Here is a 144,179-nt window from a genome sequence, read left to right as displayed (position 1 = left end):
CCATGCAAACTGGCTGGCACGTGCCATTTGAAATGAGGACAGAGCTGCATGAGGATGTCTTTCAGAGAGCGCACCTTAGGTATATAAATGGGGCCAGGTGAAATGAAATAACACAGAAGAGTTGAGATGTCACATACTTGGGAGCTTCTTAATTTATTTTTTTAATACCATGGAAATGTGTTTCACAAGGCTTTCTGCTACTAAAATCTCCTTGTTGATCACACATCTTCCCAGCAGATGGGGAAAAAAAATAGGAAAAAGCTTCACATGTCTTGGTCATCACCAAACAACCACAGATAACCAGAATCGCTCCTCTGAAAAGATTAGCACTGCACACTCCTCCCTGTATTTTTACCCTACTAATTATCAGCATTTTTCTCCCTGTCAGCTTACAGCAACATTCCTTACCAGGGGACCTAGCTTTTGTTGCACAGTGTTAGCACGTGAAGGCAGCCCAAGGCAATGCAGGAGAAGTGGGGTTGGCAAGACCATGCTGCCCTCCCACACACCCGCAATAACTGTGGGTCAGATAAAGAAATAGGAGGCAATTTTTGCAAACATGGTTAAGTGCGACTTGCAAATGCAGAAACGAAGACTTGTGGGGCTTTTCTGCAAAATACCTAATGCACAGCGCTGGGGCAGCTGGAGGGAGGAATATTCAGTCAAAAGTAAAATATCTGGCAAGCAGCTGTCTCCACCCAAGTTAGTCACCTTCACACCTGAAGTCAGCAGAGATCTAGCCAATTGGGTCTGGGGGCCCTGAGGCACAGTTCAGACGTGAACCTTAATAAGCCAGATGAATCATGATGTAAAAATGACTATTTTCTCTTCTGACGCAAAGGAATCTACAGTGATTATATCATCTGTATGCTTTGTTAGGATGGACGGTTGCTTCCTATATATTGGCTTTATTTTACTAGTCTTGATTTTTCTCACTATCCTGACCACTTGATTCCTCTCTACAGCGTGACTAAACACTTCTGATGTTTCTGAGAACCTCAGTTATTCTGTTTCACCCACCGCTACACCACTCAAAATCATGCTATTATGGGGAATCTCAAGTTTCTTTGAAAGAAAAATATAAATAACAGATAACCTTTTAGTCTTTTTTTAACAGATTCCAATATTTTAGGAAGAGGTTTAACTCAAGCTTTTAAACTTCAGCTCATTCAACCAGCATCTCTAAGGATCAGCTGACGTGAGCTCAAGTCTGATGGATTTCACAGGTGCCATCTTTGCTTTGGGGGGCGGGGAGAAAACAAGTTCCCATGTACTGATAAAAATATACTGAGAAACTCTAAACCCTGACAAGTCTTTTCACTCCTGACTGATGTTTTTCTCAAAGAGAGGTCAAAGTCTACAAGTTACTAAAATAAACAACTTGTCAGAACCAACATCCTCACTTGGGCTCTCCAGTGGTTCCCCAGGAAGATGCTGTCTCCTGCACCTCCACCAGTGAGAAAAGAGGCCCCCTGGGTGCCCCTGTGAAAATAACCATCTGTGAGGGCACTTGGATTGTGCAGAATTGGCCTATTTTTGTATGTGCACACCAGATCAACACATACATTTTTACTCATATCAAAGAAGCTTCAAATTAGATGCCTAAATGTAGATGTCTATTGCTTTTTGTGCAACCTTGAGGTGTGCAGCCTTAAGGTGTTCAAGGTACCCACAGCAGGGAAAGGTATGAAACAGAGCCTTTAGAGACTTATGCTTCGCTGGAGCAAAAGTTGGAAGCTTCTAAGGCAGAGCATCTCAGAAGATGTTAGATTTTTACATTTAACCCACTGAGTCAAGACCACACCACATTTCCACACCAGCCACACAGACATCAACAAAACCATTTGCAGACCAAGGCTAGGACTTCACCTTACCTCCCTTCAGTGGTCTAGGTGTCTAAGCCAGGTGTCCAGGGTCCCTGTGTAGTCAAAGGAGAGAAGAAGGATGCTCTAGAAGACATCTCAGCCCACTTATCTTCAACACATTGTCTTGGGGTGGGGTAAGTCATTACACCATTTATGGGTAACAGAGGGATCCTAATGACTACTTAAAGCTGGACTGCCTCAAAAGCCTGAAGTTAGCTCAGATGGCCTGTATCCCAATGTGCTGCTCAGCATGAGCAAAGTTATCAGGATCTGCTGAGCAGTGAGATACAGCAGACCTGAAAGGAGGAGCTAAGGCAGCAAGGAGAAACATTGAGGCAAAACTTGGAAATAGTCTACAAGCACATGGCTGGGATTGTACCACTTCTGTGGATTGTTGTTAGATAAACAGCCCCATCTGTTTCAGGAACACCATGTTTTCACTTTGCAAAAGTATGCTAGAACACACTCTACTGAATAGACACAACCCAGCATCCCTCAAAAAGAGAAACTTTAGGAGCTTGTTACTGAGCAAAGCCTCCAGCACCTGATTGCCAGTCTGTTTGCTTTGCAATTAACTTTCATTGCCCAGCCCCTGAAACCCCTGCAGCCAGCTGGAAAGCATTGCTCACTGTCATTGCACCAGCCACTCACAAATAAAATCACACACTGGGAGATGCTGTAGAGACTGGTGAGGTTGTATTCATCAGGAGCAACAACAGAAAAAGGGCTATACTGCATGGCTAGCCACAGTGTAGGATCAGAAGGACAGTGTTGATTATGAAAGAAGCCTCTCCAGTGGACAGGCTGAGCTGTCATCAGGAAGAGTGTGACACATTCTGCTCTCTCCTGAAAGAAACACTGGGATTTATTGACTGGGGAGGCTGGAGCTTCTCCATCACTGGAGATTTTAAAGCAGATGTTAGACCAGAATAATGTGACCAATTAATTTCATGCAAGAAAGATTTAAAGATAAGCTCATCTGTTTAAAGCCATCTTCATGCAAAAATCTGGAGGCCAAAGAAATGAAGTGGCACTGTTTCTTGTGCAGGATCATGTCAAAGTAACACAAAAGAGAGGGGTGCTCCTAGCCAGGAGGAGTGACTGATTTCTAGTTAGCTTTTTCAGAAAGAACTGGTCACTAACAACAATATAATATATATATCATAAAATATAACAAGTGCATACATTTATATTAATGAATATATAATAAAATGTCTTTTAAAATCATTGTTAGAGTGGATTAAAACACTATAGCCTAGGTGTCCTGTCCTCCCTGCTACACACACCTAGGGAAGTGGATGGAAACTTTAAGTTTTAAGAAAATTTAAGAAATTTAAAGTGCAGTTTAATTTCCAGCAGTGCATTAGTGCTTTGTAACATGGAGAAAAAATTCTCTGAGCCTTGATTTCCCCACCGGTGAAACTGGAGATACTGGCACTGACCTTCACTTCCCAACCCTCTGCCAGGGAGCAGCAAGAGTGGGGCATCCCTGCAAGGGCTTCGAAGAGGATTCGATGCTGACTGAGGACTGTGGTGGTTTGCAGTAACACCACTACAGTACTGCCTATAGAGCTCCAAAGCAAGACTGAGAAGAGGGCAAGCATGCAGGGATGTTTTCCCAGGCTCCAGTGATCTGCAGCACTGGGATGCCCGAGGGTTCCTCCATTTGCAGCAGCAGGTTGGTATGACAGTGTGATCTTACCCTCCCGGGCTACCATCCTGTACAAGCAGATGAGATGGGGGTACTGAACCAACTTGAGTTGCAAAGGTGGCACAACAACAAGCAGGTTCAGCTTGTGCTGTACTGACTCCAGGGACTAGTCCGTGGTTGGGTAGGAAGAGAAACATCTGTATTTGTGGGTCTGGAGGCTGAGCAGACTCCTACCCAAGGAGGATGCCCCATAAACCTCTTCAGCATCTGGCACCATGCTGGGTGCAGGACTCAGCACGCGGTTGGCACTTTGCAGGGCAGGCACTGATGGAGGCTGCCTGAAGCACAGCACAGACACCCACACAAGTTACCATGACAGAAGAGCTCTGACCTAAGCAGACTGGGGGGACTGGAAGTTCATAGTCTGCCTTTTGGCTAGGTATATGCTTCCAGGTCTATGGAGAGAGCCTAGCTGCACTCCAGCAGGAGCCAGTATTAAAGTTCTCATTGACTTCAACAGCAGAACAACAAAGCTTTGGCACTTCAAAGGTTTCTTTCATGGTGCTTATCCAGTTAATAAGCACCATCCATTCCTTTCATCAGAAGAGCCATCCAGTGATTTGCTAACAGCACTTTGCTCTCCAGGGACATAGCCCATGTTTATACGATCATGGCAGTTCGCCTATACAGGCGGAGAGGGGACTGACAGCTTCCCACTGCACAGAAGGAGCCCTGGAGAAACAACAGGGGATTTAGCTTCCAACAAAGGCGTTGTGCTTGTGTTGAAAGCCCTCGTGTTTTCAGTTCTGCAGCACAAACCGGTAACTCATCCCAGTCCACAGAGCAGGAGGTGACTGCTTAGGTTCACATTAAATGAGACTTATTATCACACAATTAGCATTTGCATCAGTTAGGGGGAGGATTCCTCTGTAGAGCCCGGAACAGAGTGGCTGAAAAACATCCATTATCACCATTTTCAAAGCTCAGAGAACTCAGAGTTCAATAGCAATTTTTTTTTTACTTAAAATTGTGGAAATTGGAGGTATTCAAAAGTCGTCTGGACATGGTCATGGACCCGCTTGATGGGGGTGTGGACCAGATGACATCTAGAAGTCCCTTCCAACCCCAGCCATCCTGTGATTCTGTGAAATCCCTTTAAGTACCAGAATAAACTATCTGTTGAACTTCAGTCAGTTTTATTGCAGAACAAATTTGATATCACCATGGACACCCCAGGTTTTTATACATGTACACACACAAAGTAAATCTACAAATGACCTATTAAAGAAATAAAGGAAGAGGTAGAAAAACAACTCTTGCTCTGCATTCCCATCTCAGCCTAGAGCAATACCAGATTCCCAGGGATGCGACACAGCCAGGTACCAATGATGTGCTCAGATGCACCACTGCTTTAACAGGGCTTCTCTCCAGTGACGGGGAAGAAATATCCTTGGTACTTGCCATCATGCAGAGATGACCACACACCACTGCAGAATCACTCTTCTGTGTTAGCTAGGTCATAGGATCTCAGGTTCACAAGACAGTTCATGCTGAAAGGGATCTTAGGAGGTCTACAGCCCAGCCTCCTGCTCACAGCAGGCTCAGCTGTGAGGGCAGAGCAGGTTGCTCAGGGCTTTATCAAGCTGGGTCTTGGAAATCTGCAGGGATGGACACTGCACTACCTCACTGGGCAGCCTGCTCCTCTTAACTGAGCATCATGAGCATGCTGGACAGTATGGGACTTAGTGGTGACCCTTGGTGCACTCTGCTTATCACAAGCTGCTGGTTGGACATGGCTTCTGACGTATGGCCTCACGCTGCTGATGGGTACGAAAAGCCACATTTCTTTCTCTTGCTGTTGCTAGATGATAACAAGTCTCTTGCCCTACTCTAATGCTTGCAAACAAGCTGATTCCAAGAGCTTCAAATTAATTACATAGGGAAGGAAATCACACATTTAAAGAGCAAAAACAGACTCTGGTTGTTTTCCCATCCACTCTGCTCTTGCAAAGAATCTATGTTGAATGTCAGCATTTTGTTAGTTTTGAAATCCAGCGACTGCTCAAGGTTTTGCTTCAGTTAAGAGATTTGGCTTGCTCCAAAGAGAATGGGGAGAGCATGAGAGCTGAGTGAAGGTGTTTCTAATGCTACACAGAGCAAGAGCTGCCTGACAGCCTGTCATAGCCCACGCTGACTGAGAGGCTAACAAGGAAACAGGGCTTTTTTCATTCCCAGCCCTGTTTTCTGACCTTTAAAGCATCCTCTCCTTTGAAGTAGCATGTAGGATACAAGAACCAGGATGTCACTCATTTTCTTCACCTCTAAAAGAAGTGTAAGAAAACAAGACAACAAACCCTTAAATGTCAAAAATCTCTTCTCCTCCTAGCCGGCATCAAACAAATCCTTGTAACTACTTTAAGCTCACGCTGCAAGCTCTGGAAACATGGGCACTTTACCAGGGCTTCTTACTGGGCAAGATGCTAACTATTGATAAACAGCTGTCAAGAGCCTTCCTTACTGGGTCTCTCACAATGGCTAACCAGCAGTGACAACGGAGCACTGGGGACACAGAAGTACAAACAATGCTCTGGGTGTCTCACGGAGGTGGCATAAGCGTTGTTGGTGCTAAATGGCCTTGAGCAGGAGGGGTCTCAGACCTTTTTCTTACAGCATTGTCTTCCATGTCCTGCTGTAGCTCCACCAGACCCCATTTCTTGATCTGTGTGGTTTTTAAGGCTGCTTGGCTTGAATCCGAAGGGTTTTCTGGCTGTGTTGGCTAAAAGCACACCATAAGCATGAGAGCAGTTAGTCTCTGAAGGATGAAAATTAAGACTTTAACTCCACTGGCCTTCTGCACCATTTAAAAGAGATAAATTTGTGAAGTACTGTCTAGGCCTTTGAGGGAGTCACAAAAGATGGTGAATGGTCTTTCTTGGATTGTCCTCTTCACCAGCTAGTTGGTCCTCTGTAGGTAAAAACACTTTGAACCTGTGAGTATTTCTATCCTCTAAAAATGACTTTATTATCCTTATTAAGTATTGTAGACTTTATATATAGAAATGCTAACTATCCTTTCTCAAGTGAAGGAGAGTAAATGAGTCTGAGGAGGGTGGTAGAGGGGATCAGAGATATGCAATTAAAGTGCAGCTGGAAGAAGAAATAACTACCCCACGCCAAAGGAAGCCCACCCTCTAAGCATTGACTGAGCATTTCAGGATGGAATTACTATTTCCCTTGGTTCAGGGGACTGGTTGATGCTCCCCTCTTAGGATGTACCTAGGAAGCAACACAAGGAGAAAAGAAATAGGCTCTACTCTAGAAGGCAAACAAAAAGATCAGCGCAGCAGGGCAGCCTAGGGTATTTAGTCAGACATCTAGTAACAGCTTTCCCACAGCTGTTCACAGCTCTGGGGGCTGTATGCAGCAGGGTGCCTGGGAGTTCCCCCAAGCCCTACATCTTGTGACATGGGCAGATCAGAGGAGGCATAGCACCTCCTTGGCCTCCTGATGGGTGAATTCACACCTGCCTCTTTCCTTTAGTCTTCACTGACAAATCCCAGAGAGGCATGGAGTGGGCAAGAGTTGGGAGAAGAGAGGAGCCAGCACGCTGGGGTTCGGTTCCTCAGGCAGGCAGCTCACAGCAGGATTTACATGGCAGTATGTGCACATCTGTACCTGAGCCAGGCTTCTTAGGTAGCATGCAGAAACCAAGTCAGGGGGCTGGGATGGGATTCATCTCAGCCTAAGGCAGGTGTCTAGATTAGAGCAGATGAATCATGCCCTTGAAGTTCCTCCACTGAATATAAACTCTTCTGACTACCAGAGAGCCTAGCTGCTGCAAGTATTTGAAAGCAAAGGCTTTGCCTTCTCAGCAATGCCCAACAGCTGGGTTTGTCCACACTGCCCACCAGGCAGGGAAACTGAGGCACCAGCACAGGCCAGGCTTGTGTCCAGACTCCCCTTTTATCATTTGGACTTCCAAGACACCTACCAGTCCTAGGGATAAATGCTTGGTTCCCTCTCAGTGGCATGTGGGGAATAAAGAAAAATGAAATGAATTAGAGGGCACGTAGCACTCACTCTCAAGTAGCTACAACCTTATTGCACATGGTTATGGGCAGGGAGGACCTGTGGCGGTGCCTGTGGAAGAAGGACAAGGCCAGGAGAAGGGCATTGTGTAGAGCTGTTGTGTTAGAGAGGCACTGGGGAGGCTGCTCTGTTAAGCAGCAGAGCTGTGCTGCCTCGCAGCAGCTTCTGAGATGCTTCTCTGACCTGCTACCGATGTGCTGTTCAACCTTGGGCATATCACTTAGACCTTTACTAGGGTTTTTTTTGTTATCTTATGATGGGGTTGTCATTTTAAGAAAGACAGTTGCAACGAGGGGGAAGAGAGTGTGACTTAGGGCATGAAAGGGTGACTGGTGAGGGGCTAGGTCCCAAGGTCCTTGTAGCATCCCAGCTCCCTGCTCACCATGCAGAAGACCTGGAGATGTTTGATCCCTCCCACAATGCTGACAGCACTTGGGGCAGAGTGAGCAGGGCAAAGAGGGCTTTCTGTTTTGGCGGTGTTACAGCTGTAATCCTTCCTTTTCCATCCCAACAGAAGTCCTGCAGTCACCAGCCCTGACTGCAGCTCTCCCCAGGAAAACAAAACCAAACAACAACTGAGTCTTCATGTATGAGAAGCCCATTGCTTGTGGGGTAGAAAGGCAGATGGGTCACTCTGATCCAGCCAGGCTTGAAGTCAGTGTTGGGCCCATTTGTGCTTAAACCAGTTTTTCATTTAAAGCTCTTATCAGCTGAGTATGGTGGATTTGGAAGCAGCCACAGACACTGCAATTATTTTCATGGCAGCGGTACAAGACACCGTGGGCTTGGGCTGCACAATGAAGCTGTAGGAGATGTGGGCCGAAAAAGGAAAAGCTTTCCTTCCTAATCAGATGTCAAAAGCAATTAAAGAAAGCAAGGGGGGTGGAATAGCATAGAAAATTACTTGTCATTTAAACGCTCTATTCTTTTCATCACGATTTGCCTTACTGTAAGAGTTGTTTCCTGAATTAAAAAAAAATAATCTATAGTGTAGCAAGGAAGCTAGGAGCTCTCAGCCTCCACTGGCACCTATCGTGTTTGCAAATCTCAGGAATAATCACGGATTCACCTGAACAAATAACTGGGCTTCCTGCTCCCTTATCTCTCTGTGTTGCATTGTCCAGCTCTCCTGCATTGTGTGTACCGAGCACAACAGGCCACCACGCACCCTCAAGCCTCCTGATGTGATTAACTGTGACATTTTTAATAAAACCTGAGGCAGTATTTCCTTCCAAAGCAAAGTGAAGATTTCATTTACCCTTCTCCTTTATTTTGCCAAATTCCATTTTTATTTCGTTGTATAATTAATCAGGCACTGGAGCATATGACAGCTCGGCTTAAATTTTGTTCTCACTTCTTCTACGCAGCCTTGTCGGAAACAGTTGGCTGGTCAAACAAAAAAAGAGTTGGATTTGTCTGAAAAAGCAACACAGAAATCACCAATCTGGATCAAACCTTTACTCCATCCACTCTAACATCTTGTCTCCTATGGCAACCAGCATCAGGCACTTCAGAGACCGAGAGGTGCACCAGGCGCTGGAGGAGAGCACTGCACCGAAGCACAACTTGCCCAAAGGAGATGTTCCTAACCCTGGTGGTCCTCTGCCACGAGAGGGCTGCTGTGCCCAGGACATGAAGGATGGGTGGACGGACAGATGGACGGACACACACACACACCCCCCTCCTGCAGCCTGGGTAGCTGCTGAGCTTTGTGTTCACTCTGAGTGCCCGTGGGCTAGTTCAATCTACCTGGACCTTGACCAGCCAGGGGAAAAAAATGGTGTATGCAAAGCCTGGAGGCTGCTCAAAGGCTTAGACCTTGCAGAAACATCAGTGGGGAACACGGGCCAGATTATGTTCTGCACAGTGCAGAACTCCAGGCACTGAAAGATAAAATGTGAGATCATTTCAGTCCTCTACATCAGGGAAGTGCAGCATAGAGCTTGCTAGTGTACAGGATTGTGAGTTTTATTTATTTTTACCCTTTCCCCATGTAAGGTTTCTTTCCTGGCACTGCAGTGGCTACGAGTTTCATTCATTCCACCTTCCCGCAAAACACCAAACATATGCAAGCTGGTTACCAGCACTACTGCAGCACTAACTCAGTTCTACTCTGTAATCCCCTCCCCAGCTCCATGCAGGTCTGCTCCTCCAGGTTATAACTCCCGTGGCTGGATAAGCTGGACCTGTGTCGTGCCTCTTGGTGACCTTATATGAGGAATCAACTCCCAGAGCAGGACAGGGCTTGGACATGCCATGCCAGCACCTGTACGTTTCTTGGACCGACTGCCCATGTCAGGACACTAGGTCATGACAGTGGTTAGACAGTTTAGCAGGTGAAGGGTTTGGGGAGTTGGGGTGTTTGATGGGAAGGGGGATGACGAAAGGAGCTTGGAGTGATATCTTAGTCTGGGGAGACAGAGAGAGAGGATGCACAACACACATTCATACATATATTTATACATACTACTCAAATGCATGGGTGCCTTATTAGATCAAAAGTGAAGAATTACCTTTTAAAAAATACAATAAAACATATCAAAATGTCAAATGTGTGGGATTTTCTAGGTGAAAGCAGGCGGGAAAGAGCTTCCACTGGCATCTAGTGGTACGTTGCAGAGGCAGAGTCACTGCAGCTGATGGCACAGCTTCACTTCCAGAGTGGGTGTCCCCAGGATAGTGGAGACTCTGCTCAGACTAGGAGGTCACCACTTCCAAATTGTGCTTAGGAAGAGGCATTTTTGGACATAGCTTAACCCTGCCCTGAAAACTTTGTCAATGAATCCTTTTGGGGATGAGCACGAGGTGCTTTGAGTCTATTTTTGACCACATGAGCAAAACTTTAGGGTCATAGCAAGACGTACTTGATCTTGGACTCTGGGGCTTTGTATGAACCAGCAGGGACCGCAGGCAGATCTGCTTTGTTTGAAGGAGAAGATGAGCAATGGAAGGGACTCACCTGGGAACATGCAGACATCAATGGAGAGAAACAGGAGCTCTGAGGGCACAAGTCACCTGCCCTACTAGAGTCATCCACCTTAGAGTAAGGTAAATTGTGCCTGGGAGGGTGAAAGGACACTGGCACAGCCTAAACGGCACAGTCCTGGCCCCTTCCTCTGATCTGTCTGGCAGCAAAGGAGTCACACAAATGGTTCCCTCAGCTGCTCCCGGTGAGCCCCTCATCCATGTCATGTCTCAGCCTCTCTCCCTGCATGCTTCCACACACCAAGACAGAGCCGGATAATGGAGCTGCTGACTGGCACCATCCAAAGTGTTGTAGGTAGGATTTGTGGGAAGGTATTATGCAAATGGGAAGGATGAGAGAGGTGGGGCATGTTGCCTAAGGAGTTCTGCACATGGGGAATCTCACTTCAGCATACCTGGGTCTAATAGTGGCCTAACACCATGGTCTCTCCTGTCTGTCTGGGACCTGCTGTGGCATTTTCATTCATCAAAGCAGAAGACCTTCAGTAAGGCAAACTGAATGAGGCTCGTGTATCTTTAGCTGTGCATGTTCTGGTATAGAGATGGTTAGATTTGTATGATTTCTTCCTTCTCTGGATTGGGATACAAGCGGGAATGTAGACACAGCTTCATACTGGTGCTGCTGTCTCTTAGTACTGGTTTGTACTGAGGTAGGAAATACATCAGCAGACTTTATCCAAGGCACATGCAGTGTGTGTAGACTAGATCTGAACTCTAGGGAACCTGTAACCTTGAACTTCTTTGTACAATCTGAGCCAAGCACTTCACCGTCTCCTGCCTCAGTTTCCCTGAATGAAAGAGGAGGAGAATAGCATGTTTGCAGCCTTGTGTCATATTAAGGATAGGATTGCAAGTCCTGGTTTATGCAGGAATGAGTGCTATTGTCCAACCTCCAAGCAATCGGACAGCCCCTAATCACTGCCCCAGGGAAAAGTCATGCTGAAGCAGCTTTTCACCATGCACATGCTCCTAAAACCCTCCCGGCCCAGCATCCTGGGCTAGAGCTCCCTGCTGAGTCTTTAAGCCTCATTGTGCAGTGCAGATCCAGGAAGGTCTGGGCACTTTCTGTGAGGTCCTGCTGAGGCTCAGCCTCTCCCAGTTGGCGCTGATCACTCTGTTAAATCAAGTCCATATGCCTCAGCGTCCACCCTTGTCAAATCTGCATGTCCTTTCATGCTTTACCTGAGCATTAAAAGGGATCTTTTGCTGGTAACTAGGGACCAGTCTCAGTTCCCACCTCTCCCCAGGGGGATTGCAAGCTGTTATGGACACAGAAATACTCCCTGAGATGCATCTTTCCTCTCCTGACACTTCCCGGAGCAAGTCCCAGACAATCAGCCTGGGAGGGAAGAAGGATGCTTGCAGCACTGCGGGATGTTTTCTCTTCCCCCAACAAAAAAAGCAAGTGCTCTCAGCTGGGGCAGGAGAGGAATGGCCTCATCCTGACCCACCGGCTGCCAGCGCAGGGTGGGGGACCAGGGCTGCTGGGCAGAACTACAATTCCCAGAAGGCAGCGCGAGCTGGAGACCCTTCCAGCTTCCCACCAACGCAGCGATGCAGAAGAAAGGCACACCAGGGAGAAATCCCCTCCTCTCCCGCTGACACCTTGGCAGTGGCGTGAAAATCCCTCCCGGCGGGACGAATCAAGAGCATCTCCCCTGTCCTCCCTCTGCTCCTTCAACCTTCGCTCTTTGTCTTTGTTTCGCTTCACCCTTCCTCCGGTAGCTCTCACTGCACTGGCCGCAGACTTCCTTTAGGTCAGCCCAGCTGCGCCTGCAACACAACTTGCAGCCAAGTCGCACACGCTGTTGTGCCACTGAGGCTGCCCCGGAGGACAGAAATGCCAGCCAGAGGGTGATGGCCCGCTCAGGTAAGATGCTTTTGGCCAACCGCCCTTCATTTGTCCGGGTAGCCCCAATAAAAGACAAAGCAACTCCCTGGGATCAGGTTCTGCCCTTGATTCAAACCCTGAGCCTGGGGGATTGCGGAGCTGGAGGTAAAGGCAGGATTTGGATCTGTAGGATCTGGCTATTAAAAAAAAAAAGAAGAAGAAGAAAAAAAGTAAAAGGAAGAAAGTAGACAGGAATTTCTTCTTTTACCCTGATTTGAATTCAGGAATGTTTTGGGTTTTTGCCAAAATCCAGAGGCAATTGAAACACTGCTGCCGGTGAGATGTTTCCTCTAAGGGACCGGCGTGAGCATCCCCAGCGAGGAGCGAGGAGCGAGGCCGTGGTCCCCGCAGCGACCCCGCGCCCGCGGGCTTAGAGCATCCCCACGGCATCAGCCAGACCCGCCGCAGGGACCTTGGTGGCAAGAGGCTAAATCTGCTACCCGCTCGGGGGGTTAAAGACCTTCCTCCAAAAAAAAATACACCGTTGCATCCTCTTTCCAGCCTGGCTGCTGCTGAGGCTTTGTCTGCTGAATTAAAACCTGTCGTAGGTGTCGTCCAGCTGCTCCCCCACCTAGGGAGGAGCCCTGGTCTCCCTCCGAGTCTCCCCTCCACTAGCAAACACTAAACCCAGTTCCTGCTCCAAGCCGGTTTGTTTTGCTTCTCCTGGCTCAGTTTAACTTTGCGGGTTGTTTTTGGTTGGGTTTTTTTGAGGGTTTTTTTTTGTATTGTTGTTTTTGTTTTCCTGTGGTTCCTCTGTGCCAGCATGGAGAATTCAGCTTGGACAGGAGCACCATTGTGCTTCGGTGGTCACTCTTACCAGCATCAGTGGGGATCCAGATGGGTTCGCTGAAGGGGAAACGCCAGTGGTGTGACTAAATCTGAAGTAAATTTCCCTTTTATAACTGTCCTCTGAAATCTGAGACAGCCGCCCACTTTTTCTACCACTGTGACCTCCCTCCTCCAAGGGCGTGTAGCTGTGAACTCTGCATCGTAGCTGTGCTTGGATGGTTACACTTCACATGTCCCATTACTTGTCCCCTGATCCATGGTATCCCCCCTACCCCAGCCTCCTACACCTCAGTGGCAGCCTCCCCAGGGACTCATCTTCTCAGCCACAGCCTTCTTGGCAGTGCAGACCCCCAGGGACAAATTTCACTGATGGCAGGTGTCCTCGCTGGCAGCCTGCCTCATAACTGAGGATTCTGGCAGCCTCACCTTCAGCCATCAGCACCATCAGTAGAAGCCTGCCCAGCCACATATACTCTTGTTGACAGTCATCTCCAGCATCACTGTCCTCCTCCCCTCAGTCCTTCTGGCTCTTTGCCCTGCTGCAATTCACAGTCTTGATAGGTGTTGCTCACATCCCTGTTGGCCCTGATATTATTTTTTCTTTCTAATGGAAATACATAGGACCCAGAACCTGCTGCCAAGTGAACCCTCTCAAGGAGGACAAAGTTCCTTTAGCTGTGTCTCATTTCTCCAGCTGCCCACCGAGGACACCACTGACCTGCCTTCCCCTGTGCACGGAGCACTGTCAATACGAAGCAGAATGCTCCAGTTTTGCAAGTGGTGCCAAGTCTGGTTTTCTTCTAGGTTTGGGAGATTTTGTTTGCTACACAGTCACTTATAAAAAAATGGGTTTAATTACAACAATTACTGCAAAGTGCATTAGTTAATTAACTTATTTACTTATAAACCTTGTTGGTCAAAGGACAGAGGACTATTCTGAGGGTAAATCACTAGTGCAGCAATAGTAAGAGCCAAAACCTTTGTGTGATGACAGCAGCGAGAGCATCACAAATGTCCCCCATTGCTTGTCCCTGCTGTCCCTGTTGGAGTCCAGCTGAGCCTGTGGCTTCAAATGTCTCAGGCTCAGTCCCCCACGGAGCAGCCAAGGTGCCACCCGTTGCATTTACATAGCGAACACAGAAGGTGGAAAAGAAATAATGACCTAATAAATGTCCCTTTTTTTTTTTCAGCTGGCAATCCAAGCCTCCAGGAATGCCAGGAAAGCCTCTCCAGGGGATCAGAGATGGAGTTGCAAATTCTGTATCTGCAAACTAAGGTGGAAGGAGGTGGAGAAAAAGAGGAAGACCACACGTTCCTCATTGGCCCAGAGCTGGCGTACAGCAGCAGCACCCTTTTCCCTACTGGGAATAAAGTGCATCCATTAATATACACTTCGATGTATATGTCCTGATGGTTTTTGTATCCTCCCAGCTAGTCCATCCCCATAACACTGTGGCTTTTTTGTACCTGCCAGCTGCTTGGCAGCCCCACCAGACACCACTGGGTGCAGGGCACTGCTGCCATGAAGGACTTGGTTAAGCGCGTGGTGCTAAAGACCCACCCGTGTCAGGAATGTGGCAAATCCTTCAGCAAGAAGGGAAACCTGAAGAGACACCAGCGGATCCACACGGCGGAGGAGCTCTTCACTTGTGGGGAGTGTGGAAGGCGCTTCACCACCCGGGGCCACCTCACAACCCACCAGAGCATCCACACAGGAGAGAGGCCCTTCTGCTGTGGGGACTGTGGCCGTTGCTTCCGCCTGGAGATATGCCTGGCCGCCCACCAGAAGACACACACCAAGGGTGGTCCCTACCTCTGTGCTCGCTGCGGCAAGAGCCTGAGCACAAAAATCTACTTCAACATCCACATGCGTACCCACACAGAGAAGAGGCCATTTGCCTGCACCGAGTGTGGGAAGAGCTTTGTGAAGAAGGGGACCCTCACTGCCCACAAGGAGATCCACAAGCGAGAGAAGCCCTTCAAGTGCCCTGACTGCAGTAGATGCTTTGGGCAAAGTGCCACACTGCTGGCCCACCAGAAGATACACCTCCGCGGGGGGCCTTTCATTTGTACGGAGTGTGGGAAGAGCTTGAGCACCAAGCGGTATTTCAACGTGCACCAGAGGAACCACACTAAGCAAAAGCTGCTTGAGGGACACATAAATGGTGTGTCTCTCCAGGTCATCCAGATTAAAGAGGAGTCTGATTTTGCCTTCAGATCAGAGGAGAATTCGTGGGAGAATATATCCCATGAAGGATATGTAGCCCAGGAGTGTGGCATACCTAGAAACCTGTGTAACCCAAAAAGCCCTCCTTGGAAAATCCAGATGAAGGAGGAAGCAGACCCACCCACTGATGACACAGCAAACATTACTGCAATAGCCTGCCAGAAACTTTACATCAAGGAAGAGCCACCAGAAACCCCAGACTATGGAAACCTCTTTGATCCAAAGATCCCACTGATGGCTTTACAGGGGAGACAGCTTAAAAAGGAAGAGGATGCTGATGGGCAGCGTGAATGGGAAGTCCCCGTAGCCTGTACCCGGGTGCTCCATGTGAAGGAAGAACCACAGGAAAGCACTGAGTTTGGGATGTACTATGGGCAGAAACACAACCTCTGTGCTATCCAGAGGATCCAAATCAAAGAGGAACCTGGTGTAGAGGCCAGCCACCAGGAAAGCCAGAGCCTAAGGAGGAAGGAGAAGAAATGCTATCAGCCCACCAAAGAGGGAATGCTGGAGAACTGTGAGAAACCCATATCCAAGAAAGATCCCTCAGCAAAAGGAGCTCCCAAGGGTGAACAGATATTCCTCTGTCCCGAGTGCGGAAAGAGTTTCAATCAGAAATCAAACCTGACCAGGCACAAGAAGATTCACACAAGCGAGGGGCCGTACAAGTGCAGCGAGTGCGGGGAGAGCTTCCGCATGAACCGCAAGCTGATCCGCCACCAGCGAGTCCACATGAGCGAGCCCTTCAAATGCACTGAGTGTGGGAAGAGCTTCACCCAGCGATCAAATCTGGTTCGGCATCAGAGGATTCACACCAAGGAGGAGCCCTACCAGTGCCCGGAGTGCGAGAAGACCTTCAACCAGAAGGCCAACCTTTTCCGGCACCAAACAATCCACATCCGCATGGGACCTTGCAAGTGCACCAAGTGTGGGAAGTGCTTCCCTCAGAAGCGGCATCTTATTAAACACCAGCTGCTCCATTCCCGAGGTGGAGCCTATAAGTGTGGGGTCTGTGGGAAGCGCTACCGGCTGAAAAAGTATCTGAGGAGACACCAGAAAATCCATGCGCGGGAAGGAACTGCTCCCTGCATGAAACAGGGGGAGGCCACAAGGACTGGTGGTGGACACCACCACACTGAGCAGACATCTCCGGCCCCCACAAAGAGTGAAGAGGAGAGCTGAGCAGGCCTGGTGCCTGCTCCTGGGACAAAATCCTTAGGGAAAGGGGAGGGATGGGGAGAAACTACCAGCCTTATGTGTGCAGTATCTGGGGGTGGGGAGGTCAACCCGTGGGGACAGTGAGGTGGAGGGGGCAGAGCACTGCTGGAAACTGGTCCTCTGCTGCTGTTTTTGGAGTATTACACTCAGGGTGTCACCTGCTCACAGCTGTGAGATGGGGATGGAGAGCCAAGCCCCCTCAGAGCACGTGGAGATGGAGGGTAAGAGTTGGCATCCTTTGTAATGGTATGCTGGTGCCTCTACAGCCTGCCAAAGTTGAGGATGCCAAAATTGTCTTGTGTGGGCAATATATAGCCAGGAGGACCAGGCAGGATTTATTTTCATGACATTACTGTGTTTCTGAGAAAGCCGAAGGGAACCTCTCCCATCCAGGCAAGGGTTTAAAGCAAGGGCCAACTCTCTTCTTCTCCCTCATGTAGCTCTGATCCACACCTTGATCCTACTGGGCTAATAGACCCTAGCCAAGTGGATGGTACAGATTTGAGAGAATCTGCTGCCAGCCAGATGAGAGTTTCACACCTTGAATCCCTCAGACCAGGCTCACAGATAGGCTTAAGCCAGGTCCCTAAAAATAAGTCACGCAAAATCAGTGACTGCTTTTCCAAAAAAACTCAGAGGCCAGCAGATTGTATTCTGCTTTGTGCCCCCACAGCCCCACTGTGGGGATGTAAATGAGAATGGCTTTTCTTAGCACCGAGCTTTACACCTATAATGAGCAGGTGGTTTTGCCACCACAAGTCCCAGAGGCATCAGTGATTTCATCAGCTCAAGCGACATTGGTGCTGGTTCTCAGCCACCTGCTTCCCTACTTGTTACTGTGAAGCTTTTGCTAGGATGTTGACTTTATTGGGCATGATCTAGGGAATTCAAACCAAGCAGCAGGAATAGATGAAACAGTCTTCAGACTTTATGGACTAGAGAACTGGAAACTATTTCCCTGTTTGGATCTTTCCCCTTCTTCTCCCTGGTGTAAAGGAGATTGTGCAGCCACTCAAAAGCATGGATAATTCAGCAGTCTTTATTGCTCACTGCTGATGATTTTGTTTGAGTGTTCCCTATTCAGGTGGATCTTTGTGTCTTGAAAGTCCCTGGCGAAGCGGAGATGTGGAGGGAATCCACAGTCCCCTGAGCCACTCCCTGATATTTCTCCACAGCACTGCTACATGACCACCTGGGCACTGCAGAACAGATGCATATTAGAGTTCATTGTGTTGCTGTTTAGAGTCTAAGAGGCAAGTGGAAAAACATTCCATGGTGAACTAGTAGCTCTGCCTCTCTGGTTTTGTGCAGGAAAAGAAGCCCCCTCCCTGATGCTGCACTCTCCAAACTATCCAGCTGCAACAAGGTCTTTTACCATCACATACCAACACACTCTTCATGCCAGTCCCTCTGCTGCCTTCTCCTAGTCTTGCCTCATCCAGGGCCTGCTCTCTCTTCTCTTGCCTCTTCCTCGGCTGCTCTCTCTTCTTTGGCTCCCAACCACTTAACAGAACCAGCCACAGCTGCACCTTATCAACATCGGCCAACCCACCGCCCCTGAACCCAGCCCACAGTTGTATATTATCCATGCTAATTAACCCAGCTTCATTCCTCTATACCTCCCCACCCACAAGGCACACAGCAGTTCCTTCTCCCAGGATGTGTTGCAGGTGGCATCCTCTTGGAGGCATCTGAAAGTCACGCAGCATGACTTTGGGCAACTACCTGCTGCAACGCTGCTGGTTGTCTGCACTGCATACTCTGGAGCAGCTGCCTCTCTAGGCAGGGAAACTGAGGCATGGAGAGAAGGAAAGGAACAGGACAAACTGCTCTGGAGCTTTGTCTTTACCAGCTATGTGGACACCATTGTGTTGAGGTGCTTTGTTGTGGTGACTCAAGCACAACGCTGAGTGCAGCTGCCAAGCCCCAAAAGCACAGAGTAATTTTGGTGTTTAGATTCCCTCAGCCTTTGATATAGTCAGGCCCAGGACATGATTTCAAACAGCCAGGCAGGCTGTGACAACCTCTGAAGGAGCTTACCCCTTCCCCTCACCTGTAGACCACAGCCAGACTGGTTGGTATGAAGCTGTCCCTCAGATCCCTCTGACCTGGCAGAGGTTTGTTTCTGGGACAGAAAAGGCAGGCGCAGAGCTTGCGATGTTCCAGGGGCACCTAAGGGACATCTTTGTTAGAAAAATGGATCTGGGCCGTGTGGTGAGTAGATGCTTCACTGTAGGACTGGAAAACTATGTTCCTTGGGAAGAATATGGCTGAGCCAAGCTAGCAAAGCAAACCAGCCTCTGTTAGGCTTGCTGAGGGGCAGAGGTCCAGCAGAGCCCTCTCAGTGAGGAGAAAATAATCACCAGATGGCTGGCGTTTATTTCCTTTTCGTTAGCCTAGCATAAGGCCATAGAGATTTTTACCAGCAAGAGGATCTGGTGTGGGAGGGTTGCCAGTTGTGGTGTGTCCCTGCACACGCAGAGGGCAATGAGCCAATGTCAGGACCTTTCCCACATGTCACTGGATCTTCTACCACTGGCTATGGCCAGTGTGGTGTCCCAGCCTCTGGGGAAAGACATGGCTGATAGTTTGTGATATCTCCTCAATAAAGTAAATATTTAAAGAAAAAATGAAATTAAGTGAGCCTCTTTTCTGGGGTTTTTTTTTTTGTTTTTTTTTTTTTTCATAAGCTGTCACTGAGAGACCCGCAGTACATTCTGTCCATGATGCAGCAGGTGGGCAATGCCAGAGCAGGATTCATACCAGTGGTAACGAAAGGGACGTTGTTGGTGAAGAGCCTTCTTGACTGGCTCAAGAGTGCAGAGCTCCACATACTGACCTCAGAACTCCAGCCAGTGACCCACACATTGGCATCACATGAAATCCCCTAAGGTCTCTGCATAGGGCTAGAAGGACACAGACTTTTTGGGGTGCCTTGACCTTTCTAGATGAGCAACTGGAGGCCAGGAAGGGTGTCACAAATTACATCCAACACCATGGTGTGAGGAACTGAAGCAGTGCCCTAAATATGGGTGTTTTCATCCATAAGCTCAACTCTGCTCTCAGTGTCCCACTTTGAGAGCACAATACTTGAAGCGCAAAAGGAGTCTGCCTTGGGTACCACCAAGATCTGCCTGGGACATTACACTGTGACCATCTCCAGGACACCTCCAAAGAGATGCTTTGCAAATAGTTTGCGCTGCCAGCTATGGTGTCTGCTGCTGATGGTTGTGTTGGGCTTGGATCAGGACCATAGAATAATCCCAGTGCTGTGAGAAAAATATGGATTTATCTGGGGATTGAACAAAGCCAAACCCACACCCCTCAGCTGCAAAAAAGCCTTCATCCTTTTCTTCCTAAACCCATTAAAAGGGCTCCCAGATAATAATAAAATGCTTAAAATCCAAGTAATTGCCCCCTTCTCCACTGCATGAATTTTATGCAGAAAACCACGTCTGTGAGCATTCACTGAGCAGTCTCAGTTGCCAAGTGGGAAGGATGCCCACAAGGTCTGATTTTGCTTTCAGGTCTATACAGTAAATTCAGTGTGGTCATCCTGAAACTAGTGGAGTTAAATCAAAGTAAAAGTTATGTTAACGAAGAGAGATCCAAGCTCTGATGACTTAAAAAGAAGTCTTCTGGTCTTGCACAGTGGGTCAGGTGGGGCTCGTCTTGAGACAATTGCTGTCCCGTTTCCAGCTGCGCACATTGTGTCTGTGGCTTTCAGGAGAAATTCAGCTGTGGGACTTTTTTTGATCACCTCAATGACTCATTGACTATCTGTGTGTATCATCTCAGCATCAGTTCTCCCTCTAGCATTTGGCATGACTGTCTGGAGAGATGGAGACAGGCTGTGTTGGGGACCTCTTGCACGAGAGTGTGTATTATGTGTTTTGATGGGATGTGTGGAGCTGATTGGTGCTCAGTATGTCTTGGTATGGTGGGAATGAGAGGGTCTTTGGGGCCAGAGGAAATATCTGCTTGGACATAAGTACGCTGGGATGTTTACTTGCCTTTTGAGAACATGATGGTTCCCATGAGAACTTCTTTGAGAATCCTAGGCTGCAAGGAGCCTGGTGTCCCCACAGATGGGGAGTGAGGGGAGGAAAAAGACCAGGGTGAAAACTGAGTGAGCAACAGGACATTCAGTAGCACGTACTTCCACACACACTTTATCTGTTCACTTTCGACCAGCAGCCTTCATGGGGAATCAGTATTTACTCATCACCACAACCATAGCTGCCTCTCATCCCGTCCAGGGCCAAAGTGATGCAACCAGATAGCACCACATGGGACCAGGTCATCAAGCTGAACTGCCTGTAGCCGTGGCACACCTGGAGCCATTGCTTCCACCTGCTGACCCAGAGCACAGTCCCTGCCTTGAATGTGAGGAACAAAGCTCCAAGAAAGCAGGGTGAGAAATCTCCATCAAAGGACTGAAGCTTCTGACTAGTCCCCACCTGCAGATTTTCTGACCAAGGTCATAGAAAAAGCCGTGCTCTCCTTTTCCAGGGTCAGCATCAACCTGAAAACAAGAGCAGCCTCTGGGATGGGGTGGGCAGTGCTGTCCTGTGGCTCTCTGCTAATTGCACAGGGGGTGATTACAGCCCATTGCCATCCTTTATAAAAGGCCTGCTGTCCCACGGGGACAGTGCAGAGCCCCACTGCTCACTCTTTTTTCTCCCTGCTCCAAGCTGATTTCTCTCTCTTCTGCTTCTGTCTGGCCTCTTCCTTGGGGAGCTGCTGTTTCAAAGACACAGACCTCCTCCAGGTTGCTGCAACTGAAGGCAGGATAGGAAGCAGAGATCTGGAGATCCTTCCCTACCAAGTCACAAGATTTTTCTCCTTTTTCATCACCTGAAAAATGGGGATAAGATGCTTTGCAAGTGGAATAAGATACAGACTGTTCTCATTTCTTCATGTGTGTTGGCCTCTGAGGAGCAAAACAGACTGAACAGTGAGGGTCTGAACGCAGAGGACAGCTTCTGCCAGGAGAGTAACAGGGTTTTGAAGTCATGCAAGAACAAGCCATCATTGTACCCTGTGCTGAAGTTCACTCATCTGCAGAGCAGAAAGGCAGTCCCTGCAGGAAAGCTGGGAACAGCACCGATGTGAGCTCACTTTGGGGAGAAAGGACTTAAAAGGGGAAACTAAATGTAGAACTTGCAAATGGCAAGCTAAGCAGCTCCTGAAAACTAGTTACAGTCACTGCTCAAAGCATTGGCCTTTAGGTGTTAGATCCAGATCAAACTTTCCTTACAGCTTTGCCTGTTTGTATTAATTTTTTTATCAGTTACTTCAGGCTACATTACAGCCCCTCATTGGGGGATGCAGCTGATGACTCCATTTGCTGCATGCGGCAGAGTAAGGAAGGAATGAGTCTGTGGGTGTTTCTGCACCTTCCTGGGCTCTTGTTCCTCTCTTCAAAGCATCATCTGCCCTTGTTTTCCTGGGCTGAGCATCAGGGTCCTGAGGGTGCCTTGATGGCCCTGACCAGCCCCAGCTGGTGCCTGTCTGCTGTGTCCAGACCCTGCGAGACTGCAGCACAGGGTCCCCCATGGCCACTCACCCCTCGGGGAGCAGCCAGCTCTCACTGCCCCCAGACACAGGGTGCATGGGGCTGGCGGGGGGGGGGGGGGGGGGGGGGGCGGGGCAGCAGGAGGGGGAGAGGGGCTGTGTGGGCACACAGATACACTGTTCTCAGAAGCACCTGTAAGCCTCTGCCTGCATCTGTGTGCAAGGGCTGAATCTGCCTGTGTCACCTCGATTCCTTAGCTAAAAAAAACCAAAACAAAACCACCACCAAACGAAACAAAACTAAAAGAGAACTTGGAAATTTCCACTTTCTCCTGGGTTTTGTCCTTCTTTATTTTGTAACTGGGAAAAGAGAATCAAAGAGGATGTCAATGTCACTCCTTTCTGTGGTCATTTCACAAGCCACCTGTCAGCCAGGAGGGTGGCGAGGGGAGACCCAGGGAGTACAGTTTGCCACCCAAAAGATCAAGGAAAACTGCAGTTGTCGTTTTCCAAGGTTTCAAAACTGGGATATAACAACTTTTTTTTCCCTTGAGAATACTAAATTTCTGTAAAAGACAGAAACAGTAGTTACAGTATTTCAGCCCAATTTTAGAGATGAGGAAACTTTGAATCTCCACAAAAGCTCACAAGCAACCTACGTCAGATGCACATCCTCACCCTTCTTTTCTGTTCCCCCATGTCATGTTTTGAAACAGTTGGAAACTAATTTCATCTAAATAGTGACATCAGGAGACATTCGTTTAGATCCTAAGTAACTCCAGGGAGCACAAAATATGCAACGACCAACCCAGGCTGAACTCCTATTTAAAGTACAATTATTTTCATAATTTTTTATTTTTTTTTTTTTAAAGGCTAAGAGTGTGTCCTCCAAACACTTTAACCTGTACTACCCGAGCTGATGTCTGCAAAGGTGCTAGTGATAAATAGCTAGGCAAAGTGGCTGTGTTTGTATGAGTAATTAAGCTGAGCCAAGGACACTTCTCCAGCCCTGAGGGCATCCAGCTGGCTTGCATCCATACAACTAAACTCCATTCAGCCTGGCAACACTCAGCTTTCCCCTGGGGCTCATCCCTGGCTTCAGCTCTGACTCAGGCTAAAAGTTTCAGATAAAGACATGAGCGCTGAGAAAATTTTGCTCTGGTGCCCAGGAACATCACCATTTATTTCAGAGACATGGCTTGGGTTTTTCATCACCCTGAATTAGTACTTACTCAGCAGCCTCCAAATGCTGCAGGACCGGCTGTGTGACCCACACTAGCAGGACCATGGATTTACTGTGGATTTCTGTAAGCATCAGTGCTGCTGGTTATAGCCAGAGCTTCAACTAGGCAGCCTGCTAACTGCTACAGAGCACCCAGGAGCAGGCAATCCAGCCTCCCCTGGGAGCTGGAGACTCACAAGGAGCTTCACAGCCACGTGAAGGAAACAATTTTCTCAGACTCACTGTGTGGAGACCCCCTCTGCCACATCCAGTAGAGGATGCAGATGTGGGCGCTGCCACTGTCCCGCCAAATGTCCTCCTCCAAGTCACCTCATTGTATTTCCCATTTGCAAAGTGTTTTGAGGTCCCCAGAGATAAAGGTCTGTAGGACAGCTTTCCTTGCTTCCACAGCTCTGAGGGGGGTCAGCCACGGGAACAGAGACAGCTCGGAGGTATGTAATGGGGACTTGTAATGCAAAGCAATTCAGTTCAGCTGCCTGAAAAATAGCAATTAAAAAAGAGAGCTAATGTAAATCAAAAGTTATTTCCAGCCTGCTGCAGCCTGGGCACTCTTTCCCTAAGATGACCCCCAGCCACCAAACGCTGGATCCTCCAGAGCCAGCGGGTGAGCAGCATCCCCACTGAGGACTACAGCGCCCAGGAGCCTGCAGCCCAGGCAGCGCCTCTGCGGGACCAGGAGCTGGGCAGCCGGGGGGGCACCGGGGCGGCACTGGCTCGGGATCCCCCCACCCACGCCCAAGAGGTTTTAGGGCTGCTGTTTTCTATTACAAGCCCTTTCTCTGCCTGACCCAGCTCCTCTGTCTCTCCTCCCCCGGTAGTTTGTACATCACCCACGCAGACTTCCTGTGAGTCCACACCAGCAGGCATGAATGAAGTAGCTGGGAGGTGATGAAGAGCTCAAAGTGGGTAGAAATAAGAAAATCTGGCCAACGACACTTGGATGCTTCCAAACCTGCGTGCTGCTGAGGGAGATGGGAGACAGGTCAGTAAAGCCAGGATGGGATGCTGAGGGCTGACCCCCTCTGTAGTGCTGCACGAGTCCCGCAGCATCCCAGGGCAGCAGCAGGACATCTCTGGAACTTGGGGTCACCACTGCGAAGCCAGAGTGTTTGTCAAAGTTGGCTGTGGTGGAGCAAACTGCCCCGGCTGGGATAAATCCCCTTGCTTGTCTTTCTCAGGCTGGACCCTGCCTGAGAGATCTGGCTTGCTCCCCTGGCTGGGGGTGACCAATGGAGTCAGGGACACAGCTGGTCCTGCTCGGCGTGGGAAGCACGGGGCGCAGGGAGCAGGAACAGCAACACAATAACACGGGAAGGGGCATCCATCCTTTAAAATCTGCCTAACAGCAATGCTTCGGAGGCATCTGTGTGACAAGTGCTTTCAGGGGTGGGAACAAGTTAATAGATCCAGCCTCTGCCTCCCCAGGAGGAGCCGTGCCTGTGTGAGCTGGCTGCTCCCAGCCAAAGGAGCAGGAGCCACAGCTGGGGAGTTGCTGCTGTTCATGTGTTTCACAAGAGAAATTAAGGCAGCTGAGGTGACATGCAGCCACCTCTGGGAAAAACAGCACAGCCCACGGAACAGCCAGAGAGAAAAGTTTGCCTGGAGTCATCTTTGGGCTCAGAACAGTTGGTCGCCAAAACAGGAAGAGCAACCTTCATTCCTCAGCCTAACTGAAAGGTCCCCGGAGAACATCTCACCCAACACCCATCCTTTCTCTTGGTGAGAAAGGAGCAGAGATGCCGTAAATGTCCTGGATGCCTGCGGGGTTGGCTGGACCAGGGTCCCCTTTGCCTAGCTGAGAGGCTGGGCAGGGGCTTCTCAGGATGCCTCATCACTTTTGGGGCACTTGGGAGTCAAGGAACAGGGAAGGAGAGAGTTTTGGCTGGCTGAATCACCATCAGGGACCCCTCTCCAGGAGCTGACCTAGATAAATTCACAGGGCAGTTTGGTGCTGGTTCTCCCATGAAGAACGTCTATGGCAAATGGGCTGCTTCTTCAGCTTGGACATTCCATGGAGTTGGGTCGATGATGCTGGTGGGGTTGTGGCTGCACCCTTCACGGGTCAGGCGTGACAGCCTGCAAATTGAAGCTGACACCAAGGCAAAGCTGGACCATCAGCAGTCCACAGGGTGAGGGAACAAGGGAAGGTGTTGAGTCCTTGCTGTCATCCTAGACACCAGGAGGATCTCTGTGTCTGCTCAGATGTCTTCCTGGCCACCAGCCCCAGCAGCCTTGCACAGGCTCTGGTGCCTGCCCTGGTGCTGCATGGGGAACTGAGGACATCGGTGTGGGTTTCACTTCTGCCTCCAGCCTGTTGGGCTGCAGCTGTGACCCAGATGTCCCTGTCTTCTCACTGAGCTGGACAAGGCACAAAGCCTCTAGAGAAACAAAGGGGCACCGGCCAAGGGACGGGAGCCCCACAGGGTTCACACAGCCAGGTGAGCCTCAGGCAGTGCCTGGGAGGTTCTGTTTCACAGATGTGAGATTTTGGTACTGTCTGGAGTCCGGGGACCACAACATGATCTGTCCCAGAGACAAGCAGCTGCTTGCTCATCCTCAGCATTTCCCCTCATGGTCCCAGAAGGTCCCTCTCTGCCAGTGGTGCAGATGATCTCAGTGACCACTCTTCACATGGGATGTGTCTGGCCCTGGCCATGGCCCCAGCCCTGGGTCTGGTCATCCTAGCTCAGAGCAGGGATCACACCACCCCACAGATCCTTCAGAAACGGGTCTGGGTGCACACCTCACCAAAATGGGTTTGATTCTAGAGGTGCTGATGACCATGAGTTGGTCCTTGATGGTTATGACCACCAAACTTTACTACCTCTCTGAAGGAGAAGTAGTGTTGGTTTGTGCTCAGAGACAAGCACAGTAGGAAGAGCCCCCCTAAACCACCAGTTTCTTGTCATGAGTGCCTGGAGATGTGGAGAAACTCCAGCCTGTGCCAGGCATCTCCAGCAAACCCCTTCAATCCCTTCCTAGATTTTACAGTCTCTTGGCCTTTGGTCTTACTAGAATTAACTAAACTTAGCTGGGCTTTTATTTCTGATTTTGTTTTCCACATGACAGCTTACCACACTAAAAGTGATTTGTTTGTTGCTTTCTTTTTTTCCTGTTGGCCTTGGCAATAACACCTGCTTGGTTTCTTTTCAGGTTCAGCCCTCATGAAGGAAAACATAGGCTTTCATCTATAGAAGAGTAACTCAGACCAGTGCTGGCACTTTCCTATGGCTGCTACTTCTCAGCAGCCCTAGCAGGCAGGGAAAGCTGGTGGCAATGGCCAGGAGGACTCCCAGTGATGCCTTTCCTAGTGAACACCACCCAGGCCCCCACCTCTGAAGAACCAGGTGATGGAGCAGCCAGTCATGATGAAGCTGGAGCTCCTGGAGGTAGAGAATTTTCTCAGCCATTCTCAGGAGAAGTCATACACTTGCATGATTTGTGGGGACAGTTCTAAGCACAAGGGCATCCTGGTGACCCACCAGAAATCCCATAAGGAGGAGACAGAGGCTGAAGGCTGTGAGGAGGGTGATGCTGACCAGGCTGGAAAGCTACATGACCAAGAAGCCACCCAAGCTGGATGGGTGGTCAAGGAGGAAGGCCGTAGCAAGCACAGCACAGTGATGCTGAAAGAAGGAAGGAGCCCCATGCCTGCACCACGCATGGGAAGAGCTTCGAGATGAAGATGGACGTCACCAAGCACCTCTGGACTCACATGGGTGAGAGACCATTCCCCCGCCCTGACTGCAGCAAGAGGTTCATCACCAAATCACAACTCAAGGAGCACCAGAAGATCCACACAGGTGAGCAGCTGTACAAGTGCCTGGACCATGGGAAGAACTTCACCCAGAAGTTGCAGCTCATTGTGCACCGCCAGATCCACAAAGGTGACAAGCCTGTTTATCTGCTCCAACTGTGGGTGAAGTTACACCACCATTGGTCATTTGAAGAGGCACCAGAGGAACCGCCTCAAGAAGCAAAACCCTCCTGGTGAAGGAGAGGAGCCCTCTGAAGACCTGGTGACTGGTTGTGTGCCACCAGAGCCAGTGGGTGGCCACAGCAGCTCCATCATCGTGGTGAAGACAGAGGATGATGATGATGACTGTGAGGTCCTACGGTCCATGATGGCAAGGATCAAGCACTCAGGGAGGAAAGGGCTGATGCCTGCTCACTTTGGGATGGGGATGCTGTGTCCATCACCAAGGTCCACAGTCCCGTGGGAACTGGCCCTCTGGGAACATCTCACAGTATTTGGTGGGGGCCAGGAGTGGGAAACCTGGGAGGAACTGGACTTCAGTGCACAGCAAACCCTGAGTCAAACCTCAGTCAGAACTGGCTGACACAATGTGAAATCTGGGGGCGAGGGAGGGATATAAATACTTTTTTTTTTTTCTTATTTTTTTATATCTTATATAAGAGTCCTCATTTCAAAAGCGTTGGGTTTGGGGTTGTTGGGTTTTTTAGTTATTTTTTTTTGCTAACAGGAGGGCTAACAACCTTGGTTTTTTTAAAGCAAGTAAATGAAATCTGTGATTTTGGATATATTCACATGACTCCAAGAGCTGGAGCTTTAAGGACCAAAAATCTCACCAAACATTCTGAGGCTTGCCATCACCAAATTCCTGGCAGGAGTCAGAGCAGACCACTGTTGGTCACTAGCCTTCCAGCAGCTGACACCAGCACCAGCTGTCCCTGCAGACACGTGGAGCAGCATGGGGTCTGCTACTGTGCAAAAACTGCAGCCAGAAATAAGGGAGGATGTCATGGCCAAAGGACTTGGGGACGGGCACCTGGGGAGGGGCCACCAAGGTCAGCAATGCTCCTCGTGGAGGGCAAACACCCACCCACACGTCACAGGGTTGCAAAGCCAGACTAAGAGCCCTGGCTGGGAGCTAACACGGGGTTTACATGAAGATATCATTTCTCCTAGTTTAAAATACCATCATGCATGGGTTGATTGTGCAGGATAATCCCTGGGCAACGTTATTACGGAGCTGAGGGTTGCACAGCCACAGTTTCAGAGCAGCATTTCGGAGGCTGCCAGACCTGTCTCTTGCACCACATGCTCAGTTGCAATGCCAAGATGTGGTTCCCAAACCTGAAGCCCACCGGTCTGTGCCATGCTGAGGTACAGAGAAACCCTCTACAACTGTCCTCTGTGTCACACATCTGCAGTCGTGACCACAGTGTGGCACCAGGAAAAGGTGCGTTTAATTGCTTTGCCAAGAAAAGGAGGTGTTAGGTTGTTCCCAGAACCCCACCAACCTGGGCCGAGTGGAGGGTCAGCAGAGGCTGTTCCCACCACAGGTGGGGATGAGCATCCCCACATCTGGTATAGAGACTGTGGCTCTGTGAGCTGTGCTATCCCATAGGACCCCTCTGACACAGCTTAGTGACATGGAGGCCACCTCCAAGGCCACCTGGCCAAGCCAACTTGCTGTTCAGAGTGGTTTTGGGGGAGAAGAAGGAAAGGCTTTGCTGGGCAATCACTTAAAGTGCCACTTCTGACTTGACCAGGGGGTTCAGTTGCTTTTGCATCCCTCACTTCAGCGACAGGAAGAAGGGGGTTCACCACCCACTCCCCAGGGCCAGGTTCTCCCCATGCCCAGAGCAGCACCCTCCACCCTCCTGCTCCCTCTTTAGCCACCACATTTTGCCTTCGAGGTTGCACAAAGGTGGCAAGGCACAACACCATGTCCATACACTGCCAGCTTCCAGTACCTGCGCATGCCTTTGGAGCTCAAGCAGCCCCCCCACCATTAAAATTGCCTGGGATGAAGTGATCCCCTCTGTGCTCTCAGCAGCACTCCCCGTCGCTGGATTTGGTGTGCGCCCTGCGCTCCATCCCCCGGTGCAGCCCTGCTGCTCCATGTCCTCTGCATTAAATTAATATCCTGCCATTAACTACAGCAAAGAGCTGCGATGCTACAAAGCAATGGCAGGAGCCGAAGGAAGGATTGATACACCACTATCAGCTTGAAAAAGCTGGGCCAGCTTATCTTCAGACCCCGCATTGTCACCAGCCAAGCCAAATGGATAGTTACACAAAATTAAGGACTGTTTTCATTTTATTCTTTTTTTCCCCCCAGTAGATCTGTTTGATTTTGAAGATTCCCTCCAGCGTTTCTGTTCTTTTAATCGTGGGGTTTTTTTTCCCTTTATTTGTTTTGCTGGCAGTAAATTCATCAGCCCTAAATAGGTAGACTGCTAACAGACTGTGACTATAGCACACTAAACTATTACATGAAAAGCAGGGAACTAAATCATTCTCTGGAAAACAGGCCATGGTGGAAGACTGCTGCTTCCTGAAAGCTTTGTATTCTTTTTAGTTTGCTTTTTTGTGCAAGATGTTCTTGCTCCTGTAATCTTTGCACAGCTCTGCCCTATTTCTGCAAGCTAAAGACACAGCAAGCTGACGTGCAGGCTCAGCCCTTGCTGACTTGTTGCCCCCTCCTTGTCCCTTGTTTGGGCATCTTCTCTCAGGAATTAAATGACAGCAAGGAATAAATTATCCAGTCAGCCTTTTCTAACTCATCCTGATTTCTTTAACTCACATTATGTCTGGGTAATAACCCTGCTGCACAAACAAACTGGAGCTGGGGATGATCGGAAAGTGGCCACACACAGCATGTGGCAAAACTTCTGCCCTGATGAGGTGACTGCTTTCCCAGCCAGGGGGATTACGAGTGCTGAGTAACAAATCACATCGCTGGAGCATGGATACACGAAGAAAAAGCTTTGCCTAAGCATCTTGCAAACAAGACCCATGAGGACAGATAGCAGAGCACAAGCATGGCCCAGTTGGACCCTCCTTTGGGGAAGAGGAGCAGCTCTGTGTTTATGAGTTGTGGTTGGGCAGTTTTCCATCAGCTTTCTAGAAAAGTTTGACTACCATGGGGTGAATGAAGATGAATTTTCAGTCTAACAAAGTCTGCCACCTGCAGATCTTCCCAATGTCAAGTAGGAAAATAAAACTAATTAGGAATATATATAATTTTCCCTATCTCAGTGGTTGTGGGTCCACCATGCTCTCTGGGGCTGGCTTTATCTTACCTGAATCCATGTCTCTACAGCACAGATGTAAACATCTGAGCTGGTCATCCCCTGTTTAAAAGCAAAGGAAAGAGGAAGATGGAGAAAGTGATCTTTCTGCCCTGTTTAGATGTCCACCCTGGGGTGAGACGCTGGGACTTCTACTGGCTACATCTCCACAGGCTGCAATGGGGAGCTGGGCTCAGGGCAAGACATCCCCATCAGTTCATGGTGGTTTTAGCCCACAGCAGCCAGTCTATTTGGGAAAAGAGCAGAGGCCATAGGGACACAGGCTGCAATGGCCAGGAGTTATTAGACATAACTCCGTGTAGCACACGGAGTCAGCACTACAGATGCCTCTGATGCGAAAGCATCCCAGCCCTTAACGACGCGCTGTGCTGGTGGAGCTCCGCCTGCAAACAGTCCCGGCTGCGTGTGGCTTCCCGAGGGAGCGAGCTGGTACAAAGGGTGTGGAAAGGTTGGTATAATCCACAGAGGGAGATAATTATTTCCCAGGTATCTTTTTTCATAGAATCATTTAGGTTGGAGAAGACCTGTAAGATCATCGAGTCCAACCGTTAACCCAGCACTGCCATTTTTTATGACTTTCTTTTTATTTACTGGCTGTGCAGGAGGTGGAGGAACTAGCAGGAGTTGTGAACACCCACTGAAATATTAACATACAAACCAATGCTATGTGCTGGTCTTCCCTACGTTTCTTTTTACAAAGAAAAAAGTAAATACATTTTGCAATTGTCCTTCTTTCTAATAGTATCACGTCTGAGCACACTTTTACTGGATAGGAACCTCCAGCTATGAGATTCACCTCTTTCCCCTAGATTTTGTCTGTATTTCCTGATTTGCAGATAGTTTGCCTCTATTTTTCTAATAAAAAGCTGAAAATAATAATAATAATAAAAAAAAGGTTTGCTTCAGTGCCGTTGGCTTCAACTCATCCAAAGTGGGATGGAGGTGGGGGAATGGAGAGCTTGGGATGGAAGCATCCACCTGGCACCAGGACACCAGCACCCTCATCTCGATTCAAGCCCTCATCCCATGGCAGGTCTGAAGGGGGGATTGTGTGAGACTGAGGTTTTGCTATCGGAACCACTGAGAAGGAACTTATCTTTCCAAGTGTCTCTATAAACAGTTGGAAAATCACATGCACAGTCCTTACTCATTTTTGGTGTAAATCATTCCTCAAAAATCAGTCCTAAACACAGCAAAATAAGATGAAGACGGTGACAGATGAGACATTTTGTCTCCAAGGGTCTGCTGCGTCCTGGCTGTCTCCTGCTCACGTCATTGCCGTTTGCTGGTGATCACAGCTTTGCAAATGGGAGCTCCTCAGGGGGAACGAGCAGCAGGGCAGGACACGAGAACGAAACCTCTCTTGTTCGCGTTCACACCTGGCATCACAAGCACCCTAAAACCCTTCCTCATGCCAGCCCAGTGCCATGCTTCCTGGGACAGGAGAAAACCCATTTTTAAGAAGCGGGAAGTAGACAAGATACAAACCACTGTCATGTAACAAACCCCCGGCTGGGGTGCCCAGCTAAGGTGCTGCTCTGCAGGCACCCCCCTTCCTGGGTTTGCCCCAGACCCGAACTTTGCTTTGGGATTTGTGATGGCACCTGGGGACCTCTCTGAACCAAATGTGTCACAGGCCATTCAGTGACACAATGGGATATTTCTTTCCAGCGTCCCTTAGCTATTTTCCCAGTAACTCTCACCAACTGGGTGAATTGCTGCATCCTCCAGCCTCCATCAATCCCCATTTCTGTTTGTGCCAAACAGCCGATTGACAGAGCAGACTTGCTCCTTCCCTCCCACAGAGGGACATTTGTTATTCAGAACAAAATATTATGTTGCCATGTTATTTAATCAAGTCAAAATTCATAGGCAGCATCTGTGCAGAAGATAAAATGTTTCGGGACAGTTTAGTCCTTTTCTTATCTGAGTGATTACGGTTATGTAAAGACTTTTCTTTCAAACACAGAGATGGAGTTTCATAAGCAAGGGACCAAAATAGTGCCAAGTAGCCAACCACCTCCCCTTGATCACACCAGATTAGTACAATTAATCTGTAGGTATTAGTGACCAGCAGGGTTTTGCCTGGAGGATATAATATATATTTATTATTTCATATCTGATTTCCCCCAAGAGGCAGAAAATTCAATCGTGGGCTTTTCTTTTCATCATTATATTTTTGCAAATGGCGTCGTGGGATTTGGAAAATTACTGAAGGGCCCCTAATCAGAGAGGGAACAGTTAGCAAAGGGAGGAATGAGACCTCTGCTCATCTTTTATGTCTTCTGAGAACAATGCAATTGGGAACTGCCTGCTGGATGGGCACAGACTGGCACGGGATCTCAGCCAGGACGTGCTGGGGCTAGTGGGAGGGTGGCAAATACCCACCAGCATAACCAGCCCTAAAGGCGATTATAAAGGTGAGATTTCCACCACCTAACACTGGTGGAAACCAAAGCTCAGAAACATGGAATCATTTACCTGGGAGAGGGTTAGGAATTCTGATTCTCGGGCTCCTGTTCAGTTGCTGTAACAACACATCTCAATTACATACCCCTTCCACTAACGTGAAGCCTTTGAAGAAAGAGCAGAGCTTTGCTCTGACCGCAATGTGAAAACTGGAAAGGACAGTCGCTGACAAGCTTTCTTTCCTTTGTCTTTTTGGGAATAGGTGCTGTCTCTCACTTTTCTTGCTGCAAAGCAGCTGCATTTCACATCAATTTTTAAAGGAAGAGGCCGTGTCCTGCTCTCAAGCAGTGCCTGATTAACCCGATTACAGATCAATTGGCCCTTAGCACCGTACCAGCTAAGGGCTGGCAGAGATGGATTTAGCCTGTGGGGGCTGATTTGTGTGCTGCCCCTTGGGAAAACAACTGATTCCACTCTGGTTCTGCCCACACCTCCGAGCCTTCACAGACCAGCCAGCAGCCACCAGGCGATGTAAACCAAGGAGAGGAAGAACAGCACAAATACACGGTGACCTTTCCTCCAAGGACCTATTTCAAATTTTTGCTAATTTGCTAATTTTATTGCTTATTCACCACTTCTTGTATTAGAAGAGAAATGAACCTTTCTTCTTATACTTCCTAAAAGTGGGGGTGACCCTAAATACTGTCTGAATCCACAGCTAGAGCCCTGACGATGTGAGCTGAGGTATTACTTAGGAAAGACGGATGGGCTTTGCCAGTCCTTTTCATTTTTCGTAGCTTTATGAAATGAAGGAGCAATGTTCTCCCATCCTCTTGCAGGGGAGATAGCTGCATATTACAGCAGAAAGCGGAGCGTTACGTGATAGGAACTCAGATAGGAACATGGAAATGAGTGTGGCAGAGTGATGCAGAGTTAGATTGAGGTTCAGCAGCTCCCACTTATAAATACTAAACTCTGCCTATCCAGCACAGGAGGTGAATTGCAGGTCACGGCAAAGATAGGAATCAAGGTTTAAGCTGAATTTCCAAAGTACGTCTGTTGGAGCCATCTTTGTTAGGACAAGCCTGTCACCTTCAGCATTTTTTTTTTTTTAGCAGGGGGATTTTTGCAACACGTGGGCTAGGTGAGGGCCATACCACTGGCTGTGCTCCCCTCCCCCATGTCCCCCTCCATCCCTGGAGCAAAACCAGCAGTTTCACGATGCTTCTTCCCAATGCCCACTTAAGACTGAAAAAAATCAGGCCCCAGATTCTGCTGACAGCTGAGGCTGCCCCAGAGGCTACAGCCACCCACACAGTAAATAATTGCATTTAATCAGATGGATCCCCCCGCCACCCCCTCCCGCCCCAGCTCCATAAGCTCTTGGCAGGGGGATCCAAACTGCACTTAAGCTATGTGCTCCCCTGAAGAGGAACTGCTATGAACTACGCTTCTAAGACTTTCTACTGATTGTTGTCTCGCTTGCATTAAAATCCGGGCTGCAACAACATTTTCAGCCATTGAAGGAACAAAGAGCATCAGAGCAACACAGACCTGGAGGTCCAGGGCTGCAGCACAACCGACACACGAGGAAGAGTTAAAAATAAAGCCTACGGTGTCAACGTCTAAATTCCTTCCTTGCTATTCTCTGCCTGACAGCACCCTCTTCTGGGAAGCAGGAGCCGGTCGCTGAAGGGCGCATCCTGCTCAGCTCCTCGGTGCCTGAGCACCAGCAGCAAAGGGCAGAGCCCTCCCGGCGGCCAATTTAAGCAGAGTGGCATGAAACAGCCTCTTCTGAGCTACTTTTTGCAGCTCCCTTTGAAGGATTTTGAAGATCGCTACCTGATCGAGTGCCGGTCAAAGTCACAGCACCCAGTTTTTCAGTACCCACCAGCTGATGGGTGCAGCACCCAGGAGCCAGCGATCAGCACACCACTAAAGCCTGGCAAATTGCTGCTTTACACTGCTGGAGCAGCAGGTAACACCTGCACTGTCCTGCTGAGGACTGCCCTAAAATTGTTAATTATGTCCTCAGACATGTCCCCACCTTTTTATTTGTTTGCTAAATACACAGGTGAGCAAGCACCTTTTTGCAGACCATGTGCATATTAGTCAGGACAAGAACACACGTGTTCAGCCAGCCACGTTTCCCAGTGACACAGGCTGGGAGCTAAGAAGAGGATGAGCAGCTCAGCTTGCCCAGGCAGGGCTGGGCAGCCACCATCAGCACCCCGCTGGCAGGGCTCCAGATTCCACCTCCTCCAAAATCATCCCCATCCCTTGCCCTCTGCAATGGCAGGAGCACCTCGCTTGTGGCTAGCGTTGGTCGGTCTCTGCTTGAGGGTCTTTAACGCAGGGCAGCTGGTTCCGGGGCTTGTTTGTATTCTAAAATAACAAGGTTTTTAACTACAAACCACACGCGGGGCTTACCTGCATCCTGGGCTAACACTCCTCCTTGAAGGCCAAGCAGTGATGCCAAGACACAATTTGCTGTCTAATTAGTTCCCTGGTGGCTTGTCCACTCATAGCTGCAAACTTGTACCTGTTCTTAAATTAAGGATATAGTGCTGCTGCATTTGTTGGCAGCCTGGCGGTGCTTAATTACCTTTTTCAAGCACACCCAGCAGCAGGGGCTGAGGAGATGGATGAAGAGATGACCTGACTTTCCAGCCACTACTCAGAGGGCAACAATGGGCAGCGGGAGCAGCTGGAGTGACCGGGTCCGACGGGTCCGACACCTGCTGGGCTGCAGGAAGGTCCTTCGATCTAGCTCAAAACCCAAGTCATTGCAAGGTCCACTCGGATCCTTGGAAGTGGGGACACCCCAAAGCACCGATGGCTTTGGAAAGCCCTGCCTACCCACCTGTACTCCTCTCCCTGCCTGTGGGCACTGGCTGGGCTTGCGGAGCACCCGGCATGCAGGCATCTCGACTTTAGTCCGTGTTTCAAATTAATAACCAGGCTTAAGTTATTATATTAGCTCTGTGCATCTTGGATCATTTGCCAAAGACGATGACCCTCCCTCACCCCAGCACAGGGGAAACTGAGGCTAGGAAAGCCTCCTAGCAGGGTCCCACAGGCACACAGCTCCACAGCTCACCCGTTGCAGGTACTTGGAGCAGCCCCAGGCTAAAGAAACACCCCAGTGCATTTGCCTTACTCCAGGTCTTGTTCCTCTTTCAAGTGCAAGACAGATCCATAAAACCGCAGTTTCACTCAAGGATGCAGTCTGAAGAGGAAAAAGATGATCAAAAGTGGTGACTACATGTCTGCTGTCACCACCAGGACAAATTCATGCAGCCAAGCCCAGCAAAACAAAATGAAATCAGCAGCACAATGATTTATGGGCATGGTGAAACCCTCACCCTCCGTGCCTGCATCTCCAATGCCCCTGGGTCCATCTGCTTCTGCAGAAGTTAAGCTAAAACTAAAGGAAATTACTCAAAGTATTCACTAATTAGTTTGTCAGTCTGCAGAAACTATCAGCTGCTAGCACAGAGAAAGGAGCTTGCAGTCACACAAATCTATTGACGTTTTCAAGCATCCTCTTCTGCATCCCTGTTTTTTAAAGCCTTTTCTTGCTGAGCATCAGACCTGCTTATGCCAGGCTCTAACACAGCTAAAGCCTCCTGGAGCAGGTTTATGCACCTGCGGTGGACAGAGCCAGCGGCAGCAGATGCCTCATTTCCACCAGGGCTGAAGAAAGGTTGTGTCCACCCTCAGATTTAGTTATCAGGGACAGACGGGTAAGGGCAGGCAGGTAAATCGCAACCTCCAGCTGCACCGCTCAGGGTCTTCCCATTGAAACACCAGCTTTGCTTCTCCCCACTGGGAATTTGAGGAATTTTTTAGGGCATCAGATCAGAGCCTCCCTAGAACTTCCAATGTATTTCATATCTAAGGCTCTGTGGTTCAGAGGAATTTAGCATTAACTATAACTTTGGCTAAAGTCTCAGGTTATCATTTGATTTCACTGCACAGCATTGTCTGCGGTCACATTTAAAGAGAGCTCTTGCAAACTTGCAAAAGACCCAGCCACTGCAACAATTTCCAGCCTGGCTTCCCCTGCAGCCATGTGACAATGGCAGGAACAATAACAGAGCCCTGGAAGAGTCACACCGGGAAACCAGCCACCCGCACGCGGCAGGGAGAGCCCACAGCGCAAAGCCCTAACTGCTGCCAGGGCTCCTGGAAGCTGCCCAGCGCCTGCCCTCCCAGCCCAACACACCGCCTCTCCTCACAGATCTCCAGCCAGCTACACCCAGTACAGTGCCAGGGATCGCATTTTCTAACCTGTCTTTAAATGAGTGTTTTCAACCCCAAATAAAAGCTTGGAGGAGAACGCTTCCCTACCCTCTGAAGGAGAGGTTTCTAGCCCAGGGATAGAAATCCCTGTGACGGTGGTACCAGAGCCCCCCTCCAAGGGCTGGAGGACAGCTGAGAAATGCCATGGGAGGAGACAAAACAATTGCCCCTCTGCTTCCCAGTGGGACAACAGCCTGAAACACAAGGAGAGGTGAGGCCCCTCCAAACTGGTCCGGGTCAGACTGGGATTAGTGCTCCAGGAATGCCAAGGTGCCATTCCCACCTCCAGCTGCAGCAAGGCACTGACAGCACCTGGGGAAGTCAGAGGGTGCCTGGCTCTTTTCCCACCTGTTTAGGGCAGCCTCTGGTTGCTGTCCTTGCTGCCAGAAGACATTTAATGAAAGAGCATCCCTGCCAGTGCTCCTACTCTCCACGCTCCTAGCTGCTCGCTCCCTCAGCCACACAAACCAGCCATGCCCCACAAGAGCAGGAACTGGAACAGGATTTTCCATGCCCCCACTCTGTTCCCCTGCATGCAAATGGTCCCAGTTCCGCAGAAACTGGTATTAAACACCTGCAGCCAAACAAAATCACTGCACCTATCTCTTAAGGCAGCTGCTCACAGCACTGCAATGGTGAAAGGCAGACCGACACCTTGATCATCCCTCCATAAACACGAGGCCAAGCCACTCGTACTGTCTTGTACAAGAGTCCAAGGTGACCTGAATTCAGATGAAAGGGTGTATGGTCCCTGCCCTCTTTAGGGGCTGAAATAAACCTGTAAGCAGGAGTGGAAAAAAAGAAAGACATTTCTGAAGAAAGTACAAGGCTGCATGAACACAGAGCAGCAGGCATACATAATAGCGTTTTTATTCGTAACACCTTTAACTTGGACTGCAATTATTTCATTTTTTAAAGTTAAATTCAGGCAGCAATTGAGGAAAAAAACCCAAAAACAAATAGTCCCTGTGTGCACAAACAATGCAGCTTTGAATAATACTTGATAAGTTTATTTCATATTAACATGAACAGTAAAAAGTGGACATTTGACAGGATTTTACTTCAGGTCCTTTTCTTTATTCCTCTATTGTGTCCTTTTTGCCAGTCTCTTGTCCCTCAAATTGTGGATACTTAGCCTCAACGTCAGCCCAGGTTAGATAACCGTTTGCCAGGTCACGAAGGATAGCAGGAAGTTCAGAGATCTGCAGGCAAAGTCACAAAGACATATGAGAGATAAAGTCATCAGAACCAAGCTGCTCTGTTGGATACTTGGTCAATAGGGGTAATTTTTAGATCAGCAACAGAACAGATGCAAGATGCCTTCCTGCAAAATCATTTTTGGGGAGAAAAAAACATTAACTAGGAGGATATCTTATAACACAGTCTGTGGCATCTCAGCAAAGACTGCTCAGTTATTCAGGGTGACCCACGAGGAGAATGCAATTGTCACTGTGGTGGACCACAGCAAGGTTCATCGCTGGTAGTGTTACGCTACAGTTTTAGAAGGGAAACAAAACAACACACACATCCAAAAGATGCTGTAAGCCAGGCTTTAGCCAGGCTCTATTTACTGTAAGACCAGCCCAAAAGAAGCCGCCGGTTGCCTTTTCTTTGCTTCCCATAGCACACTGTTATGGTACAAAGGATCAGCCAGAGAAACTAGCCAATCTGCAGAAATTTAAGGATAACAAAGTCTCATCTCTGCTGCTCGGCAGCGAGAGGTCATCCAGGTGATACAGAGACAGATGGGTGCCCTGAGGAACTGGCACTACTTGTTACACTGCACCAAACCCACAGCCAGCTCGGCAGCCCCAAGCAGTACAGGTGCTTTTGTGCAGCGCAGAGCAGAGCTGTAACAGCTCAGCCTTGCAGATGAGCCCTAAGCCCTCCTCCTGCAGGAGCCAAACCGCGTTCCTGGTGGGGGCCAGGGAGGGAAGAGCGTGACAGAGGCGCCGAGACTGCACGTCCAGAGCTCTGAGCAGGTTTTGCTCGTAGGCAATGACACCACCATAGGGAGGTTTGCTATTCCAGACTCTATCGTGGCCATACTAGCAGAGCATGCTTAGGGCAGGCGTGGCTTTTGGGCAACACTTCACCAGCTTCTCCAGTGCTGTGTAAGCAACAGCGGCAGGAAGCAAGCTTTAAGGCGTTATGCCTGAGCTGTGCTCCATCAGCCAGTCTGTATCAGGCAAAGATCTTCTGCCTTTTGGTGCCTCTGGATTCAGAGAAGCCCTGCTTTTGAAAGCCAGACAACCCAGCAAATGCATTTACTCAGCAGCCTTCACTTGGAAAGAGGCACTCTAAAGAACAGTGCAATCAGTGCAAGGCATGGCTTTCAAGTAAGATCAACACCCTCTGCATCTAAGAAAAAAACCCAAAAAGTCTCATTTTAGCAGCAGGGCCAGCATCATCTGTTTAACCATTATCTCTTCCCTAGGGATTTCTCAGAATAGCTGAATTGCCTACAAGAGCCGGAGGCAGCTCCCGCACAGACCAGAGTCAGCAGCTAACACTCTCCCCCAGCCCCTAAGTCAGCAGCCGAATGCGTCTGCCTGCCCTTTACCTCGGCTCGGATCTGGCGCATCGAGTCACGGTCTCTTAGGGTGGCGGTGTGAGGTGTCCGGTTAACAGTGTCAAAGTCGATCGTGATCCCAAAGGCCACGCCAATCTCATCAGTCCTGGCATAGCGCCGGCCGATGGATCCAGAGGAATCGTCCACCTTGTGAGAGATGCCGTTCCTGGTGAGTGCTTCAGCTGCAAGAAGCAGAGAAGGGGGGATCACCAGGACTAGTTACATACTCAGCAGGCACCATGATCCTAGCAAAGGCCTCCCATATCCTCAGGCACCATGTGTCCTGCATCCTGGTTTCAAGCAGCATCACAGGCTGTCATTTTTATTTTGACAGAAGTTCCAATGTTCCAGTCCCTGCCAAGACTACAAGCTCAAACCCAAACCACAGGTACACTGCTACTCTCACAAGCCTCCACATCGCATCACTCAGCTCTCACCCACAAATCAAAGTCACCAACTTCTTCAACCTGTTATTACAGTCCCACAACTCTGCTTTAACTCAAAAACACACCAGCCTTACATGTGTGCAGGGGCATGTCCAGCACGGGGACCAAGGTCCTGAGCAGAACTGATGCTGACAGCAAAAGGCACTGTCTGACATGCAGGCTACATTCCTATCCTTCACGTATTCACTTTTAGATGGCACCAGTGCACATTTTGACAGAATGCCTGGAAGCTCAGCAGCTCTGGGACCGATTCAATAAATTAGCTAGCCAACAAGAGCGAAGAAAGAACATTCAGAAAAAAAAAAATAAATCAAAAAATGAAACAAAAAAAACCCCATACAAATAAAACCCAAAACCAAAACCCCACTGCTCCTGACAGCTTCTCTAAACAGTGGGAAAGACATTTTTTTGACACATAAAGAAAAAAAATGTTTTTTTACACAGGAAACCAACACAGGGAAGGGCAGGGAGGTGGTTTTTTGAGGTTAGACCAAAGACTTTGATGGATACCCAACACAGACTGATACCAGCCAACTCAGCTGTTTTAGTTCAATGGCTCTCCCTTTGCACATGCAAGCACCACACAATCCCAATGCTATTTTCTCCCTATAGCACGGAGGAAGAAACCTCTCTTCCCAGTGGACATCCCCATTGGACCCACAGTGTTCAATACACTTACATAATTCCTTGACAAAAGGCATGAATTCCTGATTCTGGCTTAGAGGAAGAACAGAGCACTTGAATGGTGCTACCACAGCTGGGAAGCTGAAGAACTAAGGAAAAAAGAAAAAACACAAATAAACACAAGCTTAATGGTTATGCCAGATTTTTAGGAGGTGAGAGTAAGTTCTGACTGAGGCTGGAGGCAGTGGAGTCACTGGCCTTCTGTAAGACATTAGCATTCAGGGCCCCAGCAGTAACATCTCACACCACTGAAGCAAAATTTTCTCCAGCTGTTGTCTGCTCCCCCTTCCCTCCCAACAGCTAAACATTACTTCCCACCAAAAGAGATCTACCAGAGCCCTCCCTTTAGAAAGTGAACCTCATTGGAATGACAGAAAAACGAAGGTTAGAGGGGACTTTCCAGGAGATTTAGTCTTATGCACAGTCTAAACCAAACTCCATTTGCTTCCCACAGAGACTGCACACGCACGGAGCATATGCAGCTCAAAGGTTTTCAGAACCCTCCACAGACCCTCAGCAAAATGTGCCAAAAGCGGGGGGGAGAAAAACCCAACACCACCTTTCCTGGCAATCAGCAAAGCCTGCAGGGGTACAGAAGTAATGTAGGTGAGATGTACCACAATACAGAGCAGCCCAGGCCAGAGAGAAAGTGAGTGGGTATGAGGAAGGTAAGTCCAATGTTTTAGACTTCACGAGCAGTTTGTGACTGAAAGCTGTGTCGTAACTCTGGGTTCCTGAACCCTGTCCCCCCACCCCCTCCCCATAACCGTACCATGTCCTGTGGCAACCAGAGACGCTAAGGAGTGCTGCTGTTTTACTTTTCTACAACCGCAGTCTAGCAGTCAGACACAACGAACAGGAACCAGCATCAAGTTTACAGCCAGCTTCCCATGGGCTACCAGCAATTGCGCAGAGCATCACGGTTTGGGCACTGGCTGGAACAGGCTGGTGCTCTGCATGTTACATGCACTTCCCTCAGAAACAGTAAAGTTTCAAGCCAAGATTTTAGGGGTGCCCAAAATCAGAGAAGGTTGAATTTCCTGAGAGACTGAGAAAACAGTCTATTGTCCATCTTGCTGCACAGACGTATGATTCCAGGAAAAGCAGCAGAGAGAAAGGAAATCATCACTGAAGAGATGCCATTCTCTGAGCAATGGGACATTGCCAAGCGTGAATCCAGAAGGAGGAATTTCTCACCCCCTTGCCAGGAATACAGTGAGCGCCTCACACACACACAGAGCCCAGAATGCTCTCAGTCTGCATGGATAAGTGACACGTACGCTGGCAAAACCAGCAATTCAACAGTCCACCGGGGTTTTCCCATCTCTACTCTGTATTGTGTAGTCGTCTTATTTTAGCCCTTTCCCTGGATGTCAGGGAAAGGCAAATGCTTGCAGCTGGTTTAAGCTGAGGCCCAGCCGCAGGAAAGCTCACCGTTCTCTGCTCGTCTCCTTCCCGGATGTGGAATGTGTGTTCAAACACTGTGTACATGATCCTCCCAATACCAAATGAGGGTTCAATTACATTTGGAATGATTTCTTCCACTGGAACACAAAAGAACCCACATCACCATTAAAAAAGAACCTATACACAACAAAAGATGTGTTTACTGAAGCTACATTTCTGCTCAGAAGTTCTGATTACTTGTAGCTGAGCACATGGAAATACAAGGTTAAACACTTCTGCTCTAAATACAAATACCTGAAGTAGAGATTTGGACTTAGTCCAGGTATAGGATGTATTTAAGTTATAAAAAACAAGTCGGGGCCCCTGCTCTGGCCCTGAGAGCCAATAGCACTGCACAACTTGCATCCATGCAGATAAACCCTCTTCCATTTAACAACAGCAAAGCCTCACCTGAACTGTTCACCAGGAACAGTACCAGTTCCACATCAAGCCACAAGCTATGTCCAGGCATTGTCTGGGAGAGTGCTATTTGGCACAGACCAAAACCATGCCAGGAAATATGCTAGCAATTAAACAGCCCGAATGATGGCAGGGTAATGATCAGTCCCTGTCCCACACTGGTTTAATCTACAGACCCAGCTTCAGTATCTAGCAGCCTGAGCAGAGAGCTTCAGATCCAACTCAAATTCAGCAAAGACTCCCCATGTATTCTTGAGTCATTCAGCTGCTTCAATGCCGCTACCCCCTCCCTATTCTCCATCCCACTGCAACATATTATGAGAGTAGGAAAGAATGAGGATCAACTAGCTAGTGTTCACAAAAATTCTCAGAGGACATGATGTGCTATGTTATTATATACTCGTCATTCTCTTCAATCCTTGCCACATGTCTGTCAAAGAGGCTTTTTCCTCCTTCTCCCCTCTGTGTATGAAAGGAGCTCAGTGGACAGCTGCCCTGCTCAGACAGTACAGCTTTTTAGAAAAAGCTCAGATTATCTACTGGAGAAGAAACACCACCAAACAGGCATCAGCTGCTTTTGAAAATCAAGGGTAGCATCCTGACTTGCCTCCTGCTCTATGTGCCTAGAGAGCCAATCCTCCTCAATTAAGCACCTAACCCAAGGTGGGACTTTACCTTCCAAAAGAATAATCCCAGTGACATAAAATGGTTTGGGTTGGAAGGGACCTTAAAAATCATCTAGTTTCAACCCCTCTGCCACAGGCAGGGCCCCCTTCCCCCAGCCCCATCCAGCCTGGCCTTGGGCACTGCCAGGGCTGGGGCACCCACAGCTGCTCTGGGCAGCCTGGGCCAGCGCCTTGCTGCCCTCACAGGGAAGGATTTCTTCCTAATATCTCATCTAAATCTCCCCTCTTTCAGTTTAAAGCCATTCCCCCTTGTCCTGTTGCTACATGCCCTTGTAAAAAGCCCCTCTCCAGCTTTCCTGTCAGCCCCTTTAGGTACTGGGAGGCTGCACTAAGGTCTCCCCAGAGCCTTCCCTTCTCCAGGCTGAACAGCCCCAGCTCTCCCAGCCTGTCTGCACAGCAGAGGGGCTCCAGCCCTCTGAGCATCTCCGTGGTCTCCTCTGGACTCGCTCCAACATGTCCATGTCCTCCTTATATTGGGGGCCCCAAAAGTTGAGCACAGTAAGAGGATGGTCTTGTTTTACTTGTGCATTGACAAACCAGTTTTCAAGACAAGACAGAGGGAAACCATAAACTTTGCCATCTGCTTGCAGACAGTAGCCAAACTGCCAAACATAGAAGTTTAAAGGAAAATCAGCAATTGGTGTTCTGCTTGCTGGCCCCCAGCAATAGTACAGTCTCTAACAGTTACCAACTCTGATTCGTTCTTTGAAGTTGTACCAAAGTAAAGCCTGGCACAGCAGCAGCACATGCTGGCTGAAAAGACACCTGGACATCTCAAAGGCTCAGCAGCTGCAGGAACCAGTATATTCTGCACCCGCTACAAGTTGCTCTACCCCTTCCCAGCAGCATTTATCACATCCTCAACCTAGGACAGGATGATCCACTAGTTACAGTATGAATTGGGGAAAAATCTGCCCCAGTCTCCAGCTCTGTCAAAGACTTCCCAAACGAAATTGGGTGAGGCACTTACAGAGCTGGCTGGAAAGACAAGACTTTGAGGAATTAATTCCATGCATTTTGGAAAGTTACCTTCTAGCCCCATCTTGCACATCAGGACAAAAGCTCTGTGGAGATGCAGTCCCTGATCAAAGCTGATGTGATTATCAACTACCAGAGGAACTGACTGGACTTGTCAGCTTACCGAGTCTGGTCAGGACAGCAGGCTGGCAAGCTGGCAGATGCTGGAAGACTTGGCTCCAGGCAGCGGAGTGACAACAGCAGCTCTGAGCACAGAGATCTGCCCATAGCCTTCTGAACACACTGCTGCAACCCACCTGCTGCACTGCAACGGACTTACAGATGAAAGCTCCCAAAGCTGGTGCACCTTCCCCAGCTCCTCTATCACTGAAGCAGATGGTTCTTAGCACCACATGGAACCTTACAAATCCTTGAATATGCAACTGAAGCAGCATGAACATAATATGCCAGCCAAAGTCTGTTAAACGGGTCACTGAATAGACCAGCCGAGAAGCAGGCAGACAGGCCTGCATCAATGGTCACTGAAATCCCACTGCTGTGTGAACACTTTCTCTTAAATTGCTGAATTTCAAGGAAATGAAATTTGCTATTTTTCCTGTGCTGTGGCACAATACTAACAGGACAATGCAATAAATAAAAGTTAATATTCAAAGTGTATCCTCATCTGCCTCTTAATTTTGAAGATCAAACAAGATACAAATTTACCATGTAATGTTTTCTGAAATCTCTTCACAGTAACCATGTCCTTTGTTAATTTAAAAGTTTTCCCTTCAGTTTCAACAGTAAATTCCCTGCAAAGGAAAAAGAAGTCACTTAAAAGCTCCAGCAATAAATAAACAAGTTATACTTGACTTTAAGAGTAGAATGATAGAAGCCAGTGCAAACCCCAGAGATCAAAGAAACATGTGGCATTCCCATTAAAAGGAATTTACATTAATAATAAAATTACTACATGTACATTAAAAACAACCCTTTTCATAATCACAGTGAACTTAGTTGTGGTTAACAGCCTGAAGCAAACTCAATTAGGAAATGGAAGAATCTCAGGATGAAGCATATACATCAAGAGAAAAAAAAAGGGAGGCACACAAAACAGGCACTTGCTGCAGACCGTACATCTCGTCAAGTACATGGACTTCTCATGGACACAGAGCTGTGTCAGAAGGTACCTTCATTTTCACAAATGCCAAAGGCAAGGACACAGCACAGTTATTTTGTTAGTTATTTCTAAAGCTTTTGATATTATGGCCTTCTAAATACTTTCTCTTGCTCCTTGCTAGCTTGCAACCAGCACACGCTCCTTGCTAACGAGAATTTAGGCTGTATTGACCCATCCCACTTACAGGAAGCAAACATCTGTTATTATGCATCCTAACAGAAAATTGCTGCTGCAAACCTGAGGGCTTCACACCATGGATTTATACAAACACGGTCACACAAAAGGTAGGTCTAGCACACCAATACTGTCAACACATGCAGTCAGCAATGGTACCCTTCTCACTGAAGCGTTCACATTAGTGTAACAAAAAACTTCTTAAAAAAGTCTGTGCTAATCACCTGCATTTTGACACAGTATCAAATGGGATGAAGTTTATAAAGATTTTGCTCTGAATGCAGCTAAAACTGGATGCTGAACTGAAACAACAGTCATGATTTTCAGTCTACTATCTAATTCAAGCCTGGGATGTTTATAACTCATCTATTCAATCATTTCAGTGGCATTCTGGATGAACTAACTTCACTCCCTTCTGGCTTTGACATGTGTACACATCACCGTATTCTGCAATAGCGTCTCTTCCCATTTTGAGTCCTACTGTTTTTTTCTACACTTGCACATTCGTAGAAATATAAATGAAATAAATTATAGCTCAGGGGAGAAAAAACCCACTACCGTTCTGGAATGTGTTCACTGACTTTACAACTTGCACCGTTTCAAGCAGGAAATTAAGTTTATTTTTTATTATTGCACCATTAGCCTTCTCATAATGCATACAGCTGTTGGCTTGGCCTACTTCAGCCAAATTTGACAGCTGTAGAGACCTCCTACATTTTCAGTTCCTGCATGTTAGGAACACAAGCCGACAGGTCGAGGAAAAACATACAAATTGCTGCCCCAATAAATCCAAGGCTGTAACAGGTCCTAAAGTACATCACTAGGCATCGGAGGATACTCACACAAGTTTTGGTTCTCATTAACTACTCTGTTCCATCACTCACAGAATTATTTGATTAATTTTAAAATTAAGTTCAAAACCATTTGCCAGTCCTGGCCAACTCTCAAAGCAGAGCAGGAAGCCAGTAAACACTGCCCATTTCACTGAAGTGTCTCTCTTACGGGATGATCCTACCAAAGCCAGAACCTCATTCCCACAAACATAAACACTTGAATACCGTGGTTACACATTTATGTGCATGCATCAAAAGATATGTTGATGGATGACCACAATGGGTGGGAGAGCACTAAAACATTTCAGATTATCTACTCAATCTACTCTCTCACAAGGAAGCTGGTTTCAGGTGGCTCAAATTAATCCAGCAGCACTTTGGGAACCTTCATCAGAGGTGTCAGAGAAGGCTACGATGCGCACACAGCCAGCTCACCCTTTTTCGTTGAGTAGCTGCTCCATCTCAGTGATGTAACACTCATCACACATGGAAAGGTATTCCATCACCACCTTTGCGTCCTTCTTATAAGCTTTGCCAATGGCTCCCTTATTTGCCTCAAACTGAACAATGTTAACTGTTCTGTACAAGGCAGTTAAGGAGTTTGAGACGACAGAAAGCAGGGCCTGGTTCTTTTGCTATGTCAAAGCTAACTGCTACTCAACACAAAGAAATCTCCTCCACTACTGGATTAAGGAACTCCTCTCCAAGAGAAGAAAGGAACAATAGAAAAATACTGAAAGGCAGAACATCACGAATTTTGAAAGAATACAAGAATACATTTTTTACAAGTACAGCTAGCAGCAGAACCATGGAATGTCATTGAGTAACCTGGGATAGTAACCCCACATTCATATTTAAACCATGCTTCACAGCCAAAACAGAGCCTAGCATTAAGTTAGAAAAAAACCAAGCAAAATAGTAAAGCCCCTTTGCCAACCAGGGTAAAGTCACCTACGTGCTCAGTTCTTTGCAGGTTACTTCCCAAAGTCATGCTGGTCTGTAGCTCCAGGTTTCCCTGTTAACTTTACAGATGTAATTTAAAATAGAGCTGCACAGCTCTCAAAGACATCTCACTGTCAGATCACTTTTCACTTCAAGAGAATCTGGTTTATTCTGAAAGGATATAGGTTCTTTGAGAGGCTTCTCAGCTATAAGAGGAACTTTGGTGGCACGGGCATGGCAGGAGAGGTCATAGCAGGAACGATCAGCACAGCCAACAATCTCAATCCAACCCTGAAAAAACAAAAGCAGAAGCTTTCACCAACTCACTTTTTTTGTCCACTTAAGCATCAAATATGTTTACTCACCCTTAAGCCCTCCCTGCTCCCATGACTGTTTTTTCTACATAATTAGCTCTGTTACAATAAGCAGCCCTCACTCACTAGTTGCTCCGTCATTTGAATGATTCCATTTGTTTTCAGAGGAAATGATCAGTTATCTAACCAGTGCCTGTGTTCAGGGCCAGGTTTTCCACATGGCTTGGCAGAACACAGCCCTGTGCCAATAGCTTAGGGTTGGGGCCAGAGCACACAGTCCTATCACCCACATGCTACAGGCACATGAGACATCATGCCTTCAGGGCTTCACTGCTCCGCAAGTATGGAACAGACAGCAGGCAACCAGCCCCATTAGAACGGTTGAAAGCCTGGCTTATGAGCTACCAAGACAGATCTCATGCAAGGAAAGCACTTCTTTCAACATTTCATTATGTACAGCAAGGAGGAATCTCAAAACATCATTCACGCACACGGAATAGATGAAGCCTCCTTACACTTGCAGCAAATACAACCACCATCTGGGTTTTCTAAAAGACAATCCTGTATAACAAAAGGCACATCAGCTGCTTTCCATTCACTGTCACATCAGCATGGACATATAGGCAGCCAGATGCTGTGTGGTTTTCCGGTTTGCAGTGATATAGCAGGGTGTCAGGAAAGGTATGTCAACAGAAGAAATTCCAGTGCTTGAAGAATCATGGTGTTCCAGAAAATCTTGGGGAATTTTTCACAAATTAAACCATTAGGGTACTACAGCTACTTCTCAGAAAACACAAAATACAGGTTTATGTAATGATTTTACAGGATGGATTTTAAGCTATTCAGAGCAGTTAACTGCTTACTACAGAGTGCTGCAAGTTGGTATAAACATTTTTGGTCAGAGTTAAGTGACAAACCAAAGTGTAAGCCTAGCTCACACGGTGGTTTTGTCATGCCCCTGGGATTGCTGTCCTCACTTCTGGGTTAGGCTGTTGGGACATACTGCTCTGAGTGTTGCCCCTATCCATGACAAGGCTTGCAAAGTTTATTAATCTTATTTACGTGGTATGGCACACGCATGTCCAGCCTGTTTTGGGCTGGCTGCAATGAGAGGCTCTGAACTTAGGGAAATCAGCTGTCTATATTCAAAGGAAGCCATCGGTTCAATCATTTCTACAGGTCTGTTCTATATGAAGACAAATCACACACCCAAGATGCAAAGAATTTTTTTGCTTAAGTTTGGCAGAACTTTACTGGCTTCTATTCCTCTAACTAGCTGTAATGGAACATCGCTCATGGTAAGTCTATCTCAGCTCCTTAAAATCAGAGAGAGAGAGAAACCCCAAGCAAGCAAACAAAAAAGCCAAAAAAACCACACAGAGAAAAACCACCAACCACACACAACCTCCTCACTCCTAGGTTGTACGAGGTTCTTCCTGCCCGTAAGTAAGGCTGTCCGCACCATCTGAAGCCTTGAACCATTCCATGTGCAGACACCTTTGGGCTGAGCATGCTACCAGTTTGGCTCTCAACCCAGTCAGGTCTGCAGATGGGGTCATCCATCAGATAAGGGTCACTGCAATGTCACAGGCTAGCCCACAGACCTCAGCAAAATCCCGTCACATCTTTTGATCCCTTATAGGAACTAGAATACACAGAGTTGTCTAGGTATTTTCAGAAATCTGCATATATCCTAGAATCCTTGGAAAGGCTAACCAGGCAGAAGAACATATGCTTCACTACATGAAGGAAAAATAATGAAATAACTTTTTTTCTTTTTTACTCAGATTCAACCCCCAAAAGTAGATTCTACACCCTTGAAGAGGGGAATGACTTCATAATCAATACAGTCTAGTTACTACGCCTTCTACGACATTTCTTTTGAAACTATAATTCCAGCTGATATACTTGGCTGAGACTTACTGAAGAGGCTGAAAGCCCTCCAAGAAAATCTAAAATGAGTCTAAGAGCTTTGCCCCTATTACTGCTGGTTTACCTGAAAGAAAAAAGCAACACATTTTTCAAAATCCAACCAACAATGCAAAAGAAAGACAAAGCACTCAACAAGGCCTGAACTGAAAAGCTCTTAATGGCTCAGCAGGAAGACAAAAAATCCTTGGGAAATTTTTCTCGCAGCACCAGCTGTCTGAACTGGCAGGAATTAACTCATTTCTCACAGCTTGGAAGTGGGAAAGGAAAAGCAAATATTCAAGCAGGATGGAGTATGCCCTGGAATAATGCCTCCAGCAAAACAAATCATTCCCCACTGCTGTTACAGGGGTTATAGCCTTTGGAAAGCACCAGGACTTGGTTCCCTTTAATTCTATATGAAATTCAACCAGAGAAAAGTCCCCAGGCAACTTCAGGCTCCAGCAAAGAAGAGCCTGAAGCATGGACCTACAAGGAAACATCAACAATTCATAAACTCTGTGCAAGCTCACTGCAGGGAGCTGACCTGTTCCCTTAATCCTGGATTCAGAATATTTTCACTGCAGTAAGTATGTTCATACCAACGTGGGACTGGACAGAAACATCAGACTCATAGCCCTCGTTTTAAAAAACAAGAAATAAACCAGAACCCCTTCCTGCACTACCAACAGATCTGACAGGGAGTGCCACTTGCTGTTTCACTTTGTCACTTACATACGATGTTTTGGACTCTGCATCCCAGCAGTCACAGGCATAATGAGCCATCTCATTCTCCATATGCTGTCGGAAGCGCAGCTTCTCTGGGGATACACCGACCTTTGTAAGGAAGAGGTAGATTCTGCCAATGAAGTAACCGAGAACGGAGTTATTGATCACACCCTGGAAAGGGAAAAAGCAGGAAGAAAAAAAACCAAACCACAGACATTAATTCCTAAGGAAGCAAAGTAATGATTTGCTGTACTTCTGCAGACAACCTGACATGTTAGAGATAGAACTTCTTGCAGCTGCCCATGATAAAGTACTGTTTCTCCTGAAACTATTAAATCTTTTCAAATTCACCCAGTGCCACTGGCAGTATCTCCATCTGAACAAAATAGTAAGTTATTATTACTCTAGAACTCATCACTAACTGTCTCTGAAGATCACCTAGTTGAAAATACCTCGCAGTATTTTCTGCAACAGTACAGGCACAGGTATGACGACTGCATGGGAACTGCAATTACGGCTCCAGACCCTGCAACAGCTGTACCCTACAGTTCGCAGTTGCAGTACAATGGCAGGGGGGCATTCTTGTGGTGGTGGTGGTTTGGTTTTGGGGTTTTTCCATTTAGGTTGGGGGGGGGTGGGGGGCGGCAGTATTTTGGTGGGTGGGCTGAAGGAGGCTGGTCAATCTACTCATTCATAATTTGCATGGATGGAGAATCAGGTAGTGAAACCCCAATGTGCCAGCCACGTACTGATGGGGGTCAGCAGCCAAGTATTAGATTCCTAGTCACTGCTGAGCTTTTGGCAGATCCTAGTATTCCTTACTGCTGCTCTCCCACCAGCCAAGTGTGAAGCTTAGCCTCCAACCACTATCCCAACACAACCTGCAGCCTTTCATTACTGATAACAAGGGCCAGGCTTGGATTTCAGCCACACTGATTCACTGAAGAGAACCGACTCTTAAATCTGGGAGCAAACCCCAGCTGGCATCAAAATAACAGTTTGTAATTTAGCCTTGAAGGAAATATTCAAAAGAGCAAGCTCCATGTGCCTGCTAGAGGAACATTACCTGCTGGACAGCATCTCCCAGCCGCATTACGTGGGCGGACTGCCCGCTGACCTGGGCCTTGGCAGAGTACAGGAGAATGTTGAGATCTGCCACATTCTGAAACTTGGGGTGATTTTTCTCACTGGGATCCACAAAGTGCTCAATTTCTGCCATGGTGAATTCCCTAACAGAAACACAACCAACCACGTGTATTAAATATTTCATCTGTTAGACACAGCCAATCTAATAAAAGTTTATGCTTTAGCCTCTCACAAGCAAGTCAGCAATTTAAAAACACATGTAAACCAAGAGCCGAGCCAATGTATAGACGACTGGAATATGAACCAGCCTCGACACTGGATTTAGTTTTATCTTTGAATTCCTAATAAAACTTTCCACAAATTCATCTATAGATCTCCAGGACATGGTTATCACCACTGTGATTCAGAGCAGAGATTAGCACCTTTAGAAATACTTTCAGAAGTTCTCTGGAGTTTTTCCAGACTGCTGCCCATATTAGAATTGTACATTTCCTACAGGGTCAATGAAGAATAAGCCACTGATTAATTCAGTAGCTTTAACTCACATGAGAGATACCTAAAATAACCAGGTGAGGTGACAATTTCTTGAAGATAACGATACCGCTACATTCAGCAACGGTGTACATTCTGTTTTAAGAGCTTATCTTTAACACATCTATACTCAGACTGATTCTTAACCTTCCTGCTTGAAATTGCTTTATATTGAATTAGCTTGCTATCAAGAACCTTTAAAAAGCTCTAGGTAATCATTAACTTTAAATCACAGGCATCAGGATATAATTTGCTATGATAGCATAACAGTCTCCAATAAATGTGTCACAAGCATATAATTTATATTTGACTGAAAATGCATTTCAATGAGAAAAGTTCTCATTCCCAGATGTGCAAGAGAGCATATGAGGACTAAGAAAATTCCAGAGTTCCCTTAGTGCTAACGATGCCACTGCCTCTCAGTGGCACCATTTACAGCACCATATTAATCAGTTCCCAAGTTTACGACACATTCTGCCTGTGTGCATGGCAGAACTACACTGACTGCGCATGGGAGCTCTTGTTCCAAATTAGACAGAAGAGACTTCTGTTCAAAATAGTTCGGTTAAAACACAGAGAGTATCCTTAAGGAAATACAATAATCACTTTCAACCTGAGACTCAGTAACTCTGAGCTTTCCTGATTGACTGCTCTTGGGACACAAACACATCTCCTGAGTCAGGTTATCTCACAACTTCCTTTCTGTATTAAGCTGCAGAACTGCAAAACCAAGGCAATAAAATACCGCTACAAGGTCAATCACGTTTCGATTCCAGATTTCAGTTTTAAAGTAAATCACATGAACATATATAAACAAGCAAAGCTGCATGTTCTGTAGAGAACACAGCTACTTTATGATTTGTTTAGATTATGATGGAAGCAAATTTTGTTAGTAAAACTGAGTTTAAAGTAGGTGTTTCTATTACAGCAGCTATTTCAGAGCTCCTACTTCTAACCAGCCAGGCTTAGATAGAACTCTGTAGTTAAAATCTTAATATAAGAGTTTGTCCATGAACACAGAGACTCACTAGGCACATAATCTGGAGGCCTCTGGAAGCAAGCATGAAAGTGACATAATCATGTACGAACACTGGAACAAAAAGGGAGGCGCTACCTGCTCCCAGGTACCCTCCTGCTAAAAGAGGAAATTTGCAGTACCTCACTCTGATGAGGCCGGAGCGGGGTGAGATTTCATTTCTGAAGGAATTTCCAATCTGAGCAGCAGCAAAAGGCAGTTTGCCTTGGTTAAACTCCAGAAGACGTTTGAAGTTGAGGAATATTCCCTGGGCAGTTTCTGGCCTCAGATAGCTGAAAGGAGATGGGGGGAGAGGAAAAAATCAGGAAGATAAAATGGAGGGGAAATCAGTGAGAAAAGAAAAACACAGTTACTACAAAACTTAAAGGTGGTACTTTTACTCCCGAGTCTTTTGAACTCTAGACACAAAATAATGAAGCAACAGACTGAGGGGAAAAGACTGAACAAACACCAGCCGCAGCCCAAACACAGCACTCCACAGTTACTCTCAAACGCAAACTGGATGATTTGGCTGCTTTTGAAATGCAAGCACAGAACGGAAAAAGGTGTTTGAATGAAGTACAGTGGCCAGTGACATCAAGGAGGTCACAAGGAATGCACCCCCCTTGCCTTTCCTATGTAGTCCTGAGCTGTTCCAGCCTGCTTACAAAGGTGAGTTTTGCAGGCGATACGTAACTGCAGCTCTGCTGTCACACAAACTGTGAAGCGGCTTTAGTGTAACGTCCCTACAACCCCTACAGTGATCTGAGATTTCCACAGAGAATACCACCTACATAGATTATTTCATGTACTATACTGGAGAAGACATATGACGTGTACCTCTGATCCCATCCCAGAGCATATGCAAGAATTATATCCTCCACTCGTCAACAGAGGTTTCTGTCTTAGTTTTGGAGACCCCAACTCAAGACAAGAAAGCTTCTACATTGTCACATACTAACTACAAACACCTAGCAACTGATGCTACGATCACCCTGCTAAATAACTTCATCCTGAAACAGGTTCTCTATAGCCAAGCAGTTGCTGACAATTGCGGATTCAGCATTAACTGGCTTTATGGAAACTACTCCAACAAGCAAGGGCATAGCTGTGATCCACATGGTCTATCTGCTTCAAGTATTTTCACGACTCTGCAACAGCTCCTTGATTATCCTGCCTTTCACCAAGATACAAGGAATGCTGACCTGCCAGAGCAGGCTGGGACTGAAAGGCAAGGGAAGGTTACTCAAGAAAAAATTGCGTATTTCAATCCTGTTGAGACTGCATTTTTACTCCAAGTGATCTATGAAGAAGGGACAGTGTGAGCAGAATGAGATTAGTACCTACCCAGGCATGTTTCCTCCAGGCCCAATGGAGGTCTTGAACATCAGATTGAAAGAAACAGGAGGGGACAGGTCATTCCCAGTGATTGGTGATTTCACATTGTAGTTCACAAAGAGATCTGCAAGTTCTTGCTGGCCATAATTGTCCAACTAATACCAAAACACAGGAGAATTATTTTAATTACTAGACAAGATAACAGGAATTAATTATGTCCGCTTCATCTTTTGCTGAGCATGATCTACAGCTCTGAAATCTTGACATTTTCACACAAGCTAGGTTTGAACCAGTAACAGAAGAATACACTGCACATCTGCAAACCCATTTTAGTAACATAAGTCCACGACTCAGTCATACCACAGAAAGTCTGAAGTCTAGATAGAAATGCAAGCACTGAGCATAACAGTGGGTGTAAAGCAGAAAAGTCATTGGGACTGCATCTCCACCCACCAGCAGCTTCTTTTGAACAGTTTCAGCTAAGGCATGGGAAGCACTGAGTTGGGAACAAAAAAAAGAAAAAATAAAGCAATGAGAGAGAAGAAAGCTAAAATTTCTGCAGGGCTTTGTCAGCATTCATTTCTTTTTCTTCTGGTGCATGAAACACAGCAGTCAAGCTGTGCATTAGATGCTCTCTTTTAGAGCTGTTCTACATTTTAGTTAAATAGAACAGATCTGCAGCACAGGGTTTCCTGGTGAAAGATTCTCCATTTGCTCTGAAAACAATTTGGCAATGACTGGACACTTTCACAAGTAGGATAATCTCAGCCCCTTCCAGGACCCTACCTTCCCCTTTCTCTGGAAGATGGGAATCAAGCAGCAGCAGAACTACAGATCTAACTGCAATCTAACTGCACAAGACCCACAATTTCTGCAACTGTCTTGTGCATTAACGTACTAGCTTTCTGCATATGTACATTTAAATGTAGTTACTAGACCCAAGTACCATAAAGGGTCTATACTGAACAGTACAGCAATGATTTAACACTCAAATTTAAAATCTAATGAGCTGCCTCTAGCACTAATTGTCATGATTCTTCATGTATAAGAGAAAGGACAGGAGATAAGAGTTCATTAATAGATAAATTCCCCTAAAGAATGGTCAAAGTTCAGCGTGGTAGTATGAAAAACCTAATGAGAGCTTCCCAGTGGTGCAATACACAGGATTAAAAAAAGTTGCTCTTTCTAGAAGGAAACATTCATTCTATGCATGGCTCTAGAAGTATTTATCCTAGAAGTCATAAGAACAAACATTAAAAACAAGGTAAGAAAACAAATAAAAAAAGGCAAACATCTGCACAGCTGCTCAGGAATGTCAGCCTGGAGCACCAGCTATTCTCATGGGAAACAGGAAAAATGTGTGCGGGGTGCTAGAGACAGAGGAATTAATCTCAAGTACTTCAAAGCCAAGACAACTTTAAAACATACCAATTCAGTGCTAAGCTGATTCAGAAAACTTCTCATCCGTCTCTGTTCCTTTGTATCACAATCCCAGTCAGGAATTTACAAAGGTACAGGGGGAGGACTCAGAAGAGACAGGCTTTTTGCCAGGGCGTGAAGCGGAACAGAGCACACCAGCTCCAAGAACATAGCTTCAGCCCCACCAATCCAACATTCAAGGGACAAATATAACAGCAGTTACTCTCCAAAACAGCAGAAGGAAGGAGATGCGATTAACCAGCAAGTTTACAGTATTTGTTAACAACTAAGTCTTCAGTATTTAGGAGCATGTACAGCCGGACATATATCTCTGATGCAAAGACTTCTGAGCATCTTCAGAGACACAGAAGGGGCACTGCCTCTGGACTCGGTGTATCGCACTTCCTCAGTTACACCCATATCCCTGCAGCATCCACCTCCCCAGGCAGGCACCCACCTGCGTTAGAACATTTTCCATTTCTGCCTTTTTCTCTGCTGTGCACTTCTTGTCAGACATAAGCTTTTGCAGGTGAGCTGTAAGCAAAAGAAGTACTTAGTGAGTTTGTACTGCAACACCATCACAGACCCCAACCTAACGCTTGAAAAAATCAGGAGGATCCTCCAGTATGACTGTTAGTGTATACCCACCCGTTGTCTTGCTAGTGTCTATCAGGGTAATTCCACTCCTGTCATCAGGGCAATGCTGATCTACAGTTTGTTGATGTGACGCACCACAGGGGAAACAACAGGTCCTTATCTAGTTTCTTTCCAATACTCGTTCCTCTAAACCCAAGCAATGGCTTTGTAGTCCCTTTCTCCTTATTTTCTTTCTATACGGACTGGAAATTAAAAGCAACATCTGATCCCAAGCCAGTATGGCTAATTTTATCCAAATGCACTCAGAGGCATGCACTGAGTTGGTACAGTAGGGTTAGACTGCATTCCACTTTAAAGCACAACATTCTCCATGAGATACAAAGGCAGACAGCGATGCCAACATTTCCCACTCATCTGAAAAAAGCAATCCAACTTTTTAGTGTCAGTAACAGCAGGTGGCTGTTAACCAGTGATGGGCTGCAGAAGAGACAGGGACACTCTTGTTTAAGATGCTGTTCAGTGTGCCAAGTGGGCAGAGCTCAGATGGGCTTCTTTTGTTTGTCTTTTTAATAAAACAAAAATTCTAACAAAATAGTATGAAAGCAGCTTTGATGCCAGTGCGCATTGTTCTATATACTTAACTTCCAAGGAAAACGCTAGAAAACTGGAGAGCACAAGCAACTTAAACCTAGAGCAGAACAGTCCTTCCTTTCATAATGGAGCTGTACATAAAAAAGTTTTCCTTTTTTTTTTGGTTTTTTAAACAAATTTTAATCAATAACCAGAAAGAAGAGTGAAGACTTTGCAAACCTAAGAAATGCATTAAGTCTGTTTAGCATTCCCAAAAGTCAGCTGAGTTCTAAGGTATACGAAAGTCAGCAGTCACCACGTAATTGAACTTTGCATAGGGAAAGCATGCTCTGTCCCCTTGTATCATCATTAAGTCATTTCTCAGTTCCAAACAAAAAGCAACTGAAACTCAAGAAAACAAAAACCAGAACATGGTAGAGGACAGGAATGTTGTTATATAGGGAGTCCTCAGCTTAGACAACACAGTGATCTTTTATGGCCTGATGACCCAGGATTTCATAAAAATGACCCAACCATGTAACACAGGACACTAACACAACATTTGGCTGAAACTGAGAACTTCGGGGATCTTTGGTATGGTAGGATTAACGAACTACAAACACAAGTACAAAAGACTGGCTACACCAATTGGCCTCCCCTGAGAAAGATAAGTCTTTTCCCACATTTGTACCACTGCAAGAAATCCCCAAGGCCACCTAGCCTTGGAATAAAAGCAAACCTTTTAAGAGATGATCAGCACGAAAACATTCCCCATTTTTCACATCTTTCACCATAAAGTCAGCAAACTTGTCTACGTGGCCAGAAGTCCTAGAAAAGATGATAGAAAAAAGAACATGAAAACTTCCACCAGACAGCCCTGGGTACTGTCGCAGTGGACAGACCATAACCAAAAAGAAATGCTTTAAACTATGCACCCAAACTGTAGGCTCACTCTTGCTTCAGGTTATAGATTGACATTAAGCAGTACCATCCCACAGAAAATCTGATCTGTGTCACTACATCTTAAAACGTGTCCCTTAAGATGACACTTAGCGCCTGTAGGAACTGCATCGTGATCAAAGCAAGACATAGACGCAGTTGTGAAGAGTAACCAGTAATTCAGGTGGACAGATTTCCACTATTTTGTACCAGTGATCCATGAAAGCTTCTGCCCGTTGTGCCATGACCCATACAAAGTAATGCAGTTCACTCCACTCAGGCTCTCAGTCCAAAAGCTCCTGACATATTTAGCAAACCTGTGGGTAGTCTTAGTGGAGACATGTGGAGGTGAAGTGTCCAGAATCTGAACTATGCCCTCACCCTGGAAGATGGTCCTTCTACCTGGCGTGTGGATAAAAAGAGGGTTTCAATCCCCAGGGCTACAGAGGCACCATTTGCTTTCAGAGCTCAATTAACACACTGCAGATTGCCACCCCTCCACAGAGAAGGAAAGGATGGTCGAGCAACCTGGCCACTGTCCTAAACTATGACTCAGGTGTTCCAGGTTTAGGCAAGTCACCTAATTCTTTTTCTTCTCTTCTTGATCTTTTAGAAAAAAAGGGATAATGGAAATTTATTTCTTAATGGGACTGCAAGGAGACATTAAGACATCAGACTCTCAGACGTAAGTCCCACTGCTCTCCCCGATTTATGGAACAGCTTCTCACGTTGACCTGTGCACTGCCATCTAATTATTTTGCACTGCAACAAGGTATGAAATTGGGTGACCCAGTCTCAAGATTCCTGTGGGTAATTTTACAGAAGACTGTAAAATGCAACTACAACCAGAAATTATATGCTGCAGGAAAGAAAAAAGACCTATATTTACTTCAGAACCGGCTCTGGCGTAAGCATGGTACAGTCAATCTCCAGGATCTGCTCTTCCTGAATAAAGTGCTGTCTCCATGCTTGGATGATGTTGTTCTTCAAAGCACACCCAACAGGCCCAAAGTCATACAGACCACTGACACCTGCAAAGAGAATAAGGTAAAAAAAAAAATAAAATGCAGTAGGTCCTACATTGTATGAACCTGCATTGTTATGAGGAAACATCCTCCCTTCCCAGTGTTTCCATCAGTTGGCTTGAAGTCATTTTCTGAGCATGAAGCACCAGCTTCCCTGGGCTAAACAGAATACGGAATGTGGCTCACCATAGAGAGGCTTTTTACATAAAGACCCATAACATAAAGGCTGAAAGTAAACTCTATGAAGGACCTAGACAGACACTGCCCTACACACTAACCAATACAGTTCAGTTGCGGAGCCCACTGGGCCCTCAGATAGCGGTAGAAGCTGAAACTGATAAATACCAACAACTGTGAAAGTCACACTTCCTCCACCGACGGATTACAGTTTGTGGAGAGTTTTGTGCAAGCAATTTAGCTGAAGGAAGAATCTGAATACAGAAGAGGTGATAATGTATGGGCCAAAGCAGTACGTTATTGTCAGTAATAACACATATCTGCTGATCCCTAGGTTAGGCACAACAATGAAAAAAAAGAAAAATCCAATAAAACAACCTAGAGTATTTATTTTAGTGTCTTAGGTGATAGAGCAGGAACAATACAGGCATCGTGCTGCCCCCCCCAAATGCTCAAATCAGCTCTCTGAAGAGGTTTAACAGCCACATTTGTTCACCTGCACCTGTTCATTGACAAAGTTCACTAAAGTAACAGGTTCTAAGGTTCATGTTAATTTTGCGCACTATCTAGCCAAGAAAAGCTCTGACAGAGACAAACAGTCACAAGGAAATAAGCTGATCACCCCCTCAAACACCAAAACACCCTACCCCTCTGCAAAGAAACAATCTTCTACAATGAACTGCTCAGAACACGCAGCCTAAGGTCCACTCATTTACATTCAGAAAACAAAAGACAAAATTTGAGCCCCCTCCCCACCCACAGACTTTAGGAAGGGGGAACTTTTGAAAGGCTTACAGACTCAAGAAGTAAAGTTTAAAGCCAACTTTAAAAATAATGCCTTTGTGTTGCATTAATGTAATGTTGCACGATGTCATTTCACACACCTAGAAAGACCACAACATTAGCCTAAATGGATTAAAATGTACATCTCTTCATATCCGTACCTCCATAAATAGAAAAGGCTTGATCGTAGAAAAACCTCCTTTTCAAAGTATCTTCCATTTTAACTCTGTCCACAACGTCATCTTTGGGCTGTAAGGCCAGCTCCTGTTAATTCAAGCAAACCAAAAACAGTTAATTGCTCCCATTTCTGGCAGGAGGAGAAATCCTCTCCATTCACCACTATGAGTCAAAAGTCTGTAAACCCCATTTTGAAGCAAAGGTATCCTGCCAACATACTCATTTTCCAAAGAGCAATGGTCACACTGAAATTCAAGTGCTCAATTACAAGCATGATTGTCCGAATGCAGCATTTTAGACACTTGAGGCAGACTCATCTGTCCCGACTTTCAGACAACTAAGTCTAAGCTAGTCATCCTCAGCTTTCTTTACAATCACTGGAAAATGTCAATTTCCAAAGCAATTCTTCTGACCTATTTCCCTCTCCTGACTATAAAAAGAGCTTGGAGTGACTAGCTTGAACTACAAATATCTAACTCTTGGCATAAATGAAGCTTTCAATAAAGTGTACCTCACATGAAAGAATTCTGACTATGACAATTACAAACATCATCATCATCCCTGTGCTCTGCCAAAGGTGTATGTCTGCTACTTGCACAAAGATCTACTTGCAAAATGTAGGCTTTCACAAATACGGCCTGCTGCACTCAGAAAATTTATTTAAGAGTGCCTAAATGCCCTGCCCAGATTCTGTGAAAATGTTTTACAGCAGGCTCACCATTTTACCTGAAAACCTACGATTTTTTGCAATCAACTCCCATTAGTGAAGTCAACAGACCTGAAAGATTTTCTTCAAGCATGATATTTTGATAATTAAAGCAGAGTGAAGCCAAGAAGCTCAATAAATTAATTCAGATCCTCCTCAGTGGCTAATGCTACCATTTTGAACAGCCTTTTGGTAACAGAAAGTACTGTACAACCAATAGTTTCAAACTTTTCTTCTTTTAGCATCTATAAAGACAAATAAACGTGGCCTAATTTTAAAAGCACTGTACATCTGCTGCTCCCATGAATTAGCATAAGCCAAGGAGTAATTGCATGAGAGATGGAAAGAGTCAAAGACAGAGAGAGCACACACATGACAGCAAGCACCAGAAAAGTACTTTTAAAGCATGGAAAGGGAATCCATTTGGCACTTTCTGCCTAAAATCATAGAATCACATTTCACAATGACCAGGGTTTCTTAAGAGAAAGGATGGCTTTTGCCCAGAGCTGGAAGAAGAAGAGCAAGTGACACAGCCCAATTCTGAGCTGGCAGGGAGAAACGGCTAGTAGAGGAACAACTGGAGTGGGCACAGAAAACTGTAGAGCCCTCTTCTATTACCTAAAGAGAATAGTTCATGAACTGCTGCAGAAGTCAAAGAAACAGTCTCTTCTATCTGGCATTCATAAACATAAATATATTCATAAATAGAAGGCAGAAAAGTACCTGTGTTAGTATTCAAGGGCAAGAAAGACTCCGTAGAGAAACAGAATCATCTCTGACTTATGATATAGTTTGAGGACATAAAGCCAAGGAATTTTAAACACTCAACTTCTCTGCCCTGTTCAAAGCCTCAAATTCAGAGCCACTCTGCTATCTTTAAGTAGGAGTCACAGGGCTTGAAAACTGTACCAGCAGAAAACTTACCAGCTGCTAAAGCTAACAAGCACTCACACTGCTGCCTTCTGCAAAAGGTGCAAGTGACTGATGCATTGCTGGAAACACCACCAAGAAGGACTGTATTGGAGTGCTGCACTCACAAGGGCAGATGCTGCATTTGCAAGGTCATTCTTGCACTGACAGGGATACCACCCACACAAATTGTGTAACTGGTAAGCACGCCTCTACACTGCATCCTACAGGCACTCTTCCAACGGAAGGTGGGGCTCAAATGCATACCATGACCCCTAACTTGCCTTGCTGTGTCACTCTACGCCAAGCTTCCGAGGGCTGGGAAACAGAATTGGGAAGATATTTAGAAACTAGTTACTCCAGGACAACACAGCTATCCATATGGGTTTCATGCAATGGTTTCAAGGCACAGTTCTATGCCAAATACTAAGTAAAAATGACATCTTTTTACTTGGGTTAAACGTATGCAAACAGGTAACCATCATGCCAGAGCCGGCAGGGAGCACTGACTGTTCACCTCATGTGACTATGCAGGATAAACAGAGTCGACTGGTTTAATTCCGCTACACTCACCTTCTCACAGTAAGTTAGTTGCAAGCAGTGGTGTATTTATTTATTAATTTATTTTTAAGACTACCACCAAAGCACAAAATCATTTTTATATGAAATACAAATCAGAAAGAACCTCACAGTTTTCCTGGCTGAATCTGCCTACCTGACTGTTTTTCCGTTCAGGAGTTTCTATTTATTGTTTCAGTTTGAGAAGGGGAGGGGAGCTTGCAGGATAAGGAAGCCTGTTTTTTCTTGTTTATGAATCTAGAGACAAAACAAACTTGAGTTTCCATCATTTCCATTTGCAGAAAGACTTTCCAGAGCACATTCGCATTTTCAAAAAGGGGGCGCAACTTCAATATACCCCTCTCTATAAGGCTGAGGGAAATCATAGGCTACTTGAAACATCTCCAAAAACTTTGTTTAAACAGTAGCAAAGAAAATGGTTTCTAAAGAAACACCTTCTATGCCAGTCTGGGAATTTAAATCCGCACAAAGAAGCTGAAAATGAAACTTGCTAGAGCAAGCAGCACATCCTCTCACTGCACACAAAAAAGATCTATACAGTCAACAAAGATTAGCAACATACACACTGAATTTCAGCTTTGACTTACAAACAACCTGAACACATATTTGTTTGCACACTATTATTTAATGCTAACAGGTATCAGCGTAACAGATAAAGAATGAAACTACCACTAGTTGGAAACTTGCAAACTATTTCAGAAGTCATTCAAACAGTCTAGCCCAAATCAATACTATAAAAAAGCATTAAGTAGAGATTTCGAGGCTTTTCAGACAAAACTGCGGAACTCAAATTTAATTTCCAGACTCACCTTTGCTTCTAGGACCCTCTTCCGAGCTTTGAGCTCTGCTACAGCTTTGTCTATATCCACCTGAGGAGCTTTCTCTTCCTTCAGTTTCCTTACCAGTTCTCCCTAGAAGAAGGAGACAAAACACAACACCGATTCTTTCTTTGAATGCCATAGAGAAAAGCTCTCCTTCTTTGAGCTCCCCTGTCACTCCAGAAGGAGGGCTTCATCCTGGCTCCCAGCTCTCCTCCACGCAGGTCTCAAGAGGCTGCTTAAATTGGTACAAGTGAGAAGGCATTTGAGAATTAGCAGAACTAGGCATTATTAGAAAAATTCAATGCCCCCCCCCGCTGTTAAATCCCAGACCTGTTATTAAACCTCAGTGTGCAACTATCTTCCTGTATGTACCTCTTCACAGCAGATTCCCACAAATCCTAGTTTTCTGTCTTTGAGGATGCACCAAGTGGATTCTCAGATGGTTAATAAAGGCTTTGTGCCCTCCTCCTCAGTAATAAGGCTTCTCTTCCTTCTACCCTTTCCCTTTTCTTCAAAATTTATGACCATTTCAGACCTCTTTTCCTCTGTCACATCTATTCAAAACTGGCCAGTAAGTACACAAATTTTTAGAAGAAGGTCTCACAGAAGACAGGCATTGTTAGCCTAATGTCTAAGCAAACAAGGTACTGCATTATCTCTAAAAACTGTTACTGTTTTTAAAATTTATCCAGCAACTTCGGGAAGGAATGGAGTTAAAAAAATGAAATAAACTAAACCTCGAAGTCTAAACGTTTCAGAGCACCAAAACCATGCAGTGGGCTTACACTGAGGTCTTGACCCGAGTCAAACCACCATCACTTTGTTATGATTCCACAAAGGCCTCTTCGTCCTGTGGGGAAAATTCTTCCCTTTAACCCTAGGGAAGCATTCAATCCCTAAGTATCCAACAGCATGCTTTTCTGAACATGATCCTCAGCAGTCACGCCCAGCTTGCTCTTGGAGATAAATTAATTAAAAGTCTTCCTTTGAGTCCACCCTTCTTCAGCCAAAACCAAGGTCAATCTTGAATTACTGAGAAGGACAAAGGAGCTGACCCAGAAGGAAAAAGCACAGAGATGTCAATGCCTTCTCATGTGGAATGTTCTAAGAATGGGATGCTCCAAGTTCAGCATTTTTCTTGCACCTTGCACTTCCCCATTAAACAAAAAGAAGGAGGAAAAAAGGAAAAAAACCCACTGCAAACAGAATACAACATTTCCATCACAACAGCTTTTTCATCAATTCCGAGCTTTTCTGACATTAATATTACAGGTGACTGAGAAATCAAAAAGAAGACAATACACAGATTGCCACTCAGTAATCACATTAGAAAAGCTAAAAGTGCTTCAGAGACTAAGGAGTTCAAAAGGCTAATTTTATTAATAAAGGAGGAAGCCTCAAAAGACTGCACTAAACCAAACACACAAAAAGAAAAGAGAAAAATAAGAATCCTGTCACACTCCCTAACCCCGATGGCTACAAGAACAGAACAAATCTGCACTCTCCTTCCTGTTAACTAGTTATACCAAAATATGAAAGTTTCACTCTAGGGCTGAGGATTTCAACTGCCATTCCTGGGTAACGTGGCAGAGGGAGGGATCTGATCTCTTGTATTTTTTTTCTTTTAAAGTAGTAAGTCCAAATTGCCTTTGTTGAGCTAGGGGGTCGGCAGTGGAAAAACGTCAAGGAAGCTGCAAAGCTGCTACTGCTGACTCAACAGAGCTACCACCCTGCTCATTGCTGAGCATCTAAAAGCAGCATACAGCAACTCTTTGTCCTGATCTATAAGAGTACTCAGACATACGCAAGGAGGGAAAAAAAAAACAACAACACACAACTGAAGCAAATAATTATGTTTGCTGACAGGACTCAACCTAATTAAAGCTACGATCTTGAGCCCAACCCAGAGGAGGAGTACACAGCAGCACTCGATGTGGCAAATTTTGCTGCAGCTTTGTCCCACAGACCAGTAAAGCAGAGAGGGATCCACCCCTGGATCACGGCAGCTTATTGCATCAGGCACTGCTGCAGGAAGATAGCTGCTCACTTTCCTCTCCATAGGTTAAGAGTCCCTTAGGTTTAATTAAACTGCTTCTCCACAAGCTGATAGACAGGGTCCTCTGCATCATAAGGTACCAACCCCAGTCATCGTTACTCCCTCCCTTTCCTCTTGTGCAATCATCTCAGGGAATTACTACTGTCAGCTGTACAACACAATATCTGTAATCCCAGCTACACAAATTTACCCACAAACCTTTCCCTGGCACCCCACACTCCTGTTTCAATCCCACAGGCGGCCAGAAAGAAGGGGTGCATTGATACTTTAAAGGCAAACGTCAGCACCCAAGACGCAGGATTTTAAAGTAAATAAATTGGCTAGCTCTAGAGATCATCGTTTTATTTACAAGAAGCTCTCCTGCCAAGGCATTATGCTGTACAATGATTCATAATAAAAACTCATTGAAGTGCTGGTATAATTAGAGGGTCATAAATCCAATTATTTAATGGGAAAACACATGCACAAATCTATGTGTAGATCTACACACACGTAGCTATGTGTGCAGCTAAGCAGAAGACTATGGATTCTGCCACTTAAAGGAGGCATATGGGGAACCCACACACATAGGTCTTGCTGCTGAAGGAAGGGGAACTCCCATGTGCTATAAACAAGCTCCACTGCCATTAACGTACACAGCAAGAGCACCAAGATCAAGATTCACTTAGGAAATAAGGCAAATAAATCACTCTCAGGTAACAAGGAAGATAAAGATAACAGCTCCACCTGTGAGGGAGATGAAAGAGAACATGATGCAGTCCCAGCTAATAGAAGACATCTATGTATCTAGACAACTAAGAATGATGAAATGGAAAATGTGCAAAGGAGGATGTGCCTTAGCACATCAGGCAAATATGCAATTCTAAAGAATATCGTTTACCTCCAAACCCCAGCACGAACTCTGCTCTTAAAGGGAAATCATCGTGTGACCCTATGGGATCAGGGAACCTATGCAGGCTGTTTTGGAAAGAAAACGCGAAGAGCCAGCTACGGGGCCCTAGCAGCATGACAAAGTCAGCCCCAGCTGGGGCAGAGGAGGCACGGAGCCCAGGAGAGGGACGCCAGGCAGCCTGACGAACTGATCCAGTTCTGCCAGACTCCAACGCACAGCACCGCTGCGGGGAGGGGAGCGGGCAGCCCCTGTCACCCACCCCCTGCCGGCCCCTGCTCCGGGGCAGCGCAACACCCACCCCAGGGGAGGCACCTGCAGCCCCCGCTCCCCCGGGGACCAAGGCCGGCTCCCGGACCCCCGCCTACGGGCTGCCCGGCCGGAGCCCGCCGGGGCTGCGCGGCGCCCCCGAGCAGGGAGCGGGGAGGTGGCGAGCAGGCCCTGCGGGGCTGTGGGGAGACACTGCGTTCACTCCGCGAGGGGGGCACCCACCCGGAGCACGGCCCGCGCCAGCCGGCAGGGCTCGGGGGGGGGGACACGGGGGGACACCTCCCCACAGACCCGAGCCGAGGCACCGGCCGGCCGCCGCGGGCCCGGAGCTCCGAGCGGGTCTGTCACGCACCCGTCCCCCTCAGAGAGATCCGCGCCCCGCAGGCGGGAGACCCCTCTTCAGGCGGGTCCTCCCCGGCGGGTGTCCCCCCTCAGCCGCCACCCGCCTCAGCGGGGACGCCCCTCATCCGGGCCGAGGCGGGTTACCTGGTGCCGCACCGCCTGCCTGAGGGGCGCAAGCAGCGCCTCGGCTTGCGGACCGTCCATGGGGGTCGCGGCCGGGGGGGGGCCGGGAGCGGAGCGGGGCGGCGGGCGGGCGGACGAGGCGGCGCAGGCGGTGCAGGAGGGCGGGCAGGGCGCTACGGGGCGGCAGCGGCATGGAGAGGCGCGGCGCGCCGCCCTACCCCCCCCCGCATGATGAAATCCCGCCTGGCGTAAAGCCGGCCCGCGCCCCGCCGCCGCACTTTCCGCACGGGCAGCGGCCGCCGCAGCGCCGCCGGCGCCCGCCCCGCCGCAGATTCGGCACGGCGCGGGGCGGGGCGGCACGGGGCGGCGGGCCGACAGGGGGCGCGCGGGAACGCCCCCGTCGCGCGCACATGGCCCCCGCTCCCACCCGGCCGCCGCGGCGCGAGGGGGGCGCTGCGCATGCGCGAGGTCAGGGCCCCGCCCCGCCCGTGGGGCGCGTGCGCGGGGTGGAGCACGGTATTGCGCACACCCACGCGCGCGCACGCGCACACGTACACAGGCACCCGGGGTGTCCGTGGGCCGTGCTTGGGTGTGCGTGGTGTGTGTGTGCCTCTGTGTGTGTCTCTGTGTGTGTGTGTGCGTGTGTGTGTGTGCCGGCTGCGCGTGGGTACTGGCTGTCCCACCGCACACGTGGGTAATACCTGCCGCCCCCCGGCTATGCGTGGGCAATTCCTGCACCCCCCCCCCCCGGCTGTGCGTGGGCAATTCCTGTGTCCCGGCCCGGCTGTGCGTGGGCAATTCCTGTGTGTGTCCCCCGGCTGTGCGTGGGCAGTGGCTATCCCACCCCAGGTGTCCGTGGGTAATACCTGCCGCCCCCCGGCTGTGCGTAGGCAGTGCCTGCCTACGTGGGTGTGTCCCCGGGTGTGCGTGGGCAGTGCCGGGCCCACGGGGCCACCTGCCCCCGCAGTGCAGCCGCCACCCCCGCCCGCTGTGCCCCGCCCCCGGGCCGTTCCCCTCCCCCACCCCACCCCCGCACCGGGGTCGGCGGTGTTTCCCGCCCCCCCCGGCGGGTGCCGTGCCGGGACAGGGGCACAGGGGGACTGGGGGAGTGGGGCAGCTGCTCGTCCTGAATGCTCTTGCTTGTTCCCAATGCTTCACTGTTATGTTTATTTGGCTGCAAATTGCTGTTTCTGTTTCGCTGCCGTACCTTACTGGAAAGGGCTCTAGTGTGCGGTTAAATGCTGAGCTTTTCTCTGTTCCAGATTATTTCTTTTTTAATTCATTCAGTGCTGGTAAGAGCGTAAGGACTCTGCAGCCCTCCTGTAGCTCGTCACGGTGATCGAAGGTGTAAGGATAGATCTATCAAAGGTGTGAGGATAGCGGAACCATCCCCAAAAGCAAATTTGCAAGGGAATGGGGAGCAGGCACACCGCGACGGTGGTGGGAAGGTGGCAGGACCCAGTGAAACGGGAAACCCCAGTGACCAGAAGCTCGGTTTGCCAGTGCTGAACCGGGAGGACCAGGTAGCAGCACTTTTCCAAAATGCCTTTTTTTTTTTTTCCCCTCTTCCCAGAAGATTTCCTCCTGTCCTCAGCAGCCAAGCATGCTTGGTCCCCTGCAGCCCTTCATCAGGAGGATGGAGATGGGCGGGGCTGGTGCCTCCAGCCTTTTTCCCTGGATGAAATCCCACCTCGTGCACGCTGCTGGCCCCAGCAACGTCTCTCCTTGCAAAGGAAACATGTCCAGCACCCGTTCCCAGCACCATGGCCTGGTGGTACAGGACAACCTCAACACAAGGACCCAAAAGACCACCTCCGTGCCCATTCCCATCAGGCTGGGGGTGCAGCTCTCCCCCCGAAGGGCTTTGAAAAGCACCTGGCTGAGAGCACAAGACCGAGCCATAAGACCCGTCCTTGTGAGTAAATCCATCATGACACGTTAGATTGCCCGTGTTCCGGGCTTGCACGAGGATTGGACTGTACAGTCAACTTGAACTTTGAAAGTCATGTCATTTTTTTAGGTAAGCAGCAAAGCACTAAAAGAAGAAAAAAGGGCAGAAAAAGGAGGGTGGACATGTTTCCTGAGCAAGGCTGGGGGGGGGGGCGCGGGTAGGGAGTGCACAAGGAAACCCTGACTGCCCCTTTTGCCATGGTACTGCTGAAGGCTGGCAGTGTGATTTAGGGGCCACTGACCCCAGGCCCGCTGCTGGGTCCTTGCTGGGTTGGGGCAGGAAGGGAGAAACATCAGGCAGCATTTTACACCAAACCATAGCTGCGAATGGGGGACTGCGGGCAAACTGGCCTCCCAGAACTGGGTCACACCCGGGGCTGGCTGGACCCCATCTGCAAGGCGATGTCATTGGGAAGAGCTGAGTATGTCTGGGAATCAACATGAAGCTAATACTGGAGCTAAAAATAAACCTTTATATCAGCATGGAGCTGCATGGAAAGGCTTCGGGCATCCACTGCTGATGGAGGGTCTGTGGGCTGGGGCACAGACACATAATGGGGTTCCCCATAATTTGGGGACAGACTTTTTAGCAGGGCCTGTAGCGATCGCACAAGGGGGAATGGCTTTACACTGAAAGAGGGGAGATTTAGGTTAGATATAAGGAAGGAATTCTTCCCTGTGAGGGCAGCGAGGCACCAGCACACGCTGCCCAGAGCAGCTGTGGGTGCCCCAGCCCTGGCAGTGCCCAAGGCCAGGCTGGACGGGGCTGGGAGCAGCCTGGGCTGGTGGAAGGTGCGCCTGTCTGTGGAAGGTGTCCCTGCCCGTGGCAGGGAGGGTGGAACTAGATGTTTAAGCTCGTTAAGGTCCCTTCCAACTCAAACTATTCTATGATAACATGCCCGTACCATCTCCGCTGTTCTCTTGGGTCCTGGGGTGCTGCAGAAGTGCTCAGCCCTCTACCAGCACAGAGGATTGCTGCTGAACCCCACACCTCGTGCCGGTTTGCAAGGCGAGCTCAGCGGTGGCTTTCCTTTTGGCATCCACGTGGGTGGGTGAACCACCAGGCACCCCGGGCACACCATCACTGCTGGCTGACATCTCAGGGCTGTCCAGAGCCCAGCTTTTCCCCTCCTTGTACATCCGATTCTAGCTCTGTGCCTCTTTGCATTTGCTAAGCACCTTGAGGGGGCTGTTTGAGGATGCCCATGTTGGGTCTCTTTTCTGCAGCCCCCCTAAAAGCACCCCACGGGGCTGTGGGGCAGGACAGGATCATAGGGAGCACATTGCTCCATCTCTTCTGGGGTGGCCTTTGAAGAGCCTTTCCTTCCCTGGGCATGAGGTTATGCCGTGGGGATGAAATGGGACATGTCACCCCCGTGGCACAGGACAGCCCCAGCACAATGTATGTGTGTGTGTGTGTGGAGATTTATTGCCTGAAGGAATTTGCAGGAAGAGGCAGAGGAAGAGGGGGCTCAGGCACACGCCCTCTTCAGCTTGCAGACCTTCGGGTGCAGAAACAGAGGGGTGTCAGCACCCCTGAAAGGTCCGAGGGGTGTTAAGGAGATACGAGGTCACCGAAGGAGAACATAAACGTGGCATTGTCCCCCCTGCTCCCCTGCTCTGAGTCCCCATCGGGGCCACAGCAGGGTGGGAGCTGTGAGGCCACAAAATGGGAGGCAGGGGGAAGGCTGGAGAAGATGGGAAGGGATGGAGAGGAGGGGAAAGCCCGGCTGTGGCCACAGGGGGTTTCTTTGGAGGGAGGGAAAGGAGGAAAAAATCCTCCACAGAGGTGTAAGGAGGGGGAAAGGAGGTGTAAGGATGGGGGGGGGGGGGGGAGGGGAGAAGGCATAAAAGGAGGGGAAAGGGGGTAGAAAAGAAGGGGGAAAGCAGGTATAAATGGAGGGGGGAAAGGGGTATAAGAGAAGGGGGAAAGGTGTAAGTGTGTGTGTGGGGGGGAGAGGAGGCATAAAAGGAGGGGGAAAGGAGGTGTAAGGAGGGGGCGTGAAGGAAATTACACACAGGCAGGAGTACATGGCTCCTTGCTTCAGCCTGGCTCGTCAGCTCGCAAATACATTTCTGCTCCACCGCACTTACGTCTCGGTGCATTTTCCTGGCAGAGGCACAAGACCCCGCTGGCAGAAACCCCTCCGACACCCCACCACCCCCCCCTCCAGAACAGAAACCGATCCCCCTGCGTGCACAGGGATGGAGGCGGGGGCGGGGGGTGTCGGCAGGGCCCGGGCTTTGCTTTGGGGTGTTTTTCCGCGCCGGGGCTGCGTGGGTGGCAGGCGGCGCGGCCGGTGCCGCTAGATGGCAGGCGGGCCCTCGCCCCGCCGCGCCGCCCGCCCCGCCGCGGGCCCCGCTCCCCCGGGCCGGCCCGCTGCCTCCCCCCGGCCGGCCCGCTGCCTCCCCCCGGCCGGCCCGCTGCCTCCCCCCGGCCGGCCCGCTGCGCGGGGGGCTGCGCTGGTGGCCGCGCCGGGGCGCCGTGCGCAGCCGAGGGGCGCCCAGCCCCAGCGAGAGGGGCCTTCGCCATGCGGCGCCACGGCGGGGACGGGCCTGACGCCTCTGGGCTGCCTTTCCTCGGGACAAAATCCTCCCTTTTCCTTCCCGCCCGCCCCCGCTTTTGGTTTCTTTCTGTTTTATTTTTTTTTCCTTTCTTTCTTCCCCTCTCCAAAAGGCCGCCTGCTTTTCCCCAGCTCCTTTCAAACATCCAGTTAGCAAAATCAGACGGATGCATCCCTCCCAACACAAGCTGAGCCGCAGCGATGTGCATACGCGGTTCAAGATGATTTCCCAGCACCCGGGGATTTTTTGGCTGGCAGTAAACTAAGCAGGGCCTAAGGCAGGCATGTAAATGACTTGACCTGGCTTTCCTCTGTAGGGCTGTGGGTTTTTAGCCTTTAAAACGGGGTGGCTGCATCCAGCCTGCTCCTAGGGTAGCAGCCCCCAGCTTCTGGTTACCCCCGAGCTGTGTTTGGGGGCTGTCTAGGGAGAGAAATAGCTGGCCGCATGCAAACCCATGGCACAGAGCATGCAAACAGCCATGGGATAAATCTGTCCCCAGGCCCTCTTTTCATCTCTGGGCATAAAGTTAGCTGCAACAACCATCTCTGCCCCTTTCAGTGCATCCCTCCACCTACGAACCAAAGTGTGATGCTGCTGCTCTGCGCCTGGACCCCAGGGTGCTGGCTGCAGGGAAGGATGCTCTGGGGGTGCATCTGCGTTGTGGAGCTTCCATGTGCTTTACCTTCATCACCCCTATCCTGGATACAAAGAATTGGACTGACTGGTGGGGGGGCAGACACACTAGATGTTACTGAAACTCACCCCCTCCTGGGACAGAGCTTTTTTTAGACTGAAATAGGAAGCGCAAACCTCACCCTGAACTTCCTCTAGGGTTTGGTTCTTCCTAGAGGTTTCTTCTTGCTGGAAATTTCTTTACTGTACCTCTGGCCCTGATCCAGCCACATGCTTAAGCACAGGCTTCACTTCAAACCCCCTAGCCCCCTGCACACTCCTACAAGTGCCTTCTCGGACAGGTCCCCTTGTCCCACCTTGCCTTGGGAAAGCTCGTGCCTCTCCGTGCTCCTGCTGTGAGGTGATGGCTCTCCTCCTCTCGCTGCCGGCAGCAGGAGACAGGAGCGCCAGCTTGCTTTGCTGTGCACTGGCCACAAAACTAGCCCCATACTGACACAGGGAGAGAGTTATCGAATCTATGGTGTATGCCATGAGGGCATGTGAATGCTGCACACGAAGGTCTGGGGTCCCCAAGCATGAGCACCTGCAGCCCTGAAAGCTAACGTCTACAGCTCAGTCCATCCTTATCCCCTCCGCTCTTCACACCAGGGGATGGTCAGTTAATGCTTAAATTGCCAAGAGTGCCTGTGAATATTTGGTACTGGTAGAGATGGCCAAGCAAAAATCTTGGTTGCTGCCACCGACAGGGACTCCAAAACTTGCCCCCATGTCAATGATGTGCCCCAACACCCATTCTCTGGGGACTGGGACCACCAGTTCATTGTGGCACAGGCCACCAAAAAGGTCTGATCCATTTGGTGACACCCACCTGATGACTTGGATCCAGGCTGTCTCCCAGGTTTGGCTGTGCAAGACCTCTTGATAGAAATTCAGGTTGGTTTCCCGACCCTTCCACGGCTGTGAATTTAAATTCTGCAAACCCTAATGCAAGGAATTGAAACGCATATTGATTAAGGGCCTTTTATAGATGCTTTACAGAGCATATTAAAAATTATTTAAAACTTGCATTCCAGTATTAATGACTCTTGTCTCTGGCACTTCGCAGTGATTCAGTTTTGACTTCTCCTTAATCATAGAATATCTCAAATTGGAAAGGACCCATAAGGATCATCAAGTGAAACGCTTTAGTTAGGACAAATTCCTTCAGGCAGAGAAGATGAAGTGCCCCTTCAGGTGTGTGCCATGGAGGGGCTTTTGACCTCTTCCCAAATTGCAAAGTGGCTGTGACACTCATGGAGAGAACTCTGTGCCCCTCAAGTAGGTGCATGTGGGTTGTCCTCCAAGGAGCCGTTTCTTTGGACTTACCCCTGGGTGCTGCTGATTTCAGTGCAGGGGGCTGCAGAACAAGGGGTTTGCTGCTCCAGCACTCAAGGCAATCACATGGGAAAGATTGATACCCTCCCTCAGCAAGGCAGTAACTGCACCTGTGTGTAGCACTCAGAAAGCAGTGACACCTCAGAGCTGGTGATGCCCCTACATCCCGCTTCTGACAGCACCTGTGCGTATACATGAGCCGAACAAATCTGAGCCAGTTATTACTGTCGCCAGGTTGAACACCTCATGCCTCAGTCATTTTCTCTTCTGCCTCTGATCCCAGGTGGCTTGTTCCTACCCTTGAAGCTCAGGTCTGAAAGGGCACCTCGACTTGAAAACATCCCCTGGAGAGGATGTGGCATTTTGTAGAAGGAGCAGCAAGAAATGGCACCTTGGGGCTGCCAGGATGAATATGGCTCAGCTCGGTGGAGACAGCAGCTTATTTAATTTTAGCTGGCTCCATGGTGGCTGACATAGGACACAGGGGTCTGCATTGTGGTTTGGTGTAGAAGACCAAGATTTTGCATGTTACAGATAATTATTTCAGTGTTCTTGTCCTGTGGCTGGAACCTTCACCGTGGCATGGCAGAGGGGTTGTCTTTGTATTCCCTTTGCCTCCAAGGAGAGACAAACCCACAATAAACGCATGGGTGGTGCGATGTCGGATCCAGAGCTCAGCCCACCTGGGGCTGATGCCTACATGGAAAGCTTGTCCTCGCTCCCACTGTTCTGTGAACAGAGAGACAACAGCATCTGTGAATCAGCCTCCTCTCCTGAGCTCTTAAAGGAAATCAATATTTTTCAGCCAGTCTCTGGTGGGACAGGCAATTAGTGCCTGCACCCCATACATGGGGCTGGAGCTGGGGGGATTTCAAGTCCACAGGGATCTCCAGGCCATATGGTGTCAGAGCAGTATAGGAGAGTCACAGGGGACCTCTGACCAAGAGAGCTAAAGATCAGTAACTGACACAACCCGTTATGGTTCTGGTTTGAAAAACCCTTACTCCATCTGCTGATTGCATGCTAAATGATAATTTGATTTTTTATATGTAAAACATGAACCAGCTGGGATCCAAAGTGCTTCTCTCCACCACAAGTGGCTTTCCTATAGGACTCACTAAAGCCACCAGTCACCAGACACTTCCCCAGGGACTGAGTTCTTCATCAGGCCATCACATGTGCAATACAGCACTGCTTCATGTGTACTCCCCGAGAGGAGCCACAACCACCAGCACAATTCGGGTGGTGAATGACCATTACACCATAGAAGGATGTAAAGAGAAAATATATTGCCAGATGCTTCTATTATTTTTTTTTTCTTAAATACTCATTTTGATCCTTCTCTGTTTTTAGCTTCCTGGTGACTTCTTTTCCTCACCCATCACAAAGAAAGCCCCTCATGTTGTCAACTAAAAATCAATTTCTTGACAATAGCTGGGATGAGCACCCACCTTAACTGTCTTGCTCCTTACAGGCACACTCCTGGGATGATGCAAACCCATTGCTCCCTAAATGGACCCAGCCTGATCTAACAGAGAAGCTCCTCACAGGGTAGCATGGAACCCCTGAATGTGAAGATAAGCTCTTTAGATTCTGCCAGAAATAAGCAGTGTTTTAGTTTCACATCCAAAGAAGGTCCATGCCTCTGTTCCTTCCAAGTGGTAAAAAGACTGCTCCATATCTGATTGTGCCATTGTGGCATTTTACAGGGCAATTGAATCAGGCTGTGTTTCCAGTGCTTTTTGTTGTTGTTGATGATTTTACCTTGTGAGGTACACAGGAATGGGCTTGACTCTCTAGGTCAAATGCTTGGCTGGAAACTGTGGGGTTCATCAGACCGCAAAGCAAGTGTTTGCCCCTGCAATGTCAAGGAATTAAAAATCTTAAGTTAAAGCTCCAAAACTCAAGCTGAGGCATCCTCCAGACACAATGTCCACATATTGGCCCAATTCTCTCAGATTTTTAACCAACAGCAAGACCTATAAACTTCAAGGGTAGGCAAGAGTGCATTCACATATGTCTTGACTACTATGTTAAGGAGCAATGTGTGGTGATGTAGTTGGAGTGTATGAAAAGGACCTTGCCAAAGACTGCCCAGACTTTCCAAATTGCACTGCTTTGTGCACATGGGTAGATCTGAACATAGCCCTCATGAAAGAGCCCATCAAATAACTAAACACATCCTACGCTTTTCTCTCCCCAGGCTCCAGTGCTTACAGATGACAATGGCATTACTGCGGGGCTTCCAGCGGGTAGTAAGTTATGATTAAAAATTATGGTTATTTATAACAAATGGAGCATTCAAATGGAAAAGTCTGAGTTACTCCTCGAATCGTGCCCTAGGGTGGCTGTGTGCTTGGGGACACCCTCTCCTCACTGTTGTACCACAACAGTGCACATCTTCTTCCAAAGGGACTTCAAAATGCAGTGACTTCAGTTTGCTTTTGCTTGGAGTCAAAGAGTTTTGTTGTTCAAGGAGAAAGCAAGACTCTAGCCTCTTTCTTCCCACCCCTTTTTGTTTTTATGAAGTTAGTGTTCGGAGTTGCTTTTCTACACATAAAATGAGGATGCTCTGCAGAGATGGTAGATGTTATGTCCTGGCAGTCAGTGCCCTCATGCCTCTCCCATCTCAGAAACACATACCCACAGGCCAGGATGCTGCTTTCCTTATCCCTCAGGTGCTCGGCAGCAGAAGGCGGTAGGCAGGATGGAAATGACCTGCAGGTGAAGGACCAGCTGGAGAATGCCATGCCTAAAGGTGAAGAATGGCCACACAACACGTGACGGCTTCAGCCTAGTCATTCTGAGATACTTCTTTTCAAAGTCTGCTGAAAGTTTCCCAAGTGGAGATACAGCAGCATTGCTATACTACTAGGCTTCTTCAGAACTGAGACCTATGTGCAGATCCATGTTTGCTGAAGGATCTCACCTTCCCAACAACCCACGTGAAAGTACTCAACCCAGACACTCCTCAGCACTTAGGGCAATTCAGAAGCCAGAAGTGAAATGTTGTAGCTTGAACTCATCTTTAATTATCTGGAATTTGTTCACACTAAAATCAGAGTGAAATGTCCTACCAGCACAGCCCATAATTCACGACTGTTGATTTCTCTCCTAGGCTACAGTGACATCAGTATATAACAAAAGACTGGATCCTGTCAAAGAAATCAAGGAGGAGATATCAGAAGTATTGAGCAAATGCTCTCCAAGGGGCATGAAAACTATTCTAGCCTGCCATCACCCTGCAAGAAGAGTCAAAGCACATGAGATTTAACTCATCAAAAATGTGAGTTTAATGCAGATTTGTGTTCATATATTGTAGCATCTGCAGTTTCCAACGAGTGTGACCACATCCTCCATGAATTCAGCAAGCCCTTAAAAGTGAACCACAGAGGAAACACAGAAATTATTGATTTAGGCAGAAAGAAAAGCTTTTGTTTTCTGTTATTTTACAGAATGCCATTCTGACACAACCCTGCTTCTTCTGGGATCTGTGCTATGTAAGCAGATCCTTGTTGTCCCAAAGGATATATCCCAGTCTCCCATCTTTAAGACACGTTCCACTCTCCTGCCTTTAAGACAAGGTAACAATACTTTCCTGACCCACCAGAACAGAGAGGGAAAATTAATAAATGTCTGTGTTATTGCACTGCTAGAGCATCTGAATATTGTGGCAGAATAAGGAAACTGGATCTCACCTGTTTTTTTCTCTTCAAGCTAGTGACAGACCATGTCAGGGCATCTTCTTTGATTTTCCATCTCTCAGCCTCCAACAGCACCTGTCAGCAGCCCATCTGTTGGAGAGAAAACCCATTTGGCTCCACTCGGGAGTTATTTAAGGAAAGGGGCCATATATGCTTGCATCATTCAGGAGTCTGAGCCCCATGGGAAATCCTCCAGTTTTGTTTCTTAGCTCCCACCATAGAGAGGTAAATCACTGAGACCAAACTGGAGCATTACCTGGTGGTACAGAGCTGGTGGGATATAGATCTGTTCCCATGATCCCATGGCCATGCTTTTTCTGCCAAATTCAGAGCATGTCCTGCAGTGTTCATAGCCACCGGCAGCCTGTCCCTTCCGTCAGCCATGGCAGCCAGCAGGGCCACGTTCCCTGGCACACCAGGACATGCTGGAGAGGTTTGTGGAGGGCATAGCTTTGCATATAGGCTGATGTTCCTGAGTCACTACCTTAGCAAAAACCTACCTACCACAGAAAAAGCAACGAGACAGGATGCCATTGCATTGCCAGGGCATGGCACAGCGCTGTTTCCACAGCTCCACTTCCCAGATGCCATCTTCAGCAGTGCCATATGGGAACAGTGACCCCAGAAGTGACCTTTCCCCATGAGGCAGCGTGGTGGAGATAAACACCGCGTCTTTGTGCTGGGGCTGGCTATCATGAATGGCAGATGGTGCAAGAGGAAGCATAGCCGGCAGGATCAGCCAGCATTTTTCCTAGATGATGATGAATCAAAGCCAGCAAGCTGCTGGCTCCTGCCTTGCATGGTGTCCAGTCCAGGAGAATGGAGAGGACTGGTGGCAGAGGGTTGGGCCACGAATGTGGGAAGATCTCTGGAGGAGGGAGGGCGTTGAAAGCAGTAAAGTGAAGCCTGGGGAGACATGCTGAACTCACTCTGGACTGGGTGGGACAGAAAAGCAAAACATGAATCAGCTACTGAGCACTGAAACGAGGCGAATTTTGGTCATTTGGAGTGGGCTGCCACTGGCTCGCCTTGTTGCCAGTCAGTTCAACACAAGCTGGACAGGATATGCCTGGCAAAGAGCCTGCTGAAGTGGATTAAATCACCATGCTGTTGCTGCATGAAATCCTTTCTATACCCTTTTCTGAAGTAGCTTGTGCAGCGGTACAGTAGCACCCCTGAGCATCTCCCAGACATCTTCTCATTCCCCCGGGTAGCTGCAGGACAGCCATGGAGTGTGCGCTTGGTTAGCGTAAAGGGAGATGGCCCATGTGTGTTGCTCCTGTAGTGGGATCTTTTCTGTTTTGCCCTGCAGGATGTAAGAGCAAGAAGGACTGGAGGAATGAGCCATAGCCAAGGAGAACCAAAACCACTAAGGGCTTCTGTGGCTCTCACTGCTTCATGGGAACCAGGAAGGATAAATCATGAGGCGTGACAATCTACTTGCTCATGGAACTGTGGGATACATGATGCCCCTGAATAAAGCGCTGTTCCAGGGAATTCCTGGCCATACTCTGGAGAAACATACCTAGCTTAAGACAGTGCTCAAGAGACCTCTCTGTGGCAGGACAGGGCACCCAACTGGTGCCAGCACTCTCAGTGTCCTTGGCCTTCAGAGAGATCAACCATGACGTTGCTTCTCCAAGCCTCTAGGTCTACCCTGGAGGACATGGGTAGAGGTGGAGCAGCAGCCCCATGTTCCTAGCCTCTACCAGTGACCAGTGGAGAGGTGGCCAGGAGGGACATCTAGCTGAATCCACACAGGCCAGGTAGCTCTGCCTGTCTCCTAATGGGAACCTGGAGAACACCAAGGAACAGGATCTCCCAGCACATCCTGTCCTATTGTTCCACAGGGGCTGGCCTGTACCTCACTCAGACTTACCAGCTCTGCCTCATTTTTCTTTGTGTGGGTGAGTTGACTTGCTCAAGAGTCCAAGTGTGTGTGGGGTGTTCTTCCAGTGAGTTGCATAGGAAGGATTACAGGCAAGGGCAGTCCCGTCCTGAACACGAGCAGAGAGCTTTACCATGGCTGGTGGTTACAAAAAATGGGGGAAATATGGCAGTAGCTCAGGAAAGGTTGGGTGAGTATCCAGCAGAAAAGGGCAAAGCCAAGGCAGTTTGCAAAGAATGACGGAGTCATCCAGAGATTTGGAGTACAGAGAGCAGAAAGATAGGTGGAGGGCTTGGGGGAGATGAGTCTGGGCTATCTGCAGGATGTCCCAGCAGGGAGATCTTATGGCAGAAAATCTTTCAAACAATACAAAATTTTTAGAAACCGTAAAACAGAGTCGCTTTATACTGGGTTAAAGATCCATTTCTTGTGGCCCTAGTGTTTAGATCGGGCCCTAAAACTCAAACCTCTGCACTGTTTGATGAAGATGTCTTTGAGGATATCATGTATATTCTACAGCATAATTGTTCTAAAATATGTTTTCCTCGTCCTTCTGGTGCCAGCACCAGAGTCAGACCTCCTAGGTTTTGTAACTTGCTTGTTTACACTGCTCCAAGTGAGATCAGAGTCAGGCCCCTGGATATGGTGGTGCCTTTCACCACATTCTTCCTTTAGTCTTTTTTTCTGCCTTTTCCGTGCCATCCCTGACAGGGGAACCACTGTTCTTTCCGTGCTCCTTGTTTCTGTTTGAAGCAGTCATAGAAAAAGTGACAATTAGGAAATAAAGAACCTACAGTATCTGCTTTGGCAGGGACAGCACATCCCACTGCTGAGCAGTGCCGAGTCAAACCAGCAACTGCCTGCCTGGGTCAGATGGAAATATTACTGCCTGATATTCATGGATCTGCCCGAGAGAGCATGGTGCACGGCCACACTGCAGAACGAGGGATAGCACCGCGTTAAAGTCAAGCAATATGCATTTACAGTAGTCCTGTGAGGAGCAGGGAGTTGAACTCAGTGACCCTTATGTGTCCCTTCCAACTTGAGATATTCTATGATTCTGTGATTTCAGGACGCTCAATTGCAATTCGGAAAATAATGCTGATTAGAAGCAAATGGCAAGGACAGATAACTTATTACGTGGGAGATCAAGTAACCATTTGGGGCAGGGTAACAGATACAAACCCGCCTTCCCAGAGTTTTGTTCTCTGTCAAAATGATTAAAGGTTGCTAAGCAGTGTCAGTGTATTTCCTCCAAATTGAAGGAGCGTAACAAAAGCGAATGAGTTCACTGCAGTTGAACCGAACTTATATCAAGCCTACATATTTATAATCATCGCTAATGGTGATTTCTGTTCCATCAAGCATGCCAAACACCTGAAAGATACTAATAAAAGCCAAGATCCTTTCTTCCTGTCATTCATAGTGCAGAAGTCTTCTGGATCAGGCAAGATGGAACTGCAACCCCTTCTCCAGGTCATGTCTGGTCCTGGTTCAGTGTCCAGGGCTGTTGCTAAATGCTGCCTCAAGCCCTCTTTTCCTTCTCTTCCAAGTCCAGGGAAGATGAAACCCAGTCTCAAACTGGGTGATAGAAACCCCGCAGTGATAGAAAACTTCATCAAAGCACAACTTTATTAAGGGGAAGGCAGACAAAGAGAGCAGGGAGAAAGAGAAGATACCATCCCAAACCATGAAACAAGCCTTATTTTCCCAAGGAATCCATGCAATAGCCTTTCCCTCCTCATTATTACGAGGAAGCAACCAGCCCCTTCCTGTCAACACATCACCTTCACATTTTGTGGGACCTCCACCCTCTTGGCCAGGGCAGGGTGCTGGGTCTGAAGGTCCCCCCAGAGCTGCTGCTCTGTCCTCCTGTCCCTGCTGGTCACCTCTCTCACCTCCACAGGACACTCTCTGATGCCTCTGTAGGACCACAAGCCTAGAGAGGACCCCAAAACCAGAATTTGCCACAAAGGGGGAAATTTCCCAAAGAGGCTTTTGGGACTATGGCAAAGTGACCGGTGAAGTCTGGAACTGCACATGGAAGTGACACGACAAACAGGGGTAGTACGTGATGGAGGATAAGAGATGAGAACCTGAAATTGTCCCCTGTCATGCCTCAGAGGGACACAAAAAGAAGTCTGCAGTGCACAGCAGAAGCCTACCAGAAGCACAGGGATCACCAACACCGGCTGGAGGCTCACCAGTCCCCTCCAGGTGAGGACTAGCTGGCAGCGGAGATGCTGAGTAGCGTGGGGCTGGTGCGCGCTCCTCTGCTGCAGCCAGCTCCATGCAGTTCATCTCTCCAGATTTCCTAGTATTTGTTCTCATGTTCTGGGAAGAGGAGAGAGCTGCAAGAGGCCCATCTCACAGGGATGTTTAGAGAAAGGAAAGTCCATTGTGTGAAAGAATTTGGTATTTCAGGGTTTGTTTTCCTTCTGACAGAACAAAACACCACCATGTCAAAACCCTCCATAAGGCCAAACAGAACAAAAAAAACCCCACCCCCAAACGACAAACAGTGTCGTTCAGTTTGGACACGGTCTGCAGAAGTGTTTCTCTTTGCTTTTTGGCTTTTTGAGCTCAGGATACCTACTACTGCAACGAGTACAGGAAAAGAAAGAAAAAAAAAAAAAAAGAAAGAAAGAAAAAAGGAAAACAAAATCCATGCCAGAGCAGAGCCTTTCCCTGCGCCAGGATCTGACACTGCCTCGGTGGGTTTTCTGTGCCATGGCACCAGGATCAAAGTGGCTCCCCTTTTTCTGCCCTAGGTGGGAAGCAGAGCTGCAAAGGAGTCTTAAGTGGGAAAACCAGGGAGCAAGCACTGCAGCAGCCCTGCAAGACATCAGGAGAGTTCTTTTGCACCAGCTTCCCTCAAGCAGAAGGCCTCCTGCAAAGCAGTCAAGGAATTTTGGAAAGGTTGGACATAGGGGTTGGATCCCAGCAACAAAACTGGGGGGAAGTCACTGATCCAAGCAGTGTTTTGGGTCAGACCCTGCAAATGTCTTCCATATCAAGAGCCCCTAGCCCAGCTTTCCCAGCCTCCCTGATGGCCCTGGATGGGCTCGTGCCTCTCCTCACGCTTCCAGCCCCTGGGACAGTGACATTTTGTGGGTACGGGTGCTCGGATGAGTTTCTCCCGTGGGGCAATCCAGGGTGTCGATGCCTTCAGCAGCGGCAGAGAGCAGCTCACCACCACCTCTCTCCGCCAGCGTTTTCCGAGTGCTTGGCATGGCGCCCAGCCGCCTTTCACTGCTGCCTTTTCATTCGCGTTAATTCACTGCATTTCCTTTCTTACTCCTTGCGAGGAACAGAGGGAGAGCTTGTTCCAGCAGACGGGCCCCATCCGCTCCACCCGGCTCTGCTGGAGCAAGGGCTGGAAAAGAGGGATGGAGGCGAAGGGGTATCTCCCACCCCTCCAGGGCCCCGCGTGCCGCCTGCATGCTGCTTCCCAGCAAATACGGTAAGCGTTCAGCCTAAAAATGTAAGTCTGATCTCATGACACAGGGTGGCCCTGCATTCCTCACCTCTGACATAACCCACTGGGAGTGTGCTCCGCAGAAAAACACAAACAAGATGTACTCGCGGGCTGGCGGTGGGGGCCAGGCGGCTGGCAGATGTGCTGCAGAGCCCCTGCGCAGCCCCCCGGGTGCCACAGCCCTGCTCCAGCACAGCCTGTCCCCTCCCAGGGAGGGCAAAACCACAGCCCTTGCTGCGAGGACAGGGCCGCCCGTTGCCTCTTGCAGCGGATGATGCTCGCTGTGCGCCCCAGCCTCCCCCAGCCCCGCACCCCAGGGAAGAGGGCGGTGGGAAGGTAACTTGCTGTGGTTCGGTATCATCCAGGGAGGCAGCTGAGCTCCCCTGGGATTTTGCTGGGCGAATGCCTGAGGGCGTTTTTAAGGACTTTGCTTGTGCAGTCGATCGGTGGTTGTTATTTTTTGCCCTGTTTTTGTTTCTTTCTGCATCTGAGTCTCTGTGGGACAGGCTTTGCTCTGAGTCTGCCATGGCTGTGGCTGGTGCAACTGCTCCAGTACCAACCTTCCATCCCCATTAGCCTCCCACTCTTACCAGCAGCTCCATAGCAGTGCCAGTGGCCGCATTTGCTCTGGGTATATCATGCCCAGGTGCAAGCTGCTCCCCACTGAGCTTGGCACCCAAAGCCCTGGGCATCACGGGGCGGTGATTCCTCCCTGTACCCGGACAGGGCACTGGGATTAAATGGTTTGCCAGGGATGGGACCACATGGAGAATCAGGGCAGGGTAGTGATCTGAGTCCTGCTGCCATAAACATGGAGCTGACTTTCCTCCCAGCCAAACCTTCTTGTAAGTACAGCCTTGTTTTGAGCAGGGGGCAGATCCAGCTCAGCATGGCGCTGACCTCCCATCTCACCCAGCCAGGCAGCACCACTTGTTTACTTTCTTTCGCAAATGCCCTAAACCTTGACAGCGACCTATTTTCCCTTCTGTTGCGCAAAGCCTCTTTCCTAGAAAGAGGCTTTGTAACGGTCAGCCCAACCAGCCCAGTTCTTCTCAGTGTATGTAAAAGCAAACTTTAAATGGCCAGCAGGTTCAGCTTAGCTTAAACACACCCAAAACCCACATGCAGATGGGTTGGGAGACTCGGTCAGACGCCACCTGAAACCATCCTGCAAGACTGCCAGCATGGTTTGCGGAGGAATCAGATAAGCAGTAAGTCAGCCTTCAAGTCCACTCCTCAACCTTTTTCTTATTAATGTTTTTCATCCATCTATTCCTGCTCCAGCATTAAACAAAGCTAGGAGAAAGATTTTCTTGCCTCCAGACGTTTCTCCTCTGTTTCTGTCCTTACTTTTCCCTAGTGGTGAAAACATCTGAGTGGGTTTTTTTAATTATTATTATTATTATTTCACATTCTAAAAAAGGGAATAAAAAAAATATATTAATTCTCCTCCTTCCTCCACAATGCTTCCAAGTTTTCAGGATAACCACTTCTCTGGCAGAGGATGGTTTGCAAGAGAAAACAAGACAAACAATGGTAACAAGAAACAATAGTAATAAGAGAAGAAATGGTTGAAATTTGCTTCTTCAGAGCACACAACATTTGATCCCAGAGCAGAAGTGCACCTTTCTCCATGGGTCCAAGCCTCTTTTCAGCCACCACTTCACCTTGGGGTACTCCATCCTTTCCTTCTTCTCAGGGAGGTGCCCTAGCCATGCTTAGGCTGTTGTTGGCATGGGGTTGTCTCCTTCTCCCCACATTGGTAATCGTATACAGCTCCTTCTATGATTTCTTCTCCATCTCTCATCTACAGTCCAGCTTTTTAAGTTAACCCAAAGTCACTGCTGGTTTATTTTAATGTGCCAGGCTGTAACCTGAAGCTAGAGACATAAATTCAGCCTAACAAGTTTCCCTTGGCCAGCTGAGACCACAGGTTAGAGATTAGTCCAACAGCAGCAGATGGTCTGGGTTGAACGCCTGCTGCTTGTTCATGGCTGGTCTTTCCCATCCCCTCGGTACCTGCAGTAGGGCTTGACATCTAACCGTGCTCTCGCCTGGACAGATGAGCTGCTCTACATGAAAACAAATGCACAACTTTGAAGCCTGATGTGCTGGGGACAGGGCCAGGTTGTGAAGCAGCTTGTGAGCCCACCACCACCTACACGTGTGCACACACATATTTTCCAGCAGTTGTAGTCATCAGACTTCCAGTCACTGCCAGTGGCTCCTGATGTCTCGGTCATCTTGTCCATGCAGGACAAGGATGCTGGTGAGGACTTGGTTTAGCTAGAGAAACTCTTCTCCAGGTCTTATCCCCAGTTCAAACCAGCCTGAAATGATACAGTGAGTGGAGATACTGGGATAGTTAACAGACCCCCTTGCTCCTTGTGAAGCCACATGGCTGGTGTTTAGAGCAACAAGTGATCCGTAAGTGACCTGCTCTTCCCCAGATGTAAGAATTCAAATTAAACACCTAGATAGGTTCCTGTGCCCCCAAAATAATAAACCTCCCTTTCTCTCTCCCTCCCCTCTCTACCTGGCTGCCTGTTTGCACAAACCTTGTAGGCTTCAACTCTCCAGGACTGCAAAGGTATCATCAAGCAATCACCTGGTGAACAAGCGGTGAACATGCACCAGACAGAGAAATAGCCTGACCACATCTGCCTGATATCCTGCCAAATATGCCAGGGATTACTGGGATGGATTTTAAAAAGCCAGCACCCTCCCAAGGTGCTGATGAATACTTGGGGTATCTTACCTGTAGCAGTCCATGGCAAACTCCCAGATTTCCATGGTTCTACACCAACATGGGCAATGTGGAGGCAGCTAAAAACTCAACATGAAGCATAAATGACATTATTTTAATTTACCTAGAGAGGTATAAATTGGGTGAGGAGATGGTGGATGTTGCTTCCCGCTGTGGACCTGAAAGGCTAGTCTATGGGTCATATGGGAGCTATGAGGAAGGCTTTCCCTGGCATGAGGGCTGGGAATGAAATAGGGACATAATGAGGGGGATGCTGAGCTACAAGAGCGACAGAGATCAGAGAAGGTCCCAGGCACTCTTATTGGTCTTCCTATCCTGGCTTCTGGATCCATGTAAGAGAGATGCAAAGCTGGGCTGTGGCACCTTCCCCCAACATCAGCTGGAGACACTCAAGAGTAGCAGCCTGGAGGGCAGCCAGATGCCTGTCACGGAGGCCACTAAAAAGGCCACATGCAAGAAAGCCGGAAGTATTGCACTTAAACATATGTGTAAGTGCACTGAGGGGCTGTACAGGTCCCCTCTTCCATCTCTGCTGGAATTAAGGGGAGCAATAATTTCACTAGTAGTCCTGAAAAGCATCACCAGGGTTTTTTCCATTACTAAGGGCAAAACTTGGAGAGGGTCACCAAGGCATGATGACTCCTCCAATGCCTCCTGCGTGGCCGAGCAGTCTTGCTCCTCTCCTCCGATCTTCATCCTCCAGCCCCTGACCAAGGCAGGGGGTCTCACATGAGACTGGAGATTTAATGTGCTCAGAGGAGGGTGCAGCCTGCAAGATGGGTTTGTAAGAATTTTTTTACCTATTCTGGATGATTCCTTTGGGGTGAAATGAGCTGTGCCCTAAAAGGGCCATACCTGGCTGTAAGGGGAGCCCAGGGAGGCTAATCCAGGGACGGCAGCTGTGACCTGGTGGAGCATCAGCTAGCCCATGGCAGCACCCCTCAGCATCAGGCCACTTCTGCAGGCTTCTGAGAGCTGAGGGAGTCAGCTCCTGACTGTCCTTGTAATCAGATAAAATGCAACAGACTCCTGGTATTTTTGCATAGGGACCCAGATGTCCCACCCTGGTGCTACTGACAGGACACAGAAGTGCTTTCAGTATCTACTAGTTTTCTTCCCTGAAACTCTTTCCTGAAAAATAACATGATCCCTATGTCAACTGCATAAACCTTGCCTGGAAAAGCCAAGGAATAAAGGGCCCTTGACTGGACCTATTCTTTGAGCTTCAGCAGCCCTGCAAATAATTTTCCCAGGTTTCCAGGCAAGTTTTCAATGTGGCACTAGGCTGAGGTGATATGAAATACAAGTGGTCTTCAGGAGAGTGTTATCCAGTCATTTTATTTTTGCGTGCTTCTAAATGCACATCGAATGCAAACAAGTAAGGAGCTGGCTGGATGGCTGACATCTGTGCTGGCTCATACGGGGATTATTGGACACCTGGAATTTTCAGTGGCATGACACCGTTGGGAGTAACAGACACCGAGCATCTTTGGGGAACTTGGCTGTGAGCAGGATCAAGCGCCTGTGCCCCTGGCAGTGGACAGGGTCCTCATCGCATGCTGAAATAAACCATCTTGACAGCCAGCCAGCTGTACTGCAGCACTATCTGTGCGTTTGTAGCTGATGTGCTGTGTATGGTGGTGCTTTTGCCCATAATGATGAACAGTCAGTGCCAGCAGCCTGTCTGCAGAGACAGAATCTACAAGTTGGGTGCTATGAACAGAGCAGGGCTGAGATGTTGGCCGTGGAGATAGCACTAATGTATTTCTAGTTTCAGTAGCTTTCTCCATTTTAAAGCTGAAACCCTGGGCATCACCAAGTAGGGGAATGCTAATGTTAGAATGAAAAGAAAAGAAAAGAAAAGAAAAGAAAAGAAAAGAAAAGAAAAGAAAAGAAAAGAAAAGAAAAGAAAAGAAAAGAAAAGAAAAGAAAAGAAAAGAAAAGAAAAGAAAAGAAAAGAAAAGAAAAGAAAAGAAAAGAGAAAAGAAAAGAAAAAAGAAAAGAAAAGAAAAAAGAAAATAAGAACAGAAAAGAAAAAGCCTTCATTTGAGCACCCAAAAAGCACAGCAACCAGAGGGAAATAAACCACATCCCTGGGTCATTATCTTACTGTAACTCCGTGTACAGCTACAGGGTAAATAGCCTATTCCTGGAAGTGCTCTTTCAGTGGTTGCGTCTATGGGCTTAGATTTAAGGTCAGATTACCTGATTTAACAAATTGAGGAGTATCAGCTGATCCACAGTAACTAACCAGTTCATGCAGGACTAATGCCGTGCCTCCTGACCTTCTACCCTCCATTTCCAAAATCATCTCCCCTGAACCCGTAATTCTTAAACCCCAGTGCCTGGCCCAAGATTCAGCAGTACAAGGAGCATCCTAAAAGACAGCATCTAAAATATTCAGGCAAAAGCTAAAGGCTATCCTTGGTTTCCTTACAAAGCTTGAAATTTCCTTTCGCGTTCACCTCTAACTGAGTGTTGTGAGGGAGAAAACATAGCCTTGCCTACAGTCAGAAAAGTCTGACTTTTCAGGCAGGAAGGGCCTTCAGACTGATGCTGCAAGGTCACACATTTCATTGCTATCTTGTTTTCCATGAAACTGCAGCCTGCTGCTTCCCAAGGCTGAGGACTCAGCCCCTCTGGGCTCACTTAGGAGATGTCATGGACTTGTTGCCATCCACAGGTTTCTCTGATGAGGAGAAGTCAGCTGGCAAGCTGCTGGTTCTTGTACCACTTGTGCATTTGGAAATCTGTTCAGCTTGAGTAGAGGGCAGGAAACCAGCACAGCATCGCGAGCCCAGGAGGAAAACAGTGGCACTACAGATGTCTGCCATTTTAAAATTTTCGCTCTGATTCCCTCTTTCTAAACCCAAATGTGATGATTGAGGTTTTTTCTCCATGAGTTTTTCAGAGCCGTAGGCATGCAGCAGTACATATGGGAATCAATGAGGTTTGTGCTGTTAGTTGATGGAGGAAAGGACTGATGTGGACACCAAGGCAATTTTCAAGATCTGCAAGGAAAATTGCATGGCCAGTATCATTGTAATCAAATAGTAATCTGGTTTCTAAGCCTCTTACAGAGTACTAAAAACTACCCTGGCCATTAGAAGACCTGGGCTGTATGACATGGAGGAGGAGCCCTGGAGCCAGCAACCCTGACACCCTCAGCTTGGCTGTGCCAGATATGATGTAGGAGGCTGGAAAGCCTCAGGTAATTGCCTGGACCACATTCAAACCACTTCCTATGGAGTCTGATAAAGACTTACACATCAGCGGGGCTGGGGGGACGGGCCTGCAGTATCATCCAGAACAGTGACCTGCGTGCCCTGCAGCTGGCGGGGAGCTGCAGAAGTCTGGCCAAACAACCCTTACGTGGTGCTTTTATTTCTTCCCACTAATGGTGTACAGAACTAGGGGTCTGGCAGCCCTGGAAAGGCAAAGTCCTGAAGTAACTGTGGTTTTCGTGATAACGGTAGGTACCAAAGTCTGTAACAAGCTCCACAGCTGGCAGTCTGCAGAGAGCCCTTGGTTTTACAGTGCTCTGTCTGGTGGGTAGTTTTCTCCCAGCCCTACACAGCGACCAGGTCACCCTGATGTTTGCAGCTGGAGAAGTGCAAAGAAATAAAAGCCTCGTAGTGCAATATCCTAAGCCATTTGTTACAAAATAAGGCAATGAAGGACCGGAAACACTTCCAAACAAAGTGCTACAGAGACACGATGATGTTGTTCATTTTGTCTGGACCTGAGCCCAGGGCTTGTGACTAGACCTGTCGTATCCCCACACCTTCAAAGCCAAAGCCTGGGCTGTGTTTGTGTTCTCCTATCGCAGGGTGAGAACTTTCCTGAAGCTGCCGAAAGTGCCCGAACACTTTCTTCTGTAATCTGTCCTGACTGTCAGGATGCCAAGAGACATGCCAGACCTAGATCCTGGGCCAAAATAGCTATGTAGACATGCCCAGAAAGGAGAGCTGGCACAAGGTATTGCATAAAGTGAGATATGTGAAACTGCAGGCAAATAGTTTGGTAATCGCAAGGGTAGGTTAGGCTTGGCAGAGGGCAGAGCATGTCTGCTCATCAAGAAAGGAGGAGGCAAAACTTTATCAGCTGTGAAAAGGGTTGGAGCCTGTTTTGGTGGGAGCTTAGGAGAGCCTCAAGGGGTTAAACAAAAATAATTGTCCCAGAAAGATTGAGGTGAAGGGCTCAGTGATGTCCCAGTGAGGCCACAAACACCTTTTCAAAAGAGATTTTCCCCTCCAAAAAATCAGTCCCTATAATGAAACCTGTTTCTCCATAAGGTTCAGGAGTAATTGCAGGCAGCAGTGTGCACCTTGCTCGATGTTTGTGCAGGGGGGATCCTCCATGTGTCTTTGCACCTCACTGTTGACCTAGAAAGTTAAACCTCAAAGGATGGGAGAGTACAATGCAGTCCCCATAGCTGGGGATAACTATGGCACAGTGAGTCAGCAAGGCAGACCACGGCCACACTGCATAAAAGCATTGCACCTAATTAGCTTTGGCAAATTGGGGATATATTCCTGAAGAAGTTGTTACCAGTGCTCACGGCCATCCAGTCCCCTGCTGAATATTTTTGATCAAAGTCTTTCCAAGCTGATCTATTTTCAGCCCAACCCACTCAATACCTTGATTGCTACACAGCTCTTTTAGCTGCTCTTAGGTAAACATGCTGTCGCTCCTTGGCATTTTGCCTCACTAAGCCCAAAAATGCAAGTGGCACAGAAAATAAGAGAAGCTGTTCTCCTTCGCCAGGAAAAATGATGCTATTTCTGAAATAAACTGTTTTCAGTACACTTCACCAGCCATGCACATATACATGTATGTATAAATATACTTGGTCCGGAGGTTCAGCTGGTGGAATCTTGTATGCCTATATGGAGACAGGAGCAGAGAGAGGATTATGTACGTATAAATCCAGACACACCTTCAGTCCAGTCTGCCTCTGGATGCAGAGTCTTTGTTATGTGGAGGGGGTCTGGCTCCCAATAAAACAGGCTCACATGTCTTGGTCCAAGCTCAAACCAGTGGGTTATGGTCTGTTTTGGAGAGCTATTCCCACTGTGGCTGTCCTTAGCAAGGGCAACCACCATGATGCCGATACTGGGAACTGCTCTGTACCCCATGGTGGAGCAGGGAATAAAGAACAGATACTCCAGGGACCCCTCTGAGCTAAATAACTTCACTGCTGGTGGTTGTGCCCGCCACATCGGTGTGGTCCATTCCTCATCCATGTCTGCGGCTCACATCCTTGGTTCTCCACAGGCTGAGGTGGCCCCACATGAGATGAAGCACTGCACAGAAAGCATTTCATGGGTCATTCCTCAGTCAGAATCCCTGGGGCTGAACCAGAGCAGGTTTGAGCAGATCAAATCAGAGTTCAATCCACGGCAGAATTTAATTTTGAGGAATGACAGTGACACTGGCCAGATCTTGAAGTTACATTTTCAGTTTTCACTTCGTAAGTAAACACATAGAAGTCAACAACAGATGGAAGATCACATGGAGTTACACAGGTCAGCGCAGACTTCAGAGAACCCATGTGTCTGAAGAAGAAATAATTTGGAGGGGGAGCAGCTGGGAGATGATTCTGAAAGATTGAGAAAGCAAGCAAAAAATGCTGGTGTGAGCTGCCTCCTCTGCGATATGCAGCTGAAAGTTTTGGTTTTGTGGAAGAAGACAAAGATGGGCAGATAGCAAAGCAAGCCGACAGCTCCCAGGTGGGAAATTTTTTTGATTTTTTCTTTAGCTGAAGCGTAGAGAATGCAAGCAAAAAGGTGTCAAACTGATAATGAAATGGGCAGGGGTAAAGCAGGCAAATGCAAAACAAAACCAGATTCTGAGTAACAAGAGCAAATTGAAGCGATGTGACAGAGAAGGAGAGTTTTTTCAGTGGTTTATATAGTATTGCAGGGAGTCTGGGGTGACAAATGAGGGATTCAGGTGAGTGGAGTGGTGCAGTAATGGGCTGTTACATGTGGAGGAAGATGGAAGGGACAAAAGGGAGCAGAGGACACATTAATAAACCCCCCACATTCCATTTAAGATTTATTGATAGCTCAGAGCCAGGGAGTTTTTCATGCCTTTGCATCTTTGAGCTAACGTTACCCAAGAGTGAGTAGTGGTGGGGATCCGTTATGAGCCATTGAATGCAAGTGGAGAAGAGCTCCGGTCTTTGATATACAGAAATGAAAAGACTTCAGTTAATAGAGAATTCAGTCTGAGAAACCTGCGCTGTAATAGCAGAATAGCATTAGTCTTTCTAAAAACACAGCTGGTCATTTCACGAGCATGCAATATCATGTACTGAAAGTGCAATCACTCGGTTGAGGACCTCAGTATAGTGGCTATGGATTCATTTGATGCTGGACAAAAAATTAATGGTTGCCTTGGGACCAGTGTTTACTAGCAAGTGGCATTCAAAGAAAGAACAGTCCCATCTGGTCATGGAGAGAGCAGTGAGGATGCAAAAAGATAAAGTGGTCACAGGGGAGAAAGAGCAGGCCATGAACTCGCCCCAAAGCAGGGCCAGAAGGGACTGGTTTTGTCTTGGAGATGGAGGGCTGAGTCAGTGTGAGAGGGATGCAGAAGTAAGGTTGCTTCCACACAGGGTGTTAATGAAGCAGCCACTGCGAAACAATGCTGGGAAGCTGGGGATGTTGAGTCACCAAAATAATCTGAGAGCTGGAGGTAATTATCGCAGGGAGAGGGTTAACAAACACAAGCTAAAATTGGGACTGGACTTCATTACGGGTGAGGATTGCCTTCGGGGGGGAGAGGATACAGGGCTGCCTAAACTAGCTGAGAAAAATGTGACAATTGCAGAGAGCTGGAAAACTGAGGTCCAGGTGAATTTGCATTAGAAAGGAGGCAGGGTTTTTTAACAGTGATGCTGACAGATGATTAGGACACGCTCAAAGGGCAGCAGTGTACATTCCCCCCACCCCCCCAAACCTTGTGTGCAGCTAGCAGGCACGCTGGCAGGCCATGGAGGGAAAGAGGCACCTTGGAGGCACTGTAACTCATCTGGTCTAGTTTGGATTTCTGCTGGAAGCTGGGATGAGTGTCGTCCTGGCCTGCATCAACTGCTCCATCAGGATTTCAACAGATTTAGGTAGATCAATCCAGCACCTGATACTTTCAAATCAATGCTGCTCACATGGCAAATTGAGCTTTAAGCCAGAAGATGGGCTCCCCAGGGGGTAACTGGTCTCTTTAAGAGCCTCTGAATGGTCAGAGGTTGGGATTTTCCCATCTCCAGTCCGTGCATTCCCACTCACCCTGTGCGGGACATGCTGGGAGTAATGCCAGGCAACTTACCTATCCACAGCTTTTCATGCTGAGCAAATATTTGCCTTATCATGGTTTTAATGTGCCCATCTCAGTGATAGCTAAATGTCAACCACAAAATCAAGCAGTGCCACCTGGGAGGGACCCCGCAGTCTGCCACACGTTGCCTGTGTTGGTCGAGGTTTTATCAGTATGTCGGGTGCAAAGTCCAATGGTGAAGCAACATGAAGAAACCCTCTATTTCCAAAGATGGTGTCTGAGGGGAATTTGGGGCATTTTGGCCCATTGAGGCTGCTGTTGCAGTCCACAAAGTTTTAGTATTGTGTGTGCTAATTGATAATGATCGCTAAGACCAAGCCCGCGGCTTTGCACCCCCTCTGCCTCCTGTTCCCGGTGGTTCTGTTGTTTCTGACACCGATTTGCCCTCTGGTGCTTGAAGCCAAGATTCTCGTCAAGTGACAGTGTGTCCGGGGGTGTCCGGAAGGGGCTGCCGCAGGGAGCCGTGGCTCCGCAGGCTGCCGTGACATTTGGAGTGACCGAGAGGTCACTCCAGCGGAAGAAAACAAAGGCAGAGACCGTCCTGCAGTGCACGGCAGCCACAGAGCTGCCCCTGCAGAGGGGCAAGCATGAGCAGCACTTTTAAGACCTGCATTTTGCTTCATGCCACATTCCTTCTACTTTCTATAAAATATTTTAAATTACTGGCAAATCTTTCGTTTTCTCTTCTCTTCTCTTCTCTTCTCTTCTCTTCTCTTCCTCTTCTCTTCTCTTCTCTTCTCTTCTCTTCTCTTCTCTTCTCTTCTCTTCTCTTCTCTTCTCTTCTCTTCTCTTCTCTTCTCTTCTCTTCTCTTCTCTTCTCTCTCCTCCTTCTCCTTCTCCTTCTCCTCCTTCTCCTTCTCCTTCTCCTTCTCCTTCTCCTTCTCCTTCTCCTTCTCCTCCTTCTCCTTCTCCTTCTCCTTCTCCTTCTCCTTCTTCTTCTCCTTCTCCTTCTCCTTCTCCTTCCCTTACCCTTACCCTTTCTCCTCTCCTCTCCTCTCCTCTCCTCTCCTCTCCTCTCCTCTCCTCTCCTCTCCTCTCCTCTCCTCTCCTCTCCTCTCCTCTCCTCTCCTCTCCTCTCCTCTCCTCTCCTCTCCTCTCCTCTCCTCTCCTCCATCCCTTTTGTTCTCTCTTCTTTCCTCCTCCCCAGTTCCCTCCTTTCCCTTCTCTCTCTCCTAGGTGGACCAAAGGGCCATGAGGACGCGGTGGGCCTGGCTGTGTGCAGCAGATGGCAGATGACGGATGGTGGAACGGGGCAGCAATGGGGCGTGCTGGCCTTGCAGCGCAGGGGAAGTGGCTGCCAGCTCTGGTCTGATGGCACTCGGAGTTTGTGTTACAGCAGGGAGGCAGAGAGGCTGTTCTGGGAAAGGGCTGGGGATGGTGGCCAGTGGAGGAATACAAAATGGCAGAACTTGAGAGGGATGCAGCAGGGCTGAGATCTCTTGTGCACCTGCCTCTGTCTCAGCTGGGTGTAAAGTCCCCGTTTGTCAAGCAATGGTAACTCTCTGGGGAGAGGAGGGAAGGAGAATCTATGGAGATGATCCGAGACATCCCCAAACTGAAGCCAGATTCTGCTGGAAAGGTCTGTAAAACCCCAGTACTGTGAGGGGGACCAAGACCTGCTGTAGGGATCCTTGGGATTATGTGTATCTTGTACTGGAGTATGTCTGAAGGAGAGCAACAACGCTGGTGGAAAGTCCAGAGCACAAGTCCTGCGAGGAGCGGCTGAGGGCATGGCGGGGTGGGTGGAGGTCAGCCTGGAGAGAAGGGGGCTCAGAGGAGACCCTGTTGCTCTCTGCGGCTGCCTGACAGGGGCGTGTAGGCAGGTGGGGGTCAGTCTCTTCTCCCAAGTAACAAGCAATAGGACGAGAGGAAATGGCCTCAAGTTGCCCCAGGGGAGGTTTAGACTGGATATTAGGAAAAATTTCTTCACAAAAAGAGTTGTCAAGCACTGGAACGGGCTGCCCAGGGAGGTGGTTGAGTCACCATCCCTGGAGGTGTTTAGTGTAGATGTGGCACTTAGGAACATTGTTTAGTGGTAGACTTGGCAGTGTTAGGTTTATGGTTGGACTCAATTATTTTATGGGTCTTTTCCAGCCTAGATGGTTCCATGATTCCGTGATTCTATGATACTCCAAGTCTGCATAAAGATATTCACTGTGGACAGAATTCATTCTGATCTTCACTTGCTACACCCTCTTCATCATCCTTTACACAATATATATGAGGACCCTGGTGAGCACATTGACTTGTGCTCGTAGGATCAGAGAATAAATCAGTTGGAAGGGACCTGAGGAGGTCACTCAGCCAAATCTTCTGCGCAGAGCAGGAGAGCACTTGGGACTTGTTGTTGGGTAGGTTTCCCCCTCTCAGTAGGCAAGAGCTGCTGTATGAACATTGTTTTTATTAAGAGTTTCTGTCTGCTATTTCAGGCCATACCTAAAGCTGTACAGACAGCTGGCCCTGGCACCTTGCAAGCTGCTGTTTGCATTCTGCACATTTGGGTGACTTCAAGACAGGACTATATCACGACCTATTCTTGCATTAGCGACCTGCCATGTCCCACGCCAACCTGCTCAGTTTGGCGGCTTCCCCAGACTCACTGCCTCGGCTCCTGCCCCTTTCCATGCTGCCCTGAAGCTCCCTCTCAGGGCTGATGATCCTTCACTCTGCCTGGATTCCTAACTCAAACTCCATGTCATTCTCCTCCTGCCCTGGGCTACCTTCTCCTCAAGTTCTGCTTTGGTTTAAAACGGGTTTAAAAATATCTCCAAATATACTCAATGTGTTTGCAACATTCTTTGAGTCAGAACATTGTTGTTGCAGCCTCCGTCCACATGTTAACTTCCTTTGCCTCCTCTTCTGCTCTCTCCCTGTGACATACTTTACCATGGAAAGGGCTGCTCTTTGCAACTACCCAAAATACAGACTGGGGAAAAAGCTTTGGTAGCTTTTACTGTTGCTTTTTTCTCCAAATTATTTGGAAAGGTTTGTGGTGGTTGTTGCCTTTTAAAACTTTAATGGCAGATTTCAATACTGAAGATTTCCGTCCCAGTAATGGGGCTTTTACCAGAAAAAGAAGGGGAAGGGAAGCCTGAAGGAGCAGTTAAATTTTCTTTTCCAACTTCATTTCATAAAGAAACCCTGACAGCTTTTACCAACGTTTTCACTTGCAGAAAGGCAATTTGTTAGTGATTTGTGGGGTCTGGTTTTACTTTAGATGAAGACAAATAAAAGCAGTCTTTGCTACAACACAGTGTGCTTATCCTTTCTACTCCGGCCCAGGGGCCACGTGCAGGCCTGCTCCTTAGCCATGGAGCCAGGCGTTGCTCTAGCACCAACATCACTCTGAATTCAGGTGCAATACCCCACACCTTCCTTTGCTAAGTCTATCAAAAACTGCAGGCTGCCGGAAGGAAGCAGACCTGCAACAGCTGGGAGAATAAACAGAGTTCAGGGCTTCCAGCTCCAAACTCATCAACCCAGGACCTTGCCCCTGGTTCCTGGGCTTGGGGAAAGATGCTCTTCACAATGTCTGATCCATCCATGCTGTACGTCAAAAGACTTCCACCACTTTCAGCAGACTCTGCTTTAGCTCCATAGCACACCGCAAGAAATACCCAGGAGAGGTGTGCTGCAGCCAGCCCTGAAACCCTGCCAGGAGCAGCCGGATGATTGTGGACGTTGCCCTGAGGAACATGAAGTTCACCAGGGCTCCAGCTTTTGAAATCCTAACTGTACTCCTGCTGGGAGGTTCCCGAGGCTGTGGTTTCACAGGAATCTCAAGGAATCACAGAAAACAGGGTGCCTAAAGGGATACCAGATGTCTAAGAGATGTATCTGAACCCCACCTCTGGCTCAGGGTTGGTGAGGCACTGGAGTCACCACAGGGAAGATCATGGATCTCCATCACTGGTGGTTTCTAAGGATAAGGAGAAGAAACATCCATCAGGACTGGCACAGGGTGAGTCAGTCCTGCCCGAGAACAGGAACAGAGTCCTTCCCAGTCCTGCCCCTGCAGAGTCCAAGGGCTGTACGTGAGCTCAGGGTCTGCCTTCCCATGGTGGTCACTGGGCACCTTGGCAGGGTTCAGGGGCCCATGCATGGGCATTGAGGTCTGTTGGAGGTGACATCAGGGAACCTGCCATGACTCTAAACAGTACCCCTCTGTCCTCAGGGGACACTTCTCTCCAGCCTGACAGGGTGACTGTACCAGTCAGTACTTGTATCTCGGGAGCTGTGGAGGAGTTTCCTGACCTGTGGGTCTTAGAGAGATAATCTGGCCCAAATAACGCACACCAACAGCAACCCAACTGCTCCTGTCCAGGGGGAGGTGGGAAACAGGAGGTGGCATAGCCAGAACCCAGGAGAAAAGCCCACCCAAGAACCACAGGTGAGGGCACCCCTAATAAACAGGGGGGTAGCTGGAGAAGCAGCACCCTTGGGTATGTCAGTGCAGCTGTGTATAATTTCCAACAGCATTTTACAAGCCACGCATGGCCTGACCCAAAGCCCTTTGGAGCAAACAAGGCAGAGCCTTGCTTCCAGGAACAACCTGGGACGGGGTGCAATCAGGGACAAGGGCAAGAAGAGTTGTGCAACCATCTGCCAAGCATTTGTCTGGGAGAAAATAAATGCCAAATGGTGCTTGTTCCCTCCCCTGTTCCCACCCCCAAGAGATCTGCCCCAAAGGGAAAATCCGATAGTTTTGTACTGGGTCTTTTGGATGGAGACTGGACCTGGTGACAAGGCAGCCAGACCTCTGAGTGATGCCCACGCTGGGGCTTGCAGCACGGGGCTAGGTGCAATTAAAATGTTTCACAGCAATGAGACTGACGGGAATCACAGGCAGAAGAAGCAGGCTGACCTATTCGCAGACAAATTAGTCATATAAATAAAATGAATGTGTCCAGGACAAACAGTGAGCCTGTCAACCGAGCAAGCCACGCTGGAGCACTGGGAAATATGTTATTAGGAAATAAAGTCTTAAATGCCATTCTCCATGCATGGATGGGGGCTGTGTGGCTTTTCATCAGCGAGCCCCACTGCCCGCTCCTGCATATTGATTCATGGCTGAACAGGAACCTTCAATTCCCTTTGGTGGCTTTGGAGAGTATGATTGACACCCTGTGGGACAGACTCTGATTTCAGCTCCTCCGGTGCCCCGAAATGCAGAGAGCAGAGCTCAGGGCCATAGGGACATCACCGACAGGAGTCATGTCCTCACCAGGCCAGCATGCAAGAGCCCCAGTACTTCCCGCACCTCCTTCACACTATCTCCTCTCCACTGTTGCCATTAGCATGGAGTCAGAGGGGACAAACCCTTCCCAGACACATTTTTCCCAGCTCCCTCCTTGGCCAGAATCAGAAAGAAAAATTTTATAAAAAGCAGAATTCCCATCTTTTTCCCATCAAGTGGATTCATCCTGCAAAGGGCTCAGCCCCTCTCACCCTTCCTGAGGACGAGAGAACTGGAGGTGTTCAGCAGGGTCAGCCCCAACCTCTTGAACCCCAACAAAGACCAAGTGGGTGTAAAAGAAGCTCTGCTGATGCCTCCAACACCAGCAGACATTTAATGGCACTTGTACCAGTGCTAATTACATCTTAACATTTTCCCTCTGTATTTTGGTATTTATTTTGGAAAAGTTCCTCCCTGGAGTCATTTTCTTCCTCAGCTTTAAAACAACAACAATAACACCACCGCGCTTGCTTCTCCCTTGGCTCTTTCCCTCATTATTATAACTCTGCCATTCTGCTCCTGTACAGTCAGCAGAGGAGTTCAATCAGGCTGATGAGTAAAAGTGCATAATTTTATGGCTGCATATCAACTGCCTGTTATTAAACTAATCAATCAGCTTCAGTGCAGCTACCAGTACAGCACAGGAGAGGACAAGGCAGAGGAAATGCTATGCTGTTATTTTTCCAAAAGAAAAAAAAAAATAATCCAATCTGGCCAAACAAAATCTTCAGCTTGCCCTTCTTTGCAGAGAGAAATTATTTCAGTGAGTTATGAAGTAGGTGACCTGCAGCAAGGTGGTGAGGAGTCTGCAGCGGAGCTGACACTGCCCTCCTGCTCACCCACAGCGCTAAGCCGTGACGCTCGGCAGTTGCCATGCCCCAAAGCCCAGGAAAGTCCCCAAGTGCTCCCTTACCACCTCTTGCAGTGAGCCACTACAGATGCCTCTGACCTCCTCCAGCGAAGCATTTAGGCTTATGTTAAGTTAGTCCCACTGAAGCCAGTAAGACCATCACCTGCACCCGTTTGTGCTGCACAGAGCCCAGTTTTGGCCTCAGGGTCAGCAGTCATGGAAGAAGTGAGGGAGCTGATTTCCAGTGACTTTACTCCCAGTAGTCATCTCCCCTGATGGCCCTAGTGAGACTCATGGAAGGAAGGAAGACTTTCAGAAGGAAAAGATGCATGAACCTCCTTTCCAGAAAGAAACTAGACTCCTTCACGTATTCACTACCTGGAAATGCAGAACAGGCTTCTGAAAGGCTGCTGAGGGCACTAAGGGACAGTCTGTTCTCCATGTCCCTGAGGGACAGGACAAGCAGGGGACATTGCTACATTGCACCAAGGGAAATCTAGGGTACACATCATGCAAAGCTTCCTGCTGGAGAGGGGTGACCAGTCACCAGGACCCATTGCTAGGAGGTTGTGGAAGTCTCTCAGAGCAAGCACTAGATGTTGCTTCTTCTATAGCAACATCTGTTGGGGCTGGACCTGCTGTGGTTCTGCTTGAAGCCACATGTGGGCATGATGGCCTTGGAGGTCCCTGCAGCTCTGAGACCATGGGAAAGAGCAACCCATCTTTCCTTGCCTTCCAAAAGGAGGAGGAGACATGTAACAGGGTTTGGACTTCAGAGCGAGTCAGTGGGATCTTCTGTGATAATACACATGAGCAGTGGTAGGGAAGGAAGGGAGGAAGGGAGGAAAGAAGGAAGGAAGGAAGGAAGGAAGGAAGGAAGGAAGGGAGGGAGGGAGGGAGGAAGGGAGGAAGGGAGGGAGGAAGGGAGGGAGGAAGGGAGGGAGGAAGGAAGGAAGGAAGGAAGGAAGGAAGGAAGGGACGGAGGGAGGGAGGGAGAAAGGAAGGAAGGAAGGAAGGAAGGAAGGAAGGGAGGGAGGGAGGGAGGAAGAAAGGAAGGGAGAGAGGAAGGGAGGTAGGGAAGGAGGGAGGAAGGAAGGAGGGAAGGAAGGAGGGAAGGAAGGAAGCATACAAACAAGGTCAAGGACAAGCAGATCACTTGCCACTCTGCCCCTCTGCAGCTGGCACTCTTCCCTCTCCCAGCCACGTTCCCTTCACCTCCTACAGATTAAAAAGTCAAGTGGAGCAAAACCGAGCAGGCAAGGCTCTCTGTGCTGTATGCTCTAAATGTTGCAAGGCTTTAGCCTGGACGTGCTGTCTCAGGCCCACAGAGGAAAGGAAGGACGTCCTCAGCCAGCCTGAGCATCCTTCTCCAGTTAACTGCATTCACTTACACAGATTAAATTGCACTGGCTCCTTGGCTTATTATTAATCACTCGTTTTACTGTCGCATCCACAGGTGCAGACTGTTCTGTGCTGTGCACTGTGAAAGCATACAAATAAATATGATCCCTGCTCTGGAGCTCGCCGCACCAGTTGACCGAGAGTAACTCAAGTATGGACCCAGCCCAAAGGCCCTTCCCGGGCAGGGAAGGCAGCCCTGCAAGCCCCCACGCCGTCCCGCCGGCCAGGGCTTGGTGAGCGGGGGCTGCGGGCTGACAGCTGACGTCCTCCCCAGCCCATTTCCTCCAGCTGCTGCCAAGCCATTCGCAGAGCACTTCTCAAAAATGAATTTTCTGGAAAACAAATTAAAGGAGGGGTTACATCACGCAGCAGACAGCCCAACCGCCGCTCGGCTGCACTGACAAATCCTGCCTGTGTTTTGGACTGCGCCACACGCACCACATTGCTTGCAGCTGCTGCTGCGCTGGAATTTGCAGCTCGCCATCTAAATATACTGTAACAATAAACTGATCAAAGCAGCTAAATATTATTGTCTGCTCTCTGATGGGCGGCGCAGAGTATGGTCTCCCAGAAACCTCCGGTTACTTTGTTTTTCCCCTGTGCAAAACCACAGACAAACAAAATGGGGGGGGGGGGGGGGGGGGGGGGCAGGGAGGGGGAAGCAAAGGAGGCTTCAGTGGGTGTTGAGGCAGGACAGTTGGGGTCTTGGGAGTCAGGAAATTCCAGTCCCTGCAGCCTGCTGGTCGGAAGACAGCGGTGAGCAGGAGGGAACAGGACAGGCTGCCTGCTGGGAAAGGGTCCTGAGATAGGCTGGGACCTCCATGACCTGGGCTCCCTCCCCAGCACTGCCACATTCTCCTTGAGCAGCCTTGGGCATATGTCTTCGGGTGTTTTTTATAGGAATCATCACCCCCCAGGTGTGCCCATCCATCAAGAGCTTCCTTCGGAAACCCAGTTTGCCCACAAACCCTTCCCCTCTGCGGATACTAGTGGAAAGAATAACTCAGGGAGGAGTTCCCTGTGCCAGCCGGCACAGTGCAGCCAGGGCAGGGGCAGGACCGGCTCTGGGAGGGGGATGTGGTCCCAGGTCTAGTGGGGTGCAAGTGGCCAGTGCAAAGGGACCATGCTGGCCCACGCCTTTGCTTGTGCAAAACCTTCAGCCATCAGTTCTCCCCCATAAATTTTTATTCAGGTGAGCTCATCAGCGCTGTCATGGCAAACAAGCACTGCTGCAAATGAGTAGTCATGAATAATCATGCTGGCTATTTTGAAAAGCTTTTTATCCTTTACATAAGAGGTCCAAAGAAGTGCTGGTTTGAAACAGAAACGTTAGGTTCTCTCTCCAACCGAGAGGTCATCTATTGCGTCTCACCCTGGTGACAGTCGAGTCCCCTGTCATGCCCTGCTGCAGGGTCAGGCAGGGAAAGAGGGAGGGTGGTGTGGCACTTCCAGCACCAGCTTCTTCTGATCACCCATCCCTCGCTCCCGACAGCTGTCTGCATGGTGCTGGGCTTGACTTGCCCTGCCTCAGCTCTCCGAATGCAAAATGGGAAAAGGAGCAATGGGCACAGGCATTATGATTTTACTACGATTAAAAGATGATGAACTTCCCTGGCACCGTGGGGAAGAAGCTCTATAAATGGCTGAAGTGGAGGAACACAAATAGCTTTGTTAGAGGAAAACCCTAAACCCCAACCTCTGCCTGTGCATTTAACAAGGCTCTGGCATGAGGCTTCTTGTTGCCTGTTTCCATTCAAGCTGGGTACATACTGCCTGTTAGTTATAAAAAGAATTTCTGATTTCTTTCCCCCTAGTTGCTCCTTTCACTGGCAAATACACCCCAACCAGGAATTAAAGATACAATTGCAAAATCTTCACTTGTTCTTTAATTTCTTTCCTATGAGCACTCAGTCCAGCTCTCCAGCTTGCCCTGTCCCACCCAGGGAACCCCCCAAAAGAAGTCCTTCTAGCTGAGAAAAGGGGGAAAACGAGAATGGAGAAAGTGTTTGCCTTGCTGTAGTTAAGCTTGTAGCAAAATATTTCCTTTGCTACCTGTTTATTCTTTATTCTGGTACACCAGGGAAAGGGTTATCAAAACAGTTACCGGACCATGAGAAAACTATTTTTTGCTAAAAAGGGATTTTTGGAGAGCCACCTCTGGTAGCTTTAAGCACTTCTGTTTTGTGGAATATTTTCATACTCTCATTTTAATGCAGGATGAGCATCACATTGGGCCACACGGTGCATGTCTGGTCTACGCAGAGCAGAGACGTGCGGGGCATGTTCTCAGTGTGATCCTCTTTCATTACACCTCTCCCCAAACCCAAACATTTGCCATCAGGTCCAGTGATTTGAGCCAAAAGAGCCACCTTTAGAAAATAAAAACAGACCCGACAGATATTAGCGAAAAGGAGTAAAAGCACGGGCGGTGAAATGTAAGCTGAGAGAAAGTGGGAGGAAGAAAAATGCGAAGAGCAAATAGCTGTAGAATGATCCAATAACCACAAAGCAGCAGCCCCTTATTTGCAAATGGCAAAAAAAAAAAAAAAAAAAAGCAACCAAAAAACAGAGAGCTGGTAAAATTTGCAGACAGTATGAAAATGGGACTGGTGGTAAGTAGCAATGGGTGCGGGATGGTTGTGTGGGCAGGTGCTGATGAGTGAAGAGGGAATCACTGAACAACTTACTTCAGTGTGGCCACGGGAAAAGTCAGGTATTTTGGAGCAAAGGACGTGGGTCACACCTAGGAGATGAAGGGATACATCCTGGAAAGCGGTGACTCAGAACCAAATCAAACGGTGCTGGTAGACAGTTGCTTGTGTATGAGCTCCAAGCAATGCCTTAGCCAAGAAGGTTGGAGTAATCCTTGGCTGCACAGCCAGCAAATATGAAGTGGGAGTGGTGAAGTGATATTATCTCTGTAAACAGCATTAGTGAGACCATTTCTGAAAAGTTATGTCTAGTCCTGATCACATGTCCAAAAAAGATCTTAAGGAAACAGCAGAGATTTGGAGAAGTCCTGCCAGAGTGATTTTAGGCATTGAAAACCTGTTCTAGAATGAAAAAAACCCCACATATCCAAGAAAAAATGAGGAAGTGACTTTACTCCAGGTTACCAACATCTGCACAGGTGTAAATGCTGGAAATGACATTAGGAAAAGTTGTAACGAGATGGAGTCTGAGAAACTCAGATTAAATCCAGGTGAGAGATGTGAACCAGTCATGTTGAGGTCAAGTTTCCCCCACCAAGACCAGATGACCACCCATCATTCAAGATGGCTGAAGGTTGGCAGGTTGGTGCTGCCAACTGCTCATCAAGGTGGCTAAGGTCATGTTTGATTGCCTTTGACTTGGGAGTTTGCTGATCTCATGTTTACAGGCGCAAATAGGACTGGCAGCTGGTGCAAAAGCTTGAGGCTACGCTATCGGTGTGATCCAGAGATGTGGATGACCTACTGCTGATGCTGTAGGTCATTGGTTTTGGGAGATGTGGTGGGACCGAGTAAATCACAGCACAGAAGGTCACTTTGTGTGTTGAACAGAAGGCTGACTGAGGGAGGTTTTTCTTAGATTACTCAGCCAAAAAGGTAGCGACCAAGGTAATTGGGCACGAAAGCTCTTTTTTTGCTAACTGTTAAAAAACATGGAGTAAAACAGATGGATCAAAAGCTTGTTGACATTGATGGGGATCTTTCCAAGCAACTTCAGTGGGGTTTTGGCTTAGGTACATATGCTCTTGGATATCAGTAGGCTGATCTCAACAGCAAATGAAATGGCCCCTGGATGTCACTGCTGTGCTACAGTAGAGCAGCAGAAGAGTCTTATTCTATGGGATGTAAAGAAGATGGAGTTAAGACCCAGAGAAAAGGCTCGGATAATTCGAAGTGTTGGCTCAGGCCTTTGGTCTGCCTCCAGCACAGATTGCAAATGACTGCAAGTTATCATCTGACAGATGCTCCGTCATGGCTACAGTCCATTTCCTACTGCACAAGTCTATACATCACAACCCGCACTGCCGTCAAACCTGCATGGTCAAACTGGCCTTGGCTGCTGATTTTTTTGCAGTTTCTCCTCTTTCCTTTTTCAAACCTCTCACTTCTCTAGGAAAAAAAACAGCAATCCACCATGCACCATAAATTTAATTGATTTCAGTATAAACTCTCAGCCTTATGGTCGCATAGAAGATGTAGGAAACCATTGATGTCTCCATCAGTTTGCAAATTTCAGTGTGCATGATTGTTGCTATTCTTAGCAGGCTGATAACAGTGAAACCTAATGATGACATTTAAACATATTATTTCTATCAACAGTTTGCCTGGGGTTCAATTTGATGACATTTAAACATATCATTTCATCAACAATTTGCCTGGGGTTCAATTTGATGGAAAACCTTCAGATGAGATACTTGCTCCTGGGAAGGCACAGAACTTGATTGTTTGGGGTGGAGGAGAGATAAGAACCCAAATTCCTCCCATTACCCCCACAATAATTCTCATAAGGGAAATATGTGTAGTCAGCACAAGAACTTGTGGGAAGCGCAAACTGTTAGGGTGGAATACAATAGTTTGAATTTAATCTCAGAATAAGCAAGATGAAGAAGAGTGGGCCGATTGCATCACTCATTTTCCTGTTGGCTGCACTAAACCCCTTTAAATTAGCTCCAAAATTTCTGCGGAATGCTTGTCCACTGCACTAAAGTAAAACAGCCTTGCTTCAAAATTGACTTTGGCTTCGCAAACAAGTCTGCAGGAATTTCTACCCAGCTGACCGCTGTCATTTATTTAAGCAGCTCAGTACAGGATTAAGTAGCCCTGGAGCCTGGGACAGCCTTTTATCTTGAAAAGTGACTGTTCCAGGTAAGAAACAGAGATGAAGCAGTGGGAGATGTGGGATTTCTCTCACCTGACTTCATATATCCACAATGCAGACATTTCCAGCAGAGCCGGTCACTCCAGGCTCCCTTTGTAGTCAGCAGAAACAGGCACTTTTAGGGCATGATTCATCTGCCCTATTTTTAACATCTGTGCCGGGTTGTGATAAATTGCAACGAGGACTCCAGAGCCTACATAATTAAAGGCCTAATCCAACTGTTCCCAGATATACTGCATTTTGAGATGGCCCCCCATCCTTCAGCTTCTGCTCCCATATGGCTCTTCCCCAGACCCACCGTCGTACCTGCTGGGGGGACATCTCTGTTCCTTGAGTGGTCCAAGAAGGCACAAGATGCCGACGAGCCTGCATGGCTTCTCATTTTTGCCTTATTAAAGTTGTGACCCCTAAAATCTCTGAGCTTTATCACCTAGTACTGGTTATGAATTCTCCAAGGTAGTCAAGATTCAGCTCAGGACTGATAAAGGGACGTCTCTGGCGGCTTGTCCCCACTGTGTCTTAACCCTCTTTAGGTCAAGGGGAGCACCAAAGTGCCTTGGTGCTTTATTCTGTATTGAGACCCCTGGAAAAGTTTAGGAATATGTAGGACACTTTCAGGCTGGCACTCAAATCAGACGATTTGGCAGAAGGAGAGGAAGATGCATCACTTTGTGGAGAATGTATAACATGATTATTTGGCTCTAAATGGGCCACAGAGCCAAATTCACCTGTGGAAAGCTCTGTGGGAACTAATAATTACAAATCCACCCAGTCTGTTCTGTGGGTTTTGCTCAACCGGCATGTACCACCTTTTTTCAGGCTCAAGTACCTACTCCCTGATGAATCTGAAGGATGCCCTGGCCCATCTCTGATGGGTTTCCGGTCACCTCCACATACATATTCCCTGAGCAACCTGGTCTAGTGGCAGGTATCTCTGCCCATGGCAGGAGGGTTGGACTAGATGACCTTTAAAGCTTCCTTCCAGCCCAAACCATTCTATGACTCTCATATTACTGCCCTGTTTCTTTGGCTTTCCAGCCACACTGCAACTCAAACAAAAAAGTGAAACCCCACACAACCACACACACTGTTTCTGAGCCTTTCTGCCCTAAATGTGGACTGCCTGCCTCATGGCATTCCCTGGACCTTCACCACTGGCAGGAGCAGTTGGCATGTGGTCTGCCCTACACCGGGGCACCTTCATCTACTCCTTTTTCCCCCAGGAGAGGACCTTCCATGACTCAAGTCTTCTTCTCCAGCAGTGGGTTCATGGGTACTGCCACTGTCCTCTTGCACTGGTGAAGGCTCCTCGTACAGCTCAGGTGCTTCTGAAGCATCATGCATCCTGTACCCTGAGGTGGATTTGTCTGTTTGCTGCTGCCATGTTTCACTTTCCCCTGCTCCGCCGTCTGGGGATGGAGCATGCATGCCAGAGAAGACACAGAGGTGGGACAGGAGCTTTCTAAATGGCCAGCTTCATCAGTGACAGAGCTGTAATTAGAGTGTAGTTATATTGCAGTTGCTATGCAAACAGCAGCTTGCTTTGCTTTTCAATATGTAATTATCACTAAATCATCGAGGTGGAGGTTTAACTACCTAATTCATTTACTTTCTTTGCCCCTTGGCGCTCTCGCTACATCAGCTGTTGGGACCCGACCATCCGGAGGAGGCTGTATGCATGGTGCAACCGTCTGAGGAGTGCCCCAGGTCTGCAAATAACCAGGTGTCAAAGGAGATAACCACAGTCAAATGCCATTAATTGCACTAACTTAAAACTGCCCTGGCTGAATTAAAAATGCTCTTGCTCAAAACCCCTAGCCTATTGTTTCCTTTTATAAAAGCAACCGGTAACAGAGCTGGTACACACCCCGGCCCTCAGTCCTCCTGCTAACAAAGCATGAAGCAGCATTTCATCTTAAGAGGAGGCTAAGCAGCGGTCAATGATCCACAGCAGTCATTGGACGGGCAATGGAAGGTCGGGTTCCCCCAGGGCTGCATCAGCTGTAAGAAAATGTTTCTCCAGAGAAGACAGGCTCATCCATCACCTGCACATAGCTGCGCCCATCTGGGCTCTCCGTGGGGTCTGGACCTGCACACACACACACACACACACACACACACACACACCCCACCTCTGCTGTGCACATTAATTGCAATGTCCCCTAGCCTGGGGGTGAGAGAGAGGAGCTAAATAATTAACTTTTGCAGTCAGCTGGATGGTGGACAACAAAGATCACCTTAACCACGGCCTTTTAGCCTGCATCTTCTCACTCCAGGAAGGCTCCAGGTTTGCCTGCCTATAAACCATGAACAAGGGCGTTCAAGCAGCCGCAGCAGCGTTCCTCAGCTACACGGGGCTGAGAAACCACCACCTCGTGCCCTGCACGTGTCCTCTGGCAGTGCTTTAGCGTGGCATCTACCACGGTAATTATTTTTGTGACACAGACACATGTTGAGCTGGCACCAAACCACCAAGCCATTAACAACCTCTGGAGTCACGCAGCCTCCCTGCTGACTGCCTTTTATGATCCCTTAAATCACCAGCTAACAAGATGGTGGGGACAACGTGGGTTTAACGATGCTCTCATCATTAGCAAGACCCAATTAGCAGGGAAGCCTAATGAATCCTCAAATGCAAGCTCGCTAATTTAAATACAGATAATTCACTGCACCGGTTGAGTGCTTAAACAAAGATTTCAAAGGCCTTTCTCTGTGTCAATAGCATGGATGCAAGCCTGATCAATCTTCGTGGATGACAACGGATTGGACTCTTTGGCGTGTTTGTGACGAATTCAACACAAATTTGTCTGCAGCGGCAAATCCTTCAGGAAAGCTCTAGCTAAGAAACAGTCAAACTTTCACAGCCATTTATCAGATCATCATGCAAGAGGAAGGGGAAAAAAAACAGAGAGGGGGAGGGACCTCAGCACAGCTGTAAAATTTATTCTCTTTTACCCTGAAACAGTATTTCTTCTTCCTATCATGCATGTGACTAAGTTATTTTACCAAGCAATTGCTGTATCTCGGAGGCACTCGGTATCACAAGGCGATGAGACTCGGAGTCCAGGCTGTCAGCTGAACTGGGGAAGTTAATGGGCCAGGCGGCTTCCATGGACAGGAAACATTCCTGGAGAAAACATCTTGATAAAAGAAAAACAAAATCCAAAAAGTGACAAATGGCCATATGAGGCCGGAGAGGGAGCGAAAACAAGACAGTGGAAAGAAAATAGCACTGGGAGGAAAAGAAAGGCACATAAAAAATATATATTTATGTATACATATATATTTCTAATAGAAAGCCCTCAATAAAAACAGGCACTCAGGCATGAAGGATGCAGAAGCAGCTGTGGTTTTAGATTTATTGCAGAGTGGGGTTAGGCAGTCTGAAACTTGCAGGAGAAAAAAAGAGAGAAGAAGAAGTTGATTTGATGAAATAATTATGAGCGGGAAAATGTGATGAAGGGAAGAGGCGGCTTTACAGCTGGCAGACAAATGAAAAGGCTGAGTAGATACTCTTGAAAAGGATGAGGATTTTAGCTCCTTTTTTTCAGCTCTTCACATCTTTCTTATGGCCTGAGTGCTGCAAGGGGCTTTGCCCACACGGCTCTTTTTGCTCAGCTTGGCAGGCATGGCCAACATTCTCCAAACCTAGGGAGGTCAGCAGCTGTATCAGGCATGCATGTTGCAGATCCACTGGCTATTTTGGGTAACTCGGAGCTCTTTGGTCTCTGTGCTTAGCCCTATCTGCTTTCCAGCACTGTCCTGGATGCCATGCGCTCCCTCCCCCTCAAGCCACCCTGCTGCCACCTGGATGAGGTTGCACCAAGGACCTTCCCAAGCCCCCCCTGCAGAGCACAGGATGGTGAGGGTACAGCTCTTGAACTGTGGGATGACAGCACTTGGGATGAAATGCCTGTTGTCCATGGAAGAACAACATCATTTGGCTAGTGGAGCCCCAGCAAGGCTGCTGCTGAGCTTTTCATTTCCCTTCTCACATCTGACCATAGAGGAAAGCCAGGGATGTCCTTCATTGCTCACACCCAGGGAATTATTGATCAAGAAGGCAAGATCCAGAGATTCTTAGCTGTTCATACTCAGTCTTGAGAGGCTGGATGAGCACAAGGTACAGGATAGAGGATTGCTCCTATTAGCTGCAGGCAGCACATCAAGAACAGGATGACATTGACGTGGGGGTACAATTCAGTGCCTAAACAGAAGCAGCCAATGTCTTTGAGAAGTTCCAGAGCATTCAAGGCAGGGGGCTGACAAGTCTGGCATAAGACCTGCAGAAGACATAAGCCATTCTGGCCCAGCTGGAGGCCAGATGGGACTCCCTGGGCCACCTCAAATGGCACCAGACACACAGCTAGCTGACGAGTGAACCAGCTGAATGCCACCTCACATCTCCTGACTGCTAGAGCACTCCACAGGGAGGTTAAAAATTAACTCCCCTCAGCAGTTTTGCTGACCTTGAACAGAGAAAAATCAAGAGCCAGTCCTCAGTACTGCTCCAAGTCATTCTGTAAAAAAGGCTGAGATTTTAAAATTAGTAATTGCGACTTCTTCTTAACTTCTATGCTTGCATATCTGAAAGTCATGTTTAGAGCCTTCTAGCTGATTCTCACCTCCTGATAGGACTCTTATGACTGGAGATTCATAAAAACATAAAAGAAAAAAAGTGTGACCTTCACAAAATGAAAGGTAAATTTCCCATTGCCTTCTAGGGGACTAACGCTGACTTCCCACCACCACGGTAGCCTGAGACTCCAGACAACAGCATGCAAAATGGAAGAGCCAAATTGCAGCGTCTTACCTAGCCTTGCCCCAGAGCTGAGCAAAAAAAAGCTCTCCCTTTAGAAGCTTTAGAGACCAAGAAAATGCCTAATTTTCTCCTTCCAAAGAAAGCCAGTCACCCTTGCTTAATTTTCACTGACTTTGTTGATAATTTCTTGAACCTTTTGGCAGATCAAGCTTAGGGGTCCCTGGGTTGGATTTCTTTTGTGCAGTAGCACAGGTCTGTAAAAAGTGTTTTCAGAGTTTCAGGGGATCAGCTGAGTTGTTCCCAGAAGTGAAGGTCTCTGATTTTCTCTAGAGACGTGTATTCTTGCCCATTTGGAAAGCTTTTAGTTGGTCAGAGGAGCAGTAAATAAGGTTTTACCGACAACACCGGTCTTGTAAGCAATGATGGATTGTCACCACAAGAGCATAACTCCTCAGTGGAGTAAGCTACTATTTAGTCAAGAAACACTTCTAAGAGTGACCATCTGCAGCTGATCCCAAGCCACGGGCAATCGCTTTGAAAAGGCTCGTTAAATGACAGAGCCGAACAGCATATTAATTGCCAATATCTTTATATGTACCTAATTTTAAAAACACTTGATAAGATAATTAAAATTAAGCTTTCTGCTTTGGAGTAGTTGGACAGTCTTGTTGGTCTGGAACCAGAAAGCTGACGCTTAAATTTAGTATCCTGGCATGTGATTTATTGGTAGAGGTGCTCAAATATGGAAACTGTGGCTTTGATCTTTTCATAAGAAATAGATTTCCCATTTGTAATCCAGGGGCATTTCTCTCAGCTACTTTATAACTATGTAATAGCTGTAAAATATGAAATGAGTCTGAATAACTATTAAGGAGGTGGGATTTTCTTCTAATCAATTAACTTTTGAAAGCCCTCATCCTCCAGCAGCTCTTTTAGCACTAGTCCACAAATGGGATTGCTCATGCAAAAAAACGAACACACGTTTTTTTCCACAAGCCTTGATATCATGATGGATCTTCCTTTTCAATTATTTTTTTTAAAAAAACCCATGTATTTATGTGTATGTGTTTGGCATCACCAGGACTAATGACATTCTTTTATTTTTTTCCTCTTGTGAGCTATGTTAATAACATCAAGACAAATCTGCTCTTAGGGAAAATCACTTGACGCAAGTGAAAGCAAAACCTTTGATCCATGAACCTTCTGCCCCACAAGAATAGCTCCCCAACCTTGCTTAGTGTACTGAAATGGGAGCCGAGATGGGATACAGCTGCCCTCTGCACATCCATCTCAGGGGTAAACATAAAAGATCAAGCAGAGCAAAATTAAGGGCAAATGAACTGAAACTGAGTTAATGAAACCTAGGAGTTATGAGAAGGTTTCTGACTACTGGAGCAGTGATGTTACGGGACAGCCTCTCGGTAAAAGAGAAGGGGCCAAAAATCCTTTGCTGATTTAACACAGAGCCTGGATATCTCTGCAAGTCCCGTCCAGCTCCCCAACCGTTTGGTTTCCCCTTGCTGGCTCCTCCAGAGGTGGGTGAGTTAAGTGCAGCATTGCTGTGGCCCTGACCACCTTGTACCATTGCAGATGAGCCACCTCCTGTGGCTGGCACCTGGGAGCGGGTTCATTTCTGCAGGCGTCTGAGCACCAAGCGGCACGGGGAGCAGGAGCCAGGAGGATTTCTTGCCAACAGCTTATCTTGCCAGTTGGCCCTGTCTTCTCCTCTCCCATCCTGACTGCTTCCTGTACCGAGCCATGGCCTTGGCCACTGAATAATGGAAGAGGGAGGAAACCTCAGGGGATTTGAAGAGAGTAGACTGAGGAGATTAAAAAGGACAACACAAGTCAGTGAGAGCTTTAGCAGCCCCTGGGGAGGGGGTTTCTGCACGGTGCTGGGGGTTGCAAGGCTGGCTGGCTGGATAGATGGATGGGGAAGGGATTGCTGTCACAGCACAGCTGGACAGGGAAGAAGACAATTGGGTGCAGCACCCCAAAATACCATGACAGTCCCCCAGCATCAACAATGCAACAGCTGGCACCCCACAGCTATATGTTTGTCCCCTCCCAACAGCCTCAGCACTTCTTTCCCCAAGTCCGGCACAGCCCCTCCATTCGGAGAGTGGTCCCGCAGCTCTCGGAGCCAAAGCCCCTCACGTCAGCAGCATCGCCTTGAAAGCTGAACGTGCCTGTGAAAGCGATCAGAGATGCTCTTTGAAGAGTCGGCAGAATTTTTCATCACAGATTCCCAGCTGCATTTTCCTGCTAACCTTGCATTCCTGAGGATGCAAAATGAGACGGGTACGTATGTACGGAGAACATGTTACCCATCGCACTGGCTACTCCCACAGCCAGGAAAATATTTCCTGCAAGTTTCCTCCCTTAAGAAGGCCAAAAATCAAACCAGTTTTTCCCCCTGAATTTTCCACGCACTCTCTGGGCTGTTCCTGACTGTAGAAAGCTCATGCTTCATCCCACAGCTCACAAAGGGTCCAGCATGGACATATATCACCATAAGGTTGCCATCATAATCTCTGCTGCAGTTACCATTATTTAATTCTAATTTATAGGACTCAACTCAGACAAAAGCAGCTGGCTTTAAGTATATATATATAAGTATATATAATTAAGCAACTATAAATGACTGGTGATAACCAGCAAGTTAAAAGTCCCTGTCAAGGCCCCCCACCCCTGCACCTGGGGGGGAGAAACCAGCACCTTTTCCTGTGTCCTTGCAGTGCCTGACACGAGGTGCACAGCAATGGGTAAGGGTGGTTTTCCAGTTTTTGTTGTCAAGTTTCTCTAGACTCTGCTTGAGGGAGTACGGGAGAAAGCGTGTTTGGGCATGGGGAGGGAGGGGGCAAAGGGAGCCATCCCCCAGCAGCATAACAGGAGAAGGTGCAGGAGCTCTGGAAGACACCACCACACTGTTGCTCCTAAGCCATGATACCACCTCCTGCTCCCAACACGTGCTCTGCCTGACCCAGAAGCCCTCATAAGTCCACAATCCTTGAAGGTGATGCTAAAGTGAGGAAGGCAAAGAAAGGCTGGATGCAGTATCGGGAAGGTTTCCCTGGGAATGTGTGTCAACCCTCCTTGGGGACAGCCAGGACTGACTGGACCCTATGACATCTCACGTCAGCACTATTACTGCCTCTCAACATACAATCGCTATTTAATTTTTGTTCATTAGCAATAATATTATAATGACTACTATTGTATGGACACATCTCATTAGTTATTCACTTTATTAATTAAATGCTTAATGTTATGAATGCTTTAAATCAGGCCATTGATTCACAAGCACTTATAGCTAGTATGAAACTACAGCATGGAAAGCAATCCTCACCCCCACCAAGGCCTGTCCATTTGCTTCTGGCCTTGGTCCTGCTTCTTGACTTGTGCCAATCCAGGCATTTAAGTAGCCACCCCAGGAACAGAATCAGGGAAATTATTTGGGTTAAAAACAACGCGCTCAAGACTCTCCACAACGTCATCTACTGACCGAAGCCTCTGTCTTGGTGTGTGAAGTCATGCAAACTGGGAAAAAAAAAAAAAAAAAGAAAAAAGTGAGAATGACAAATGTGTAGTGGAACACATGTTCAGGGTGCACAGCCGGAGCTACTGCAGCATCCCCCCCAGCCTGTGCACATCCGATGGGGAGTGAGCATGCTCAGGCTCCTGCAGACAGTGATGCTTCCACAAGGTTATGGCTGACAGAGGTATTCATTCCATCGCCAAAATGACCAACTGGCCTGTAACATGCACATTTTTGCCTCACACCTGGCTAAGCCAGGACACACCACATTAATGTTAGGCAGCAGATCCAAAACAACCAGCAATCACTAGAGCAGCAAGAAGACCCAAATCCTGCTGACTGCATCTGCTGCTCCTGTGGTAACCCTCTCCCCAGATTTAGGGGCTTGATAAGGGTGCAGTTGAGATGCCAGCAGGGGTCTGCAACATCCACGTCAGTATGATGCAAGAGCTACAGGATATCTCCAGCATCCTGGAGTTGTGGTGGGAAGCCAGGGGAGATACTCCAGGGCATCACAGCAATAAGAGATGCAAGTGTGTTTGTGTGTATGGGCAGCTGTGTCCCATGCATGGCATGCAAACCTGGAGCTGAAACCTGACTTGAACATTGTGTAAGTAACATGCAAAAGAGACTAGAAGCAGGTGGGAATGTGTCCAGCCATTTCATCACTGTTTTTTTCCATCTCTCTGCACATTGCACAGGAACCTGGTTCACTCCAAAGTCTATCATCTGGCACCTGCTGAAGAGTGAAAGCTGACCCTGCGACCCATCTTTGTACCTCTTTGGCACTGGATCTCCACGCTGCCAGCATAAATCTGGGGATCACACCGTCTCTACTCCTGAGTGCTTGTGCTGTCTCCTGGGTCCCTGCCTTCCTGAGCCGTTCAGTGTTGGTTTCTGTACCGATTGATTTCTGTAGCAATTTCTGTTCAGTGTTTTACAAAACACCATGCCAAGCCATGGTGGCTGACAGGGCAGACGTGGCTGAAAACTGCAGGCTTTTTAAAGACAGCGGTATGAAAGGGAATGACCTGCTTGCTCCCCTGTGCTGACAGATTTAACTCTCCAGCCTACGCTGACCTCAGTGCAGGGCTGAGGCTCACGCATCTGCACATGCAATAAAATGCCTTAATATCTTTGCACCTGCAACTTGTACTGCCTCTGTCAGATGGCAGCGCTTTTTTATCACGGAGTGAAGGTAAAAAGTTTACATGGGTTGAAAACAATGCTCGGCTGATTCATGGGAGAGAAATTCCTGAAGGGCTATTAAATGCAGGAACAGCACTTTTAAGAGCCACAAAATAAAAGTAGTGAAACTAGGGACTAGTGTTCAAAATAATGCCACATATGCCTGCCCTGATGTCATACTTTCCTCTGCGCTCTTGATCCTTTGGTCCTGATCCCTTGATCTCTTGACTATTGATCCCTTGGTGGAGACAGAACCTGAGCTCAACGGGCCATGAGACCAACGTGTGTGGATGTTCTTCACTCTTCATTGACTTCAGTAGGTGTCCTTTTGTGAAGCATCTCAGCTTGCACCAAACCATCTGATTCCTTTGAAGTCAATGTGACTTCAGGGTGCAAGAAGTAGCCTCAAGGCACGACTGATCTCGTTTTTCATGTATCTGTGCTATCCGGATGGCACAAACCATGGCACGGTGGAGACTGGGAAATGCACCAAGACAGAAAGTGCTATTGTGTATGGGTTGGTGTCAATTAACTCTAGGAATGTTCTGAATAAATTAAATTATGCTGCAATCTGAAGCTAAACTGATTGTTAATTAAAAGATAACATATTTTTTAATCCTCAGATGACTTAAACAAAAGAATAATAAAGTATGGGAATCACAGCCACCCTCCTCAGTGGCTGAACAGTTTTGCAGTTAAGGCTGTGAGCAATGCAGTGTAACTTCAAAGTTGTCCACTGCTATAGCCCTGGTTTGGGCAGGGCGTCGGACAAGGTGACCTCCAGAGATCTCCTCTGACCCAAATCATTGCATGAGTTTGTGACACAGCTATATTACTCCTCATATTACGAACCCAGCTTTTGGATGCTGAAGGATCAGGATCTGGTTTGGAGACCTTGGTGACAAGGTGCAACAATCAAGTGTGAAGAAGCAAGGTGCAATGTATCAACAAAAAACCTTGAATATTTCCCGTTTCATTGCTAAGCTTCATTCTGCAAAACAGTAGTTGGCAAATGTTAGTACCTGGAGAGTGACCTCCATGTACAGAGGAGTCCTGGTTCGCAGGACAGGAGTTTCTGCTCCTGTTCCCAGCTGGACGTGAGGGCTTGGAAACCTGCATCTCACCAACCCTCCATAAATTCTGGGAAATAAGGAGAAATCCCTTATTCCAGTCACTACATACAAAAAACGGTTTCTACACCTCTTGAGATCCTGCTTTGTCTCATTGCTTACGAAGGGATGCATTCTGCCTGGAGATCATATAGCACAAGGGTACAACTTACGGCTAAATAATGCACTGCAAGTAAAGATAAATCGCTATGAAAAGCCAGGAAGGAAAGTCTCATACAGGCACAATCTAGCCCATGGGAAGCAGTGGTTTCTGAGACCGCGAGGAATGAAATCTCAGGCCTGATACTTTCTCACCATGATTTAGTCCCACCACCACCTCATTCACTTCACCTGAGCAGCTCCCCTTTTATGCCAGTTATGCGAGTGAAGAGTAAGGCTGAACAGAGTCATTTGCCCCTGACAGTCCAAATACAGCCTGTCTTTTTGTTGACTCAAACTCAGATCTTTTTTCCCCATTATTAAAATGATATTTTTCAGTCACCGCCTTTTATAGGCTGTTCTGCTGCAGTACAATAAAACACATATTTTAAAACATTCCCAAAAAGCCTAAAGCACCGCCACGGTCTGTGGCTGGGGCTGATCCTTTGCTTCTATGCACTGTGTGGAGGAAACCCAAACATGCTTGACATCACCAGAGCTGCTCCTGATTTACGCCGGTGCAAACAAGTAAAGAATCATCCCTTCTTGCTTTATGGATCATCATCTCGAGCGCCTGCAGGTTTTGTTGCTTCAGCAGGAGAATAAAGGCTTCTGTGGGATGTTGACTTGGACTCTTGCCTCAGCTAAGGTCCTAAAAAAGGCTATCTCCATAAATACGCTATAATAAACTGCCCCATCGTGTTTATTCCTCTTTGCTGGAAGTGGCCGCCTCTCTTCCCGCAATACTGTGCTGTATTTCACAGGACTCAGTTACTGGTCTCTGAAAACCTGGGGATAACAATTTTAAGACAAGTGCCCTTGTAAACAGCAAACTTTTATGTATTTCATAACAGCTGCCCTATTATATCCTAAACCCATAATTATTTTTCAGGGTTTTTTCCTCTCAAGTCCATAATCTACTGCGATAAACAAAATGCAGTGGTTAAAGAGGCTGTATTCTTTCCTTCACCGGGAATTTTTTCCAGCATTTTTATTTAAAGGTTTCTGTTTCCCCAACTCTAAGGATTTTATGGATGTTCTCAGAGAGACAATCAGGATAGATATTCAAAGTTAAAGCTTTATCAACTCACGTGGAAGTTTTTATTTTCAAATTTCTACTCTGGAAATTGAGTGTCATACCATCATCTCGCAGATATAGTTTAAAATTTCCTTTTCCTTTCAGTGTGTCAGAAATTCCAAAAAGGAAAATTACAAAGCTGGCCCCAAAAGTCATAAGGAACCTATTTTATATACAGCTCTCTTCCTGAGAATGCTGTAGATTTAGGGTAATTACTTGTTCTCACAGTTCTGTGGGTTAAAAAAAGCGATCACAGTAGTTTGTTTGCCTTATGGCCCAACATTAAGGTCTTTGCATATTTGATTTTAACTGGAGTTTAGCCTGAGAAAAGGCTGAAAGATTAAGAGTTTAACATTGTTTAATCTCTTCAAATTATTTTAACAGGAGACTGTGTGGCTTGCAGATGCTTTGCTTTTTTTTTTTTTTTTTTTTCCCTCGTTTCATGGTTTAAGCCTGGGGCTGGAAGCTGGAAGCTGGGAGCCCAAATCCTGATCTCGTATCACCACTTTTTTCCTGGGTGGTCTTGGAGAAAACCATCTTGAATCTCTTGTCTTGACAATCAGGTGGTGATGCTCCCCTCCCCTCGTGGACCTTCCCACCCCATGGGCACTGAGCAGAGCAGCTAGCATTGGTGCTGGGCACGAGCAGCCTGTGGGGCTCGGGAGGCTCTGTCGGGAGGCTCTGGCTCTCATGGCCAGGGCTGGAGCCACTATGGAATGACTCAGATGCACGGCATGGGTTGATGGGGAGGGTAAAGCTGGCCCCTCCAGCTCAGGAGGAGTTTATTACCAACTAACAATGGGTTGGAGGTTGCGAACAAAGACACCCTTTGAAGAAGTGGCAGGGTGGTTTCTTCATCACGGCTGTCTTTGGTGAGGCAGACCATACTGCACAGGGGGCTGGAGCTACGGTACATAGGAGCCTTGCAATGCACCTTAGCTGGCAAAGGCTTCAGGTTGGTCACCAAAGGGTGCTAACGACAGGATTCATTTCACCTCTTTTTAGCTGCCTAAAAACATCCTAGCAGGTCATTTAGGACACACTATATGAGTACTACATACGCTAAGTGCTATTTTCTGACCTTTTTTTTTTAGCTCTATGCCCAGAAATGGCTCTTGCCCTTACACCCAACCCAGCGGTTACTGACAGTCACTCATGTTGGGGATGTTCCTGGTCTGTGCTGGCCCCTAAGCCATGCCCAGGGGCTGTTTGGGAGGTGCCAGCGATGTAGACCAGAGGCACACCAGGACCATGACTATGGCTGATTGAATGTAACTCCCAGGAACATTTCCTGGCACTGCTCAATTACGAGTATGTCCATTGCCTCAGCATCTGCTTCGTGGAGGATGACTGACCTTAGAAGAGGTATTTAAAAGGCCACATGCATGATGAGGTTTTCCTCCTGCCTGGAAGAGTCAGCAAAGATCCTAAGGTAGGGGCACGCTGAGCTTTGTGCCACCCAGAGCCTCCCATCCAGGTGCTGCCTGGAGAAATGGCCTCACCCTAGTGCAATTACAACAAAACCAGTATTTTTCCTCTCTGGGAAAGCTTTAATGGACTGTGGAAAAGCTGAATGAGGAGGTGGTCCCTGCCACAGGGTAGAAGACGACTTGTATGACAATAGGCAGGTAGGACTAAACTTGACCTTAAATGGAGAAATGAAGGTAGGTTCCCCATTGCTGGACATCAAGGCAGCCTCATGAGAAGGCCAGGGGGCCAGCAGCACAGCTGCCACGTGCGTGGCCTGGCTGACACAGGAGGACAGCAGCTGCCAAACCCGTCCTCCCTGTCGCGTGGCAGCTGCGTCCTCCCTCCTCTGCTCGCAGCCACATGGCTGGCACTCATGCTTATTAATGCACCCTCATAATGAGCGATTCAGAAGTGTATGTGCATCTACAAAGCCCACCAAGCTGCCAAAGTGCTGACTTACTGCCATTCACTTTGACACTGGGCAACGTCTGCCCTTTGCTAGCTGTGGTGCAGCTGAAATGATGTCCATTTCTGACCAGCTGCTATTGCTTTTGAGGTGCAAAACCCCCTTTAAGCACAGTACACCCCACTTGGGTACACCCCCAGGGTGACCTTGCAGGTTGTTTGTAGCCATCCCACGTTAGGGAGGATGGTGTCCCCGGCAGTGACATCACTGTCCCTGGGGAACGCTGGGGCTATGGCTGCAGGAGGCAGGGGATCGGGGCAGCCTGGGAGAGCCTTGCAAGCTAATCATGATGCCTCCCCTTCCCCCTCGCCTCCCCAAGTATTTTATATCCCTCAAGCCCTTCCTTCTCAAACATAATTAAGGGCACAGGAGAAATTAAGCTAATTCTGTTGGGGCTGTTGCATCTCTTATCATCAGTTCTTGCTCCCCTCATTACTACACACGTGTAATTAAAGCATGCCTGCCTGCTGTAAGATGAAATGCCTTGCTCTTCACCACCAGTTTCGGTTACAGCGGTGCTTGGCCTGAGCTTTCAGTGCTTTCCACTTAGGGAAACGTCTCCGAACCGCAGCCAAAATGTTCGACTCCCTGCGGATGCAGGCAGATGTGAATCCCTCTCCCTGGTCACCCCCCATGATGTTCCTGCTGTAAAGGGCTGCCAACCCCTAACGGGTCACGCCGGGTCACCGACCGACCTGCCCTGCAATCCCTACCCAGCTGGCATTAAATAACAGCCTGTGCCATTTTTAAATGCTGCCATCTCAGTCACCGCGGCAACCTTAAAACAGAGCCTGGGTGCCAAGTCCCGTAGCTGCTACAGCCACACTGAGCCCTGGGGACAGATTTAGCAGAGGCATAAAGCAAAACAGCACCAAGGGGCACAAGGACAGCACAAGGCCTTTCCTTCCTCTGCAGGAGAGGGATGAGCTTCGTGAGACCCCCAGCATCTTTGTGCGAGAGCCTGATATTATAGGGAAAGGGGGGAGTGGGGAGGCTCTGTGCCTCCTCTGCCTGCAGGTAGCCTGAAAACAAGAGGCAGGTCTGGCAGGTGGCAGGGAAACGTGCTGGCTGCCACTGAACAGGCGATACTGCCAGTGCTCTGGGGAGCCAGAACATGGGGTCACCAGCTCGAAGACCAGGAGGGACCTCGTCTGGGTGAAGGCTTGCTGCAGGTCTTAGAATCGCTCTTGCAAACTCCTCCGCTGGACCCTGCCATCTGGAAGGGCATGGAGCATTGACGTACACCCCACAGGTGGCAGCAATCCATCCCAGAGCTGTGATTACCTGCTCCACACCTCCTTGCTTTTAAGACTCTGCTTTCTTGCTGGATTTACGAGACTCCAAACAGGCAGTGCTTTATCAAACCTGGGCTTGGATCAGTGCCACTCTCCCATTTCACCCTGCTGTGTCAAGTTCAAGGATACAAGCAGTGCAGTGTAAAGAGTTATGGAGCGCTAGCTGAGCCATGGCAATTCTCTATTTTAGTGCCAGGTGTTCCTCACAAACGCAAGGTAATGTAGTCACTTATTATTTTTTTTCCAAACAGCTACAGTTGCCCATGCTTTATGTCATTAAGGACCATATAAACCCGAGGATGAAGACCAAGGTTAAAGGCCACGTGAAAAGGGATCCTTCAGCATAAGGTGCAGTCAGGAGTGCCTGTAGAAATACAGGTTGCAGTGATGACATTGACACTGAAGCCCAAACCTGTGCTAAAACCAGGATCATCTGAGTGCCCCATAAGTCAGCAATTTGAGGAGGGGAAAAAAAAAATGTTCTCCTAAGTGTTTTTTTTTTTTATTACTTGAAAGTTCAGGTTCAGCAGGATTGTGTGCCTCTCCCAAAGAGACTGTGTCAGGTTAGGCCAGGTCTGAATTTGCTCCTGCAGCTGGCTTTTGTGACCGCACACCCATAAATATGAGATGAGCAACAATTGAAGGGAATATTGTGGTTGCCTCTGCAACTCTGTGGGGTTTTACTACAAGGTGGTTATTGATCTCAGTAGATAACAGCCTTACAAACATCCTTCAGAAACCAATAGTATCTCCCACAGCTGATAAGGCTGTAAGTGAATGGTGATTATTTTCATAACTTTGGAGTTGTTTCTAGTTTACTGGGGTTTTTTTTGTTGTTTTTGGGTTTTTTAGGGAGAGAAATAATCATGGCTTACTTCTATAAGATTTTTCTTAAGGCTTAGTGATGGGTGTGAATTTCAGGGCTCATTTAAATGAAACACGTCCTCAGTCTTTGCTGAATCAAAGCTTAGAGCTCTCCCTGCACAATGTGCTGGGCATTTTTTTGCCTTTTTTTTTTTTTTTTTTCCCTCTTCATTCAGCTTTTAGTTACAGGATCCTCAGGGCAGAGATTGCTTGATAGAGGAGTTTCAGCTGTGAGGCTGGGGGTGTTGTGATGCCAACAGGATACAGCCTTGTGATAAGGCACAGCTCTATGTGATGCGATATGTGCTACTGGTGTTTGATGCATTTGATCCTGAACCACGCAAAACAAGAAGAACATCACATTCCTTTACCTTTTATTCACGGATTTCACCACAAAGGCTGTTATGTGGCCATTCGGCAGTGGGTGTGAAAGATTAACATCTACAATAGCAGAGCCAAACCCTGACTAGAGATAATTAGGTAGAAGATATCTCATCCTCCCTGGGGTCACTCTTCTACCAAGTGCTTTTACTCAACCTGCCAGTTTTGGGGAAGGGGGAAATAAACTCGCTTGAACATGCCTCTGAGTTGCAAAGCTGTTAATGTTGAATAGAGCTGGCTGCTCGTTTCCTCTCCTACCTGCTCTCTTTTGTGCTTTTGACAAAGAGCAGAAATACATGCTTCATGCTTCTAAAACTGGAGCGAGGATGTTCCCATTGACTCATAACCTGAAAGCACCAAGGCAAAGAGAAGCACAGCCATTAAAGCAGTTTGGAAAGTGAAGAGATGCCAAATCCAGTCTCTGCTGTCTCCAGCATTTTTCAGTTGATTAGGAGATCAAGGGTGTAATGATAAAGCCTAATGGCTTCTTCTTTTGGCTTGCCCCCTTTATGCAGTCTATGGAAGGACCTAAAGTACATATTCAGATCCCTCCAGTAAAGGGGTGAGATTCATCTCACCTAATATTTTCACAGCAGTTACCTACAGCCATGGCCCAGGCTCCCTTCAGTCAGTGGTGAGAAAATGGCAGTCCCCAAGGGGGAATCATCTGACCCATTTTAAATGTCAGTTTTAGGATGAAATGAATCACGTTCCAGCAGTTCCTATTGCTCCCCACTGTTATAAGCAGAGTCTTCAGCATCCCAGAGACTGAAGCCCACCACCAGTGCCTGCTCTGGGTGGTGTGGTCCCCTCCCTCAGCGAGATGTAGGCTGTGTTGGGGTGTAGACTTCTGGCATGTGAGTGGCAAGAGGTGATGGAATCAGGTTGGGCAAAAGTAAGGCTACTTTCTTTTTCCCCTCACTGTTACAGGAGAACAAGGAAAGCAGGTAAAGATCATCTGTTCCCCTGAGAATCCTTGGCTTTGTTTTCTTTTAACTGCTTTGTTTATTAATTGATCAAATAGAGCAGAAAAGGTCTTGGGCTGGGTGGCTTTACTATCGCAGCTGGTGAGCTGGGCAGACCCAAAGCAGAGAACACATCCTTCTCCTGCAAAGGACCCCCTCAGACTGCCTAAAGCTTCATGGACCAACTGTTTTGTATGAAGGTGATCGGGCACAGTTTGCTCTGTAGCCTCTTTTACAGAGAAGAGCAGCCTTCCTCCAGAGTGTAGGCTGAAAAACATCTATATTTTCTAGAAGTGGGCAATAAAAAGAACATGGATATAGAAACCCAATCATTTTACTGTTTGGGTTTTTTTAAAAAAAAACAGATGAAAGACACATCATGCAACTTTTGGGCAGCTCACCCAAACCCTGACATGCTCTAGTCACCAGAGGTGAAAACAGAAATGTAGAAACCGTGGCATGAAATTGTAGGACCCTGTTTGCTCTGCAGCCCACGCCTGAAGTGTTTTGGGGTATATCTGAAGTGCCAACTTGGCATAGCATCCTAGGAGAGCACATTTCAGTGACTGCATTTCATTCATTTTTATGCCTTTCTAATGCAGATGCAGCTGAACTATACCATTGATTCATGTACACACCTCTTTTCCATATAGATTATGACTGCATCAAAGAAGCCAGCGCTCTGAAATAGCACACAGTGAAATACCACAGCAATTCTCATTTAAAGCCTATAGTGGGAGAGCAATTTCCAAAAATGAAGGGCAGAGTTCCTAATCCATAGCAGCTTTTTGCCAGAAAGATGTGGGAGAGAAGAAACAGGATGCATCCTGCATGAATCATCACAGTAACTACCCTGGATTTATTAACTGAAATTATGAGGAACACCAAAAATGATTAAAACCTCAAAATGTCTGGTGGAAGGCATCGCCTCAAGGACTGGCTATTGTGAGATAGTGCCACAACCTTCCTGTTGATTTTAAATAATTGGAGCCTAAAAGGGTCAAACTTTCAAGACAAAATGATTAATTTAAAAAACTTATGGGACAGCCATCATCACCACCCATCACAGAGAGAGGCAAAGACATCCTCAGGGCCTAGGAACCTCATCCCTGCCCAAAACAGAATGACTACAACTCCTCTTCCTTAACACTCATCCAGCTCGTTAGTATATCTATGTGACTGATGCCTCCTAGTCCTATGTCAGAGTCCCCAAATCCACCCCTCATTACCATTACCACCAATCCCTGTAGATTTGCCCTTTACCAAGGCGTTGAGCTACATCTTTTGTGTAACACAGAACGTCCAGGCTGGGGGGGCCAGCTTTTGGCCACAGCAGTGACAATGTCTCTTGAGGTTCTTCTAAAATCAGGGTTCTTCCTCCACATGTTGCTTTATGACTCCATCCCCACCTGCTTGGCCAGAGGGAGAGGGGCACAAGTATGGATGTATAGCCCTCGCCTCTGCTTGTGCTCACTTAACAGCTGGGTCTTTCCCCACACCATTTCTTGCCAGCTGTCCTCACTGATGGGCAAGCAAGGAGAGAAGCAGAAATGAAAGTGCTCCTCCCAGAGGGGGCTCTTTCTCCTTAGGCAGCCGTTGGTATCTGGAGATACGTTTCCTCTGCATTTTAGAGAGGCCAAGAGAGGCTCAGGCAGAGAAGTTCAGACTTAAGTTACCAGCCAGGCCATTTCCACTCCACACCACCGAGCTCAAGCAGAGGGAGGAGAAGGACCATTTGTTGGCTTTCTCTTCCCAGCTCAACAGGTACACCAATGTCACAGCACTAACAGAACTACCAGGCTACAACAAGGCTTTTACCACCCCATACCAGCCCTCCCATGCCTTGGCACCACCATCAGTCTCACACAAGGTTTCAAATGTTCATGTACTGTCCATGCTGTTTCTTCATCCTCTTCAGGCCAGTCCACACTGCTGCTTGCCTCTACTGCATCTGGGTTCTTCCTTCTCTAGGCTCCTCTTCCAGCTAGCCGCCGCCGCCGCCTCCTCCTCTCTCCTACATCCAGGACTCTCTTCTTCCCTCTGCTTCCTTCACCTCTCCTAGATCCCTCTCTCTTATCCTCCTCGGTACTATTTAACTACTCAGCAGGAACCAGCCACAGCTGCACATGATCCACGTCAGCCAACCCACGGCCCCTGAAGCCAGCCCACAGCTGTGTATTACCAATGTTAATTAACCCACCTTCATTCCTCTACAATTCCTCTACACACCGACACTGTAGCAGTCTGGAAAACATGTCAGATGGAGGTTGCTTTATCATGAAGCAGAACAGCCTCAGTTGTAGCACCGTTTAAAGATAAAGACCTCCTCTTGACACAGCAGTTTCTGTATAAGCCAGCCGAGGGTTGCAAAGTCTGGAAGTGATGGGCATGAACTTATCAGGGAGAAGGAAAAAGGGTGTGGAGGTCCTAGACACAAAGACTGGAGAGGATGTTGGGAGACCAGGATGTCTTTCCACCATCTGCGTGGTTTGGTTCTGGGCTCTGCTCTGCTGCAGGCTCTCCCCACGTTCGGGGGAGTGCATCTGGGGAGCCTGGATACCCACTCCTCGCTATTTTTAAAGATGCATGTTAATGTGTTTAATTGCCAGTGCTCTAGGAAGGGAGCCAAGACTAAAAAGTATCTACTAAGAAACTGCCAAGAAACACTGTTAAACAAGATCTAGGAAAAAAGCCAGACACAAAAATTTATGAACTTTATCTCTGCAATAATAATTTCACATTGGTCAACTGAGGAGCAGAACAAAGGTCATTGGTTTTGTATCAGCTGGAGTTTGTGAAATCCTTTGCTTCCTTTAGCATGAGCTTGCCCTGCAGAGGTCTCAGGCAGAAGACCCTACAAATGAATGCAAAACCCAGACTGACCCACTTGCCCCCATTCTTTCCTTAAGACCAAAGAACTGTGCAATTCCAAACCAGAAACCTCCCTGGCACTGGTTGAAGCCCAACCCAGATCCTCAGCCAGGGGAGAAGCATGTTTCACCTTGTTTATTAAACAAGTTATCCATAGGAATGGTCCAGTGACCTTCTGTGTTACTAAACCCACTTTGATTAACATCAACAGTCAGGACAGCTTATCTAGGAATTTTGCATTTGGAAAAGTGCAAAAGCCAACTTCATCTTAGGTTTCCTTCCTTCCAGCAGGACTGGGGACAAGCAAGGCATCCATGAAGACCTCTGAAAATAAATTAAAGGAGAAGAGGCTCTTTTTCTATTATTTCCTGGTCGTATAGTAGAAACAATTCTAAGCAAAATAAACACAGTTTGCTTCTTGACGCTACTGCCAAGATTCCCAACTTTACAGTGAGGATTAGATTTCAGAATACTTCCAAACCAGCCCCCACAAAATTAATTGACTATCCAAGAATCTTGGCTTTGGATGTTATTTATTTTTAAGGTAAAGTTCTGGTCCCAGTGACTGCAGAGAAAAATCTTGCAAACATGATCTCTGCAAGCTTTAATGACTCAGAGGGTGGGATTCAGTTGCCTACACACAGGAGCCTGGTGCCATCTGAGATGCCCCTGTACATCTGAGCCATCCCACAGTGTTGGCAGTGACACGGAGCTGAGGGAAGACGAGCAGTCCTCAGAAGCAAGAGATGGAGTCTGGGGCTGGCTACCCTATAGCATCTGACTTGGCTCTAGGAAACTATGTTTAGACAGCTGAATCAAGCCCTAACGCACACATGTAAAATATATATAATCAAATCAATCAGTCACTCAATCAATCACGGGAGATATTTCCAAATCTTCAGATTTCATGTCAGTTCTGGAGGCAATTTAAGCAGTATTTCAGCGCCCAGGACCGTGTTAGAAACACACTATTTGCTTCACTGACACTTCCAAGCACACTGAAGCATTCATCTGGCCCAGGTTCTCCGCTCCCCACCCTTTCTGCTGACGTTCTCTTCATCCTCTGTCCCTTCTGCAGCTCTACCACAGCCATGGGAGACGTAGTTCCTTGCCTGATCTCCAGGCTGCAAGTGAAACAGCGGTGGGTTGGGGTTTTTTTTCCCCAAAGGAGAGGTGTGTAAAATGCAGGAGGCAAAGAGTTTCCACCGGTGAAGGGGCAAGAGCTGTGACATGGTTTATGGAGCCCTGAGGGGTAGTAGAAAGGGCTGGCACATGAACCATCAGCAGCTCTGGGGCAGCATTACCTCAGAAAGTCAGCGCCTTCATGGAAAAGCAGGATATTTTTAGTTTACCCGGTGTATTTAAATCATCCTGGAGTACATTAAAATTATAGTAATTATCCCACCTTCTCATGTGGGATTCTGGGAGGTGATGGATTGGTGGATCGTGTGCTGGTGGAGTCATCTTCGGCGGGGTCCTTCTGCAAAACAGAATTATTTTGTTTCCACATTTTACAGCTGCAGCGTTCCTGGCCCGTTAATACTTGACATGTGAACACCGGGATCTGTTCACATCACACCCTTCCCTCTCCAGCCGCTGCCTCCCCCAGCACCCCAGAGCTGAGGCAACCACGGTGACACAACCTCCTTCAAAACAAAAACGCATTTACACACTCCTGGCATTGTGAGCTTACACACGCAGACCAGGCTGATGTTTTAACCTCTGAATCATTTCTGCTTCCCCCTGCACGGCTGCGCTGTGGGGCAATGCAGGGAAACACGGTGTCTCCCAGCCTCTGCTCTCATCTCGCCATCCCACCACTGCAGGCATGGGAAAGGGATTTATTTCACTGCAGCAGCACCGTTGAAAAAGAGCTGTTAAAAACCAACTTTTTCCACACAAAGAAAGGCACATTCTTTTACAGATCAGAAGCTTCATGTTTCTAATAGGAAAAAATAATATATATGTATGGGGGGCTGGAAGGAACAATCTTTCTTCTTGATGAAGAAACCATTTGCCTTACAAATTAAGTCATCATCAGATTCTGGGTTATCTCTGGTTTTAATGTTACTTTTGAAAGACGGTGCTTCTGATCTCAAGATAAGGTCTCTTCCCCTCTCTTTGTTTCTTTTCATCAAAATAAGAATTTTATCAACATCTGAAAAAATGGTTCCTGGTTCTTGTTGATGCATCAAAGGCAGGGAGAAGTCCCCAGCATCCCTGCTGGTGGAGTAACACTTATTTCTGCCAAGCCTTGAACTGTCCCCCACCCCAGAGTGACCTTGGAGGTCCCCCCATCCCTAGCCCAGCATGACCGTGGAGCTCCCCCCAGCCCAGTGTCATCTTGGATGTCCCAGACAGTGACAACAACAGGCTCTCTGAATCTCTGTGGGGTGTGATCCCTCCACAGGAAGCCCAGGCAAGCCAAACACTTGCAAGAAGTTAACAGGGATGCTTTGATGGAGGCAAGAGATTCCCATCCTGGCTGCTCACACTGGGAGCATCATAGCAAACCGCTGGGAGGGGATCTGGTCTATCGCCTTGTCCCAAGACGGGATCCACGTGCCGCCAGGCTGCAAATCCACCCCCTCCTCTCCTCCAGCTCAGATGCAGAAGTCCCCATCAAACTCCCCTGCATGTGGGAAACCTTGCCAGCGCCTGGCCATTCCCCTGCCTCACACCCATGTTCTCTGGCCCCTTCCCAGCTCTTCCAGCAGCATGTTCCTGATTATTTACTCTCTTTAAATGCTGCAGAATGCTGCAGGAGAAAGCTGCTTTTCCTGAATACTAAGCAAGGAAGAAAATAAAAAAAGCACATTCCCTTCCTGGACTGTGTTTGATCTCTGAAGATCGCTGTTATCACTGAAAGCTTTTTTGACCCTAGGACATATTTGATCCAAGTGACCTCTGATGTTTGGGACATTGATACAATCCCACACCAAGTTTTTTCTTGCATAGACCTTATATATCTATCCATCCATCTATCCATACATATAACTGTCTTCCTCTTCCTCTCTCTCATTCCAGTGCTATCTGATCAGTTCTTGGCTTTCCTTACACTTCTTTCATCAAATTAATAACTTTCCCTCGAGGATGTTCTCTCCCTCTCCCAGATTTTCTCTTTTTACATCCTGCCATTTCCCCCTCCATCTTACCTTCTCCAGACCCGCTCCCCTTCTCTCCATGCTGCCAATTCACAGTTGCGTTATGTATTCAGCATAACATATATATTTAAATGGGATGGTTTCCACTAACATAAACAGTCTGGCCCATTAATTTCAATAGTGGAGCTGACAGCTCGGGCCTGGAGTCTCATTGCCTGGTGACACATGAGTACAGCTGCTTGAACTTGACGGGTAACTGTTTCCAGCGCCTAGCTGCACATCTGCAGGAGGAAGGAAATACTTTCTGTAATGCTGGAAAAAATAAAGCCGCCTTGATTTCCCCCCCCCACCCCCAGATGATGATATTCATCATCCAAACGTTTCAGCTGAGTGGGTGTTTAATTCAGAGTTTGGAAGGGGACATTTATGGTGTGTTACTAGCTTTGCTGCTGATCCTTTGTTCCAGCTGCTGCGATGTTGCTTTTACCAAGGGCTTCTCTAAGCCACCCAGAGCACTGCCACATACCCAGCAACACTGGGTACCCTGGCATCTTCACAACCAGGTGATGAATTTAAAACTGAGAATGATGCCTCTCCTCAATGAGGTTGCTACATTGATAAATTACAGCGGAGGGGAATGAGCAGCGAGATTTCTTTGAGGTGGGTCTAACACAACCTTGGGCAGACCACGCTGCGTATGGGCCAGGTCCTGACCCGAGACACCAGGTCTCTGCTGACACCATCAACTTTGCTGATGGGACCCAGAAGACAAAGTTTGCAAAGCTTCACAAATTGGCTCAAACCTTTCAGGGTTTCACTTCCAAGTCGCTCCAGGAAAATGTGTGATTAACACCATAAACCCCTCCAGCTTTTCTTCCTCAAAGTAACTCAAGTTTTCTCACCCACCACATCATCAGCTACCCGGAAAGACAGAGATCCTGCAGGAAAACCTTTGTGCTGCAGTCTGTTGGCAAGCTGTGCTCCTGCGTGTCACCCTGCATGAGATCTTCGCTTGGTGGTTGGACAGAAGGAGGACATGGGCCTTAATTGTCACTTGTGGGACGCAGCCATGGGGGATAACTGCTAGGTCAAATCTGAGTGAGGGTGGAAGAAAAGGAAGTGTCACGGAATCAGGGCTGTTACTTTCAGTGGGGCAGCAAAAGAAACCAAGTCTGCTGGACTACATGCTGCTGTCCCGCTGAGTATAAGCCACAATTCACTATCTCTATTGGGTTTTTTCTATTTCTGGGGATATCGACCTGTTGCTACTCACACAATTCTTGTCACAGCATGCACCAGCTTTGCCTGGAAATGGAGAAAAAATACAGGCCTAAACATGTTGAAAAATATCAGAAAGTGTCCTCCTGCCTCCATGACAATGTCCCAGCAGCTCTGTCCTTTCAGCGTTGGAATATGTTCTTTGAAAACTTTTTCATCATCTTCGTGTAACACACTGGGTAGTGTGGTTGGTTTTTGTGTATTGACCCCTAGCCACTTAAGGAGAGATGCTGAAAGTTTTGGGCTTGTTTTGGAGGGTAACCAGCTACTTTACCATGAAGATATAGCTCCCACTGAAGTCTAAGTCATGGGACTGGACTGCAGACGATGCCTAGGGCACCAGTAAAGGAATCTGTAGGGAAAAGTCACCCAGTCTACTGTACTGCCAAGATCTCCCTAGCAAAGGTCTTGGAAAGCACCACTTTTACACAGTTCCTGCTAAAGGAGAGCAGACTCACCCACAGACTTTATTTCTGAACACAGGCTGAAGAAGTGTAAAGATATGAGCAACTGTTGAAGTTGGCCCTGCTTTGAGCAGGGGAGTGGATTGGATTATCTCCAGAGGTCCCTTCCAACCAATTTTTCTCTATGATTCTGTAGTTCTGTGATATCATTTGCTGTATCTAGGTGGAAGCTGAATTCTAGAGCTGCTTAAATGCCGTAGGCTACAGAGTTTTGACCTTTAGGTCAGAGTGAAATACCTCATCAATCCACTGTCCTGCCAAGCTCTAGTCCCCTCTCCTTGAAGGGCCTGACGAAGGCAGGAATCCATACAAAATAGGTTTGGCAGTGCCATGTACCATAGATGCTATGGGCTTTCTTTCCTAAAAAGAGACAAATCTGGTCTGGATTAAAAAAAAAAAAGACCTTTCTGAAGTCTGTTGAAAAGTCAACACCATTCTGTAACTGATTAACCAAACTCAAAGAGTCATTCAGCTGATCCAGAGTACATATTTGCATTCAATAATATGGTCATTTATTGCACCTTGTGACCTACTGAAACATGAACACGGCTTTTCCCTTCCCAGTATTTCACTGAGTTTCCTTTCAACACAATAGTTGTCTCCAGGCCCAGAAGTTTGTCCTGACGAGCCTGGATTTTCCAGAGGAAACTCCTACCTACTTCATGGCTTTCATTTTGTATCTTTTCTAAAGCACCAAATTTTCTAGTCCAGGTGGTACGTCAGAGGTGGGAGGGAAGGGGCGTTGTTTTCCTGGATGTAGTTAAGGAAAGCTTAGGTTTTGTGAACTCTGATGCTGGGGTGGTGGTGGACACCCTGGGGAGGTGGTGGGCAATTTTACGTGAATGTCAAGGCTGAGCCAAACTCTGCATAACAGCTTTAAGGGTGTATGTCCAAGCATCCCTTCCTTCTTGATTTGGTTCAGAGTAGGAAATTAGGCGTTTCTTGTATGTGATTGTGTCTCACAACTGGTTTGGGGCTGAAGCAATGCAACACCAGCTTGTAGTGGGGATGAGCTGAAGCCACATTGGGAACTCTGCTGACTGATGTAGATGGAGATCACAGCATGCAGCTGACTGAATCCCAGGCCTAGTCCCAGGAGGAGGAGACCAAGAGATCTAACAGAAGTTTGCTCAGCCATGTTTTCAGGTTGTGTATCCATTCCCACAATATTTAAAAACTTCTTTAAAGATTCTGTTTTTCCTGGTTGGCTTCTTGCACAAATCTAGCACCACCTGGGTGTGCTGAAATATAATGCCCTTAAATTTGCAGTCCTCAGGGGTCAAATTCTGTGATTTTGGAGCCACCCAATAACAAGCAGAAGCCTGTCCTCTCCTCTGAGCCTCTTGGTCTCAGCCCACAAGTGCTGCCAGTCCATCTCCCTGCTGCAGGCTTCTCCCAGAAAACAGAGGATGATCCTTATCTAACTCGTCTACAATAGTTCAGACAAGATCAGATGACTCATGCTGTAGAAATGACCCATCTTCTCCATAAAGGGAGCTTTCCTATGATCAGTCCTTTAGGAGACATCCATGATGTGGACATCTAAAGGCTGGTGAGATGAACCCAAGAAATGCAGACACTACTCCCAGGACCTAGGCAATGAGAATGGTCGCATTCTTTCCTATCCTCATTTCCAACTAATTTGACCTTGTTTTCTTTCTGTAAAGCGATAAAATAAATGTATAGCCTCTCCCTTGCCTGTCTCTGACTTCAAATAGGGCTCTGCAGACACAGCAGGAAAGGACTTGGGCTGCCTTAAAGCATGGACCACATGGTAAATTATTTATTTGCCTGTTTATATCCCATAATAAAAAATACACAAACAAAACCTTCCTTCTTCCCCTCTTAAAACTCTCAGTTTATGTGCATAGATAGTTTACAATCCCCAGTTCAGTTTGTAAGACCATACACAGTGTCTGAACAGTTTGCAAGCGCTGGGAAAGCTTCAGTGGCATGGACAAGTACTGGTGCCCCTGTTACTGTGGAGGGGAAACTGAGGCACATTTGGACCCAACCACTTGCCAAGGTCCCAGCCAGAGCAACATTTCAGGTTCAGAGGAACAAAGTTCAGAAGATCTTCAGAGGATTTGAACTTTGGAGAACCAAAGTCCAGGGGAATGAAAGTCCTGCCTTCCATGTTGCTTGTTCCTCTGTCTCATATACCCTCCTTTTGTCCAGACAGAGAGTTCCCTGGGTCAGGAGAAGTTTCTCCTTACAAATGTGCACCCAGCACAGGTTAATGGGCTCTTTGTCTTGAATAACAGTCATCTTTACAACTCCCTTCCTGACCTAAATGCCATATCTGAGGGGACAAAATGTAGCCATGTTTCCTGCACTTTGGCACCGATTGTGAATTGAGATGCCCCAGGATGCAACCAGTAAGTGACTCCAATTTTACAGTGCTGGGTAGGGTGAGATAAACTCCACCAGGCCAGAAAGAGTATTGAAAATGGGAATTGCCCATAAGTCTCCCAGGGTAGAGTTTGTCCCAGAAGGAATATAGCTTGCAGACACCACCTTGATCAAGAAAAGCAGGCTGGAAGATTTACTGGCCATCCTGGTCCTCCTGGCCAGCTGGCAGGTGGATCTGTGCACCAGGTGTTTCTGTGCCATGAAGAAATGTTGCAGCATAACTTCTCTCTTGGTCACCTAATATGAGCTATCGAGACATCCAGCTGTGACTGATAGCTGAGCTTCACGTGAGGAAGGGCTGGAATCAGCTCTCCAGTCTGAAAGGGTAAAACAGTGTTTTGGTGAGAGACCATATCAGAAAGCAGCTCAAAGAGGACAGTCAGCCTGTTGACAGTCAACCTACTCATCTTGCTCGGAGTGCTTTCCAGAGCACCTGACAGTATGTGATGTGTTTGCCCTCACAACTCATTATGGGGGTGTCACAGGCAAGGAGCCAAGGCACAGTGACTGTCTTCCTCAGGTCTGCCTTCACCCGTGTTTCCCCAGCTCAAACCTGACCTTTTCTTCCCCTTAATTCATCTGTCTCTATAGACCTGCTGAGTGATGTGGGGACAGGACACTGACCGGGGCAGTGCTGGTCCAGAATTACTCACTCCACCATTTAATATGATGATTCAAATCCCATGCACCCTCAAGAAAGCCAGGTGTTTACATTGACAAAACCTGATCTTTCTAAATCTTCAGTGTTGGCCCTTTTCTTCATTATAATAGAAGCTTGAAACATACTTTCCCCCCAAAAAAATGAAAACTGAAAGGGCCTGGTAATTGCCTGACTCCAGGTGAATGGAAGAAGAGCAACAAACCTCATGGCTCTACCAAGGAGAGCTGGGAGGTGTGTTTTCTTTCATCTCTTGTCAATGGTACCTAAAATGCCACCAGAGACATGCAACTCTTGATGAAATCTGAAGAAATGACCTGAAGATTGAATGTGCTGACCTTTACTTATTCTGTTTAACTGTACTTCTTCCCGAGTAAAAAGAACTTTCTGATGATTTTCAGCAATGCATTTCCTCTGCTTCCCATTTTCTTCTCATATAAAGGCTATTGTATGTTGACTTTAATCACTACAGATACAAGAAAATGAATACTAACTTGATATATCTGTACTGATGCTTTACAGCATTTCCAGGCAAGCCTCTGGAGAAATTGGAAAGGATTCCTCAAGCTTGTTTAAAAACCTTACTGAATATGGAAAGTACTCTTCGTTTCCAGTAAGACCAGAAAGCAAATAGTGTAGCCTCTGTTTACATATGACCCTCCAGTGCTGTTTTTGATAAACCAGCTAGCTGAAAAGAGCTAAGTGCTTTCCTCAAAAGGATGAGCTCTGGTTGACTGGAAGCTAAGGACCTCAAACTTCTACCAGCACCATCCTCAGAGTGAGTAACTTATTTCAATGAATGCCTATGAAGTTCAATCTGAACTTTAGGAGTCACTTCACTAAAGACTCAGACTTAAAAGTTACCCGGAAAGCTTCAGTCAGTATCTGTCTCCTCCATGCTGCAAAACTGTGCAACCGATGTTTCCAGTTATTCAGGCTGTTTGTGTCCTTGCTCTGCACTGAGCAGCACAACAGCATACAGCTCTTAGACAATGAGTCCTTTAAAATTACATTAACATTAAAAGTCATAGTAGTGCTAACATCTGCTGTTAGAACTCTGCCAAGCTACAAAACCAAGCATGACAACGATTTCAGGTCTGATGTGATTGAAAATTTCTCCAAGGCCACCACATCCCTGTCAGACGTTGCCACTTCTGTGGTTTGTTCCTCGACTGCCGTTCATCCGACATGTCGTGCCAGCAGGGAGATGTTAGTGGACAGACTAACAGGAAAGCACGAGTAACCAGCACAGCAGCACCAGGAGCAGAGTGCACGCCTTTGCCATGGGACAGCGCAGTCCTTGCAAAACACCGTCATCGGGCTGAGAGGAGCAACCCAGAGCAAGGCGGCGCTTTCCTTCTGAGGAGTGCGGGGGCTTTGCCTAAATGCTCACTGTAGTGATGATCCAGGCTGGAATTCAGCCTGTGGACTCACAGTGTCACAGGGGAGCAATTTGGTTGCCTAAATATAGATGGCTCATGCCATTTGAGATGTCCAGAGTATCCAAGTCATCCACATGCAGCTGGCAAACACCAGACCCAAGTGACACTGGGTTTACAGGTGACCCATGCCTTTCTGGTTCTGTAGCAAGAGGCCAAATGCGACATTATATGACATCAAAAATACCGTCGTCTTTTATGTTAGGCAACTGAATCATACTTCAATGGCCGGTCATCTGCATCACACCTAACTACTGCAAGCTATCAACTTCATCTCGATTGACTTTCATAGCTGCTGGGACATCTTGTTCACTGGGAGAAACCCACCCACAAGGACCTAAATTCAGGTGATTAATTTGGTCACTGCATTGCAGTCACGGGGCTCCACGTGCAATTATTTCTCAATCTGCAGAGGAGATGACTGTACTCAGGGAAGTGTGGGGCTTGTTATTAGTATTATTTGCGTGAATCTCTGCTGAGAAGAATAAAGTCCTCTGGTCCAAAGTAGATTTTGCCAGTCTCCAGTTACAGGAAACACTTTCATATACCTGTGCTAGGAAGCATCTCATTTAATTTATCTCCCTTGTAGATGTCTACCTGGACACGTCCTGTCAGCCTGGACTTTTTTTTTTTTTTTTTTTTTTACAATTCATATCTGTCTAAACAGTCTTGGCAATGGAAACTAGCACACAATTCACCCTGGAGTTGGCACCTCCAACAAAACAGATTAATCATGTCTTAAAAGTGCCTGTTTCAGTCCACTGACTGAAGGAGGAACTTGCAGCAACGAGTTCAGAGACAAACATTTGTGCTGGAGCCACCTAAAGCAAGGTAAGTGCGATGCCATCTCTGATTTTTGAACCATCCCCACCCTTACGCGTGCAAATGAATAAGGCAGCGCTGCAAGCACAGATCAGGAGGGATCTTCATGCTCACGCTGACGGGCACCAAGAGCCCAGAGGAGTGCCGTGGGTGGGAGCCAGCCCATCTGAACAGCTTGCTGCCACCTGGAAGCCAGGCTGAGAATAAGAACCAGATGGTAAGATGTGAGACCCTGATTAATAATAATATGAATTCCTACTCTGTACAGAAGGCTTCTCATCAGTAGATCTCGGCATGCCTCGTGGTCATCTGTGTCTGAGAATTTACCTGTGATCACTTTGCAGCTGAACAAGTCTCCGGAGTCCCAAACCCAAATTGGCACCACATGCGTCTCCTGAGTAGCCCTGCCTCCAACCAGCCTTCAGACGCATCGTTCTGGAGTCGGATCTGGAGGTTATCTGGGTGCAAATTCAAAGTCAGGTCTGGGATCAGACTGGGACATGACTGTTCACATAGGGATAGCCTGAAGCGCAAGAGGCACACCAAGGACAGCTTCACGCAGGGTTTCTCTCCCATGCCAAACTCCTGGCTGTTGCCCTGCCTCCAGCGGCAGGACCCGTCCTGCCATTTCTCTGCCTGTTCTCCACCCTCCTTTCACTGCAATGCTCATCGCATGACGGGGGACTCGGGCTGAACAGAACAGGCTCTTCTTGGGTTGGTCGGCTGTTTCTTCACCTTCTCACAGTGAGAGACATAAAATTTGAGCACATCAGACAAAAAGATACACTTCAAATCATTACAACCTGGGGGCCTCCACAATCCCGAAGCAGCTGTAGCCTGGGCTGCTTTGCCACACGTGTGTTTCCTCTGTAGCCCAGTGTTTCAGACATGTTTCCCACAAGCATGCAGCCGTGACTGCAGCACAGATCTGAAGCGCTTTGCACAATCGCTGCAGCTGCACAGGCTTTCCCAGCCAAGCGTGTGTGCAAAGGTCCTGTTGCACACCCAGCGTGCAGCCAGGGAAGGCACCCAGCGGCTCAGCTATGCATCCAAGCGAGCTGTCCAACCCTGCTGAAAACCTGGCACAGTGGATGCAATACGGCAAAATGCTTTTCTTCAGCTGCTTCTTCGTGCTTATCGATTGGAATATTAATAAAAACTTGTTCAAAGCTTCCTCGGCTTCCGAGATTACTTGGGAATAGTCCAACGCTTCAGCCCCAGCCATGCTTGTAATGAGGGGACTCGGGGATCAAAAGCATTTTAAAATGGCCTTGCTAATCAATCATCAATAATTGGGTAAATTAAGCCCTGCAGTCTTTCCTTTTGCAAGCAAGGGATCTGCTGGACGTGTCTTTAATGAGCAGATTCCTATCCCTTTAATATTCCTTAATACCTTTCTACAGGAAATGAACCACGGGGAGACTTTGCTGGTGGAATGAGAGGAATGCAGATAACTGCTGGCCTCTGCTTTCTCACATGTATGGCTGAGAAGCCCCGGCTGGACAAGGGATGCTGGGCACGTCAGGACGGTTTCCTTCCAAAGAGCCTGAGAACATTCCTGATAACTCCTTTGGCCAGTGCCATTGCCAAAAGCAGGTGTTTGCTCTTCTCTGCATTGATAAGCTGAGCCTTGTCCTTACTCAGCTCCTCCAAGGGTGATGTTCATCCATGCCTTTAAGGATCATGTCCATCTGTGGTGAAGTCTTGTTTCCTAAAGCCCATCAGAGAAAAGCTGCTCCCAAGGTAATGGCACCAGAAGCAGATTCCTACTAATGATTGACATGCAAGAGGCAATGCAAATATCACAGGAAGGCAAAGAAGCTTGGCTTATCCTGGGACTTTATGGGCACTGCTGGCATTTACCTTTTTCGATGGCTCATTTTCTAGGTCCCTTTAGGAAGCCTTTAATGAATCCCCTTGGGACCTGGGACACAGGAGATGCCTTCTGTGTGTCTTCATCTCTTCCTGTGGCATACCGTGCTTGTGGTCTTTCAGTGCAGGTCTTAAGTGTGTTAGGTCTTAGGAAGGGGTCTGGGGCCCATAGTAAGTCTTGGCTATGGGTTAAGGGGTTCTGCAGACCTTCTGTGCCCAGAGGCATCTGTCGTATGACTGTATCCCACCCTAAAAATCAACACCAGCACTTCTCGGCAGGTTTCAGGATATGGAGAACTTTTAAGCAAGGAAATTGTACCAGCCTACAAATGGCACCAATCCACAAAGGGACAGGGCTCACGAGGAGATGTGCACTGCAGCTCTGCTAAGTTCAGGTGGCTGCAGAAGTAAACAATTTGGATGCTTCGGGCACTCACTAGAAGATTGCTAAATTATGTGAAAGAAAATTATGTTGTTCCTACATATTAGGATTACACTGGTCTAAACACAGCGAGAAGAGGATCAGACCCGATGATACGTTATAGAGATGTTGTCCAGGTGGATGGTGCACACAGTGTAGGCGGGGGATTTCAAGGAGATTTAATTTCTCCAAAGGGAGCCCAGCTTGACAGTGTTTTACCTCTTAAGTGCGATGGCACAGCAATTAGCACATCCAGCATTTAGCACCCTGCTTTCCCCTTGGGAGCGGGGGCGGGAAGGAGGAGCAAATCCAAGTTGAAGAGCCCGGGCAGTGCCAGGATCACAACCGCACAGGGACCCGCTCCCCTCGCCTTTCCTGAATCCTCCATGGCACACATTCCTTCTGCACAGACACCTAAAATAAAAGGGAATTTATGAGATTTTGTCCACCGGCAGCAAAAGCCGCTATCGATTACTGCAAGGCTCTTAAATGAGAGTAATTCACAACCCTCTTCAGTTTTGAAGGCAAGCTCTAATTTAATATCATTGTGTCTTCATGCCCCCACACATTCTACTGTCTCATTCACTGAGCTTTTATTGGGCTCTGGATAATTTATGGCTAGATATACCGCCTTTTATCTGACCTATTTTTAGCTATTCTTGCTTTTTACCTATTTTTTTTCCTGCCATCACAACTGGCAATTAAAGTAAAAAGGTTTAAAAAAAAAAGAAGAAAAAAAAAAGATAAAGTCCCACCCAGCTTTAACCTTTATTTCTTCTCTTTTCTGTGCTGGAGGATGCATTTGTTATTGCCACAGCATTTTGAGGGCAGGAGCTAATGATAAAAACACTGCCCTCAGATTGTATTCCTTTCCTTTTTTCTTCATTTCAGCAGAGTCCAAAGTGTATGATTTTGCCCCAAAATCTCCACCGATGACCCTGACTGGGTTGCAGAGCTGCTGAGTGCTCCCAGGTTGATCCAGTTTCCCTCTGTAACTGGGGTCCAGAAACTTTTGGGTATTTTTCCTATAGGGATTCAAGTGTCCTCAGTCCTCAGCAGCTTCAAACAGATTGTTGATAGACACCCTCAGGTTTGGACCCCAAAGTTTTCACAGCTTTCTGGTGCAGAGAGAAAAACAGGCACAGCTTGTACCTGTCAGATATTTAATTATTTAATTTTTTAAAAAATAAAGAATGTTTGTTTTCTAATACTATAAAGATAAATAATATTTTGTTTTTATAATTTGATTATATAGTAATAGAATATATACCATACATAATTTTATTTATAACTGAAGTGTTACTGTTTAAATTTTGGATATTTTAATGTTTCAAACATTTGTATTATTTATCTGAAACAAATGGAAAAATTAAAAAAGGTTTCAGACCTGGAAGAGTGAAATGTCCTTGTGTCCCTGAACCTTTGTTCACTTTTTCCAGTAATAACAGTTGATCTGCCTTAAAAAAAAAAGAAATAAAACCACTCTAGATAGCTATTTTTCATGTTGTTTGGGTTAGAAGTAAAGCCATATAATGGTGTAGATCAGTTCCACTGACTTCAAAGCTATTATTCCCTAATTTTTTTCCACTAAACAATTTTCTCCATGAAATCTCTGGCAGGGGAAGGGTTTGGCCCTTTGCTCCCAGACTGTGGGGGTCCGGTGCTGCATCTCTACGGGTTCACCTCTGCTCTCCAGACACAAGCCAGGGTTTTCTTGGGCTGGGATGTCCAGCCGAAAGCTAGCAGGGGTGGTAAATGGAGGGGAACGTGGTGACATTGCTGTAGGATGGGGGGACAAGCCCCACTGCTGCCCTGGGGAGCTCAAGAGGATCACCCAAGGATGGGCATGCAGAGGACAGCAGTTTGCATCAGATAACGGTACCATCATCGCAGCAAGAGACTTACACACTGCGGCTAGAGATGGATGTTGTCCATGTTGTCTGGAAACACAAATTTTACCATCGGACTGGGAGATTTTGCTGGGATCCAAGTCATCTGCAAGGACTTGGCAAGTTTAGCAGAACTCATCCACGAGAAACTTTCCAGCATCTTGCCTGATTTCATTTGGTTCAGCAGTTTTAGATCGGTTCCTCACTGCTCCCTGCTTCAGCTTTTCTGTTCAATCCCCACCTCTGAAAACTGGGGCAAACCCCCAAATTCTGGAACGTCTCACTTCAGGCCTCCCATGTTAACTTGCAAAAAGTTTTGCTATTTTTAAGTCAGATGTCATTATGTTGATATTTCCTCCACACAACAATTCCAGTTTCTGGACATGTTTTTAGACATATTTTGTTCACAACTATTAGATCACTGTCATATTTTTTCCCGCCTTCTGCATTTCTGGTTAATATAAATTACCTTGGTTCTATTTATAAATGCATACATAGCATGGTGTAACACTAAATATTAGTTGTAATTAACTGTGATATTGATATAAATATCATAGGTGAATAGAAGAGTGTTAATTAGATGTACGGAACACATGCAACTTCCAAAGTGTCAAAAACCCATCGTTCAACTGGCCCCAAAGTTTCAGTGACCATAGCTTGAGCCTGCGGGGCTGCCCTGTGCCATGGCTTGATCCCCCTGGATGTGCCAAGTGTCCCGCGGGGATTCCTCACCCATCGCAGCCCTGCGGAGGGAGGCGATGGATGCTGCATTGGCGGTTTGTATTAAAGCCGCCCAGATTCACCAGCCGCGTTCCCACATGCAACAATCCCAGTGGTGCCACTAACGAGAACCAACGGTCACGAGGCAGCTTTCCCCTCTCCTCAGCCAACACGAAAAATCATGAGACTGGATCTGGAAAAAACCACAGGGTTTTAAAAATCATGCATGTTAGTTGTTTTCGCAGATGAGTTTCATTCAAGCAGCTTTCTCCAGTCACGAGGGAGAGAAACTTTTTTTTTTTTTTTTATTATTTTAAGAAGGAATAAAATTCTTAAACTGCTGAATAATCACCAGGCTCCAGGAGCTGGGGTTTTTGAGTAGATGCTACAAGAGGGCATGGGTAGAAGGTAAGTTATATAGGACGTATCATGGGATTAAGCAACACTGCAGGTCTCTAACCACTCTATACGTAGAAAGTAATAAAAAAAAAATCTCTAACGTAAGCACTCTAATCCCACAACACTAAAATATGAAGAGGAAAATATGTTGCAAGAGTTTACTCTTGTGTCTGCCTGCTTTTTCTGTCTGCCTGGTTGCGAGACACACTGCACAGGCTATTGTATTAGGCCTGCGCGCTTGACCCTCAGGCAAAATCTTGCCTAGCAAAACCACCGTAAATAAATAATGTGCTTTAAAAAAAACAACAAAACAACAACCAAAACAAAAAACTTAAACCATCTGATGCCATCTGATTAGAACAGCCAAATGCTGTATTTAAAGCAAAAGAAATTTTTTTTTTTTTTTAAAAAAAAGGCATTTTATTGCTGGAGGTATTGCTTTGGAGATCTTGTTAGGAGAGAGTTGCTTCCCAGCAGCGGTGGCGATCGCCGCAGTCTGCACTCTGCAGAGAACCCGGAGATGTATAAAAGGGAATGAAAAGGTGGGGGGCACCTCCTGTCGTCAGAAGGTCTCTCTTAGGTTATATGGTACTTGCCCACTAGACTATACAGGGTTTTTTAGGCTACAGGGGGCTTCCCTGCTAGGTTATACAGGCTCCTTTAGGCTAGACGGTGCATGCCCGCTAGGTTATATGGAGATGCTGGGGTGAGCAGAGCAGTTGCACTCCAGCCTCACCCGGTGATGGCAGTACCCAGGGTAGATGGCACACCAGGTCCATGCTTGTCACCTGCCCCAAAAGCATGGTTTTGGGTGCTGCAGTGAGCAGGGCAGGTGCTGGGGTGGGGAAAACAGGGTGGGTTAGGTGCACACCATGTGCCAGGGGCAGGCTCCCCCCTCGTGAGCCCATTTTTCCAGGTGATGTCAGCTAATGCCAGGGGCAGGAGGAAGGTTAGACCCTGCTCCCCGCTGTGATAACTCCCTCGATGTAGGGAGAGGAGAGCTCCCCCCTTGCACCCTGTGCCAGCCCCTCTCAGTGAGGTTCACTGCAGCCCATAAATTAACTGGATATTTTATCACTTTTTAATTAACAATGCACTTGTATACAATGTACTGGGATACCTATGAAACAGTATAAATAATAAATGCACACAGCTGCAATTTGTCAGTGCAGCAGGGTTTAACTGGATCAGTATTGATCCCTCTGTATACCTACATATACAAACATACAGGCAAAAGATAATATATTTCTTTCTCAGAGAGTGGTTAATTACTGCTTAAAATCAATCGATACTAACTGGCCAAGCAATACAATCCATTAGTTGTGTTTAAAATAAATTAATCGATGTGATTTTCTCAGAACTGATTTTAGGGGGTTATTTACATTTCTAGGTGTTAGTAATTTGCATCAAAGAAATCTTTGGCACTGATAACGAGTACTTCATTAACTAATTAAGCTTATAAAGCAGCTCAGTGACCGGTATAGTTCATTGAAAGTTCAGATTTAAGCTGACCAGAAATGCAATTCTTTTAAAATTCGAAGTGAACTAATCAATTAATGAGGAAAAAAACTTGCTGAAGAAAACATTTGTTTTAACTGGGAAATAAGGGTTGTTGGTTTTTTTTTACTGTGAGAGATTTTAAACACTTGTAAAAGATAAAATATAGGCAATGTTAAAAACAAGAAACTACTTGTAAGTGAACTATTTTTTCTTGATTTTATAATCCTGAAATGAAAACCTCAGGCTTTATGGAACATAATTCCTGCAGGCTTTTTTTTTTTATATTATTTTTTGGGCAATTCAACAAAAGCTGACCCAAATCTGCACAGAGTTTCTGGATAGCTGAATTCCCTTCCCCGCCCCCTGCCCCCCCCCCCCCCCCTTAAAAAAAGGTTTGGCTAAAAAAACTAGCACTGCAATTTAGATCTGTTTGAATGAGAGAGAGGAGAACCTCATGTTCCTTCCTCCTAAAGCCTCCCCGTGCTTTGTGCTGAGGATATTATTAGGACATCGCTGTCGTACAGGAAAAATCCCAAACTGAGCTCAGGGCCTTTCTGAGCCCTTTGCAAAGGATGACTTTCTTCAAAGCACCCGTAAAGCTCAGAAAAAGGAGTGAATTGAGGGGGAGGAGAGGACGAGACCCATGAGACCCAGCAGAGCCATGTGCCCCTGGCACAGCTGGGGTGCACCTCACCAACACCAGGTACCCACAAGCTGCTGTGTGTCTCTGACCTGTTCGCCCCAGGCTCCCTTTTCATCAGTGAAGAAAAATAGACACTTTCAGGATCATATTTTTCTGCCCTAAATTGGGTTATAGATTTCGGAGAAGAAACTCACCCTGGGATCATTGGCTGTGGGGGCAACCCAGGGTGGCCAGTTTTGGTGGAGACATCAGCCCTTGGCTGGGTGACCCCTGCTCATAATAACACTAATTTCTCTGGCCCTGTCCAAATTTGCTCCTGAATGGAAACGCTCGTGGCTAGCTTTACCGGTGTGACCACTTGAGCTGGGTTCAGTGGGGACTGCAACTGGGAATAACTCATCCAACTTGAGCTCTCCATGGAAGTGAGATATGGTGCTCATCACCTCCAGTGCCACCATTTCTGCGGGTCAGGTGGTGCAGGCAGGCAGCGCTCTGCTTGATCTTGCCAAGTTTCCTGGAAATTTATGTTCCTGCAATGTAGAAAGAGCCTGTTTCTGATGTCCCCTGAGGCACAAGGGATGACTCCATCAAGAAACCACAAACCGGGCCCTGCTCTTCCAGAAATATTGGGTTATGTCATATGGCAGCACCAGGGAAGAGTTTAGGGATGGAAGAAGAAACCCATAGCCAAACAGCAGGTGAGGTTGTGGTGGCTGGGCTGCTCTTCTCCGTGTTTGGGACCAGGAGCTGCTGTTTGCAGCCCACCTCTTCTGCCTGCTCAGGCCTTTTATCCGGGAATGCCTTCAGCAAGCTCGTAACCTCTGGATGAGTTACAGTCTATGGGTTAGAAAAACATCCGGGCGTGATTTAAGGGCTTCACACGCAGGTTGTAAGGAAGCACTTTCATCAGTTAATCACTCATGCTGTTAAAAATTGTGCCTTCCAATTTTTCTGGCACTAGCTCTCACCCTCAGGTCACTGCCCCAGCAAGGTTACCGAGCTACCTGTTCTCAAAAACCTGTTCCTTACACAGATACCGGCAGACACTAAATATTAAGATATGAAATGCCTTTTCATTTTCTGTTGGATAAGCCAAGTGGACCAAACAACTCAATTCTTCACTCCTATTATGGAGCAGACAGCTACTCACAAACAGTCTCAGAGGCTTTTTCTTGGTCCTCTCCCATGGGCTAGAGGCACATCTAGCACTCCTACGGGCTGCCCAAATGGCTGGAACCCTTGGGTCTTCTACATCAATAAAAATCTTGGAACCCAAATAGGATGAAGGACATAATGCCTTTGTTTTCACAGCCAAGGAGAAACTTGAGGTTTTGCATTTATAAGATTGGCAAAAGAAGCAGAAGATCCCAGGTTAGAAGCCATTTTCCAGCTTGTCCATCTCAACTGGAAGATCACAAGTACAGCAACCTTTGAGACCCACTGTGATTTATGTTGTTCCTCA

At 47.6% G+C, this 144,179-nt stretch overlaps 2 protein-coding genes and 1 long non-coding RNA gene across 4 annotated transcripts; 2 read left to right on the top strand and 1 right to left on the bottom strand.

The window, feature by feature from the left end:
• Positions 1 to 12,193: 12,193 nt before the first annotated feature.
• Positions 12,194 to 19,325, top strand: LOC130149181 (gastrula zinc finger protein XlCGF57.1-like). Its single transcript, XM_056338523.1, has 2 exons — positions 12,194 to 12,460; positions 14,461 to 19,325. The coding sequence occupies exon 2, from the start codon at positions 14,793 to 14,795 to the stop codon at positions 16,677 to 16,679; it is 1,887 nt and encodes a 628-aa protein (XP_056194498.1). The 5' UTR covers positions 12,194 to 12,460; positions 14,461 to 14,792; the 3' UTR covers positions 16,680 to 19,325.
• Positions 19,326 to 38,105: 18,780 nt separating this feature from the next.
• GARS1 (glycyl-tRNA synthetase 1) lies at positions 38,106 to 67,197 on the bottom strand. Its single transcript, XM_056336497.1, is given in 18 exon segments — positions 38,106 to 38,453; positions 39,815 to 40,005; positions 40,949 to 41,042; positions 42,388 to 42,497; positions 45,189 to 45,274; positions 47,085 to 47,230; positions 47,775 to 47,882; positions 50,549 to 50,713; positions 51,609 to 51,771; positions 53,318 to 53,467; positions 54,522 to 54,667; positions 56,389 to 56,465; positions 57,838 to 57,926; positions 58,927 to 59,068; positions 60,184 to 60,286; positions 63,203 to 63,304; positions 66,916 to 67,008; positions 67,010 to 67,197. Coding segments are annotated over 18 exon segments (2,169 nt in total). The 5' UTR covers positions 67,088 to 67,197; the 3' UTR covers positions 38,106 to 38,327.
• A 16,323-nt stretch (positions 67,198 to 83,520) lies between these two features.
• On the top strand, positions 83,521 to 100,605 carry LOC130148335 (uncharacterized). Of its 2 annotated transcripts, XR_008821533.1 has the most exons (4): positions 83,522 to 83,697; positions 93,742 to 93,900; positions 94,689 to 96,555; positions 100,137 to 100,605. It is a non-coding gene; the product is annotated as an uncharacterized LOC130148335 (long non-coding RNA). The 2 variants fall into 2 exon arrangements; XR_008821532.1 differs by having other exon boundaries at positions 83,521 to 83,697; positions 93,742 to 96,555.
• Positions 100,606 to 144,179: the final 43,574 nt, after the last annotated feature.

Source organism: Falco biarmicus, chromosome 4, assembly GCF_023638135.1.
Source record: "Falco biarmicus isolate bFalBia1 chromosome 4, bFalBia1.pri, whole genome shotgun sequence".
Classification (NCBI taxonomy): Eukaryota; Metazoa; Chordata; class Aves; order Falconiformes; family Falconidae; genus Falco; species Falco biarmicus.
This window is presented reverse-complemented; position numbering and strand designations above follow the sequence as displayed.

Excerpts from the sequence above, each read along its gene's own strand:
- LOC130149181 (XM_056338523.1), top strand. The coding sequence starts at position 14,793 with ATGAAGGACTTGGTTAAGCGCGTGGTGCTAAAGACCCACCCGTGTCAG.